At 39.2% G+C, this 108,852-nt stretch overlaps 1 protein-coding gene across 1 annotated transcript; it reads right to left on the bottom strand.

Annotated features, from left to right (window-relative positions):
- Positions 1-28,541: 28,541 nt before the first annotated feature.
- On the bottom strand, positions 28,542-88,494 carry Mybl1 (MYB proto-oncogene like 1). Its single transcript, XM_004653308.2, has 16 exons — positions 88,234-88,494; positions 70,176-70,281; positions 69,550-69,621; positions 67,597-67,689; positions 63,407-63,627; positions 56,713-56,887; positions 53,837-53,908; positions 52,420-52,524; positions 41,434-41,667; positions 39,697-40,065; positions 36,284-36,426; positions 35,515-35,629; positions 33,003-33,119; positions 32,693-32,797; positions 32,137-32,316; positions 28,542-29,626 (listed from the first exon to the last, which is right to left on the bottom strand). Exons 1-16 carry the CDS (start codon positions 88,251-88,253, stop codon positions 29,498-29,500), a joined length of 2,256 nt encoding a protein of 751 aa, XP_004653365.1. The 5' UTR covers positions 88,254-88,494; the 3' UTR covers positions 28,542-29,497.
- Positions 88,495-108,852: the final 20,358 nt, after the last annotated feature.

Raw genomic sequence — 108,852 nt, forward strand, 5'->3', positions numbered from 1 at the left:
AAGAAGGCAATACAATACATAAATAAGGAAATAGAAATAATAAAGAAAAACCAGTCAGAATTCCTAGCAATGAAGAATGCAGTTAATGAAATAAAAAACTCTATAGAAAATCTCACCAGTAGAATGGATGAAGGAGAGGACAGAATATCTAAGCTAGAAGACCAGGTGGCAGATCTAATACAGGCCAACAAAGAGAAAGACAAACTTATAGAAAAGTATGAGTGGGAATTTCAAGATATTCGGGACACTATGAAAAGATCAAATATTAGAATTCAGGGCATAGTAGAAGGAGAAGAATTTCACTCAAAAGGCATAGTAGGTGTCTTCAACAAAATCATAGAAGAAAATTTCCCCCAAATTGGGAAAGAGGTGCCGATACAGATACAGGAAGCCTTTAGAACCCCAGCCAGACAAAACCTGGAAAGAACCTCTCCTCGCCATATTATAATCAAACTTCCAAACACACAAACCAAAGAAAAAATATTGAAAGCAGTTAGAGAGAAAAATCAAGTTACCTACAAAAGTAAGGCTATCAGGATTACAGCAGATTATTCAACACAAACTTTTAAAGCTAGAAGGGCTTGGGGTGATATATTCCAAGTTCTGAAAGATAACAACTGTCAACCAAGGTTACTTTATCCTGCAAAGCTATCCATTCAAATAGACGGAGAAATAAGGACATTCCATGACAAAAGCAGGTTAAAGGAGCATTTGAAGACAAAACCAGCTCTACAAAAAATACTTGATAGAATCCTCCATGCTGAAGAAAAGGAAAAGCACACATATAAGGAACCTAGAAAAAACAAGCAATACTCAAATACTAGTTAACAGAAGACAGCACAGGTAGAACCAGAACCACAAAAAAAATAAAAAGGCAAACATAAATACACACCTTTCAATAATATCTCTTAATATCAACGGCCTCAATGCCCCAACGAAAAGACATAGATTTGCAGACTGGGTTAAAAAGCAGGATCCTACAATTTGTTGTCTCCAAGAAACTCACCTTTCTACAAAGGATAGACATTACCTTAGGGTGAAAGGTTGGAAGACGGTGTTTCAAGCAAATGGGCCTAGAAAACAAGCAGGGGTTGCTATCCTAATATCGGACAGGGTAGATTTTAGTCCAATGTTAGTCAAGAAAGATAAGGATGATCACTTTATATTGATTAAGGGCACACTCCAAAAGGAGGACATTACAATCCTAAACATATATGCACCTAACATGGGGGCTCCCAAATTTGTCAAACAAACACTATTCGAACTAAGGTCACAGATAACACCAAACACAGTGGTGGTGGGTGACTTTAACACCCCACTCTCATCAATTGACAGGTCATAAACAGAGAGGCATCTGGACTAAATGAGGTCATAGAAGGAATGGACTTAACAGATATATACAGGACATTTCATCCAAAGGCTGCAGAATATACATTCTTTTCAGCAGCACATGGAACATTCTCTAAAATAGACCATATATTAGGGCACAAAGCAAATCTTAACAAATTCAGGAAAATTGAAATAATTCCTTGCATTCTATCTGACCACAATGGAATTAAACTACAAATCAGTAGCAAGAAAGGCTATAGAGCATACACAAAATCATGGAAACTAAACAATACACTACTAAATGATGAATGGGTCAATGAAGAAATCAAAAAGGAAATCAAAAAATTTATAGAGTCAAATGATAATGAGAACACAACATACCAAAATCTCTGGGACATAATGAAGGCAGTTCTAAGAGGTAAATTTATGGCCTTAAGTGCCTATATTAAGAAATTAGAAAGGTCGCAAGTAAACGACATAATACTTCGCCTTAAAGCTTTGGAAAAAGAAGAACAAGGCAAACCAAAAATCAGTAGACAGGAAGAAATAATAAAGATTAGGGCAGAAATTAATGAAATAGAAACAAAAAGAACATCCAAAGAATTAATGAAACAAAGAGTTGGTTCTTTGAAAGAATAAACAAGATTGATAAACCTTTAGCAAATCTGACCAAAAGAAAGAGAGAAGAGACACAAATTAATAAAATCAGAGATGAACAAGGTAACATCACAACAGATTCCAGAGAAATTCAAAAAACCATAGGGGCATACTATAAAAGCATATACTCCACAAAGTATGAAAATCTGAAAGAAATGGTTGATTTCCTTGATCTTTATGACCTACCTAAATTAAATCAAAATGAGATTAATCACTTAAATAGACCTATAACAAACATGGAGATCCAAACGGTTATCAATAATCTCCCGACTAAAAAAAGCCCAGGCCCAGATGGATTCACTGCTGAATTTTACCAGACTTTTAAGGAAGAGCTAACACCATTGCTTCTTAAGCTTTTCCAGGAAATAGAAAAAGAAGGAATTTTACCAAACTCCTTCTATGAGGCCAGCATCACCCTGATACCAAAACCAGGCAAAGATAGAACAAAAAAAGAAAATTACAGACCAATCTCCCTCATGAACATAGATTCAAAAATTCTCAACAAAATATTGGCAAACAGAATACAAGAGTATATCAAAAAGATCATTCACCCTGACCAAGTAGGCTTTATCCCAGAGATGCAGGGATGGTTCAACATACGCAAATCTATAAATGTAATACATTACATAAACGGGTTGAAGGACAAAAATCACATGATCATCTCATTAGACGCAGAGAAAGCATTTGACAAAATCCAACATCCCTTCATGATAAAAGTCCTACAGAGACTGGGAATAGAAGGAACATATCTCAATATAATAAAGGCTATTTATGACAAGCCTACAGCAACATATTACTAAATCGGGAAAAACTGGAAGCTTTTCCATTAAAATCAGGAACAAGACAAGGGTGTCCACTGTCCCCACTTTTATTTAATATAGTTTTGGAAGTCTTAGCCATAGCAATAAGGCAAGAGACACACATAAAAGGGATACAAATTGGAAAGGAAGAGATCAAGTTATCATTATTTGCAGATGACATGATTCTATACATAAAGGACCCTAAAAACTCTACTAGCAAACTGTTAGAGCTGATCAAAACCTACAGCAATGTAGCAGGATACAAAATAAACACACAGAAATCAGTAGCCTTCATATATGCTAACAACAAACACACAGAGGATGAAATCAGAGAATCACTCCTGTTCACAATTGCATCAAAAAAAAAAATAAAGTACCTTGGAATAAACCTAACCAAGGAAGTAAAGAATCTCTACAATGAGAACTTTAAAACACTCAAGCAAGAAATTGCAGAAGACACTAGAAAGTGGAGAAACATCCCTTGTTCCTGGATTGGAAGAATCAATATTGTGAAAATGGCAATCTTACCTAAAGCAATCTACACATTTAATGCAATCCCTATCCAAATTCCAACGGCTTTCTTCATGGAAATAGAAAAAACAATCCAAAAATTCATTTGGAATCACAAAAAACTTCGAATATCTAAAATAATACTGAGCAACAAAACTGAGGCTGGTGGTATCACCATACCTGATTTTAACCTATACTACAGAGCCGTAGTAACAAAAACAGCATGGTACTGGCACAAAAACAGACATGTAGATCAGTGGAACAGAATAGAGGACCCAGATGTAAGCCCAAGTAGCTGTAGACACCTGATATTTGATAAAAATGCCAAAAATACTCATTGGAGAAGAGACAGCCTCTTCAGCAAATGGTGTTTTGAAAACTGGATATATATCTGTAGAAGGATGAAAATAGATTCTTCTCTCTCACCATGCATAAGAATTAAGTCCAAATGGATTAAAGACCTTCACATCAGACCTGAAACTCTGAAACTGCTAGAGGAAAAAGTAGGGAAACCCTTCACCATATTGGGCTTGGCAAAGACTTTCTGAATACAACCCCAATTGCTCAGGCAATAAAACCACAGATTAATCACTGGGACCTCATGAAATTACAAAGATTTTGCACCGCAAAGGACACAGTGAAAAAAGCAAAGAGGCAACCTACAAAATGGGAAAAAATCTTCGCCAGCTATCCATCTGATAGAGCATTAATATCTAGGATATACAAAGAACTCAAAAAGTTAAATAATAAGGAATCAAACAAGCAATCAAAAAATGGGCTATGGAGCTAAATAGAGAGTTCTCAAAGGAAGAAATACGAATGGCATATAAGCACCTAAAAAAATGTTCTACGTCACTAGTCATCAGGGAAATGCAGATTAAAACTACATTGAGATTCCATCTCACTCCTGTCAGATTGGCCACCATCATGAAAACAAATGATCATAAATGTTGGTGGGGATGTGGAAAAAAAGGAACCCTTCTACACTGCTGGTGGGAATGCAATCTGGTCCAGCCATTGTGGAAAACAATGTGGAGGTTCCTAAAACAGCTAGAGATTGATCTACCATATGACCCAGCTATAGCACTCCTAGGCATATATCCAAAGGACTCATCTCATTTCCTTAGAAGTACATGCTCAACCATGTTTATTGCTGCTCAATTTATAATAGCTGGAAAATGGAACCAGCCTAGATGTCCCTCAACAGATGAATGGATAATGAAGATGTGGCACATTTATACAATGGAGTTCTACTCAGCGGTAAAGAAAAATGAAGTTATGAAATTTGCAGAAAAATGGATGGACCTGGAAAGTATTATACGAAGTGAGGTAACCCAGGCCCAGAAAGCCAAGCGCCACATGTTCTCTCTCATATGTGGATCCTAGCTGCAGATGATTGTCTACAATTATGGGAGTTGTCAATAAAAAATAAATAAATAAATGACTAAATAAATAAATAAAAGTACAGAGTGAGAATCTACAAAAAGTTAGGGCTGGAGAGATAGCTTAGTGTTTAATGTGTCTGCCTGTAAAGCCTAAGAACTTATGTTTGAATCTCCAGGTCCCATGTAGCCAGACACACAGTGACCAAGCGAAATGTCATACATGTGCACAAGAGGGCATACATGCCTCATTTACAGCTGCTAAGGTCCTGGGGTGCTCATTCTCTCTCTCTCTCTCCCTCTCTCTCTCTCTCTCTTTCTCTCTCTCTCAAAAATAAAATAAATATAAATTTAAAATGTGGGCTATAGAGATTGCTTAGTGGGTAAGGCACTTGCCTACAGAACCTAAGAACTCATGTTCAACTCTCCAGGTCCCACATAAGCCAGACTCGCAGTGACACAAGTGCACAAGTTTGCACATGTGTACAAGGAGGTGCAAATGCCTGGAGTTCAATTGCAGTGTCTGAAGACCCTGGCATGCCAGTTCTCTGTCACATACACACACATGAAAAAGGCAGTCTGTTGGACTTGCCTCAAAAAAATTAAAAATATTTTGCTCCTATTTTTATTGTTACAATTGTTTTAAACTTTTTCAAAATTTATTTTATTTATTTGAGAGAGAGAGGCAGAGAGAAAGAGAATGGACACCAGGGCCTTCAGCTGCTGCAAACAAACTCCAGACGCATATGCCACTTTGTGCATCTGGTTTATATGGGTCCTGGAGAATCAAACCTGGGTCCTTCAGCTTTGCATTCAAGCACCTTAACTGCTAAGCCATCCCTCTAGCCCTATTGTAAAAAAAAATTTTCGAGGCTACCCCAAAAGACTGGTCCCTTTTCTTCCAATGAGAGGGAGTGAGAAAAGTGAGTGAGAGAAGAGAGAGGATTGATACACCAGGACCTCCAGCCACTGTAATCAAACTTCAGACACATTCACCACCTTGTGTGCATGTGCAACCTTGCACGCTTGTGTCACCTTGTGCATCTGGCTTACGTGGGACCTAGAGAGTCAAGCATGGGTCCTCAGGCTTTGCAGGCAAGCACCTTAACTGCTAAGCCATCTCTCCAGGCCAAAATTTTAACTTTATTTATTTGTGTGTTCATACATGTGCATGTTTGTGGTCTGTGTTAGGCGAGCATAATAACCACTGCACTATGGAAGCTTTTTATGGTCTGTGTGTGTGTGTGAGAGAGAGAAAGACAGAGAGAGAGCAGGTGCACAGTGCCACAAAGCACGTGTGAGGTCAGAAGACATCTCTCAGGTCAATCTTTGTACCTCATGTGAGGTGGGGTTTCTCACACTGGACTTTTTTCTACTGTTGTTTTTTGCTGCAAGCTTCAGGGAAATTATCTTGTCTTTGCCTCCCCTTAGCATGCTGGAATTGCAGAAACCTGACATAGCTTACAGTTTTTCTACATGAGGTCTGGGGATCAACTTGGGCACTCTAGGTTGAGCCTTCGGCTGTGAGCACTGTATTCACTGAGCCATCTCCCCAGTCCCACTGTTACAATTAAATTTTTTTTATTTATTTGAGACACACCGAGAGAGCCTCTTCAAACTGCAAATGAACTCCAGACACATGCACCACTTTGTGGGTCTGGCTTTATGTTAGTACTGGGGAATTGAATCTGGGTTAACAGGTTTTGCAAGCAAGCACCTTTAACCACTGAGCCATCTCTCCAGTCCCTATTGGTACAATATTATAATATATATATATATAGTATATATAATAATATATATTAGTATATATCATATAGTATAATATATAATATATCTCAAAGATAGTAGAAGTAGTATTTGTGCTGTTGGGGGTTTAAAAACCTAGGTGTTTTTGCATACTGGTATAATAAATGTCCTGCTTTTAAGTTACTGAACTGATCCCAAAACAATCATTTTAACTTTTGCTGAGGTATAATTTGCATACCATCAAATTCATTCATTTTATTTATTCAATAAGTTTAGTAAGTTTATAGGTATGCCACCAATACTACATTGTTTGTATAATGAAAGTCATGAATACTTTGTTTTTTTATGATATGAGATACTTAAAGCCTACAATCCCTTCTTCATACTAATTACCAATGGCCACCCCACTGAAGAGAATGACTCCTTCTCCCCCAGCAACCATGAACTGTCATCAGCTCCTCCTCAGGAGCCCCTCTGCCATCTGTGAGGACTGTGGCTGGGGCCCTGTCTTGTGCAGACCTTGTAGATGTAACCACAGCTGCCGTGAATTCATGAGCCATGGTCCATGTCATGTCTACATAGAGTTCCTCAGCACTCTTCTCCATCCTCCACTCTTACATTCTTTCAGCCTCCTCTTGCTTGATATTTTGTGAGCCTTGGTAGGGATGATAAAGATGTCCTAAATAGTACTGAACATTCAATAGCCATTTGTTTTTAGTACTTTGGCAAGTTTTTAATTTCTGCATTAACTGTTGCCCACTGCAAAAAAAAAAAAAAAAAAAAGTTTTTATGGCCAAAGCTGAGAGCAACATTAATCTTTGGGTACAAGAAAAATATGTGGAAGACAGTTTGACAACACACTCATTTATCACTTTTTAATACCATATCAGTTTCAAGAAATGACTTTCACTCATAATCAAATAGATGAAAATAAAAATAGCAATCACATTCTTCAGCATGATGCTACTTTGGTCGTTCTTTCCAGAACACACTCTGTCTTAAGTCACCATGCAAGGGGGAGGGGAGACTTAATCATAAGTGAGAAGATACTGCTCTCCTCACAACTCAGGAGAAAGTCAATACTGACACCTGATGACTTAATTACACAGCCCAGAGAGATGCTGCTTCTAGGGTTCCTCTCATTGTATCACCCAGCATTACACCTCCCCCACTGTGGTTATTACTAGATAGACACCCTGCTTTCTCATTTAAAGCCATTTTCTCTGGATTATGAGGAGAAAATGCAGCAGCTGTTGATATGCAATGGGCCTTGCTTTCCCTTGAGTCCCTTTGATCTTCACCACAACTCCACATTCTGTATGAGAACAACCGCTTTTAGATCACTTTTTTTAAATCACATAACTTAATGAATACCATTATGGCTGTACTGTCTCATTTTAACTGAAGTGTATCACTGTCATGTTCTCATATATTTAACATTGTAAATCAAAGAGAAAATAACTCTGTTTTGATCTACTTTATTAATTTTTGTTTTGTTTTATTTTTTGGTTGTTTTTCTTAATTTTTTAAAAAATATTTTATTATTTATTTGACAGAGAAAGAGGGGGAGGTAGAGAGAGAATGGGTACACCAGGGCCTCCAGCCACTGCAAACAAGCCAGATGCACAACGTGGCACATGCATCTGGAGTTCGTTTGTAGTGCCTGGAGGCCCTGGCACACCCATTTTGTCTCTCTGTCTGCCTCTTTCTCTTTCTCTAATAAATAAATAAAATATTTTAAAAATTAATTAGGTTTAAAAAAGACCTTAAAAGAAAAACAAATGCTCAAAAAGGTGGCCAATGTGATGCCATTATGACCTTCATCCTCCAAATTCATTTGGGACTCCCTCATGCATCATATACCTGCCCATATTCCCAGAAGGATTGCAAGTTTGAGGCTAGCTTGAGCTATAGAGCAAGATCATAACTAAAAACTAATTAATTAATTAATTGTCTGGGGGAGATGGATCAGCAGGTAAAATACTTGCTACACAAGCATGAGAGCTTCAGTTCAGAACCCAGCACCCATGAAAAATTGCTGGGAATGTTCCATAACCTCACCATATTGACACCACCCAACACCAATGAGCAACACCTGAAACAACTCATATGCTAGAATTGCAGTATTTTTACTGTACATAAAAGATTTTCTGTTGGTAACTTTATAGTCAACCTTTTTATTGCTCCATATTGCTTTCCGTAGTGGTTGTACCATCTTACATTCTCACCAACAGTGAATGAGGGTACCTATTTCTCCACATCCTCGCCAACATTTGTTTTCATTTGATTTTTAAATGTTTGCTATCTTTACTGGGGTAATGACGGTCTGCTCCCCAAGCTATGAGGTGGAATCTCATAGTTGTTTGAATTTGCATTTCCCTGATGGTTAGAGATGTTGAACAATTTCTTAAGTGTGTGTTTGCCAATTGTATTTCTTCCTCTGAGAATTCCCTATTCAGTTCTCTGCCCCACTTCATGAATGGGTTGTTTGATAAATGTTTAGGTTTTTGAGTTCTTTATAGATTCTAAAAATTGGGCCTCTGACAGTTGTAGTAGCAGCAAAAATTTTCTCCCATTCTGTGGGTAATCTATTGGCTTGCTCTACTTATGGTATGTTTGACTGAGTTATTTTTCCCTTGCTGAGCATTTACCCTAAAAGCTCCACACCTCAATTCAGAGGTATTTGCTCAACCATGTTTATAGCTACTCAATTTATAATAACTAAGAACTAGAATCAACCCATGTGCCCATCATTGGCCGAATGGATAACCAAGATGTGGTATATCTCCAAGATGGAAATTCTACTCAACAGTTAGAAAAAAATGGCACAATGAAAGTTGTAGAAAAATGGTAGAACTTGGAACAGATCATACTCAGCAAACTCACAATCACAGAAAGACAATCGATGCACGGTCTCACTCATTTGCGGCTCCTAACCTGGATCAGCCCGAGATGCTGACATACCTAATAGGCATCTCGAGGCCTGGACAATAGGGAGAGTAGGGCTTGATGGGAGGGTGGGGGGCACAAAACTGAACCCAAATGGAACTGGTATTATAGAATCTTATATCTTAGAAGACTAAAAGGTTGAACCCTCAACAGGACCTTAGAGAGAGCACCTAAATTGAAGGACCCTGGAGAAGGTGAGATGAAGCCTAACCTTAAATTTCTCTGGGTTTTTTTTTTCTGACTTTTTTCTTTTTTATATTTTCTTTCTTTTTCTTCTTTCTTTTCCCTTGGCACTGGCCAGTTACTCCCAGTACTAGGATGTGGTTAACATCCACAATGAGCTATTGATCAGAGACCTACAAGATTTGCCAAAACAAGACAGACTTCTATCAGAGCATTTGATTACCACCCGAAGTTAATGGTCAGACCTTTCTGCTGAAAACACCATATGCTGTCAGTTAGAAACATGGAGAGACCTTGCTGGAATCTGGAAGAGAGCCAGTCCCCAGACAGTTAGCCCATCTAGTGCTAGAAGGTGCTACATGAGCTACCAGGGGAAAGTGGCCAACATCTGTCCAAGCAACTCAAGGTCTAAGCTACTCAGAAACAAACAACCTGACTAAAGCTCGCACAAGTACAATAAAGGCACCCAGCCATGGTGGGAAACCAACTGCTCTTGGGTTGGCTAACAGATCCACTCAGTGAAAAGGAGCCCATATCTAAAACTGGGAAACAAGTCAGAATCATAGCCAGATAATAAGTTTGTGCTCCAATATCAAGCTTCCACTAATCTTGGGCTAAAGAGGGTCTATACCCATTAAATTCTCTCTAAACTAGTAATGGTTATCCCATTTAACCTGTGCTGACTTCACTCTCCATTGAAGAATCGCTTTTCTTTTTCAGACAGAAGCAGGACCTGAGGAGAGAAATGACCCATCACATTTCACCAGGGCCCCAGTTGAAACCACAGAGGAATTGGGGAAATGAGCAAGAGTGCTGATTTTTCTCAGTGAACCTGTTATCAATGCAAAGGTGAAGGAGATAGACACCAAGGACACTCAACACCTACCAAACCAAAGATCCAGAGACTCCTAAGAGCCTATCACTGAAGTAGACTTAAAACAAACTCCACATAGATCAGGGAATTTCACAGAAGAGGGGACAGAAAGATTGTTAGAGCCACAAGTCAGGACATTATGCACAGCGACATTGCCTCTTCCCCATAACTGACAGCTGGCCCCACAGTGCATGACCCACAATCCCCATGGGGATGACCGGCATCCCCAATAAGGAGGATCCCTTTGAAGGGGGGCAGGAATGAGGGAAAAGATGGTAGCAACATGTGCTGTTTACATACTGAATATGTCCATAACTAATAAAAAATAAAGAAAAAAAGGTTTTCTGCTTGTACAGAAGCATAATGATTTAATTACTATGTTAAAATATATGACTTAAAATTACTATTTGTGCTGCCTGTTTAATTTTCATTTTAAAAAGTCATTGAATAAATTTTGTCTTGAGATTGGAACAAAATTTCCAACAGTATCTGAAATGGCCCTGTTGCAGTCAGCTTCAATGTTGCTGGGATGAACTCCCAAACCAGGCACAGTTTATGGGAGGAATGGCATTTAGTGAAGCTTGCAGATCCAGGGGAAGTTCCATAATTGGCAGAAGAAGCTGGCCTCCTTTCATGGGCCCATGCAGAGAGAAATACCAGCACAAGCATCAGAAGTAAGCACACTGTTGGAACCCCAGGCAGAGCTCAAACACTGCATATCTCAGGCTGGAATTCAGATCCATCCCCAGGAACACCATAGGGCTGGACCCCAGAATCTACCCAGTGACACCTCCTCCAGCCAGGTAGGAGAAAATCCAAGAAACTTTAATAAAACTCCTGAATCTATTGGGGGGCATCCATCCAAACTACTACAGGCCCTAGACATACTTCTTTCATTTTACAGTATGTATTTATGTGAAGTGGCATTTCAGAATTGATGACTATACAATAAAAATCTCCATCAAATCTGAAAAATATTGATGTGCAGTATCAAATATTCAACCAAAATTTAATTCTTTATGTAAAAATGAGTAAGTCCATCTGTCTCAAAAGTATGAAAATTTGTTTTCATCTTTAATAAATGGTAATTTTTTATTAATGTTTTTGTTTTGTTTTCTTCAAGGTAAAGTTTCACTGTAGCACAGGCTGACCTGGAACTCATTTTGTAGTCCCTCAAACACAGAAATCCTCCTACCTCTGCCTCCTGAGTGCTGGGATTAAAGGCATCCACCACCATGGCCAGCTAATAAATGGAAAAAAATATATGTATACCAAAGAATAGCTTTAAAGAAAATTTCTTTATGATTTATGATCAGAAAATGTTTGATTTGTATATCTATTTTATATGCTGGAGGTACATAACCCTACTTACTTGAAATTTTCTCAGGCAAAAATAAGTCATGGTATAAGCCACCAGGTACACAATATTTTGTTATAGCAGCTCAAGCAGACTAGTATGCTAACAGTTCCAATAATGTCCTTGAAGGCATTCTTGTTCACACTGGATGTCACAGACTTATTGCAAAATAAATGCAACCAGTAGTGGTTGGATATAAAATTAATCTTATTTCTTTGCAAATGATAACATAAAGCACATCTGAACAGAAAATAAACTACTTGCCAAAGTGTATTTTGAATTTGCTTTATAAATTCTTAAAACTTAAACCATTAGTACTACATTAATCCAATAGGCATTTTAAATGCAGGTTTTTTTGTTGTTTTTTTTTTTTTTCGAGGTAGGGTCTCACTCTGGTCCAGGCTGACCTGGAATTAACTCTGTCATCTCAGGGTGGCCTTGAACTCATGGCAATCCTCCTACCTCTGCCTCCCGAGTGCTGGGATTAAAGGCGTGCGCCACCACGCCCGGCTTTTATGTTTCCAATACTGCCTATACTATTAAAATAATCATAACATTTCAGAAAATTTAGTGGGGAAGGAGAAAAGTCACTAATCCACAAACTCTTAACACACTTCTCTGAGTCTGAAATGTTTCCTTTCCATCTCTGACCAGATAGTGCTACATAATGATGATTAAACTCTAGTTACCAATTTGACAGGATGTAGAATCACCATGGAAATAAATCGCTTGACATGTTGGTTAGGTGTTTACTTGATTAGATTAATTGAGGTGGGAAGACTGTGGGCAGCACCATTCAGTGGTGGGTCTTGGGCTTGTCAGAAGGAGGAAGCTAACTCACTGCTCTCTGCTTCCTCACTGTAGGTGAGGTGATGCCAGTCTCCTGGCCCAGTCATGCTTTGCTTTGCCATGAGGCCCTACCCCCTGGAACCCTAAACTGAAGTAAACCTTTTCCCCCTTAAACTGAATTTGGTCAGATTTTTTTTCCCCAGCAATGAGGAGGTAACTAATATATGCATTATTTTACTTATAATTTTCACACCTGATATCACTTTATATCCTGTTTATATTTTTCTCTTTTTTATTTTTATTTTTATTTTTATTTTCACTTTGAGAGAGAGAGAACCAAGGCTTCCAGCTGCTGCAGATGAACTCCAGATGCATGAGCCACCATGTACATCTGACTTACATGGGTCCTGGGGAATTGAACCTGGGTCCTTTGGCTTCATAGGCAAATGCCTTAAACACTAAGCCCCAGCCCATGATTCAGGTTTTTTTTCCTTCTTTTTTTTTTTATTAATTAGTTTTGTATTCAGCAAATACAGTCAGTTTGGTACCATTATTAGGCTCATCCGTGACTTACCCCCTCCCCCTCCTTGTTGAGGTATACGGGTCATGCTTTGTGGAGTTAGCCCTCAGTTATGGGTAGGATAAATGTCTCTGCATATCATGACCCAACATGTGGCTCTGACATTCTTTACACCCCCTCTTCTGCAAAATTTCCCTGAGCCATGTTGGGTTCATTTTTGGTCTGCTTCAGTGATAAGGTGTTGGGGGCCTCTGGGTCTCTGGCTCTCTGATTTTTCTCTGTGTTGATCTCCTTCACCCTTGTGCTGGTATCCAGTTCACCAGGAAAACAGCACCCTTGCTTGTTTAGCCAATTTTTCTTAGTTTCAGCCAGGGCCCTTTTGAGGTATGATGGGGTGGCTCTCTCCTTAGGATCTACATGTATCTGAAAGAGAGAAGCAGATTCTCCAACAGAGAGTAAGTTAGCACCAGGACAAATGAGATAACCCTTACTTTTATATAGAGAATTTAATAGGTGTAGGCCCTCTTGTAGCCCACGATTGATGGTAGCTTGATAATGGAGAGCGGGCTTATGTTTGGATATGGTTCTGACTTGTTTCCCAGCTCCAGCTATGAGTCTTGTAGCACTGATGGGATCAGTTAGCCAAATCAAGAGCAGCTGGTTCCCCACCAAGGCTGTGCACCACTGTTGCACTTGTATGGGCATCACACCAGGTTATTTGCTGCTAAGTAGGTTAGATGCTTGAACAGATATTGATCATTTTCCCCCAGTCACCCATGTAGCACCTTCTGGCACTAGAGCACTGACTGTCTGGGAACTGACTCTCTTCCAGCTTCCAGCCATGCCATTCCATTTTACGTGTGGACCACATACAGTGTCTTCAGCAGTAGGGTCTTACCACTAACCTTTGGTGGGTCATCAAGTACTCACAGAAATCTGTCTTTCTTTTAGGAAACCTTGTAGGTCTTTCTGATCAAAAGTTCATTGTGGATGATAGCCACATGGTGGTACTGGGAGTTACAGGTCAGTGCCCACTAAGAAAAGGAAGAAAAAGATAACTAATATACAAGAATTAGAGAGAAGAGAGGGAGTGGAGAGGGAGGGAGGGAGGCTGTAGAAGATTAAGGTTGGTCTTCATCATACCCTCTCCAGTGTCTTATGGCTCAGGTGTTCCCTCTAAGGGCCTGGTGAAGGTTCGGCCATTTGGTCTGCCTTTCAGGGTGTAGAATTTTATTTATTTTTCTCTTTCTATATAATCTGAAAACATAGTAAGTTGTGGAATCTGAAGATCCAAATTCAAACCCAAGACTGACGTTTTCAAAGGCTTTGTGGGGTCCAAAGCTTAATGTGGTAGGGGAAGGGTGGCCTCCTCTTTAGAAATACAAAATTAGAAATAGAGTGCATTATTACTTTGTGATCAAGAAGGAAATCACAGCATATTTCTGAAGATTTCTCTCTCTTCTGCAATTTTGTTAGGCATCTTGGAAATTTTTAGAAAGAACTTGCTTGGTACTCACAGGTACCCATACAAGTGACTCCCTGACATTTAACCTTCATTCACTTAATAATAAACTCACTACTGCCAATATGGTCTTGAGCAGATGAAATGACCACAGATCTTCAGTTTGCTTGCCTACCAAATGGACGCATGTAACTCAGTCAACACGTTGGAAGGCATGGAGCCAACACTAGCCAGTTGATATCCCCAGTGCCGGTGGTCAAGTGGTGAGAACTGTCTAAGGAACATCCTAGAGAGCCTCAACTTCTTGGAGAGACTGACAGGATCAGGATCAAGGTAGCTTTTTCTCTGATAGGTAGTTAGCTAGGGACTGGCCCACAGAAACATGGACACCACCTTGCCTGCTCAGGCAGGAATAGAACTGGTGTCTGTTTCAGTCTCATCCAAGATGACTGCAAGCAACAACTCCTCAGCATCAGATTCCTGTTTCCTTCTTAACTTTTCCCAGCGAAGCCCCTGTGGTCTGACCCTTCCTAAATCAGCCTCCCTGACCACCAACCAGTCAGGTCTCTTCCTTACACACTTGAGCTTGGAGATGAGGCTTATTCTAACTGAATGCCTGATTCATATAACTGGACCTAGGTCAAGTGTGTGAGCCCCTTAGTCTCTTCTTTTCTCCTTCCCTATGTGAGTAGGGTACCTTGTGTGTCTCCCTCCTCCTTCCCACCCAGGCTGGGAACAGGGAGAATTTCTCTCAGCTTACACATTTTTCTGATTTGCTATCCTGCTATCTTCACCCTAAAATAAACCTCATAATTATTTTAAAATATTTTTATTGGGCCGGGCATGGTGGTGCATGCATTTAATCCCAGCACTCAGGAGGCAGAGGTAGGAGGATCTCCATTAGTTTGAGGCCGCCTTGAGACTACATAGTGTATTCCAGGTCAGCCTGAGTTAGAGCAAGACCCTACCTTGAAAAACAAAACAAAACAAAAAAAATTATTGGGCTAGTGAGGTGGCTTAGTTAGCAGTTAAGGTGTTTGCCTGTGAAGCCTAAGGACTCAGGCTCAATTCTCTAGGTCCCAAGTAAGCCAGATGCACAGGTGGACCATTCATCTGGAGTTCGTTTGCCATGGCTAGAAGCCCTGACATGTCCATTCTCTCTCTCTTTCTCTCTCTCTCTTTCTCTCTTTCCCTTGCTCCCCCCTTCCTCTCTCCATTTTTTAATAAATAATTAAAATAAAATATATTACATTTTCTTATTTATTTGCAGTTATAGAGAGAAAAATAGAAAAGACAGACAGAAAGAACAGGCATGCTAGGGCCCCCAGCTGCTGCAAACGAACTCCAGATACATGTGTAACTTTGTGCATCTGGCTTTACGTGGGTACTGGAGAATCAAATTCAGGTCATTAGAGTTTGCTGACAAGCACCTTAACAGCTAAACCATCTCTCTAGCCCAAATCTCATAATTTAACCTTCTCTGAGTCTGCATTTTAAAATCTTTGTTAAGTGGATAAGAACCCAAGACTTGGGAGCTGCTGGTGTAGGAGTTCTAATCCCACAAAGCTCTCTCCCACATCAAGACCAATTTCTTTCCATTATATGAGTGTCACTTTTTATCCAGTAAACTAGCTCTACCTTTTGTATGTCACTTTTAATGGATTTTAGGTGAATATATATATATATATATTTGTTTGTTTTTTTTTCAAGGTAGGGTCTCACTCTAGCTCAGGCTGACCTGGGATTCACTGTCATCTCAGGGTAGTCTTGAACTCATGGTGATCCTCCTACCTCTGCCTCCCAAGTGCTGGGATTAAAGGAATGGGCCACCATGCCCATCTGGGTGAGAAAATATATATATATACACATATATATATACATATATACATACATATACATATATATATACATATATATATATATGTATATATATATATATATATACATGCATTTTAAAAAATCCTTCTCTAGCAATGAATAGCCAAAATGGGTACTAGCTAAAGAAACATTATTTATCTTCTCCTTTGATTACTTCTTTTGAAATAATACCTAATAAGAGCTGTTGTTGTTTCTGGATGCATTGAAGCATCTAGAAACAAGGCTAGAGGACTCAAAAGACTCAACGGCTCTGATCTGAGAGCAGACGGGCCATTCAAATATTGTAGTCTCTAATTCTGAGCTGCCTCCCATGACTCTCTTGCCCAAGCTGGTCTGCACATGGAACAAAAGTCTGGAAACTAGTGTATTTCATGCCCCATTGGAGATACACACAGCCTGGGGCTGGCCTTTTGGGTAGTCTGCAGTCATCAGAGGGACCTGCAGCCCTCAGGGAGTTGCCTGTTACAAATCACTACAGGGAAGTCCCCATAGGCACCATGTGAGCATTGACATTCATACCACTGGGACACCATTGCCATCCTTTTATCTCAATGCAACCCAGAAAGGTTTCTATTAACTATTTCCTGTTACTGCTTCCTCACCAAGAAATTCTTGTTTTCCTCTGGTTACTCCTAGAAAAAGGCATGAAACCCCTAAAAGTTAAAAAAGAAATGAAAATCATAGGAAAAAAAAAAAAAAAAACCCTAGAGGTGACAAATGGAAGTCGTCCCTAAGCTACTTATCCCACAGTTTACAATCTAGATCCCTCTGAGTGTCACTTCCATGTGGATGTATCTTGCCTGATGTCTTCTAGCTCTGAAAGAATATATGAAGCTTGGAAGAGGTGTTAACACCCCAACAGGTGAGAGGTGCTCGTGCCATTGTCAACAATGGAGTTTGGTTTTACTACTGCCTTCATGAAACAAATGTTTCCTTCTGTGATTAGGATTGTTTCCACCTCTGCCTAGAGTTACCTTCCTTCATATATTGATGGCAGAAGAAATGAAGGGAGAGAAGCCTGATGGCATCTGGATTTTTAGTGCATTGGAATTGATGTCAGTCTTTTTTTGTAAATGTGTGTGCGTGTTTGTTTGTGCTTAAGGAAGTCAGAGGGCCACCTCTGATGTCATTCCTTTCACATGCTGTGCACCCCACCTGTACATAAAACATCCCCCATAGCCTCGCGTGTTTGTGATTAAGCCTCATACTTGATCCCAGCTGCTGGAGCCTTTGGGAGGAGGAAGCTTACTGGATGAGGTGTGTCACTGAGGGAGAGCCTTGGGATTTGATAGTCTAGCCCAGCATTCCAGTGCTGGCTAGTTCATTCTTGTTGCTTTCTCCCTGCAGATACAAGACAATGTGATCCAGCTTCCTGCTCTGTCTTGCTTTCCCCCACCATCATGAAGCTTCCCCTCGAAACTACAAGCTGAAATAAACCTTTTCCTTACCTGAGCTGCTCTGGTTGGCTGTTTTTGTCTCAACAATGAGAAGGTAATTGCAGGCTCTCTTCTTGGCCTAGAGCTTGCCAGTTAGGCTAGATTGGCTGGCCAGTGAGTCCCAGGAATTTGCCTGTCTGTACCTCCCAACACTGAGATTCTAAAATATATATATATTTGAGCTGGTTTTTAAGCCATTAAATTTGTAGTGATTTGTTCTAGCAATGAAAAGAGACTAACACAGTGGAGCATAGTGTAAGAGTTTCTCAATTGAAAGACCTCAGCTTTCTATTTCAAATTTCTGTGATTCAAAATGATTGAGCATTGTGACTTGATTAAAATGAGCTTATTTTCTTTGAGCAAGACTGACAAAATAATGGGCCAGAGTCAGCTGAGTGATAAGAAACCAATCAACCTAGAAAGTAAGTGTCTAAGGAAATCTACAGAATCCAATGTAGACTATTACACTGTTGACAATGTAGAACTTATGCAATAATTGCCATTATATGCTTTTCATGTCATTTCAGAGTTTATTGTGCTCTTTCAATAAAGTTTGAGTTCTTTATTACTTAATGATAAGCATGAACATAATGTTGACAATTAAAATGTCAACCATAAAAGGGTGTGCTGGTTTTAATATTTCTAAATTCAATTTAGTTACTGTAGCAAACTACAGATGTGTATAGAGGAAGTTTCCACCAGAAGTATCTACAGTTATTTATTATGATGCAGAAAAATTTTGGAGGGACTGCTCTCTCTCTTCCAACACTTCCCAACCAATGTCATAGTTCTTGTGTCCTCCTAAAACTTTGAAAGACGTAGAAGTCGTGTACAGATAGGCACCTGTGTCTGCTGCATCCGTGGCCTCGGCCTGAGAATGTGTGTTCCAGCAGGAGCCCTGGACGCTGAGGCCCTCTGTGAAATGACTCTGATGAAGAAGCAGTGGTAACTCAGGGAAGGACAGATAAAGGGAAATATGAATTCAGAAGAGGAAAGGAAGACTTCCAATATAGTGCTCTTCTGCCACATTCCATGAACCACAACTCTTGGTACTATTCCACAACCCCTTGCTTCTCCATCCTTCTACCGCTGCTCCAAATCACCCTTCCCCTGCTGGAGGATGTCAAGGTCAAGACAGGTACGTGTCACTATGCATTCAGGCAGGACCTCTGCCTATGGCTGTGCTGTGTGTTGGAGGGTGGGAGAGGTGGAAGGCTAAATTAGCGCAAAAGTGTCCCTTAGGTCCCAGCAGAGGCCTGAAGTTATGCTTACCAACCTCAGATGAGCTGCTTGGCAGGTTATTGTTTCCTTAATCATGCCCCTCCCTGATTCTTCTAAGGGGCCATGCCTCTCACAGCAGGAGCTCCTCTTTGTGCTCACAGAGGGGAGCTGCCTCCTTTTCATCAGCATATTTAAGGAATCACCTCTTCTGAAAAGTGTCCTCACCAAAGGACAAATCCCTTTCCTGTACAGCTCACTTGAAGTAATACACCCAGGGCTTCAAAGACCTGTTCTTCTCACCTCAGCCTGAACAATTGAAAGGGCCATTGAGTCTCAGAGGCCTCCATGAAGTAGACAGAGGCCTGCATGGACATGCACTGCAGCCCAGCTTTTCCCTTTGCCAATCTTGTTTCCTTGGGTACAGATCACCTAGGCACTCACTAATGCATTGCTTGCATGCTTATCCTGGTCTCTGGGTCTGTGTCACAGGGAATACATGGCCTCTCTGCTTCAGAAAACTCCATGTCATCTATCTAATCCCTTCAGCTTTAGGGTCTTGAACATGGAACTTGCTTGTTCTTCAAGTTTTTTCCTGGTGTTCCCCAAACTATTTACCTCACCCTATCAGTCTGTGAGATTCATCACTTCCGACATAACTTTCTCCCAAGAAAAACAAATCCATACCCTTTGTCACAAGTCATATGGAACAGCATTGTTTTTCCTTCACTGCACTTTGGTTTATGATTAACTACTCTCCCACAAAGCTGCTTTGCCCTACTTGCCATTTGCATCCTTGGTGTTCTTTGTATTTTGAAGTGGTGTGCTGAATGCTGGATACATATTGTGAGCAAGACAAAGCTCCTTCCTGCCTTCAGGAAGCTTCCAATCCATTGAGAGAGAGAATTGGGGGTGGATTTAAAATATAACTGGTCTTGATTTTACTAATGAAGAAACCGAAGCCAGTAACCTGAGCAAAATCACAGGCAGTGAAGAAGAAAGGATTATACTCAAAAGATTCAGGGAGGAAGGGTGATATGACAATGACTATAATAATTTACTAAATTATCCGTTGTGAACTAAAGTAGGTAGTATTTCTTCTGAATTACAATAGGTTTCCTCTGTGAATTCCTAGTTATTTAGACTTTCCCTGGAATGATGAACATATGGATCAGTATACATTAGCCACTTACTGTGTGTGGCAATGAGCCTGGTCTGAATATTCTATATGTGCAAGATAAACATTAGATTTCAAAGACTTAGGAAGAAAAACTAGAAAAGAAAAATGCTCCATTGATAATGTTGTATACTAGTCATATTTTAAAAGTATAGTCTTTTGAATATACTGATTTAAATATTTCATTAATTTTTTAAAAGCTATTTTTATTTAATTTATTTGCAAGAAGAGAGAAAATGAGAGAGGGGAAATGGGCATGAAAGGGCCTCTTGCCACTGCAAATGAGCTCCAGATGTACGGGCCACTTTGTGCCTCTGGCTTTACATGAGTACTGAGGAATCAAACCCAGCTGTCAGGTTTTGGTAGCAGGTGTGTTTATAGCTGAGCTATCTCTCCAGCCCCTCATTAAACTTTTTAAATGTAGATAATTTTCCTTCTTAGATAAATGATCAAAAGTGTGCATTAAACTGCTGAGAGGCCTACTGGCTTACCAGGCCTGGGTGAACAGAGACCTTGGAAATAATGACTATCAGAGAAAGTCAACAGTAAATAAAGACAATAATAACACATGGTATTAAGGGGAAGCACAGCTAATAAAGTGCAAGGAATCAGTGACATGCAGTCTTACACATTAGGCAGATGACTTTTTGGTGAGCAGGGATTTCATGAACATGGGTATTTCAGTGGGGGTGAGAGGAAAAGCACAAACTTGAAATCAAAAGAAAAGGCTGAGCAAAGGTTAACCAATATGCTACTATCGAAAACTTAAAAGGAATGGTTTCTGGGTAGTTTGGCTTAAGTCAACATTTCATATGTAGAACAGAATGAGCTCTCACTCATAAAAAAAATATCATCACCCCAGCAAATAATCATTTATGCCATGTGGAAGTTTGGCATAAATTTAGTTTATCAGGAGAAATGAGTCTAGCATATGCTGGAGAATAATAGCAGTACGTTCTAAGTACTGGATTTGTAGACTTGCAGAAGTAGCATATGAATAAAATAGTAAAAGGAATAATTCATTACATTTTGCTCTGCCTGAGCACTTTCTCTGTTACCAACCCAGGCTTAATTTTAAAAATGTACCGAAACATGATGCACATACAGAACAGTTCCCATATTGTCAGTCCTACAGCTTGTATCACAAGCTGTGAACATACCCATGAAATCAGCACCCAGAGCAAGCAAGAAAGCCTTGCAGCACCCCCATGCCCCTCATGCTCCTTCCCACAACCCTCCCATACAAGGTGACTGTTGACATAATTTCTGGTCGCACACATTAGCTTTGCCTATTTTTGTACCGATATAAATGGAACCACATACTACCTAACCTTTCCACCCTGTGCTTTATTTTAAAGGATCTGCCCTAACCTCTGATCACTGAACCCAAGCTTCAACATATTGTTTATAGAAGCCTCTTAACCTAAGCCTACTTCAGTATCCATAGGTGGATTATAACAGTGGTTACCTCAAAGTAGAGTTGTAAGAATTAAAATGAGATTATATACATAAAGGCTTGAACCTAGTGCCTGGCATATGGCTGAAACTGCTACACTAAACTTAAACTTTTAGTCTATACATGTGTCCAGTGAACTCTAACCCAACCATTTCTGCTTATTACAGTAGGAGAAAAGAAAAAAAAAAAAAAGCCACTCTGGGCAGAATCCAACCATTCCCCTACTCACAAAATGAGCATCTACACACAAAATGGAAAACTTGGGTGCTTGATCTGTGTCATTTCTTTGAAAAAAATATCTGTTACATACCTATTTGTCTCCTTTAAGGGAAGGATCTCTTCTTCCTTCCTATAATATCCCCTGTATCTAGCATGGGGCATAGCAAGTTCTCAGTCAAGCTGAATTAAATGTTAGCTTTATTAGGACTTAGGAAATTAGGAGAGAATACACTCATACCTTTGACTATGCTTGGCAAACCCATGTACTTAGAATAAAGTGAATCTCCTTCCTCCTTTCTTTGTGCTGGCCCAAAAAATTCAACCAAACAAAGCACATTCTGTACTTGGAATGTGAATAAGCATACCACTTCTGAGAACTTCAGAAACAAGAGCAGCATGTTACACTGAGATTAATACTGCTTACCAAATTCAATATCCTTAATGCACACATGCCAAGATACTCAAGTTAGCCGGGTGTGGGGGTGCATGCCTTTAATCTTAGCACTTGGAAGGCAGAGGTAGGAGGATCACCATGAGTTCGAGGCCACCCTGAGACTACATAGTTAATTCCAGGTCAGCCTGGACCAGCATGAGACCCTACCTTGAAAAGCCAAAAAAAAAAAAAAAAAAAAGATACTCAAGTTTTCAAAGACTACACCATTAGCCAGAAATAATTTTTCCAAGAACATTTATTTTATCTTTGTTTCCTATTTCATATATCCTTTTATTGACAATTTAATACAGATCTATAATGTATTTTGGTAATTACTTCCCATTGCCTATTTTCTTCCTCCTCTTACCCTCCCACTGAACTTTTTCTTTCCAGCTACTTTGATGTTTTGTTCTATTTCACATATTCTTGGTTAATTGTACCTGTACTTATTTTATACAATGAACTAAAGAAAGTACAAATGGGGAGGTAATATGATGAAGAATGGAATTTCAAAGGGGAAAGTGCGGGGGGGGGAGGTATTACCATGGGATATTTTTTATAATTATGGAAAATGTTAATAAAAATTGTGAAAATTAAAAAAAATAAAGTACAATATCCCAGTGGAATCTGTTGGCTCAGTTTACCCTCCACTACATAATAAAATTTCATCTTTCAGAGTGGGGAGTACTTCTTCAAATATTATCACCTGTTTTACATTAGAAATTAAAGGTCTGGGGTTGGAGAGATGGCTTAGTGGTTAAGGCATTTGCCTGCAAAGCCAAAGGACTAAGGTTTGATTCCCCAGGACCCACATAAGCCAGATACACAAGGGGTCACATGTGTCTGGAGTTCAGTTGCAGAGTCTGGAAGCTCTGGAGCACTCATTCATCCCCCCCCCTCAAATAAATAAATAAATAAACTGTTTTTTTTAAAAAAAAAAAAGAAATTAAAGGTCTGTGCACAAGACCTGAGCAATAGAAAGAAAAAAAGAATGCTGACATCAGGATAAGGAGAGACTAGTTTGAAAGAAGGTATTCAGGGCTGGAGAGATGGCTTAATGGTTAAGCCCTTGCCTGTGAAGCTTAAGGACTCTAGTTCAAGGCTTGATTCCCCACGTAAGCCAGATGCACAAGGTAGCACATGCATTTGGAGTTTGTTGCAGTGGCTGGAGGCCCTGTCATGCCCAATCTCTCCCTCTCTCTCTCTCTCTCTCTCTCTCTCTCTCTCTCTCTCTCTGCCTCTTTCTCTCTCTGTTGCTCTCAAATAAATAAAAAAAAAATTTTAAGGGAGCTGAAATCCTTTTTTTTTTTTTAAAAAAAAAAAGAAGGGATTCAGTGGAGGGGGATTTTGGAGGGGAAAATGGAAGGTGGTGGGAGGGGATTATGATCATGGTATATTTGTCTTTATGTATGGAAGTTATCAATAAAAAGTTCTTTAAAAAGAAAGTAAAGGTCTCACTGGCTAGCCTATCAATCCATGATTAGATAAATCAGGAAATTACATGGTTATGAAAATGAGCTAAGGGCCTGGGGAGATGGCTCAGTGGTCAAAGGTATTGCTGCCCCTAATTGAATCCTCGGTGCCCATGCAAAGCTTGGTGGCACATACATCTGCCATCCCAATGTGCCCAGAGCAATGGGAGGTAGTGTCAGAAGAAACCAGAAGCTCACAAGCAACAACAACAAAAAGAGATCCTTTTTCATAAGGTGGATGGAGAGAAAAAAATATTCCAAGTTTGTCCCCAGACCTCAACACATGTGCCCATACACATACAACATACATATACATATATATGGAGGTACATACACACACAAATAATAAAAATAGAAAGTTTAAATGAGAGAAAAGATTTTAAAAGTTTCTTGGCTATAAATCAAAACTGGTTTCAAGGCCAGGCATGGTGGCACAGACCTTTAATCCCAGCACTTGGGAGGCAGAGATAAGAGGATCACCATGAGTTTGAGGCTGCCCCAAGACTAGTGAATTCCAGGTCAGCTTGGGCTAGAGTGAAGCCCTACCTCCAAAAGCCATCCTCCTCCCCCCAAAAAACTGGTTTCAAGTAGATTACTAAGAAACCTAAGCTAGTTGTTAATTTGTTGTGTACAATAAGTATGGCTAGCTGGGAGTAAAAGCGCATGCCTTTAATCCCAGCCCTTGGGTCACCAGGGTAGGAGGATCGCCATGAGTTTGAAGCCAGTGTAAGACTATACAGTGAATTCCAGGTCAGTCTGGACTAGAGCAAGACCTCGAAAAAATTTTCTTTATTTACTTAAGAGAAAGAGGCAAAGACAGAAACAGAGAATAGGCCTGCCAGGGTTTATAGCCACTGCAAACAAACTCCAGACACATGCACCCACTTTGTACATCTGGTTTATGTGGGTATTGGGGAATTGAACCTGGGTCCCTTGGCTTTGCAAACAAGTGCCTTAACAACTAAGCCATCTCTCCAGCCCCAAATTTAGCAAATTGTCTAAGCTCCACAATAGACTCTGAAATAGCAATTCCTACTCCTCAATAACATGAAGGTTAGTGGAAAAGTTTATAGAAGAGCTGGGATAATCCTGAAATGATTCACAAAATTACACCTTTAAAGCTGAGATTTTAACATTCTATAGGCTGGAGGGAAAAGCCAGAGAATATTACAGACATGAAAAAAAAAAGTAGTGTAGTGGCTGGAGAATAAAACTCAGAGAAACTAATGCAATCATCCAGATGAAGAGGTGAAAGAACAGAGGCCTCACGCAGACTGAGAATTTATAAGATTTCAATACAGGGACTAAAAGAGGGGGATGGATTATTTAGTGGGTGTGGTGGTTTAAATGAGATGTCCCCTAGATATAAACCTTTCCTCCCCTAAGCTGGTTTTGGCGGAGTGTTTTGTCCCAGCAACAATAAGCCAACTGCAACAGTGGGTGAACAAAGGAAAGCAATTCATTTCAAAGACAGGAAAAAGGAAATCTGCTTAGGACATGTTGCATGTCAGTAAGTTACATGAAAGTATCTAAAAGGAAATCGAAAATATGGTTCTTAGTGAGGCTATGAGGAGGCCACATTGTGTTAATAGAGAGAAATTGCAAAGGAAGTGAAGACATGAATACTGCTCTTACTGCTAGCCTGGCAATTCCAGGGCGGTGGTGACAGACTCAGTGATCAATCAAAACCCATCAAGCGGAAATCCAGAGGCTACAGAGAACTCAACACTAGATCAGACTGTCAACAAGCCTGCCATGACTCAGGGAACATTGTGGAAAAGGTGGTGGAAATATTTTAAGAGTCACAAAGTAGATACAAATACCCTAAGGTACAGGCTCCCTGCTACCCCATAGGGACAAGGCCTTCATACCCCACAGTAAATAACCAAAACCCACTAAGGAGGGCCCCTAGGATAATAGGCACAGGATAAAAGAGTACAACCTGTTATAACATATATAAAAATAATTTTTAAAATGCACTCATTGAGCTGGTGGTAAATCACTTGCCTAGCATGCCCCAAGCTTGAAGTTCAATTTCCAATACACAAACAAAACAAAACAACTACTACTTCAGAAATATCTTTTTTCATGTTAAAGTGCTGGCAGTTTTACTCACCATTGCTTTTTGCTATCATCTTGAAAATTTAACTTCACAGAAAAAAAAAAAAAAAGCCTGTTAATATTAAGAAAAGGTCTGGGGGGCTGGGAAAATACCTCAGAGGTTTAAGGTGCTTGCTGGCCAAAGCCTGCTGGCCTGGGATTTGATTCCCCAGTACCATTGGAAAGCCAGGCACACACACTGACACATATATCTGGAGTTCATTTTCAGAGGCAAGAGGCTCTAATATGCCCATGTGGTGGTGTTTTTTTTCTCTATCTCTAATAAGTAAATTTTCATTTTCCTTTTAAAAAAAGAAACAAAACAAACAGGTGCAATAGTGGCACGTCTGTCATGGTGGAAACCAACTGCCCTCAAATTGGACTGGAGGCCCGCTCCATGGAAGGGACTACGACCCCGATACAGAAAACTTAAAACAGGTAGTCATAAGCCCTAGAGGTGTAATGTCTGCTGCTGTTTGGCTAAATGTATATACTATGCGTATCAAACTGCCCAGCAAGCACTTCTCTTAATGCTCATACCTATATATTAATGCTACTCTCACTTTTGGTAGAGAACCTTCTCTTTTCAGATGGCAGTGACCTTGGGATGACTCAGAAGGCATCATGGTGCTGGAAAGAAGTGACAGAGTGCAATATTTCTATCACATCTTCCAAAGCTCAGGGTCTATTGTGGAAGTAGTGGTGGAAAGAATCTAAGAGCCAAAGGAAGGGTAGGACTCCTTACAACATGCTCCCTCCAGACACAAAATGGCCTGGATATCCATGACCTCATAGCGCCTGACACTACCTATGCAAGACCATCATAAGAGGAGGAAAAGATCATGACATCAAAATAAAAGAGAGACTGATTGAGAGGAGGAGGGGATACGATGGAGAATGAGTTTCAAAGGGGAAAATGGGGGGAGGGAGAGCATTACCATGGGATATTGTTTACAATCATGGAAGTTGTTAATAAATAAAAATAAAAAAGAAACAAAACAAAAAAAGAAGACCCCTGTGAAAGAAGATCTAAGAGAAATGCAAGATTCTAGTCACAAGGGTTCAATCAAAACCACAAAACAAAATCACATTGAAATAAGCAATGCCAAATAGCTTGTACACAGATGCTTTATTGAATGTTAATAGAGTTCAACACTGTCTGCAAGATTCTCTTACAATGGAAAGTGTTCTCATATATCAAAAAACTCAATTTAGTTAGGATAATTGCTGTAATAATATGAAACCTTAAAACAAAATACAGTATGATGTATGTGTAGTCAGTTTCCTTGTAAGAATGGCTGCTACATGTATGTCTGACACTTTTATAACAGGGAAAAAATCCAAATGAACACAACAGTAAAAAAAAAAAGATGACAACATGCCAGACATGTTTATAATTAAAAATCTTGCAAAGAGTAACAAAGCAGTTAATTAAATAATTCAACCCAAAGATGTACTATGTCCTATAAGCCCAGGCTGATCCACAATATGTTAACATTTGGTATAATCTAATATAGAAGAAAAATTATTCTTCTAAGATAGTATACTTTGGTGACTAAAGATAACTACACCTAATCCATCTAAGGGCTGCATTGTTTAAAAGTCATTATGCACTATTAGCTCAAGGTAACTGAAATGATGCAGTATGATTTTGCCATAATCACTGGTTTTACAAACTAAAATTTCTGTGAGAAGTTCATTTATTAAGAAAAAATCAACATACTTAATATGCTAAGATTTAAATTGGTTTCTCTATCTGTTATCAAGAAGGCATAATCTTAGTACCAGCATATCTTTACTTCTCACTATCAGTACACAACGACTAGAAAGTTGATTTAAATAGCTTAAAACCCTTTTAGGTCTACTGTTTGAGCTAGGAATTAAAAGAGAAATTTCTATTAACAGAAAGATCAAAAAAATCTTAAGCTTGTATTGTTTTGGTTTGTTTTTAAGGCATAGTAGTATTTTGGTCTTTGTAAGAATTTGCCTGGTAATGGTTGAACCCATCAAGCTAACTTGAGAACTTGCCATCATTTGCTTTTTATCTTTTCACACAGTGCAAGTGGTGGTCGCTCTTTCCATCTCTCATAGCAGCAAGCCGATTCTACTGCTTTCTGTAGCAGCATACTTCAGGAGTGGAGAGGGAGAGAGTATGTCAATTATAAATAATTCAAACTACAGTGTACAATTCTACTTGTCTGTCAGTGTTTAAGTTGACAGCATACCATTATGTCTCAAAAATACATAAAATCTCTACCACAAAAGCAAATAAAGACATTCATTCAAGAAGAAATAAAATAAGTGCAAACACCTAAAATAGGCAACTGAAGCAACTGTTGTAACCAGAAAACATAAAATATTTATAAAAGGACAAAATATTTGTATAAATAAAAGATAATGTTTTCTACTTTCTGAAACATTGAGTAAATACAATAAACTTCTAAGTGCAGACTGTTTTAGGGACCAAGGTACCATATTATTTTTAACAAAATGCAAAAATTTCAAACACATATACAAATTACCAAATTAATTTATATGACCTTCCAATATAATTTAAAAGAAAATATTAAATTATTTAGTACATTTTTAGAACTACTTTATAACCGACATGATTTAAAGGGCATAGTGCAATATTTAGGTAGATGTGACATACAGTATAAGATACTGTATTCTTTGCAGCTATAATAACTATTTCATACTTGAAAGTCAAAACTGTTCTTTACTACGTTAACTGTAATGACAGGAAATTAGACTGACTTCTAGACACACTGTATATATATATATATATGTATATATAAATATCTACATTTAAGCTTTAAAAATGAAAATAAATTATAAAAACAGACTTCTTTCCAATGTACAAAGTCTTCCTGCTCCTACATACTGTACAATACATTCAACAAAATTCTCAGTTCTTCTGAGACTTATGAAGAAAATACTGACTATTAATGAGAAAAGTCCCATTTCAATGCTTTGTAAAGTACTATGCTCAAATAAATATACTTAACACTGTAGTTAATTTTGTTGCTGAAAAATTCCAAAAAATAGTAGTGCAACTTCCTAGCTTCCTTTAGACTCCTTCCCACTGTGTTTCTTTATAAATGGTAGTCTGAGTAAATCAGCATATGGGCAAAAGTACTTCATAAAAACCACTGTGCTTCTCACACACAGATTAATACCAGAGATAACAACAAGTACTTAACACTTGTTTATAACAAAAATAATACATATATATAGCCTCAAGAGAATAGCGACCATTTATCTTGTGAAGAAAATATGTGAGAATTTACTTTTAGAATACCCATGAACATTCTTATTTTCTCATTTTGTTCTTTTAATTTTTTAAAAAAATATATCTTAAAATATGAATAATGAATTTGCCTACCCCTTACTTAAGCAACTCATTAGCTTTGTACATACCCAATTTAGAAGAGATGAAAACTGTTAGGGGTGTATTAAAACTTACTAAAGAATTAAGAAAAATTTCATTGCAACCTAATTTAACATAAAATACAGTAAGGGAGGGGCATTTCATCAAATTCAGTAACAACTACAGTATTAGAGCTCTTGAAGTGCTGCTGGTAGCTGTGTAAGTACTCAGGTATCTTCTTGCTTGTTCAGTCATGATAAGTTGGTCTTCTGTCTTCCCATACACCACTGTTTCCCATTCACAATTGGACTAGGAAGAAAATATCAACAGTGGTGCAAAAATCAGTAAAAGAACTATCCATACTACTTCACAATTTAACTTTTAGGAATTATTTTGAGTGGATATACTATAATTCCTTATTGTAAAATACTTCGGTAATAGCACTTTTTTAAAATGAGATGCTCTCTATTTTTAAAATACATATTAGGTAGCCGGGTGTGGTGGCGCACGCCTTTAATCCCAGCACTCGGTAGGCAGAGGTAGGAGGATCGCCGTGAGTTCAAGGCCACCCTGAGACTACAGAGTTAATTCCAGGTCAGCCTGGACCAGAGTGAGACCCTACCTCGAAAAAAAAAACAAAAAACATATTAGGGCTAGAGAGATGGCTCAGCAGTTAAAGCGCTTGCCTGCAAAGCCAAAGGACCCAGGTTCAAATCTCCAAGACCCACATAAGCCAAATGCACAAGGTGGTGCATGTGTCTAGAATTCGTTTGCAGTGGCTACAGGTCCTGGTGTGCCCATTCTCTCCATCTTCCTCGTTTTCTCTCTCAAATAAATAAATAAATAAATAAATAAATAAATAAATAAACAAAAACAATATATCAATATACACACTAAAGGACTGGAGAGATGGCTTAGTGGTTAAGGTGCTTGCCTGTGAAGCCTAGGAACTCATGTTCAAATCTCCAGGTACCACGTAGCCAGATGCACAGTGACACAAGCACACAATGCCACACGTGCGCACATGTCTTGATTTGTTCACAGCAGGCTTAAAGTCCTGGTGTGCCCATTCTCTCTCTCTCTCCCTCCCTCTGTCTATCTCCCCCCCCCCCACTTTCTCTCAAAATAAAAAATTAAAATATTTATTATCAATTTTATTTAAAGTTAATTATTTTAATTATCTGTATTGATCACCGGCCTATGGAGGTAAAATAAATGTTTTGACCCTATAACTCCTTACAAATCAAAAGGGAAAAAAAAATGTTAATCTTAATTGCTTCAAATTTTTATAAAAGTTTTAAAGAGAGAAGAGCTACTACAGATGCAGCACTGGAAGGACACTTAATTGCCTGCGGGAAAGGCTCTGGATTTGATTCCAAGCACCATAGGGTGGGCAGGGAGAAAGAACAACAACAAGAAAAGACTTTAAGAAAAAATGTAATGTCAAAAAGGGAGCAAAAAATGGCTGGAGAGACGGCTTAGTGGTTAAGGCGTTTGCCTGCAAAGACAAAGGACCTCGGTTGGATTCCCTAGGACTCACATAAGCCAGATGAACAAGGTAGCGCATGTTATCTTAAGTCCATTTGCAGTGGCTGGAGGCCCTGGTACACCCATTCTCTCTCTCTCTGCCCCTTTCCCTCTCTCAAATAAATGAATTAAACTTTTTTTAAAGTGAGCAAAAAAAATTGCTTTATTTTATAAATTAGAAAATATATCCATCATAGAAACTCAAGGTTTTTTTCATCTCTTTTAAAGAGCAAAGAATTTTATATAATAAACTTTCCCAAGAAGTTCTATTAATTAGAAATTGGGTATTCAAATCATTCATTCATTCATTCATTCATTTTATACAGAGAGATGAATGAATGAAGAAAAAGAAGGGTGTGTCAGGGCTTCCTGCCTCTGCAGAGAAACTCCAATATGCATGTACCACTTTGTGTATCTGGCTCTATATGGGCACTGGGGAATTGAACCTAGGCCATCAAGCTCTGCAAGCAAGTGCCTTTAACCACTTAGTCATCTGGTAAGCCCCACAAAACATTTAAATTAAGAAAATGCATTGCATGGCTCTTTGAAAACAGTAGCTCAAGAAAGATAGGAAGTAGCCATATTTGATCACCAAAGATGCTTGCAAGGAGTGTTTGAATGTCAGGAAACTGCTTGCACTGCACTCTTACATTCTCTGAAGTGAATTCCTAAAATAATGCAATTAAAAGTTTCTCCAGCTTTCATTTCTAGCCCCTTAGGCCATATAACAACAGGAAAAAAAAAAAAAAAAGACTTTTGCTTTATAGCCTCTAAGCCACAAAGTTTATTGGGAACCATTATACCAACAAAACCATGCTGACATGCCTCCAATCACTTACCCTTTCAGGATAGCAAATATGGTTACACAATTTTTTATAGGAGATGAGGTATCAGAAGTACAATTAGATGTCTTTAAGGAGGAATCACCAAAGAGCCAGACATGGTGGCACAAGCCTATCATCCAGCACTTGGGAGGCTGAGGTGAAAGAATGTCAAGTACAAGGCCAGTTACATGGCATGAGAAGAGCTTAGCTTAAAATTAAAATAAAGAGATAAACAGAAATAACTAAAAGAATCTTTGGCTACCACTCTAGTTGTATAGTTAATATGTGCCCTGGTGAATGAGTCTTTCAAGCCCAAATCAACTTAAGAGTGATAAAATAATGATGAATGCTTATTGTAATTGTCAATTTTGAATTTTAAAAAAGTGTAATATGTTATCAGTAAGTCTAAAGTGATCATTGAATAAAAACAGAAAAAAAAAATCACTAAAGAAATGCATAAATCCATACCTGAAGATTCTTTTCCAATTTGACAACTTTAGAAGTGTTAGGGTTTGGTTTCATTTTAGGAAGTGTATATGTTTTGTTGGTTGAATTTATATCTTGTTTTTCAGGAGTCAAGTTGCACCTATTGTCATGTATTTCCAATAATGGTATCATTAATAAAGATGTTGTAAGTATATTTTCTGACTAAGAGAAAAAAGAAAGAGGAAAATAACTAATTCAAAAGTAGAGACAAATAGAGGGACTATTGAGTGTTTTTTCCTCCTAGAAAGCATTTGCTCTGATGAAATTTCTAGTAATACAGTAACATAATTAACCAAACTAAATACTGAAATTAAAAAAAAAAATTGTGAACCACCACTGTCTGAGATCATATTAAGTAATCTAATTTCCCTCAAAATAAAACAAATTTTAAAAAAGAATGAAGTATGTTTCATAATTAATAGTTTATCTCTGAACGAGACAGAATGAAACTAAATCTAAATCTCTAATAAACTAGCCATGAGAACAAAAGCAAACAACCAAAAAAACAGGCATTTAAAAACATTAGTTTTTTACAAACCTGCATGTCTGAAATGTCTTCAGCTAACAGTTGGGTGCCTGATTCTTCTTTTTCCCAATTATCTAAGGCTAGTGATTTTCTGACTTTCTTCATTGAAGCAGTGTGCTAGAATGAGTGATTTAGAAAGAATCATTATAGCTAAGTCAAGTTAGACATAATACAATAATACTCAAAGAGCTCAGTGTAACAATCCCAGCAGGTGGGAAGTGGATTTACAAGTACTGCAAGTTTATAGTCAACCTGAACTACATAGAAACCTTGTCTCAAATAAACTAAAAATTAATTAGTTAAAACAATACTAAAAGATTACCTCTTGTTTGCAGCTTTTGTAAGCAGGTTCATCTTCCTCTTTGAGGAATATGTCTGTTCCAGTTTCTTCTTTTAAAACTTCTCGAATATCTTCTTCCAAGAAGGCAAGTGGCTGGGACTAAATGGTTTTTAAAAGATTTTAAAAGTTTGTTGCTAGCAATTTCTTTTTCTCTCCGCATATAAAAACCTATCTTTAATACTTTTCCATTGTTGGCATAACTTTCTTCGATTCCTTATCGATATATAAACTAATTAAACCATCAGTTTTATAGCAAAAATAAAATCAACTTTCTACCCCTAAAAATTATTGGAAATAAAGAACATACCAAAATTAGCCATCAAGTAATCAAGTATTTGTAATGAACTTGTCAAAATTTGCATCTACCTAGAATGCTTTTGGCTTTTCTAATGTATCTTAAAGGTGACTTATGAGTGCAGATAACCAGAACACTTCCTATTATATTATATTAATTCATGAACTACTGCTACCACTACTATAGTAGTGGTAACTAAGCACACACTATATTGAAACTCAGAACAAACCCCTTTGTTTGTATTGTGTCAGCTACACAATAAAAACCTAGTGTATGGTTAATGTTTGTGCACAGAAGTAAAAATAGCCTTAGTAAGGTTTCCTTGATCCATCAGTTTCTTAAGCACCATTATTTAAATACTTGTAATAAAATATTATGCTACATTAAGCCATTTTCAGTATTCCACAAGGATACAACAAAAGGTTATAACTTTTTAGTAAACAGTATAATTTCACTAAATATTATAAATAGCAGTCAGGCGTAGGGGCACATGCCTTTAATCCCAGTATTCAGGAGGCAGAGGTAGGAGGGTTGCCATGAGTTCAAGGCCACTCTGAGATTACATAGTGAATTCCAGGTCAGCCTAGGCTAGAGTGAGACCCTACCTTGAAAAACCAAATATATATATATAATTTTAATAAAACATTAAATTTATTTTATTCTATTACAAGTAACCATAAGTGAAACCACTAAGATGTAGGTTTTAATATAAAGAAAAATGTACCACTAACAACTCTCTTGCTTTCTCGAGATGGCATAAAGAACATAAAAATTCAAAATAAGCAAGTAACCTCTGCTAATATCACTTCTATTTTACAAGCCATACAGAAACAGATTCACAGCCTGCCAGGCACTAGTGTGATATATGATGAACAATTATTGGAGAAAATCTGCCAGCTCATGCTTAGATGATCCTGAGACAACCCAACTCCAACTTGGGTTCCCTAGGATATTCCCAAGGTCTAGAAGCCCACAAGGACAACCCTCTAAAGGTGACCAGTTTGCTGTGTGCTCACTTCTCATTTACTCCTTACTTTTATTATTTCTCCCCAACATTTTCTTCCAAGACTATCTTCTTATACTCCATCAATACACTTTCAGGGTCCTTTAGAACAGTTCCCCTCACTGGGAGAGATTCTCTAACTATCATATTTCTACACCTCCATTCAGCCAGAGGTAGTTCAAGAGCTGACCTCATCGTCCCCAGTCCTCCAACAACAGTTAGAGGGTCCTCTTATGAGGGGAGAATGAAAAGCAGGTATAGTTAGGATGATTGGACCCCTGGAGGTGAAAAAGGCAAGAAAGTTTGCACTTGCTAGAAATCACAGATGATCTGACTTCTTATCTCTTGCCTAGTTGCCTAGACCTGTTTTTCCACAAACACCCAGGACTCCTCCTGAGAAGAAGGACTTCCACAGGATTTAAACATCAAGTTCAGCCTCTAGAACTTGGTGTCAAGGCAAACCTCTTCCGAAGATAGCCCCTAGCCCTAACCAACCAGCTGTCCCTCTGGTTCACCTGAGCCGAAGACAGACCAGCACTATAAGGTTATAAATACCTTTGCAATGGGTAGGCTCTCTGACCACTTGGGAACTTCTAGCTGTGGGTGAGTTTTTCCCTCAGCTGGGCCTGGGCTGGCTCGGCCCCCTAGCCCTTACTCTCCACAAGGGTTCCTTTATCCCTTCCAGCTCCCCACATGGCAGGAGCTCCTTGAACTTTCTTTTCTCTCCTTTCTTTCCATGGTTTTTCCAGACCCTCCACGTGGGATCTCTGGCCACGTGGGTGCCTTTCCTTGGCTCAGCACTTCCCTCAATAAATATAATAATTTAATAATTAAAAACAAATAATACAAAAGCAAAGATTTATTAATAGATAGCTCAAGGACAAATATCAACACAAATTCATTAATCAAGAGAGAAAATTTTGTTTCAGTTTCAATGAAGTTTTTTTTTTTTTTTAATTAAAAGGACAAAAAAAAAGCCGGGCATGGTGGTGCATGCCTTTAATCCCAGCACTCAGGAGGCAGAGGTAGGTGAATCACCATGAGTTCAAGGCCACCCTGAGATTACACAGTGAATTCCAAGTCAGCCTGGGCTAGAGTGAACCCTACCACGAAAAAACAAAACAAAACAAAAAAGGATTAAAAAGTTTCTGTTTTATTAAAACTAGCAAAGTACTTGAAAATAAAAGAGTACATACCACAATTTTAAGAGGTCCATATTTTTTTTCCTGAGCAGCAAGTGCATTTTTAAAGGGGGTAGGAGTTCTTGGTGTGGTACCCAATATAGATCTTCTGATGGTAGGTGTTCTAAACCTAGTCAATCATTTAGATGTGTGTTATTGTCACAGCTTGAGTCCATATAAGTTAAAGGAAACAAAACTAAGCCAGGGGCATAAACTACATTTCTTACCTATGCTTTATTTAAACGCTATAGCATTGTTTAAAAAATAGTTGCCTAGTATAATTCTTATTCCAAGCACTCATCTTAAGGACTAAGGTTGGGAAAAATTACTAAGAATGGCTTGATTACCGTCAAAATTTTATGCTACATTTTGTCAGTTTTTCAGTATTCTAAAGGAATACAACAAGATTAAGTTCTAAGTTCTATATGAATAAGGATTATGATATACACCATTTATTTGGATAAAAAGCTAAACTACCCCTTGGCATAATACTTCCCATTTTTTCCTAATATAATTATTTTTTTTTAAAGTTTTTATTTATTTATTTATTTGAGAGCGACAGACACAGAAAGAAAGACAGACAGAGGGAGAGAGACAGAATGGGCACGCCAGGGCTTCCAGCCTCTGCAAACAAACTCCAGACGCGTGCGCCCCCTTGTGCATCTGGCTAACGTGGGACCTGGGGAACTGAGCCTCGAACTGGGGTCCTTAGGCTTCACAGGCAAGCACTTAACCGCTAAGCCATCTCTCCAGCCCCTAATATAATTATTTAATACCTACTTACCCTACATTTTCCTTTTGATCTTTGGGAGTTGTTTCCTTCTGAAGAGGAGTTGTAATGAGAACTTTCTGTCCACAAATGGGGGTTGATGTAAATGAAGGATTTTCTATATTAAGTTGTTCATTTCCAGGACATGTGTTAAAAAACTAAAAGGGGAAGAGAGTTTACAATTTTTCATCAGAATCCCTACCCAAACATCAAACTGGTAAGACTTGCCTATTACTTACTCATTTGCTTTAGGAAAAGATTAACAATAACATTAAGATTATACTCTACTTTATGGAAATGAAGTACCATATAAGCAGGAATTGTGTCTACTTTGTTCACTACTGCCTCCCAGAGACTTGAAAAAGCATTTACCATATAATAGGCATATGTAGTATACAGGTTGCTTATAATTGGTCAAGATATACAAAAGAGTACAAAGTTTTAACAACAAAACAGCATATTATCAAATAGAGGTGTACAGAACCCAAATAAAATTGCTGTGATAAGTTCAGCAGTTTTAGGGCTAGGGATGTAGGTCAGTTGGCAGTGCTTGCTTAGCAGGCATGACGCCCTGGGTTTAACCACCAGCTCTGCAAAAACTGGATATGGTGGCACAAGCCTGTAATCCTAACACTTAGGAGGTAGAGGCAGAAAATCAGGATTTCAAGTTCATCCTTAGCTACATAGGGGGCTGGAGGCCAAGCTAGATTACACAAGACCCTGTCTCAAAAAAAAAAAAAAAAAAAAGCAATTTTGCTCAAGTATAATGAAAAAATAATAATTTTTGGCTGTCACTAATAAAAGATTTTAAGTGGTTTTCACTATAACAGTACCATGAATTAAGAACATAATCATTTAAGCTGGGCATGGTGGCACACACCTTTAATCCCAGCACTCCAGAGGCAGAGGTAGGAGGATCACCATGAGTTTAAGGCCACTCTGAGACTACATAGTGAGTTGCAGGTCAGCCTGGGCTAAAGTGAAATCCTACCTCAAAAAACAAAACAAAACAAAAATGACTATAATAATTAGCTGAGCACAGTGGTATTCATCTTCAGTGTCAACAACTCAGAAAGCTTAAATTCAGAACTTTGAGGCCAGCCTGAGGAAGAAAGAGGCTCTGTCTCTACCTCCCCCCAAATAATAATATGTTTGGCTTATAACAAATTCATTAGTATAGCACATTTGCCTATCTAGAACACAGTACAGGCCTTCTTGAGCAGATAAAATTGAGTCCATTTTCTACATTATATAATATACTCATTGAGTCTTAACTTACAACTGTGAAATACTAGTTTATTTTATAGCCAACAGAATTAGAAGCACTGGTGTGAAGAAATAAAATTTGCTTCAAAATGCTACATATGAACAACCCTAGTTGGACTCAATGGGGTGTACACACACACACACACACACACACACACACACACACACACACATAAACCTAAACTAAAAAGACATCAAGGCAGAAGAAGGACTAGCTGGGGAAAATGGTTCAGTAGAAGGAGGAAGGGAAGGAAAGACAAGAGAAGGTTATGATCAAAATACATTATATACATGTATAAAATGGAAAATAAAAATATATTTTTAAAAAGAATGTTGCTTACAAGTGGTATTTATTTGAGCTATAGCACTCATATTTCAAAATATTTGAATTACCCTAGGATTAACACTTAAGCCCTCATTAAAAAAAATATTTTTTTTTATTTGACAGAGAGTGTGGTGGGGTGAGAAAGAGAGAGAGAGAATGGGCACACCAGGACCTCCAGCCACTGCAAATGAACTCTAGACACGTGCGCCCCTTATGCATCTGGCTAATGTGGGTCCTGGGGAATCGAACCAGGATCCTTTGGCTTTGCAGGCAAACACCTTAACCACTAAGCCATCCTTCCAGCCCAAGCCCTCATTTGTACAGGGTAAAAATCCAAATTCCTTGTCATGGGATATAAGAATCTTTTACTAGCTTTCCATTTTAGAATTTGTACTTTAATAAAAATTGCTAGTGTATAAAGCTCCAGAAATGGGAAACCTCTAGTGTGCCTAGCCTTTCTTCCCTTCCCTGGGATGTACTATTACATTGCCTCTGTAAATGGTACCTTTGAAGCCCTGGGGCACAGTTCACAGTGGCTATGTAATATCAAATCCTACTTATCTTCCCAGCCCCAAGACATACATCCAGTAATATCCCAGCATTACCCATGTTTATTTTTTACCATTAAATTCCTTACTTTTCCTATAAAATATTTTACCCTGTATCAAAACACTTTCAGCAAATATCAACACCATCTGTTATTGTGACCTAAGTCATGGTGTTAAACTTCAGAATTTATTCCTTCTAACTTCTAAGGGTTTTTGAAGAAGACTAAGATGCTATAAGTAAAAGGTGTTTGCCACGCAGCCTGGAAGAGGTAGCAACAACTCAGTAAGAACCACCCTCACATAAATCTGCTACTCGGTAACATGACTAAAGAAGACAGCAATGCACACAAGCAGGATGCACGCAAGCCTGATGCACAAGGCGGCGCTCGTGTGGGCTAGGGCACCTGGTGTGCCCATTTCCTGTATCTGTCCCTTTCTCTTGAGCTGGGCGTGGTGGTGCACGCCTTTAATCCCAGCACTTGGGAGGCAGAGGTAGGAGGATCATGTGAGTTCAAGGCCACCCTGAGAATAGTGAATTCCAGGTCAGCCTGGACTAGAGTGAGACTCTACCTTTAAAAAAAAAAAAAAGAAGAAGAAGAAGAAGAAGACAGCAGTAGGTCTGCACATCCCTTGACCATCTAACACAAGATACTTTAAACAGCTAAGGTACTTCCTATGACCGAAGGGGGAAGACTTTAATAGGTAAGTTAAAATCAAAATTGTTCTACCTAAGTGAGGCCTCTTTATATACCATGTCAGTATAACTGCTGAACAGTCAAGGATTAAGGAGGGAATCATGCTGAATCTTAGTCTATGCTCTCTGTTAGATAACTCTGGGCAAATAAATTGTTTTATTTGTCTGGGCCAGAGTCCCAATGATTCTTAAAAAGATATGTGACTACAAGCCAGCCGGGCATGGTGGCACACACCTTTAATCCCAGCACTCGGGAGGCAGAGGTAGGAGGACTGCCGTGAGTTCGAGGCCACCCTGAGGCTCCATAGTGAATTCCAGGTCATCCTGGGCTAGAGTGAGACCCTACCTTGAAAAAAAAAAAAAGATATGAGACTACAGATAAAGAAAACTTCCCATTTAGCTCTTAAAATTGCAAGATACTATAATGGAGCCAATATGCTTTTTAAGATACCTGTTGAGTTTAGCATTCTATGTACACATTCAAACATATTATCTATTTTGTGTATTATCAAGCAACTAACTATACTAAATATACTAAAAATGCAATTTAATCTAGCTTGTCAACATTTAGAAACAGAAACAAAAGTATTACTACCTGAGAAGGAGAAAATGGTAGTGTTTTTACTGGTGTGTGTTTTAGTGCTGAATGACTGCCATCACCGAATGAGCCATCATTAAGTTCATTGCCTAGAGACTGGCCTACTCGCATTCTCTTCTTCTTTCTGAGGATAGTTGGTGGAGTGCTAAACTTGACCACATTTGGGGATGTTAAAGGAATGGCCTCATTTTCTCCACCATTACAACTGTTCTTTTTCCCTTCAAGTACAAGGCTGACGTTGAATTGACATTCCATAGCTCCTTCATTGTGTTGAATTCGCATTAATTTAACTGGTGTGGACTTGACAGGAGAAGCAGCAGCATCAGAAAGATCAAAACTGGTAACATCACTCCATGCTACAGGATCCTGCAACAAATTGAATTATTAACTAAAATTAATGCTGTAACCTAGTTAAACCTGATCCTAAACATAGGACAATGATTTCAACTAAGGTATTCACTCATTTTTATCCATAGGAATAGGCTTTCCATGAATATTTTTGTTTAAGATCATCTCAGATCAGAGGAAAATGTTATGATTTTTCTATAATACCAAGTTAGAACAATCCAAAATAATACTTAATATAATTCAGTAGCTGAAATTTTCTGTTAAGGTATTTTACATGAAAAAAATTATTTTAGCTAGGCTTAGTAGTGCACACCTTTAATCCCAGCACTTGGAAGGCAGAGGCAGGAGGAACATTGTGAGTTTAAGGCCAGCCTGACACTACAAAGCGAGTTCCAGATCAGCCTGGGCTAAAGTGAGACCCTACCTTGAAAAAAATAAAAAAGAAAAATCCACAAGCATAAAATGCATATTTGGGCTTTAAAATACCTATCAAGTTATTAACTGAATATATGGGGATTTTAATTTTCTTCTGTATGGTTTTCTACTTTCCCTAATACACTTACAGAACTTAACTTTACTTTAAAAAAAAAAAAAGGAATTGAGGGCTAGAGAGATGGCTTAGCAGTTAAGATGTTTGCCTGCAAAGCCAAAGGATCCTGGTTCAATTCTCCAGGACCCACATAAGCCAGATGCACAAAGGAGTACATGCCTCTGGAGTTCATTTGCAGTGGCTGCAGGCCCTGGAGTGCCCATCTCCCTCTTTCTTTCTCTGCCTCTTTCTGTCAATTAAATAAATAAAAACTTTAAAAAATGAATTAAGGGCTACAGAGATTGCTTAGTGGTTAGCGTGTGTGCCTGCAAAGCCTAAGGACCCATGTTTGACTCTCCAGATCCCATGTAAGCCAGACACACAAAGTAATGCAAGTGCACAAGGTTGCACATGCACACTAGGCGGCACATGCACCTGGAGTTCAATTTCAGTGGCTGGAGGTCCTGGTGTGCCAATTCTTGCTCATAAAAAAATGAATTAAGTTTTTTGTTTTTTTAAAGTTTTTCAAGGTAGGGTCTTTCACTCTAGCTCAGGCTGACCTAGAATACACTACATAGTCTCAACGTGATCTTGAATTCATGGCATTCCTCCCACCTCTGCCTCCCAAGTGCTAGGACTAAAGGCATGTGCAACCATGACTGGCAACATTCTTAATTACAAACTTTTTTACAAGGCACATACTTGAGAAGGATTTAAGCCTTTATTTATTTTACCAGAAGCCCCTATAAACTTAAGCATTTCATGCTTAACATGAAACTGATAAATGTCTATTACACTAAACATGAAATCACATAACTAAAACTGAGTTCTTAGTAAGTTCACAATTTCAAACTTACAGATTCAATAAGTTCTAGGGTCTCTGCAAATTCTGGTATAGTCTGTAGAGAAGATAGTACAGCATTTGCCTCTACAGCCAGGACCTTCGTGGGGGAATTCTGTTGCGTAGAAACCGTCTGGTTTTCATCCATACTGTAAAACTCAGTTGTATGTTCCTCAAGGTTATGTGTAGTGTTACACATGCTATCATCCATGAGGAAACTACCAGACCAGCTAGAAAAGCTTCCAGGTTGCTAAAAGTACAAAAGAATATTGAATATTATTTTCCATTCTCAATGTAAGCATAAAATTCAGGTTTTTAAATAAAAGTTTCCTATAAAATACTTATCAGTTCAGCTACAATGTAGTAGCAAATATAGTCTTTCCTCAACATTAGTATACTGTTTGTTTTCATGAAAACTATTTACTCTTTGACTACATCTCCTTTTCCTAGTTAATTTTTTAGCTATTGTCTGAGGGCTAAGGAGATGGTCCAACAGGGAAAGTGCTTATCACGCAAGTATGAGGACATGAGTTCAGATCCCTAATACCCATGTAAAAACAACAAAGCAACACACATTTGTAATCACAGCACTAGGAACACAGAGACAAGGGCCTACAAACTAGTCTAGCTCAGTCAGTGAGCTCTGGATTTAGCAAGAAATCCTATCTCAGAGAATAAGGTGGAGAGCAACTGGTGAAAACACCCAATGTCAACCTCTGGCTTCCACACACATGTACATGCACACATGCCATACACATTTACCTACTTAAAAAAAAAATCATGGTCAGATAAAATTAGCACACATGTATAATATAGACTCCTAAAATCTGGACTCATTTTTCTTATTTATTTATTTATTTGAGAGAGAGATAGAATAAGCATGTCAGGGCCTCCAGCTGTGGCAAACAAACTCAAGACACATGTGCCATCTTATACATCTGGCTGACATGGGTCCTGGGGAATTGAACCTGGGTCCTTTGGCTTTGCAGGCAAACACCTTAATTGCTAAGCCATCCCTCCAGCCCTGGACTTGTTTTCTTTTCAAACTACATTTTTTAATACATCCACTCATAAGCCCTCCTTTCAGGGAATACCAATCTATGACATTTCCAATACCCTAATAAATCATGTTCCTTTATCAGGAAATGCCTTTGCCTAGACTGTTGCTCCATTTATCCAAAATGTTCCCTAATTCATTGACCATGGAATGGTATTCTCTTCATTTAAAACACCCATTCAGAGAGTCTGTTAGTAATCACTAAAAAAGAAAATGAATATATCCAAGTAATAAAACTTTATTTTTTTTTTGGGGGGGGGGTACTTATTTATTCATTTATTTATTTTTGAGGTAGAGCTTCACTCTAGCCCAGGCTGATGTGGAATTCACTTTTTAGTCTCAGGGTGACCTTGAACTCATGGCAATCCTCCTACCTCTGCCTCCTGAGTACTGGGACTAAAGGCGTGTGTCGCCACATCCAGAATTTTTTTTTATATAAAAGTAAAAGGGGGCAAGTAGTAGAATATGTGACATTCTAATTGAGAAATTAATTCATCAATATCTAATTTGATGGTAGTAATTCTCAATGAGTTCTGTATGTGCTCATCAGGTATTTTGATTCTAATTTTACTCAGTGTGCTTTGTTCATGAAAACAGTTTCTCACACGTATAGATGCTGCCAAAAATGATTATGAATTAAACAGCAAGGCTAGGGCTAGGAAAATGGCTTAGTGGTTAAGGCATTTGTCTGCAAAGCCTAAGGACCCCAGTTCAACTCCCCAGGACCCATATAAACCAGAAGCACAAGGGGCACATACCTCTGGAGTTCATTTGCAGTGGCTGGGGGCCCTAGAGTGGCCAACCTCTTTCTCTCTGCCTCTTCCTCTCTCTTTTTCTCTCAAATAAATAAATAAATAAAATAAAGGCATGAGACACCATGCCTGCCTTTAAAAACAAAAGCAAGACTATATATTTTTCACTGTTCACAAGACTATGCTTAGCCAATGTGTCAAAATGTATTTACAAATTACAGATTATGAACATTTGCACAAATTCCCTTCAAATTAAGCAGAGTGCCTTAAGATTTGCTTCAATAAAAAAGTAGTCATCTGCTGGGCTTCTGCGTGAGAATGAAAATACTTAGTAGCAGAGGCCAGTAAGTTAAAAAGGAGACATAAAGGGAAGAGAAAGGAAGGGAGGAGGATACTTAATAGATGATATTGTATATATGTAATTACAATGATTGTAATGGGGAGGTAATATGATGGAGAATGGAATTTCAAATGGGAAAGTGTGGGGGTGGGGAGGGAGGGAATTACCATGGGATATATTTTATAATCATGGAAAATGTTAATAAAAAAAAAGTAGTCATCTGTTTACTTTTTGTTCAATAATCTTTATTTATATGTAATATTTCTTATTTTGAGGTGGAGAAAAGTTGTGTTTTCTTCTGAGATATTGTAGAAGAAATGCTAAGACCTAAAAAAAATTAGATGAGACTGTATTTACTTTTATTATGAAAGTTAACTGACAGGAAAATAGAAAGCAACATTACACTTTCCATATCTCTGCTGCCAATTATAGCAACAAACAGAAGGCTAATTAAAAAGTATAGTAGGGAGCCGGGTGTGGTGGCACATGCCTTTAATCCCAGCACTAGGGAGGCAGAGGTAGGAGGATTGCTATGAGTTCTAGGCCACCCTGAGACTCCATAGTGAATTCCATCCAGGTCAGCCTGGGCTAGAGTGAGACTCTACCTCGAAAAATCACAAAAAAAAAAAAAAGTATAGTAGGCCATGCACTAGGCATCAAATAAGATCATTTACTTATTTTCTTTTCTTTCTTTTGTTTATTTTTATTCATTTATTTGAGAGCAACAGACTGAGAGAGAAAGAGGCAGAGAGAGAGAGAATCGGCATGCCAGGGCCTCCAGCTACTGCAAACAAACTCCAGATGCGTGTGCCCCCTTGTACATCTGGCTTATGTGGGTCTTAGGGAATCGAGCCTCGAACTGGGGTCCTTACACTTCACAGGCAAGTGTTTAACAGCTAAGCCATCTCTCCAGCCCCATTTACTTATTTTCTAAATAACATTAAATACCTATCATACTTGTGTGTGTGTTGTGTACACCAAGGCCTCTTGCCATTGCAAACAAACACCAGACACTTGCATCACTTCTTCTATGAGAAAGTGCCCTTAACCCACCAAGTAACACTACTGATAATCACCCCACTTCACTCACCAACTCACTATAAGCACACATGCCATCTGATGGTGCTGACTCAACCATCTATGCTTAAAAGATAACATTCTGGAAGCCTCAAACAGCCATACATGCATACAAATACACATACACACATACAATTATTTGCATGCCATGTGTCATTTATGAAGATCACACTTGAGAACCACACAATCAAGTTACAAAAAAAAAATCCTACAAAAAAGTCAATGTTTTAAGTAAGTTACAACTTATGTTGTACTCTATTTGTAGCTATCTGGGCTACTGGTTGGACACTTCTTGTATACCAGCGAAACAAAAACTATCCTTCCTATAGAGAGAGAGTGTGTGTATAAAACCAATTACAATTAAAAAATGTCATTTGTTTAAATAATAACTCGACTTGATCTTAACCATCCCTCCAAATTACCAGAAATCTGGTTTTGCTTATATATCTAATATCATACAGACACACAGACACAGATACACAGACATATGCACACTTCCATTACTTTAAGGAAATACCTGAGGAAGGGCAAATTTTTTGTTTCTTTTTATATTTTATTTATTTATTTGTAAGCACAAAGAGACAGTTGGGGGTGTATGGACATGCCCGGGGCCTCCTCCCAATAGAACTTCAGATGAATGTGCCACTTTGTGCATCTGGCTTACATAGGTCCTGGGGAATCAAAACTGGGTCCTTTGGCTTCGCAGGCAAGTACCTTTACTGCTCAGTCATCCCTACAGGCCAGATCTCAGTTTATTCTATCACAGTGATGTTGACTGAGTTTCCAGTAACTCAGTGCATCTGCCCACTCATTCAGCCCCAAAGAAGAAAGAGGTTTTATCAGTACTAGGATTCAACCTAGGCCCTCATGCATATTAGGTAAATGCTTTACCACTGAGTTATAGAGCTATCCAAAAAAACTCTTTATAAATTCAAAAAAATTTTATATTATTTTTAACTTTTTAAATTTTATTTTCTAAAATATATTTTATTTATGTGTTTATTTGAGAGAGAAAGAGGGACAGAGAGAGAGAATGGGCATTCCAGGGCCTCCGGCCACTACAAATGAACTCCAGATGCATATGCCTCCTTGTGCATCTGGCTTATATGGGTCCTAGGGAATCAAACCAGGGTCCTTTGGCTTTGCAGGCAAGCGCTTTAACTGCTAAGCCATTTCTCCAGCTCTATCCTAAACTTTTAAAATTATCTTGTAAGTAACAACTAATATCTCTTTTTTTTTTTTTTCTTTCAATCCATCTGGTATGGCCTGTTTAATTCTACTAGAATAAATACTGTTGTGGTCTGAATATGAAATGCCCCCTGTAGACTCATGTGTTTGAATACTTGGCCCTCAGCAAAGTAGCACTGTTTGAAAGGTTGTGAAACCTTCAGGAATGGAGTCTTGCTAAAGGAAGTGGGTCACTAGAAATGAGCCTTAAGATTTTATGGCCCAGCCCCACTTCCAGTTTGTTCTATGCTTCCTGCAACCAACTCTGTTCTTGCTCCCACACCTTTCTTATCAACAAAACTTCCTCTTAAAACTGTAAGTCAAATTAAATCATTTCCCTTCCATAAGTTACTACTGGTCAAGTTCACAGTCACAAGAAAATATATGATATAGTAAATTCATACCAAGAGTGGGGTAATTTCTTTAAGAACCCTAACCATGTGGTTTGTAAGCTTTTGTAACAGGTTTGCAGGAAGACTATATAAGCATTTGGAACTTGGGATCAAAGAAGAACTAGAAGGCTATAAGGAGAGCTTAATGGCCCATTCGAGTGGGAGTTTAAAAGGCCAGAATGCCAAGAAAAACATGGATAATGGAGGCTTGGCCCATGAGATTTCAGATGGTAACAAGGACTCTTATCAGGACCTGGACTAGAGGCAATTTTACATGATAAGCTGCAAGGGAATTTGGCTGCCTTCTGTTTGTGTCCTGAGAATTTAAATAGGGCTGAATTTAAGAGTAATGGACTAGGGTCTGGGGAGATGTGTTAGTAGGTGAAAGTGCTTGTTGCGCATGCATGAGAGCTTGGGGAGGTCTTAGTTCAATTACTAAGCACCCATGTAAAAAGCTACCATGACTATATGCATGCAACCCCAGTCATGCAGAACTTGAGAATTGCTGGGACTTGTTGGTCATCTAGACTGACTGAAAATGTGAGCTCCAGGTTTAGTGAGAGATTCCATCTCAAGGAAACAACATGAAAGAGTGATAAAGAACACTCAAGATTCTATTCCAGCCTCTGCACATTTGCATACAGGATGCACTCATCTGTATACATGCGGATATAGTGTATAGACACACCATCTACCAAACACACCACACCACACATACCATATACAAAAAAGTATGTTAAAAGTAATGGACAAAAAGTAATAGACTAATGCTTGATGGAGAAATTTCAAGAAAGAAAAACAATGACTATGTGGCATGGTTTTTGATAACTTTTCTAATTCAGATCTACAACAACAGAGCAAAACAAAATACAGGGAAGAAATTTTTTAAAATGGGAAGCATGACAAGAAAAGAAATGTGAGCAAATTAGATGTTTCAGAAAGCAAGCCAGGCGTAGTGGTGCACGCCCTTAATCCCAGCGCTTGGGAGGCAGAAGTAGGAGGATCGCCTTGAGTTCAAGGCCACCCTGAGACTACATAGTGAATTCCAGGTCAGCCTGACTAGAGACCCTACTTCAAAAAAAAAAAAAAAAAAAAAGAGGTTTCAGAAATATTACAGCCAAAATGACTGTAACTGTTAAAGGGTTTAACACTATTAAAAGGAAGCATATGGTTTTGCACTGGGACTATAGAAAAGATGCCCTGATGGTAAAGCCCTAGCTAGTAGGAATGCAGATTATTTTTATTAGCATTTTCCATGATTATAAAAAAAATCCCATGGTAGTTCCCTCCCCCCGCCCCCCCCCCACACTTTCCCCTTTGAAATTCCATTCTCCATCATATTACCTCCACATCTCAATCATTGTACTTACATATATACAATATCAACCTATTAAGTACCCTCCTCCCTTCCTTTCTCTTCCCTTTATGTCTCCTTTTTAACTTACTGGCCTCTGGAATGCAGATTATTTTGAAAACAGTAAGTCTGAAGGTAAAATACTTAAGAAACTTCCTTCTCTTCGAAGACTAGGAAAGTGTTTTTCAGGTGCAGGAATCAAGGCATAGAGATGCAACTATAGCTTGGAGCCAGTCTTCAACCCAACTGGCAGCAGAACTTTATACTGGTTTTGAAGGCATGAAAAAACATATGGTTGAAAGAGTCATGGAGTATTGCACCACGGTTCCAGAGAGCCACTGAGACCAGGCAATGTATGACCTAGTTAGAATCCCTATAAAAACACCCAGAGAGGCCACTTCCTGAAGCTGTAAAGGTGAACCTTAAGTTACAATAGAGACTCCAGGATGTTAGAGATGCCAGGACCATGGGATGTCTGCTAAAAATAAAAAATAAAAAATAAAAAAAAAAGCTACAGTCTCAGAGAAAAGCTAGCCCAAGAGAGGCCATGTGTACTATAGACAGCAGAACTGGAGGGATAGAACTACCCACGCATTTGGAACCCAGACATTTCGTAAGTCCAGCATATACAAGATTTGGTGTTTGCCCTGCTGGGCTTCAGTCTTGCTTTGATCCATTCCTTCCCTTTTGGAATGGGAATGTTTATTCTGTGCCATTCACTTGTGTTTTGATTTCATAGGGCTCACAGCAAGGAAAATGCCTTGAGTTTCCAATGAGACTGTGACCTTTTTCAGTTTGGGGACTGGTAAAAGACTATGGTGAATTTTGAAGTTAAACTAAATGTACTTTATATCATGAGATAGCTGCGGAACCTAGTGAGTCCAATTGAGTCTGAATGTGCTATGTCCCACATAGGTGCATGAGTTTGAATACTTGTTCCTCATCAGGGTGGCTCTATTTGGGAAGATTGTGGAATCTTTAGGAGATGGAAACTTGTTCAAGGAAATAGGACATGGGGGACAATCCTTAAGGTTCTATGGCCCAGCCTCACTTCCCCTTTGTTCTCTGTTTCCTGACTCTAGGAAGATATGACATCTCTGTTCCCATTACTGCTGTCATTCCTTCCCCACCAAAACCTTCCCCTTAAAATTGTAAGCCAAGGCCGGGCACGGTGGCACACGCCTTTAATCCCAGCACTCGGGAGGCAGAGGTAGGAGGATTGCTGTGATTTTGAGGCCACCCTGAGACTACATAGTGAATTCCAGGTCAGCCTGAGCTAGAGTGAAACCCTACCTCGAAAAACCAACAACAACAAAAAATTGTAAGCCAAGTCAAGACCAGGGCTGCAGGGTGTCAGTGTGGCTCCACCATGTCAAAGGTGTCCTTTAAGATCACACTCATGTCTGACCCGTGGCTGCCCTACAAAGTACTGTGTTCCTGAAAGTATGCCTTTGACAGCAGTCTTAAAGTTTACAGCAAAAGAATTTAAAGTTCCTGCCACAACAAGTGCAATTATTCCTGCAGCAACAAGTGCAATTATTACCAATGATGAAATAGGAATAAATCCTGCTTAGACTTCTCAAATGTTTTTCTAAAGCATGGTTCAGAAGTATGAATTATTCCTAGAGATTATGTTGGAAGTCATTAATACATGCAACTTGGAGTAGTAACTAACCAGCATAAACATTGATGTTTGTTTTGCTGTAAAATTGAAATCAGGTATTTAGGATACTATGAAAACACCAAGAATCAAAGAAACAATGAAGAGCCAGGCATGGTGGCACATGCCTTTAATCCCAGCACTTGGCACTTGGGAGGCAGAAGTAGGAGGATCACCTTGAGTTCAAGGCCACCCTGAGACTACTGAGTGAATTCCAGGTCAGCCTGGGCTAGAACAAGACCCTACCCTTCCCCCCCCCAAAAAAAAGGAAAAAAAAAGAAACAATGAAAGGTGGCTCTTCTGTCCCTTGTTCATACTTGTCATATGAAATGGGAAGCCTCATGAGTAGAGGGAACAACCTCCACAGAAGGTGGTACAGTTCATGACTGCTACCTCATAACAATTAAGAGGTCACTTATGGCAAATAAATTATCTGACTTGACTAATAATTCTTAGCCAGAACATCTGGAAAGTTAAAGTTTACTTACTTTTACATTATACTTGTCTTTGAGTTAAAATATAAAAGGATTATGGGTCATGGATGACAACTGACTTGATATTATCTTACTTGCAGAGTTTCATTACTTATATAGTCTGAAGTTAATAGACATTACAATAAAAAACTGTCTTAGTTTTTTATTGTTTAGGGTTTTTTAAGTTTCAACCTTAATATATCCTATAAATTTTAATTTCTCATCATGAAGCCAAAAAGTGAACTTTTTGATCTATCCATTGTATGTATAAATTGATGTCTTATACCAAATATTTTAACTGTGATCTTGCAAAATCCAGTATTTATAATTGAATTGACAAAAGTAAAAACATCTTTTGTTGAGAAATGTATTCTTTTAATACCAACTTATATGACAGAAATCCTCAAGAAACCATTTTTTTCAGGATACTTTTGAATAGCATTCAAAATGAATGTTGTCGCAGAGGTAATCTAAAGTATACAACGTTTCTTTGAGCAAAGCAGTACCCATTGAAGTGCTTATGAGTAGAACTCACTGAAGACCTAGCCTTTAAGGAAGTGTCACTAATAGTCATCTTGTGGATAAGAAGCTAGAAGAAGGAAGGTAGGAAAGCCCAGATGATCAAACTGGTTCAAGGAAAGCAAAGGACAGCAGTGACAGGGAACAGCTCTAGCACAGAGATGAAGGAAAAGCACACCGGCTGGACAAAACTAAAATAGGTTGTAGAAAACGCCAAGGGAAGACAAAATATGTGACATAGACTTAAGTACCAAATGACAGACAAAGAGAGGAGGCTGTATTAGATGAATGTGTACACTTCAGAAATACCCCTGATGAAAGTCCAAAGACAGCTTTGTCCTTAGAGAAAATTTCTATCTCTGTGTGTCTTGAAAGATGAACTAAAGACTCAGTGACTCAGAGCCAGAGCTTGAGCAGCTGTATTTTCAGTAGTGAGTTCTGGAGACAAGGGAAAAATAGGTTTTCAATAAACAGTTACTAAATTCATGGGTAAAGTCTCTAGAACCAATTTTTACTTGACATGTTTGAGTGTTACAGGGCCTCAGTTCATGTATAAGAAAAAGTAACACACACAGCATCAGTCGTGGTTTAGGAAATTACTAATGTCCATCACACATTATCGAAGCGGGGTGGGGTTACCAGCTGATATGGATAACTACATATTTTTAAATATTTTCTTTTTATTTACTTATTTGGCAGAGAAAGAGGGAGGGACAGAGAGAAAGAATTGGCATGCCAGAGCCTCCAACCACTGTAAACAAACTCCAGATGTATGCGCCCCCTTGTGCATCTGGCTAACATGGGTCCTGGGGAGTCGAACCTGGGTCCTTTGGTTTTGCAGGCAAATGCCTTAACTGCTAAGCCATCCCTCCAGCCCAAGATTATATTTTTATCAAAATCTAATACTCAGTGACCTGGCTCATTATAAAATTAGGCCTGAGTTAAAAAGAAGTATCTGAATACTGTCTTATAAATTCTGGGGCTTAATTATAATTTTCTTCTTTCTCCTCTTATCACACAAGTCTGCCTGTTTGTGCAATCCACTTAAATGTCCTTTGCTATAAAGTGATAATACTTACATGTTTGGTTTTGAAAATTAAATTGTAACTGTAAAAATATGTATTAAGCAACTAGATGTTTTGTTATTAAATGTGATCTGTAAGCTCTTTGTGGATAATGTTTTAGAGCATTATATTTAAATGCATGACTGGTCCATAATGAATATCTTGGGAAAATACATTTATTTCTACTGTAAAAAAATTTGTAAGCCAAATTAACCCTTTATAACTTGCTTTTGGCAGGGTATTAGTTCACAGCAATGAGAAAATAAGTAGCACAAATGTCGTTTATCTAATACTCCTAGATATTCTAACCAAATCTAAAGTTTCTGCATCTGGTAACTGAAACTCAATATCCATATAAAATTCCTCCTTTTTCTTGAAAAAAATTCTTTAGAGGGCATTAAAATTTAAAGGCTTTCTTTCTACATCTTCTTAATGTTCTTTTTACTGAATTCATATCATAAATAAACAGGAAAATTTTTCTAAAAGAAAGTAATTTTAGAGCTTATCTCTCTCTGCATCTGTCCTTTTCTACTAGAGTCATCATTACATGGGATGTCTAAAATAAAGCCAAAGCTTACCTTAAGCCACACATAATTTTCACAAAAATACAAATCAAAGACTTTACCCCATGTCTGTTTGACATTTATAACTCATTAAACAAACATTACAAAACATGCTGAAAGAGATGTTCATAATTAAACACCTTCAAAGTTACAAATTAAAAGGAAAAAAAAAAAAACAATGTTTACTCCATATTAAAATGTCAAGTTTGGGCTGGAAACACAGCTTAGCAGTTAAGGCACTTGCCTACAAAACCTAAGGACCCAGGTTCAATTACCAATAAGCCAGATGCTCAAGGTGGCACATGTGTCTGGAGTTGGTGTGCAGTGGCTTGAGGCCCTGGTGCACCCATTCTTTTTATCTACCTCTTTTTATTTTCTTTCTCTCTCGCTCTCTCCCTCTCAAATAAATTAAAAAAAAATTAAATGTGAAGTTATATTGAAATGCTTGCTAGCTAGCAAAAAATTATAAAAGCATATGTAGAAAGGATTCTAACAAAATAAAAACACATAAGCTTATTTCTTACGGATGGAAATCGCTTTCTTCTAACTTCATTCTCAGCTGACATAAGAAGCAACTCAAGTTCCTTTATTTTCTTTTCCTTATCAGGATCTTCATCAACAAAGGGTTGCTAAAGTAAGTTAAATTAAAGATAAAAATAGGCAACTTACACAACTGCTTTAAAATATTGGTGCTCTAATTTTTATTTTCTTCTATACAACCTAAAATAAAGCTTAATGCTACAAACCCTTAATGGTACAACTGTATGTCACAATTCTTCCAGACTCTAAAACTGAGCTAGTAAATAATCTTCCATTTAGTAGAAAGGATTTGGGGAAATTTAAATGTTTAAAACATACTACATCAAGCGTAGTGCCCACATTGCAATTACTACACTCAAGAACACAGAAAGGATTGCTAGTTAAAGGCCAGCCTGGACTACAACATGACACCCTTACTCAAAAAAAAGAAACAGCTGGTTGGTTACGTAGCTCAGTTAGTAGAGTGCTTGCCTAGCATACACGAAGCCCTGGGTCCAATCCCCAGCACCACATGTAACTGGGTATGGTGGCACATACCTGCAATCTTAGCACTTGGGGGAAGATCAGAAATTCAAGGTCACCCTCAACTACATGGCAAGTTCAAGGGCAGCCTGGGCTACATGAGCTCTTATCTCAATATAATTTTTAAAAAAACATTTCATCACCTATGCATCAGTTAAAAATGTATGTCTGAGCCAGGCATGGTAGCACACGCTTTTAATCCCAGCACTTGGGAGGCAGAGGTAGAAGGATTGCCATGGGTTCGAGGCCACCCTGAGACTACATAGTGAATTCTAGGTCAGCCTGGGCTAGAATGGAACCCTACCTTTGGAAAAAAAAAAATGTATGTCTGGAGTATTTTAGTCTACTAACCTATAATATATCCTATACAACTTGGAAAATGTGTGAATGCTTCAAGTTGTAAAATTTAACTAATAACCACACTGGTTACTGTCCACTGCCTCATACTTCCAGTTTCTATTCTCAAATCCATTTATAAACCTTTTCACTTATGCATTTATTTATTAGACATGGGGACTCACTATGTAGCCCAGGCTGGCCTCCAATTCACAATATTAATGCTTCAGCCTCCCAAGTGCTGGAATCACAGGCCCACACCATATCACCAGGCTTCCAAGTTTTTTGTTTTTCTGTTTCTCTTTCTCTCTCTCTCTCTCTCTCTCTCTCTCTCTGTGTGTGTGTGTGTGTGTGTGTGTGTGTGTGTGTGTGTGTGTGTGTGTGTTTAGGACAGGGTCTTATTATGCACCCCTGGCTTGCCTGATACTACATCACTCAGGCTGATCTTGAACTCATGACAATCCTCCTGCCTCAGCATTCTGAGCGCTGGGATTATAGGTGTGCACTATGTCTGACTCTTCCTTTGTTACAAATAAAACTTACCTGAATAAAGGCAGAAGTTTGAACATGTTCTACACAATTTCCTTCAGATGATACATATTGATATCCAGGAATCTAAAAATTAAGTAAAGTAAGACTATTAAACATATGCATGTTTTTTAATCTAAAGAAAATAAAACTTGTGATTAAATGTGAACATTGAAAAAGAAGTACCTAACAATTTAGAAAATTCATGCTTGTAATAATTTCTTGCCTCATAATGAAATCACTTGTCCCTAGAATCTGATACAAGCATAAAAATATAGAAAAATCCCTCAACTTTTATTAGATGAAATATGAAAATTATTTAACCTAGTTTGGGAGAGTTTGATTTCTTGTTTGCTTATTTTACTTGGGGGAATTGTTGTTTTCCTTCGTTTGCCTGCTTGTTTATTTTGAGACAGGGTCTCATTATTCAGCCCAAGCGGGCCTGAACTTAGCATGTAGTTCATGCTGGTCTTAAACTTGTAATCCTCTTGCCTCAGCCTCTTGAGTTCTAGAATTTCAAGTGTATAACACAAAGCCTGGCTTCATAGCCTAGATTAATCAGCCTAACAGTCTACTGTAAACATGATACACTACATGTTTGAAAGTACTCCATGTTGAGCAGCAAGTTCTTTATCCATGAAGCCATTTCCCCAGACCCACAATTTTTAAAACATAAGAAAAACCTTTATTTTTTGGTGAAGGTTGCAAAACACTCCCTTGGCACCAAGTGATTTTTTCAATTTTTAAAATAAGTTTTACAGAGTGATGGCTTAATGGTTAAGGTACCTGCCTGCAAAGTCAAAGGACTCAGGTTCAATTCCTCAGGACCCATGTAAGCCAAGGCAGCTGGCACATGTGTCTGGAGTTTGTTTGCACTGGCTGGAGGCCCTGGCATGCCCATTCTCTCTGTCTGTTTCTCTCTCTCTCTCTCTCTCTCTCTCTCTCTTTCTAATAAATAAAAATAATAATAATAATTTTTTTTTAATTTGGGCTGGAGAGATGGCTTAGCAGTTAAGGCACTTGTCTGCAAAGCCAAAAGACCCAGTTTTGATTTCCCAATGCCCAAGTAAGTCAAATGAATAAGGTAGCACATGTGTCTGGAATTTGTTTGCATTGGCTAGAGGCCCTGGCTTGTCTATTCTCTCAATCTCAATCTCTCTCTCTCATGAACAAATAAAATATTTTAAAAAATTAAATGATAGCCTTTCCAAGATAAAAATGCAGAACATTTCAGTTTATGGTTTATGCTGTTGAAATGTAGAACTCTAAAGAAATAAAACTTTAAGGTAAAAAACCACACTGTCACCAGGCATGGTGGAGCATGCCTCTAATCCCAGCACTCGGGAGGCAGAGATAGGAGGACTGCCGTGAGTTCGAGGCCACCCTGAGACTCCATAGTGAATTCCAGGTCAGCCTGGGCTAGAGTGAGACCCTACCTCAAAAAATTAAAAATTAAAAAAAAAAAAACCTACACTGTCTTCACATGTTTTTGCATTTGTAAAAAGTCAGTACTTCAAGTATGCCTTTTTAAAGTATGTCTTTAAAAATTTAGTAACGTTCATAAAAAGTAAATAAAATCTGAGGCATGATCAAAATGAACTTTTCAACACCTTGCCTAATTTTATTTTATTTATTCATTTTATTTATTTATTTATGTTTTGGTTTTTCGAGGTAAGGTTTCACTCTAGTCCAGGCTGACCTGGAATTCACTATGTTGCCTCAGGGTGCCCTTGAACTCATGGTGATCCTCCTACCTCAGCCTCCCGCGTACTGGGATCAAAGGTGTGCACCACCACACTCAGCTCTAATTTTATCTTTTGATAGATACTTTTTAGTCCTAGCAATGTTTACATATTATATGAAAAGAAACAAGAATTAATCATCATTAAAAAATAATAGGCAAGAATTAATCATCAAAACAAATAATAGACAAAAATGAAAAGATAAAGCAAGTCCTATGAAGACGCCAAAAGAAGTTTCTTACAGGTAGGAAAATGTACAGTAAAGGGCAACCTAGAGCTTGTTTCATTTAGAACTCAGATAATTTCTATTATAATGAATCTAAGCAAAGGCTAAAGTCATCTAAGTAAAATGAAAAGTTGAACAACATCAAAGACCCCCCCCAAAGATCACTTTAATAATTTTGAGTACTTCTCCTTTAAACCATTTTATACAAACCTATAGGATAAGCAATACTAATCACACAGAACAGTAAGTGAAAAATACAATATACGTCCAAAGCACACCTTTAGATGTCAACTGAATCACAAATGCAAAGAATTAAAGAGTATTGGTAACTATGTGTGTGTGTATATATATATATTTCTCAATGTGATAATTATATATAAAACATTTTACTAAGTTTTTAACCAAAATATTTGTGAAAGTTATGGCATATTGTTTCAGTTTAGAAATTTAATGTATATCTGTGTGCCCCACATACACACACCACATGAGTTTACCTGTCCAACTAAGAAACTAAGCAGTAAGGCCAGGGAGATAACTGTCAGGAGAGTGCTCTGTCTCCCAAGCATGAGAATTTAAGCTCGGTCCCCAGAACTTACATTAAAATGCTGGGTGTGGTGGCAATCCCAGAGGAAGGAAGACAGTGACAGAAAGATCCCTCAAGCTTGTGAGCCAGTCAGTTTTACCTAATTAGTGAGTTGCAGACCAATGAAAGAACCCATTTCAAAAAAATAAAATAAAATAATAGAAGGATGGGCTGAGTGCCTAAGGTTGTGCTAGGAACACCCTACATGCACACACATGCACAGGCATACACAACACACAGAGAAACAATGATAAAACCAGGCAACTTTCCCATAGAGGAACTAAGACCCAATAGCAACTTAAGAAAAAATTTAAATAGTAAAAAAATTAAAAATATGTGCCTGAACAGGTATGTAAAATTGATTCTGGGTTTGCAAATGGTCCATAGGCGCACAAGGTTTGTGTTGAAGTTTTGAAGAAGATCGTTCTGATTTTATTCCATCTTGTAAGTAGCCCTCCTGTTCCACTTTTCTTCGCATAGTAGAATTCCAGTGATTTTTGATAGAATTATCAGTCCTAGAAATGAAAGTGAGTAATTTAAAAAGGGAAGTAAGCACTCCACAAATTTTAATATTGTATAACTAGCACAAAACTTCACAAGTGGCACATTTCTAAGCACCAGAGATATGTTGAAAAAGACATGAAGGGGCCTTACTGTTATGAAGCTAACATTCTAGGTCAAAGTATTACAAAGGAAAAGGAAGGAAGATTTAAAAAAAAGAAACCCAAAAATATAAATAAGAAAAAAAAAAATCACTGCAGGCTAGAGAGGTTGCTCAGTGCTTAAAGCCACCTGCTTGCAAACACTTATCCACTTAAAGCCAGATGCAAAGTGGCACATGCATCCGGAGTACATTTACAGTGGCAAGAGGCCTTGGTGCATGCACCCCTTCCCCATCTTCTCTTTTTCTCTCCTTGAAAAAAAACAAATAAATAGAAAAAAGAAAAATATCATTGCAATGCAGACACTTAAGTAATATAAGAAAGTGAGCCAGTGGGATACCTTTAGTTAGGTGATCCAGGTATACCTCTGGTGAAATGACCATATAGCTACAATCTGAATAAGAATGAACTAGCATGTAAGACCAGAAAAAAGAGCTATGCACAGTGTTATAAACCTGTAATCCCAGCACTTAGAGGCAATAGCAGGAGTATAGGGAATTCATGGCCACATAAACAAGACCCAGTCTCAAAATCAAAAGCTGGAAAAAGAAAAAAATGTATTCAAGGATGGACACTATCTTAGTTAAGGTTGGAAAACAGTGTTTCAAGCAAATGGGCCTAGAAAACAAGCAGGGGTCACTAGCCTAATATATGACAGGGTAGACTTCAGACCAACATTAGTTAGAAAAGATAAGGAAGGTCAATTTATATCGATTAAAGGAACGCTCCAACAGGAGGACCTTACAATCCTAAACATATATGCACTTAACAAATTGCAGAAGACACTAGGAAATGGGAAGATATCCCTTGTTCTTGGATTGGAAGAATAAATATTGTGAAAAATGGCAATCTTACCAAAGCAATTTAATTTAATAGCACTTAATGCAATCCCTACTAAAATTCCAATGGCATGTTTCACAGAAATAGAAAAAAACAATCCAAATATTCATTTAGAAGCACAAAAAACATCGAATATCTAAAACAATTTTGAACAACAAAAATAAGACTGGTGGTATTACCATACATAATTTTAACCTATATTACAGAGCCACTGTAATGAAAACAGCATGGTGCCACCACAAAAACAGACACTAGATGTTAATATGGGTAGCTATAGCCAGCTAGCTGATCTTTGACAAAAATGCTCATTTGAGCAAAGACAGCCTCTTCAAATGCTGCTGGGAAAGCTGGATATGTATCCGTAGAAGGGTGAAAATAGATCCTTCTCTCTCTCCATTCACAATAATTAAGTCCAAGTGGATCAAAGACCTTAATAATCAGATATGAAACTCTGAAGCTACTAAAGGAAAAAATAGGGGAAACCCTTCAACATATTGGTATTGTCAAAGACTTTCTGAATATAATCCCAATTGCTCAGGAAATAAAACCAGGTATCAACTGCTGTGACTTCATGAAATTGTAAATTTTTTGACAGCAAAGGACACTGTGAATAGAGCAGAGGCAACTTACAGAATAAGAGAAAATCTTTGCCAACTATACATCTGATAGGATTAATATCTAGGATATACAAAGAACTCAAAAACTAATAAGAAGGGCTGGAAAGATGGCTTAGCGGTTAAGCATTTGCCTGTGAAGCCTAAGGACCCCGGTTCAAGGCTTGATTCCCCAGGACCCACATTAGCCAGATGCACAAGGGGGTGCATGTGTCTGGAGTTCATTTGCAGTGGCTGGAGGCCCTGGCATGCCCATTCTCTCCCTCTCCACCCCCCTCTCTCTCTCTGCCTCTTTCTCTCTGTCTGTCACTCTCAAATAAATAAAAATGAATTAAAAAAATTTTAAAAAGCTTGTAAGAAATCAAATAACCCAATTAACAAATGGGCAATGAAATTAAATAGAGTTCTCAAAAGAAGAAATACAGTTGGCATATAAACAGCTTAAAAAATGTTCTACATAACTAGCCATCAGGGAAATACAGAGTAAAACTACGTTGAGATTCCATCCCATCATGAAAACAAATGACCATAAATGCTGGCAAGGATATGGAAAAAGAGGAACCCTTGGGCTGGAGAGATGGATTAGTGGTTAAGGCACTTACCTGCAAAGCAAAAGGACCGAGGTGTGATTCCCCAGAACTCACATAAGCCAGATGCACAAGATGGTGCATGTGTCTGGAGTTCATTAACAGTGGCTTGAGGCCCTGGCATGCCCATTCTCTCTCTCCTTCTGTCTTACTCTGTCTCTCGCAAATAAATAAATATAAATAAAATATTTTTAAAAAAGAAGAACCCTCCCCTACACTGTTGATGGACGTGCAATCTGGTCCAGCCATTATGGAAATCCGTGTGGAGGTTGCTGAGACAGCTAAAAATAGATTTACCATATGACCCAGCTATACCACTCCTAGGCATATATCCTAAGGAATATTCTCACTACCTTAGAGATACTTGCTCAACCATGTTTATTGCCACTCTATTCACAATAGCTAGGAAGTTGAACCAGCCTAGATGTCCCTCAACTAATGAGTGGATAATGAAGATGTGGCACATTTACACAATGGAGTTTGACTCAGTGGTAAAGAAAACTGAAATAAAATTTGCAGGAAAATGAATGGATCCCGAAAGGATTATAGTTAGTGAGGTTACCCAAGCCCAGAAAGCCAAATGCCACATTTTCTCTCTCATATGTGTATCCTAGCCACAAATGATTGGACTTCTATGTGAGTAGGAAGAAAACTCAGTATCAGAGGCCAGTAAGCTAGAAAGGAGATAGAAAGGGAGGGAGGGAGGACTTAAGAGGATGGTATTGTATATATGTAAGTAGAATAGATTAATGGGCATGAAAAGGCCTAAGTGAGGTCAGGGGAAGAGAATAAAGGGAAGGTGGAGGGAGGTTTAATAAAAATATAAGAGAATATAAATAAGTCATATGGAAACCTACTTTTTTGGACAATGGGATACTCAGAAGCCACAGAATTTACTAGAAACTTTTCAGTGACAGGGATGGGATACCTTCCAGAGAGGTCACAGACACCCCCAAAATATTACAGGCCATTGACAAGGCTCTTGGTTTCCCACCAGGAATAGATGGTAAGACCATGTTGCTGAAGACTCCACATACGTGGGTTGCAAGGCCACTGAAAAATCCTGTTGGAACTGAGCTGAAAACCTCCTCCATGTAGACCAGCTGACAGAAAGCTGGAAAAAGCTATACTGCATGAAGTTCAATGGAAGAGAAAAAAATCACCAGTGGAAAAACCCAACAGTGGACACTGCAAGCCTTAAATTTGGCCAGCCAGGCCAAATGAGCCAATGGGTACAATAGTGGCATGTCTGTTATGGGGGAAACCAACTGCTCTCTAATTGGACTGGAGACCTGTTCCATGGGAGGGAATATATCCCTGATACCGGAAACCTAAAACAGGGGCAGTCATGATCCCTAGGAGTGTAACGTCTGCTGCTGTCTGGCTAAATGTATATACTATGCTCACCAAACTGCCCAGTAAGCACTTCTGTTAATGTTCATTCACATATATTAATGCTACTCTCACTTTTGGTTAGAGAAATTTCTCTTTTCAGATGGCAGTGACCTTGGGATTACTCTGAGAAGTGGTGACAGAGGAGCGCTCAGCACTGAAACATCTCTATCACATTTTCCAAGGCTCAGGGTCCATTGCAAAAGAGGTGGTGGAAAGAATGTAAGAGCCAAAAGAAAGGTAGGACTCCTTACAGCGTGCTCCTCCATACATAAAATGTCCTGGATATCCATCATAGTGCCTAATACTACTACATAAGACTTCGTAACAGGAAGAAATAATCATAACATCAAAATAAAAGAGAGCCTGATCGAGAGGAGCAGGGGGTATGATGGAGAGTGGAGTGCAAAAGAAGAAAGTGGGGGAGGGAAAGAATAACCATGGAATATTGTCTACAATTATAGTAGTTGTGGTAGATTACTTGTCTAGCATATGTAAGGTCCAGGGTTCAATTGAAAGAAAAAAAGAGAGAGGAAAGGGAGGAATAGGAGGGAAAAGGAAGAGCAAAGGTGAAAGGAGGGAAAAGGGAAAGGGGAGAAAGGAAAGGGATGGTGAAAGTAAAGTAAAAGGGCAAAGGATAAAGGGCAGAGAAAGGAAAGAAAGAAAGGAAGGGGGAGGAGGAAGGGAAAGGCAAGGGAGAGGGGGCATGGGTGGAAAGGAAAGGGAAAATGTTAAGGTACTAAGATAGGTTATACAGACAGTAACAAGATGCGTAAGATTTGTTCACAGTAAAAAGTAACTAATACAGTATGCTAAATAATGTGATCTGGGGCTGGAGAGATGGCTTAGCGGTTAAGCACTTGCCTGTGAAGCCTAAGGACCCCGGTTCGAGGCTTGATTCCCCAGGATCCACGTTAGCCAGATGCACAAGAGGGCGCACGCGTCTGGAGTTCGTTTGCAGTGGCTGGAAGCCCTGGCGCGCCCATTCTCAATCTCACTCTCTCTATCTGCCTCTTTCTCTCTGTCACTCTCATATAAATAAATAAAAATGAACAAAAAAATTAAAAAAAAAATAATAATGTGATCTGTTGCCACGACCTAACTCTGTGATCTATTATAGACAATACAATAATTAACAGAACAGCATAAACATGGGAGCAAATTTTTTAAAGATGGAAAAAAAAAAGATGTATAAGAGACAAAAAATGGACTTCTTAGTTCAGGATTAGCAACTTGTATTAAAAAAAAATGCAATACTGAGCCAGATGTGGTGGTGCACACCTTTAATCCCAGCACTCAGGAGGCAGAGGTAGGAAGATCACCATGAGTTTGAGGCCACCCTGAGACTACATAGTGAATTTCTGGTCAGCCTGGGCTAAAGTGAGACCCTACCTCAAAAAACCAAAAAAAAAAAAAAAAGCAATACCATCCCTTAACTATATATTATCTACAAAACAAAGACATTAATGCTGCTTTACATATTTTCAAAGTATAAAAATATTAAGTTGAAATACACAGAAAACTGTATACACTATGAATTACTATACAGAGATCACAGCAATGAAATACAAGTACAAAAAAAAAAAAAAAAACAAAAAAAACAAAAACCTCAAGTGCATCTATTCTCAATATGGTACCCAAGGTTACTGGTAGGCCATGCCAAAGACTACTGGGAAACATTTGAACCAGTACAATGAAGAGCATATCTGGCACCTTACTAACCCTGAGGGAAATGCTGCATTTTATCCACATGGATATGTATACTACTTACACTCTTTAAATCATACCATAATTAATTAAAAATTGAATTTTCAGGCTGGAGAGATGGCTCAGTGATTAAGGCGCTTGCCTGCAAAGCCTAAGGACCCAGGTTCAGTTCCTCAGTACCCACGTAAAGCCAAATGCACAAAGTGGAGCATGCATCTGGAGTGTATTTGCAGTAGCTATAGACCCTGTAGTACCCATTCTCTCTATCTCTATATGCCTTTCTCTGTGAAATAAATAAATACCATTAATTTTCCTAACACTTTCATAGCAGTTTGCTTTAGCCGATATATTTGTAATTCTCAAGTCTTGTGCAGAGTATACAATATGAAAAAAATATCTAAGTTAGATTCCATTTTAATAGTTTATACACAGAGGTTTTGCAGGACAACAATATATAAACATGATTCTGAGAGTATATTATTTACAAAATCTAAGGTCTATTTTATTGTACCAAGTATTGCTATAAAATATTTCATTAAGGATGGGGATATAGCTCAGCACTTAAACTCGCTTGCTTGCAAAGCCTACTGGCCCAGGTTCAGTGCCCAAGTATGTGGTGCATATGTCTGAGGTTCACTTGCAGTTGCAAGAGATTATGGCATGTCCATTCTCATTCATATTCTCTCTCAAATATTTCAGGGCTGGAGAGATGGCATCTGTCTGCAAAACCCAAGGGACTTCAGTTCGATTCCTCAGGACCATGTAAGCCATATGCACAAGGCAGCATATGCATCTGGAGTTCCTTTGCAGTAACTGGAAGCCCTGATGTGCTCATTCTCTCCCTCCCTCCCACTGTGTGTGTGTGTGTGTACATGTGTGTCTACCTCTTTCCCTCTCTTGCTCTCTCAAATAAATAAATAATTTTTTTTTTTAATTTCATTACAAAGCTGGGCATGGTGGGGCATGCCTTTAATCCTAGCACTCAGGAGGCAGAGGTAGGAGGATCACTGTGAGTTCAAGACCAGACTGAGACAACATAGTGAATTCCAGGTCAGCCTGGGCTAGAGTGAGACCCTATATTTCATTACAAAAGTCCCAAATGAATGGTTGTATTGTACAATCTAAATTGTAATCATAAATAAAAACCAGAAAGGACTTGCAAGCATATTTAATAGTAAGATAATAAAAGACAGTTTTTAAGTATGGAAATATGTATAACCATCTATAAGCACCTTCCAGGAAGGAGTTTGGCAATTTCTGCCCAGCGATTTCCTAGCCGCTTATGTGCTTCATAGATGATCCTGTCTTCTTCTTCTGTCCAGGAAGATTTCTTCACTTCAGGATTCAGATGATTATGCCATCTTTCTCTACACTGCTTGCCTATTCTTCCTTTTAAATGTTTTGCAATTAAAGACCACCTTTTTGGTCCGTACTTCTGAACTAATTCAATAACCTAAGAGCAAAAACAGAATTTTTAAAAGCATTACCTTAACAGAAGTTTTAAATATTAACTCAAGAATAGCAAGGCTTTGTTGATGCTTAATCATAGAGCATTTGCCTACTGCACACAAGCCCTGGGCTTGATACCTAGCACCTCAGAGAAAGAGAAAGGCAGAGAGAGACAGACATTAAGAAATCACTGGCGGGCTGGAGAGATGACTTAGCGGTTAAGCACTTGCCTGTGAAGCCTAAGGACCCCGGTTTGAGGCTCATTTCCTCAGGACCCGCGTTAGCCAGATGCATAAGGGGGCGCACGCATCTGGAGTTCATTTGCTGTGGCTGGAGGCCCTGGCGTGCCCATTCTCCCTCTCCTTCTCTCTCTACCTCTTTCACTCCCAATCTGTCTCATATAAATAAATAAACAAAAAAACTAAAAAAAAAAAAAGAATATGACTGGGCATGGTAGTGTATGCCTTTAATCCCAGAACTCAAGAGGCAGAGGCAGGAGGATCCCTGTGAGTTCAAGATCAGCCTAAGACTTTGTAGTGAATTCCAGGTCAGCCTGGGTTAGAGTGAGACCTTACCTCAAAAAAAAAAAAAAAAAAAAGTATCATTTTAGGGCTTCGCGGTCAAGGCACTTACTTAAAAAGCCAAAGGACCCAGGTTTGATTCTTCAGGCCCCATTTAAGCCAGATACACGAGGTGGCACATTCATCTGGACTTCATTTGCAGTGGCTAGAGGCCCTGGAGTGCCCATTCATTCTCTCTCTCTCTCAAATAAATAAACAAATAAATATAAAATATTTTTTAAAGGATGTCATTTTAAATACCCTAAATTCCAGCCAGGGCTATTTTGCTAAAGATAATTTTGATAATAGCATCATTATTACATTAGAGCATAATAAAAATTTTGCTTCAGCATTAGACAAGTTCAAAAACTAATTTGGAGGTTGGAGAGATGGCTTAGCAGTTAAGGTACTTGCCTGCAAAGCCTAAGGACCCATGTTCAACTCTCCAGATCCCACATAAGGCAGACACACAAGGTGATGCACAAGAATGGCACAAGTGGCTGAAGTTTGATTTCAGGGGCTAGAGTCCCAGGCATACCAATTCCTTCTCTCTCATAACAATTTTTTTTTAAATTTTCTTACAATTAACCTAGCACTTGGGAGGCAGAGGTAGAAGGATCACCACGAGTTTAAGGCCACCCTGAGACTACATAGTGAGTTTCAGGTTAGCCTGGCCTAGAGTGAAACCTTACCTTGAAAAAAGCAAAAAACTTTAAAAATTGACTTCCAATGCATCAAAAATTCAAAGGTTGAGCCAGGCATGGTGGCACACACCTTTAATCCCAGCACTCAGGAGGCAGAGGTAGTAGGAGAGCCATGAGTTCAAGGCCACTCTGAGACTACATAGTGAATTCCAGGTCAGCCTGGGCCAGAGTAAGACCCTACCTCGAAAAATCAAAAAGCAAAACAAAAACTTCAAAGGTAATTAAAGTGATCCATAAATTAAACTGCTTTCATGTAAAATTTGAAATAACCAAAAATTTTGAAACATGTGTCTTTTCTATGCCTACATTTAAAAATAAAATAATATTGGAAGTAGTAAATATCTATAGTTATCTGTAGCTTTTCACTTCTTCCCTTCGTGAACTGGAAAAAATATAGATCACACATTTTTTTTCCCACATTTTTTCTTTTACCTAAAATTGCAAAAATAGTTTTCCTCAGCCCATCTTTATCTCCCTGTCACTATGCTTCATTATCAGGTATCACATTATAAACATATTGGTTGACCATATTTAATACATACCAGTATTTTTACTATATGTATCTACTTACTATGTTAAAAAAATAAAATTTAAGGACTGGAGAGATGGCTTAGCGGTTAAGGCATTTGCCTGCAAAGCCAAAGAAAGGATCCCCGTTCAATGATTCTCCAGGACCCACATCAGCCAGATGCACAAGGGGGCACATGCCTCTGGAGTTCGTCTGCAGAGGCGGGAAGCCCTGGAGTGCTCATTCTCTCCATCTCTCTTTCTCTCTCCCTCTCTGCCTCTTTCCTTCTCTCAAATAAATAAATAAATTTTAAAAAACTAAATAAAAATAAAATTTGAGCCAGGCATAGTGGTGCATGCCTTTAATCCCAGCACTCAGGAGGCAGAAGTAGGAGGATTGCCAAGAGTTTGAGGCCACCCTGAGACTACATAGTGAATTCCAGGTCAGCCTGGACTAGAGTGAGACCCTACCTCAAAAAACAAAAAAGATAACAAAATAAAATAATATTTGAGAGTCTTAGAATATAGCTTAGTGGTTAAAGGCACTTGCTTGCACCACCTTCTGGTCCTGGTTCAATGCCCAGGCCACCTATGTACGCAGGACGCAAAAAGTAGTACAAATAACTGGTGTTTATTTGCAGTGGCAAGAGGCCCTGGTGTGTCTCCTCGCCCCAACATGCATACAGATAAATAAAAATTAAAGGTAAATAAATATAAATTAAGAATTTATTAAATGTACTTTTTGCAGTACTAGGGACTGAATTCAGGGCCTTATGCATCCCATGCATTCTATTCTGAACAATATCCTCAGCCCTGTTTTCATTTTTTGAGACAGGGTCTCACTAAGTTACTCTAGTTAGCCTTGAATTTACTCTGTAGTCAAGACAAGACCTAGAATTTTCAATCATTCTGGCCTCAGCCTCCCAAGTAGCTAGGATTACAGGTTGGTAGATGACTTTTAAACAGATCACACATTTTAAAACTTACCATTGGCCATTAAGTAAGTCAGATCAGTACTGGGCCTACTAAAATAACTTTTAAAATTTGTTCTGAGTGGTACTAAGAATGCATTAATTCCCAATGACATAACTCTCAACTATATTAGCAACAGAGAAGCTTTAAAGGCCATGAAAAAAAAAAAAAAACAGTGATTCCTAGTAGAGAGCAGACCCTTCTATTCAACAACTTTTATGTACAGAATTGGTTGTAATCATAAGCCCTCTGGAACCATGATATCCAGATATTTACCTCATTATGTGGTTCATTTAAGGTAAAGAGGACAAATTAAGAATGACTTGTGGGGGTGGGGAGGGAGGGAATTACCATGGGACCTTTTTTTATAATCACGGAAAATGTTAATAAAAATTTAAAAAATTAAAAAAAAAAAAAAAAGAATGACTTCACTGGGAAGAATGACTTCACTGGGCCTGGTGGAGCACTCCTTTAATCCAAGCACTCGAGAGGCAGAGGTAGGAGGATTGCCATGAGTTCAAGGCCACCCTGAGACTACAGAGTGATTTCCAGGTCAGCCTGGGCTAGAGCAAGACCTTACCTTGAAAAAGACAAAAAGAAAGAAAGAAAAAGAATGACTCCTAGGCTAGAGATGGCTTGGTGGTTAAGGTGCTTGCCTGTGAAGGCTAAAGACCAATGCTCTAATTTCTAGATCCCAGGTTAGCCAGATGCACAAAGGTGAGGCAAGCACAAGGTCACACATGCCCACTAGGAGGTGGCACAAGTAACTGAAGTTTGACTTCAGTGACTGAGGCCCTGGTGCATCAATTTTCTCTCTCATGCTCAATCGCTCCCTCCCTCCCTCTGTCTCTCTCTTAAAAAAAATCCCTTACATACCAAGTTAGCAAGTGTGAAAATAAAATTAAAATTTGTTTACAATGTTAATTCAATTGGTGTCAGGAAACTATACCCTAAATATGCTAAACTAACTTTGAATAAAGTTACAAAAGCTTACAGCCAGCATGCATTCTCTTGTAAAGGAGGTTCTCAGAAATAATATTTACTGTACTTGGTTTGATTCAATTAAAACTACATTTCAAGACACTCAATATTCAATCCTTATACAAACAGTCTCCAGAGAACAAAAATCAAGTAATTTAAGTACATACTTTATGTGTTAAAACATGTGAATAAGAAAAAAACTCTACTAGTCTACCTATACAATGAATATAAAAAATATGAACATGTTACCCTCTGATCTTCTTCTTTAGTCCAAGGACCCTTTATCAATTCTGGATTTAAAACTTTCTGCCATCGATGCTGGCACTGAAAATCAGAACGATTCTGAAAGAATTTAGATAATTTCATTACTGAACAAATGTCTCCCAGAAAAAAAAAAAAAACAACCAAACTTCAAGTATATGCTTAAGAAAAAAAAAAATTTTAGTTAAGAAAAGTACATTCAATATCATTCTTTAGACACATAGTATGTATTTTATATAGCTGTACCAATTCTGGGGTGTTGTTTTTGGTATTGGTTTTGGTTTTTCGAGGTAGGGTCTCACTTTAGCTCAGGCTGACCTGGAATTCACTCTGTAGTCTCAGGGTGGCCTTGAACTCATGGTGATCCTCCTACCTCTGCCTCCATTGTGCTGGGATTAAAGGTGTGAGCCACATGCCAGGCTAAATTCTGTTTTTTTTTAAATTAATCACAGGGCTTATACAACAAGTTAAAAATAACACATTTGAAATTAAAGTATGTATCTCTACACTAAACCTTATTACATAATAAGCAATAAAGCCATAGCTGGTATTCCATAAAGTAATGAGTCCAAAATTGAGGAATGGCAGTAGGCAAAAAACTACACAAGCCAGGTGTGGCAGTACACACCTTTAATCCCAGCACATGTGAGGCAAAGGAAGGAGAACTACTGTGAATTCAAGGCCAGGCTAGGACTCTACACAGCGAGCTCTGGGTCAATCTGAGCTACAGTGAAACCCTACCTCAGAAAAACTAAAAGAAAAAAAGAAAAACTATACAAAGAAGACCTAAGAACTCAAACAACATGGAAGTGCAGGTTCATATAATACAACAGTTTAAAAAAAAAAAAAAAACTCTGAAAGTCTGGATGTGGTAGAACATACCTTTAGTCCCAACATTCAGGAGGCTAAAGTAGGAGTTCTGAGTTCAAGGCCAACCTGGGGCTACCGATCGAATTCCAAGTCAACCTAAGTTAGAGGGGGAATCCTAAAGGCTATTAAAAGCATGTTGATAAATGATAACTCCCCTCAAGTTATCAAGAAAACATGAGGGTGAGGAGATAGTTCAGAAAGGGTTTTAGTTTGGTAGCTAGTATCCATGTAAAATGCCAGGCATGCATCTGGAGTTTGTTTGCAGTGGCTAGAGGCCCTGGTGTACCCATTCTCTCTCTATCTGCCTCTTTGTCTCTCAAATGAATAAATGAATAATTTTAAAAAATACTTTAAAACATTTGTCATTAGCAAAAAAGTTTCTCCTGATTTTACAGTAGATATCAGTATATGTCAATAATCAAATTCTCTCAAAATGTTTAAACATATTTCACATCTTCAGTGGTAGAGTCCTTGCCTAATATGAGCAAGGCACTAGGTTCAACTGCTAGCCTACCTAACAATAAAACAACTTTCTCATAAATATTTATTATGTGCTATCCAAAGTTAATGTCATTTTTGTTTTATACTGATAATCTTTTGGGGGCCCTGAACAAATCCTTTATTCAGGCTGAATATCCCATATCTAAAATGCTTGAGACCAGAAGTGTTTCAACTTTCAGATTTTGAGTGATTTGGGAATATCCACATATCCATATAAGATATTTAGATGAGACAGAAGTCTACACATGGAATTCATTTACGGTTCACATCTACCTTATCCACATAACCTGAAGGTAATTTTATACATAGTTTTAGTACTTGCCATTTTACTGGGCATATTACATGAGACTGTGGTTCAATATCAAAACAGTCTGAAATACTTTAGATTTTGGATTTTTGGATTAAAGATGTTCAAACTGTACTAGATATAGAGGCTTTCTGAGCCATTAGCACCAACTACAAGCAGATGAGAAACAGGAATATTTTAAGGAAGAAAACCTTAACTGCATGGACACATTTCTAAAAACTAGAGAATTTAATCAAATACTTTAAAGTAGACATGTCACTTACTTGCAGATGACTAGCAATTAGAGTCCAATCATCAGTTCCATGTTGTTCAACCAACTTCTTTAACTTATCATCCTATTAAAACAGGAATAAAAATTAGACCTATTTCTCTCATCCTTTTCCTATACCCATTATAGATACATTCTAATTCTTTCAAGTAAGACTTGATGGATATCTATAAAAGGACTAAAGTCACTATTATAAAATTCCTCCACGTATTATATACTGTTTCTGTCAATCCCATTATCAATCTGTTATTCATGTCTCTCATTTTAAAAAATGGGGGGAAGAGATGGCACAGCAGTTAAAGTGCTTGTCCGTAAAGCCTAATGATCCAGGTTCGATTCTCTAGTATCCACATAAAGCCAGAAGCCAAATGTACAGGGTGGTACATGCATCTGGAGTTCTTCTGCAGTGGCTGGAGACCCTGGCAGACCTATTCTCTTCATCTGTCTTTCTTTTTTCTCTCCCTCTCTCTTGCTTGTAAATAATAAGTAAATATAAAAAAGAATGTACAAGTGAGTTAATGGGTAATTTTTTCTCAGATTATATTTTTTTCTAGTCTTTCTTAACTATAATAGGATTGATAATTGATAGATACACATATGAAGTTAATAAATCTTGCCTACCTCATCTCTTGTCCATTTCACTCTGTTCCAGAGTTTTTTTAGTCCTTTTTGTTGTGGTACTTCATAATCATGATCAGCGTACTGAAGGTCATCATCCTCATCCTCACTACAAAAGAACACAATTTGGACATCAAGAATTTCATTCAACAATTGCATCAAAGAAAATAAAGTACCTTGGAATAAACCTAACCAAGGAAGTAAAGGATCTCTACAATGAAAACTATAAAACACTCAAATGAGAAATTGCAGAAGACACTAGGAAATGGAAAAGTATCCCTTGTTGGAAGAATCAATATTGTGAACATGGCAATCTTACCAAAAGCAATCTACACATTTAATGCAATCCCCATCAAAATTCCAAAGGCATTCTTCACAGGAATAGAAAAAACAATTCAAAAATTCATTTGGAACCACAAAAAACCTCAAATATCTAAAATAATGCTGAGCAACAAAAATAAGTTGAGAGGTATCACCATACCTATTTTAACCTATACTACAGAGCCATAGTAACAAAAACAGCATGGTACTGGCACAAAAGCAGATATGTAGATCAATGGAATAGAATAGAGGACCCAGATGTAAGTCCAGGTAGCTACAGCCACCTGATATTTGATAAAAATGCCAAAAATACTCATTGGAGAAAAGACAGCCTCTTCAGCAAATTGTGCTGGGAAAACTGGATATGTATCTGTACAAGGATGAAAATAGATTCTTCTCTCTTTCCATGCACAAGAATTAAATCCAAATGGACTAAAGACCTTAACATCAGACTTGAAACTCTGAAATTGCTAGAGGAAAAAGTAGGGGAAACCCTTCAACATACTGGTCTTGGCAAAGACTTTCTGAATATAACCCCAATTGCTCAGGCAATAAAACCACATATTAATCACTGGGACCTCCTGAAATTACAAAGATTTTGTACTGCAAAGGACACTGTGAATAAAGCAAAGAGGCAACCTACAGAATGGGAAAAAATCTTCGCCAGCTATATATCTGATAGAGAATTAATATCTAGGATATACAAAGAACTCAAAAAGTTAAATAATAAGAAGTCAAACAAGCCAATTAAAAAATGGGCTATGGAGCTAAATAGAGAATTCTCAAAGGAAGAAATACAAATGGCATATAAGCATCTAATAAAATGTTCTACGTCACTAGTCATCAGGGAAATGCAGATTAAAACTACATTGAGATTCCATCTCACTCCTGTCAGATTGGTTACCATCATGAAAAAAAGTGATCATAAATGCTGACAGCGATGTAGAAAAAGAGGAACCCTTCTACACTGTTGGTGGGAATGCAATCTGGTCCAGCCATTGTGGATATCAGTGTGAAGGTTCCTAAGACAGCTAAAAATTGATCTATGATATGACCCAGCTATAGCACTCCTAGGCATATATTCTAAGGACTCATCCCATTTCCTTAGAAGTACATTCTCAACCATGTTTATTGCCGCTCAATCCATAATAGCTGGAAAATGGAACCAGCCTAGATGTCCCTCAACTGATGAGTAGATAATGAAGATGTGGCACATTTATACAATAGAGTTCTACTCAGTGGTAAAGAAAAATGAAGTTATGAAATTTGCAGGAAAATGGATGGATCTGGAAAGGATTATACTAAGTGAGGTAACCCAGGCCCAGAAAGCCAAGCACTGCATGTTCTCCCTCATATGTGGATCCTAGCTACAGATGATTGGGCTTCTGTGTGAGAAGGAAAAAACTCAGTAGAAGGGGGCCAGTAAGTTAAAAAGAATATATAAAGGGAAGAGAAAGGAAGGGAGGAGGGTACTTAATAGGTCAATAGAAGAATAGATTAACGGGGTTGAAATGGCCCAAAGTGAAGTCAGGGGAAGTGATTGAGTAAAGGAAAGGTGGAGGGAGGGCTAATCAAAATCTAAGATTATACAAATAAGTCATATGGAATCCTCTGGTTTTGGACAATGGAACAATCAGGAGCCATAGATTGTTGTTAGAAAACTTTCAGGGCCAGGGATGGACTACCTCCAGTGAGTTGTAGGTCATGGAGGACCCGATGCCTCCAAAACATTATAGGCCATTGCCGAGGCCCTTGGTTTCCCACCAAGAATAGATGGTAAGACCCTATTGCTGAAGACTTCACATACTTGGGCTGCAAGGCCACTGAGGAATCCTGCTGGAACTGAGCTGATAACCTCCTCCATGTAGACCAGCTGACAGAAAGCTGGAAGAAGCCATTCTACATGTAGTTCAATGGGAGAAAGAGATAACCACCAGTGAAGATACTCAACAGTGGACACTGCAAGCCATATAGTTGGCCAGCCAGGCCAAATGAGCTAATGGGTGCAATGTGACAGGTCTGTCATGGTGGAAACTAACTACCCTCCAATTGGACTGGAGGCCAGCTCCACGGGGGGAACACATCCCTCATACTGAAAACTTAAAACAGGGGTAGTCATTAGCCCTAGAGGTATAACATCTGCTGATGTCTGGAAAAATGTATATAGTATGCTTATCAAACTGCCCAGTAAGCACTTCTCTTAATATTTATACCCTTATATTAATGCTACTCTCACTTTGGGTAGAAAATCTTCTCTTTTCAGAAGGCAGTGAAGAAGAGTGGGGCAGAAAGAATGTAAGAGCCACAGGGTGGTAGGGGATAGCCAGAGGTATTGTCCCCCCCTATACAATGACTGACTGCTGTTCTCACAACTCATAACTCACACTCCATGATGAATACCAGAAATCCCACTACGGGGTCCCTGAGTGGAGTGGGGGCAGAAAGGAGGGGAATTATGGTACTAACACTTGATGTACCCATACAAAGTTTCAACTTAATTTAAAAGAAAAAAAAAGGCTAACTACACCATTAGGAGTCAAATAATGACATTGCATGTCATTCTGAAGAGTATGAGACTTCCCTCTGTGGGGTGGGTGGGCATGTGTGTATGTGTGGTCTGTTGGAGTGGGGGGGGGTATGTAGTGTATCATTTGTGTGTGCAGATGCACGTATGCCCCTTGTGCATGCATGCAGAAGCCAGACCCTCAAGAATGTTAGATATCCTCTATTGTTGTTCTGCCTTATTTCTCTGAGACAGTCTCCCATTGAACTTGGGTTTCACTGTTTTTTGGTAAACTGGCCCCAGTAACTCTCCAGGCTCTGGCTGCCTCAGTACTGAGTGCATATACATGAGTAATCATGTATACCTTTTTACATATGTGTCTGGAGTGGGACAAGACCTCATGCTTGTGCAGTACTCTAAAGAACTAAAAGACTTTAATTAAGGGAGAAAAAGGTATTTATCTTGAATCTTATGGAAAAAAATCAATGAAAGTAGTATGGTGGCAGAAAAAAATCAATTATATATCTTTATAATAACCTAACTAGGAAATTATTAATGCTGACAAATGGGAACATTAAGACAGAGGCCAGCCAGGCATGGCAGCACATGCCTTTAATCCCAGCACTTGGGAGGCTGAGGTAGAAGGATCGTAGTGAGTCAAGGCTATCCTGATACTGAATTCCAGGTCAGCCTGGGCCACAGCGAGACACTACGTCATAAAAAAAGGAAGCCGAGGGAGACCCTACCTTGAAAAACCAAAAAAAAAAAAAAACAACTGGAAGCCGTAGACAGTTAAAACACATAATGGGAAAAGTCATTCATAATAATATCAACAGCAAAAGGAGTTAAATATCTAGAAGCTAACATGCAAAATCCAGGTATAATAAATGATGAAATACAGAAAACTTGAATAAATAGAATACTTAGACCACTAGAATAAGAAAACACACGTAGTGTATTCTATTCTCCATAAATTAATTCATAAGTTTAAATTAAATTAATAAAAATACCAATAAATTCTGGAAAGATATTAGACAATCTGATTCTATCATTAATGTGAAAAGAATAAGAAGTAACAATAGCCAGAAAAGTTTTTAAAAATGAGAACTAGCTGGGCATGGTGGCACATGCCTTTAGTCCCAGCACTTGGGAGACAGAGGTAGGAGGATTGCTGAGAGTTCAAGGCCAATCTGAGACTATATAGTGAGTTCCAGGTCAGCCTGTACTACTGTGAGACCCTACCTCAAAAAACAACAACAACAAAAAACGAGAATTAACATTAATGTAAACATATATCATAATATTTATATATAAATGTATATAATATAAAAATGCAGTGCTGGAGAGATAGCTTAACAGTTAAGGTGCTTGCCTGTGAAGCCTAAGGATCCACGTTTGATTCCCCAGTACCCATGTGAGCCAGATGCATAAGGTGGCATATCTGTCTACAGGTCTAGAGTTTGTTTACAGTGGCTGGAGGCCTGGCATGCCCATTCTCTCTATTTGCCCTCTGCTCCCCCTTTCTCTCAAATAATAAATTAAATATTGTAAAAATACAGAGGCACACAAAAAATAAATAATGGTACTGGAACACAAAAAATACACATAATGTAAGTAAAAGAACATGGAATTTAGAAAATTATAATAACATTTCCAGTCACTGGAATAAACATGGACTTTTCAATAAATGGTATTAAGAAATTGTGTAGTGGGGGCTGGAGAGATGGCTTAGTGGTTAAGCACTTGCTTGTGAAGCCTAAGGACCCTGGTTCAAGGCTCGGTTCCCCAGGTCCCACGTTAGCCAGATGCACAAGGGGGCGCACGCGTCTGGAGTTCGTTTGCAGTGGCTGGAAGCCCTGGCGCACCCATTCTCTCTCTCTTCCTCTGTCTTTCTCTCTATGTCTGTTGCTCTCAAAATAAATAAATAAAAAATGAACAACAAAAAAAAAATATATATATATATAAAAGAAATTGTGTAGTGGCCTGGAGAGATGGCTTAACAGTTAAGGCACTTGCCTGTAAAGCCCAAGGAACTGGGTTCAATTCCCCAGGAACCACGAAAGCCAAATGCACAAGGTGGCACATGTGTGGAGTTCATTTGAAGTGGCTAGAGGCACTGGAGCAACCATTCTCTTTCTCTCTCAAATAAATAAATAAATATAGTTTTAAAAAGAGCCAGGCATGGTGGTGCATACCTTTAATCCCAGCACTTGGGAGGCAGAGGTAGTAGGATTACTGTGAGTTTAAGCCCACCTTGAGACTGCATAGTGAATTCCAGGTCTGCCTGGGCTAGAGTGAGACCTTACCTCGAAAAAGTTAAAAATAAATAAAGTTAAAAATAAATAAAATATAATTTTTTTAAGATAAAAAAAAATTGGGTAGTCATTTTGAAAAACTGGAGTAGGGCAGGAGAAATGGTTTAGTGGTTAAAGGCACTTGCTTATAAAGTCTGATAGCTGGAGTTCATTCCCCAATACCCATATAAAGTCAGATGCACAAAATGGCACATGTGTCTGGAGTTTGTTTGCAGTGGTGGAGTCCCCTAGTGCACCCATTTGCTTTCTCTCCCTTTCCTCTTTCTCTGTCTCTCAAATAAATAAATAAATATTTTTTCTAAAGTGGAGTCTTACCTTACAGTAAAATAAATTCAGATATATCTGTTTTAAATATGAAACTGGAGTCAGGAGAAATGGCTTATCAGTTAAGGTGCTTGCCTGTGAATCCTAAGGACCCAGGTTTGATCCTCCAGATCCCACATAAGCCATAAGCACAAGGTGACCCATGAATCTGGAGTTCACTTGCAGTGGCTAGAGACCCTGGCACACACTCTCTCTCTCTAATAAATAAATTTAAAAATAGGGCTGGAGGGCTGGAGAGATGGCTTAGCGGTTAAGCGCCTGCCTGTGAAGCCTAAGGACCCTGGTTCGAGGCTCGGTTCCCCAGGTCCCACGTTAGCCAGATGCACAAGGGGGCGCACGCGTCTGGAGTTCGTTTGCAGAGGCCGGAAGCCCTGGCGCGCCCATTCTCTCTCTCTCCCTCTATCTGTCTTTCTCTCTGTGTCTGTCGCTCATAAATAAAAAATGACCAAAAAAAAAAAATTTAAAAAAAAAAAAATAGGGCTGGAAAGATGGCTTAGCGGTTAAGCGCTTGCCTGTGAAGCCTAAGAACCCCGGTTCGAGGCTTGGTTCTCCAAATCCCACGTTAGCCAGATGCACAAGGGGGCCCACGCGTCTGGGGTTCGTTTGCAGTGGCTGGAAGCCCTGGCGCGCCCATTCTCTCTCCCTCTATCTGTCTTTCTCTCTGTGTCTGACGCTCTCAAATAAATAAATAAATAAATTTTTTAAAAAAAATTTAAAAAATAAAAATTAAATTAAATATGAAACTAAGGCTGGGGAGATGGTTCAGGAGTTAAAGATGCCTGCTTGAAAAGCCTGCTGGCCTGGGTTTAATTCCCCAGTACCCACTTAAAGCCAGATGAACAAAGTAGGACATGCATCTGGAGTTCAGTTGCAGCTGCAAGAGTCCATGGAAAACCTATTCTCTATCTCTTAAATAAATTTTTTCTAGTAGCTACATTTTTTAAAAAAGAGAAAGCAATGAAATTAATTTTAATAAATATTATTGAAGCCAATACTTCAAAAGTACAATCATTTCAACATGTAGCCAATATAAAAATTACTAATGAAATGTTTTATATTATTTTTTCTTAACTGAAATCTCAAATTCTGGCAGGTATTTTGAAGTTACCATATCTCACAATTTACTCTGGTCACATTTCAAGACTTTAGTAGCCACATGGCTTGTAACTATCCTTATCAGTCAGTGCATGTCCAGAAAGCAACTGGGTACATAGGCTTTCTCTTCAGATAAAAAGTCATGAGTGGAGAAACATTATTTACGATTGCATTATACAAAGAATGTCTGAGGTGCTGAGATGTCTCAAGGAAGTCAGAACTGAGCTTCTATGGGGGGGGGGGGAGATAAAGGAAAAAGATAAAGGAGAATTTTTAAATTTTTTTTCTTAAATTTTTTTTTATTTATTTGAGAGTGACAGAGAAAAGGAGGCAGAGAGAGAGAATGGGCGCACCAGGGCCTCCAGCCACTGCAAACGAACTCCAGACGCGTGCCCCTCCTTGTGCATCTGGCTAATGTGGGTCCTGGGGAATCAAGCCTTGAACCAGGGTCCTTAGGCTTCACAGGCAAGTGCTTAACTGCTAAGCCATCTCTCCAGCCTGAGAATTTTTTAATTTTTAAAAACTTTTGTGAGAGAGAGCAAGACAGAGAGCTAGAGAGAGACAGAGAGCCAGAGAGAGAGAGAGAATTGGAACACCAGGGCCTCCAGCCACTGCAGTTGAACTTGACACATGCATCCCCTTGTGTACATGTGCAACCTTGCACGCTTGCAATCACTTTATGCATCTGGCTTACATGGAACCTGGAGAATTGAACATAAGTCATTGGGCAAGCACCTTAACCACTAAGCCATCGTTCTATCCCAGGAATTTTTTAATATATTTTATTTACTTAGTATTTATTTGAGAGAAATAAGAGAGAGAATGGGCATGCCAGGGCCTCCAGCCACCGCAAACGAACTCCAGATGCATGCAGCCCCTTGTGCATCTGGCTTACGTGAATCCTGGAGAATTGAACTGGGATTCTTTGGCTTTGCAGACAAACACCTTAGCCACTAAGCCATCTCTCCAGCCCTCAGGAATTTTTTTAAATGAGGCCTCCACAAAGGAAGCAAGCCTCTATGATAAACTAATTTTGAGTAGAGATTGACAAGAAATTCATAAGCATCTTAAAATGACATAATACTTACTTAAAACCTTACAAAAATACAGACATTGTAGTCATCTGTGAAATTTCCCTCTTAAAATTTTACAACAGGGTTGGGACAACAACTCAGAAGTTCCAGGTGCTTGACTGCAAAGCATGCAGGCCAGGTTCAATTCCTCAGTACCCACATAATGGCAGGTACACAAAGTGATGCATGAGTCTGGGGTTTATTTGCAATGGCAAGAGGCACTGATGTGCCTATGTTCTCATTATCTCCTTGTAAATAAACAAAAAATATTAAAAAATAAAATAAAATTACACAACCATAAGAATGGAGAATTATCATGCTTGCCATGTCAGAGTAGAAAACTTTGATTTAGAAAAGTAAATTTTTGCCCAAAATCAAATGTGGCATGGCTCGAGACCCTTGGTTTCCCACCAGGAATAGATGGTAAGACCCTATTGCTGAAGACTTCACATACTTGGGCTGCAAAGCCACTGAGAAATCCCGCTGGAGCTGAGCTGATAACCTCCATGTAGACCAGCTGACAGAAAGCTGGAAGAAGTCATTCTGCATGCAGTTCAATAGGAGAGACAGAAATCACTAGTGAAGATACTCAACAGTAGACACTGCAAGCCTTATATTTGCACAGCCAGGCCAAATGAGCCAACGGGTGCAATAGTGATACATCTGTCATGGTGGAAACCAAATGCCCTCTAATTGGACTGGAGGCCCACTCCATGGGAGGGAATACATCCCTGATACTGAAAATTTAAAACAGGGGTAGTCATGAGCCCTAGGAGTGTAATGCCTGCTGCTGTCTGACTAAATGTATATACTATGCTCATCAAACTGCCCAGTAAGTACTTCTCTTAATATTCATACCCATATATTAATGCTACTCTCACTTTTGGTAGAGAACCTTCTCTTTTCAGATGGCAGTGACCTTGGCATGACTCAGAAGGCATCATAGTGCTGGGAAGAAGTGACACAGGAGTGCTCAGCACTGCAATATCTCTATCACACCTTCCAAGGCTCAGGGTCTAATGCGGAAGATGTGGCAGAAAGAAACTAAGAGCCAAAGGAAGGGTAGGGCTCCTTACAACATGCTCCCTCCATACACAAAATGGTCTGGATATCCATGACTCACAGCGCCTGACACTACCTATACAAGACCATCATAAGAGGAAGCAAAAGACCATGACATTAAAATAAAAGAGAGACTGATTGAGAGGGGGAGGGGATATAGAGAATGGAGTTTCAAAGGGGAAAGTGGGGGGGAGGGCATTACCATAGGATATTGTTTACAATCATGGAAGTTGTTAATAAAAAATAAATTTAAAAAATATGGCATGGCTGACCTATAAAAGCCACTATTTAACCACTTTAATAAAACACCCAGGAGGGCTGAGGAGCTGGCTTAGCAATTAAAAGGTGCTTTGTAATACCTGACAGCCTGGGTTTGATTCCACAGGACATACATAAAGCCAGATGCACAAAGTGGTAGGTGCATGCATCTGGAATTAATTTACAGTGGCAAGAAGCCCAGGGACACCTATAATAAAAATAAAAATAAAATATGAAATAAATAAAAATCTTTATTAAAAAATACATACTCTGCATGCCTCTTTCTCTATCTGTCACTCTAAAATAAATAAATAAAAGTAGGGCTGGAGAGATGGTTTAGTGGTTAAGGTACCTGCCTGCGAGGCCGAAGGACCCAGGTTCAATTCCCAAGTACCCATGTAAGCCATATGCACAAGGTGACCCATGCATCTAAGGTTTGTTTTTGGTGGCTAGAGGCACATGCACTTCCATTCTCTCTCTATCTATACGCACCATCCTGTCAAATAAATAAATAAAAATTTAAAAAATAGGGCTGGAGAGATGGCTTAGCGGTTAAGCGCTTGCCTGTGAAGCCTAAGAACCCCGGTTCAAGGCTCGGTTCCCCAGATCCCACGTTAGCCAGATGCACAAGGGGGCGCACGTGTCTGGAGTTCGTTTGCAGTGGCTGGAAGCCCTGGCGCGCCCATTCTCTCTCTCTCTCCCTCTATCTGTCTTTCTCTCTATGTCTGTCGCTCTCAAATAAATAAATAAAAAATGAACAAAAAAATATTTAAATAATTTTAAAAAATAAATAAACAAAAAGGGGGGGGCTGGAGAGATGGCTTAGCAATTAAACGCTTGCCTGTGAAGCCTAAGGACCCTGGTTCAAGGCTCGATTCTCTGTGACCCACATTAGCCATGCACAAGGGGGTACACGTGTCATTTGCTGTAGCTGGAGACCCTGGCACACCCATTCTCCTTCTCTCTCTCTTTCTGCCTGCCTCTTTCTCTGTCTAAATAAAAATAAACAAACAAACAAAAAAAAAAATACAATAGAGCCAGTCATGGTGGTGCATGCCTTTAATTCCAGCACTGGAGAGGCAGAGGTAGGATGATCACTATGAGTTCCAGGGCAGCCTGAGACTACATAGTGAATTTCAGGTCACTGTGGGCTAAAGCAAGACCTATCGACTTCTCTTCCATGCACTTTGTTTTCCAATATTATCTTTCTCAGAGGCCAATGTTTTTTACAACAATAATCTGCCAGTCTTTAATATATTTGTTCAACTATCCCTAAAACAAACACATGTAAAGAAAACACTTGTTATTGATGGTCTTCAACTATAAGAAATAACATTTGATTAGCTGAGTAAGTTGTTAAAGTGGAGATGCTTCAAGATCCAATGATTTCACAAATTTCTAAATGGGCAATACATTTTTAAATAACGCATCATATTGTAGTTTACACAAAGTATCTGTTTTTTCTTGTCTTAGTACTTATATTTGCCAGCCTTCTCAATCAAATAATAAGTTCAAGGGTACAAAGACCACGTCTACCTACCATCCCCCACAACCAAGCACAGTATTTCACTTTCAAAATATTTTTTTTCAGCCGGGTGTGGTGGCGCATGCCTTTAATCCCAGCATTTGGGAGGCAGAGGTAGAAGGACTGCCATGAGTTCAAGGCCACCCTGAGATGACAGAGTTAATTCCAGGCCAGCCTGGACCAGAGTGAGACCCTACCTCGAAAAACCAAAAAATATATATTTTTTTCTTTTTCTTTTTCTTTTTTTTTTTTTTTTCTTGTTGGTATTTTGAGATAGGGGCTTACCCTAGTCAAGGCTGACCTGGAATTCCCTATGTAGTCTCAGGGTGGCCTCAAACTCATAGTGATCCTCCTGCCTTTGCCTCCCAAGTATTGGGACTAAAGGCATGCACCACCACACCCAGCTCAAAATTTTCTAAAACATTTCTTATCCTTCTACATCTCCTAAATACTCTATATTCCACAAAGTCCCTCATTCCCTTTCAATCTAATCAAAACATCCACCTTCCTTAATATCAGTATGATATCAAGATAGATAAGAAAGAAAATGCTTTAAAAAAAAATAAATGAGGGCTGAAGATATGGCTTATGGATAAGAGACTTGCCTGCAAAGCAAAAGGATTCAGGTTCAATTCTATAGGTCCCACGTAAGCCAGATGCACATGGTGGTGCATGTGTCTGGAGTTCGTTTGCAGTGGCTAGAGGCCCTGGCGTGCCCATTCTCACTCACTCTCTCTCTCTCTCTCTCCCTGAAATAAATAAATAAATAAATATTTTTTAATACCCCTAGGAGGAGATAGAAGTCATTTCCATTTGTTAAAATGGGCTTTAAGAACCCAAATATACCTCCAAGGGGTAGAATCTTAAGAAGCAGTACCTGCAAAAACTTTTTAAAAGAAATTCAGTACAGAAGGGGTTGAGGCTATCTACTATTCCTAGAAATGCCCCAGCAACATTACCACTTCCCAAAACCACAAGTAACGGTCAAGCATACTATCCACTGGTTCTCTCCCTCCCTCCCCTCAGGTCCCAAAAGGTTCTATCACAGCATATTTGAAGCTGTTTTTAATGGGTTATTTCCAAACCAAAACAAATTTTAGTTTAGGAATTTGCCACTATAAATCTTGAGCAACAAAAAATGCCTACACCACATATAATCTGTACAAAATTCACCTTAAAGTTCTTATCAAAATATTTTAATGATGAATGAAAAATGTTACTTAGGTCAAAAAGACTAGTTATCAAGAAGTAGAAAACACTTGTTTACTTTAAAACTCTGCTCCAGGGGCTGGAGAGATGGTTCAGCATTTAAGGCACTTGCCTGAAAAGCTTAACAACCTGAGTTCTATTCCCCAGTACCCACATAAAGCTGGATGCACAAAGTGGCACATGCATCTGGAGTTCATCTGGAGTGCATGGTGGTATGCCCATTTTGTCTCTCTTCTATCTCTCTCTGGTTACAAATAAATAAATCTTAAAAAAAATAAAAATAAAACTCTGCTCACTTTTTTGACCACATACTTTATTACTATTGTTTTTTTTTTATTATATTAGGGTCTTGCTCCAGCCTAGGCTGACCTGGAATTCACTCTATAGCTGACATGCCTCAAACTCAGTGTTCCTCCACCTCAGTTTCCCAAGCACTGGGATTAAAGGTATGTGCCACTACACTTAGCTTCACATACTTTATTTGTAAGAAATTCCAGGGCTGGAGAGATGTTTTAGTGGCTAAGGCGCTTGCCTGTGAAGCCTAAGGACTCAAGCTCCGTCTCTCTCCAGATCCCACATAAGCCAGACACACAAAGGTGACACAAGTGCAAGGTTGCACATGTGCACTGGGTGGTACAAGCATCTGGAGTTCAAATGCAGTGGCTAAGGCCCTGGTGTGTCAGTTCTCTCTGTGTGTCTCACTCACTCTCACTCTCTCTAAAGAAAAATGAAAAAAGCCAGGCATGGTGGTGCACACCTTTAATCCCAGCCCTTGGGAGGCAGCGACAGGAGGATCATCATGAGTTCAAGGCCACCCTGAGACTACAAAGTGAACTCCAGGTCAGCCTGAACTAGAGTGAGACCCTACCTCACAAAACGAAAGAAAGAAAAGAAAAGGAGAAAGAGAAAGAAATTCCAATCTGCATGAAGTTCCATTCTGTTTTCCATTTAGCATGGTCATCAGTTTCAGACAATGAGTTACTTAGTCCATTCAGCATTCAGAAAGCAGGGTTTGAGTGGGTAAGGGTGAGGGTGAGGGAACAGTAAAGAATTCTAAGAACCATCTCTCTACTGCTGGGACTTTTCTAGAGTCTAATTAACTTAGTTCTTAGTTTTGGCATCAAGTTTTGGGGGGTATTTTTTGTGGGGGAGAGATCTTCTTTGTTTTTATTTTAATTTTTTAAGCTCGAGATTGCACCAAGTCTTCTCTCATGCTATGCCATTATTTGGTATTTTTGTATTGTAGCAATCAGTGCTAGTGATGTGTAATTTTCTTTCTTTCTTTCTTTCTTTCTTTCTTTTTTCTTTCTTCCTTTTTTTTTTTTTTTTTTGAGGCAAAGATGAAAGCTTTTATTTGGGAAAAGCATGAGCTGCCAGAACTGACTCTCAAGAGCAGAGCACAGCCAACCTGAGATTCCAGATAGTGGATAGACTTCTTCAGTTGGGGGAAAGTGAGGAAGGGAAAAGTTTTATTAAAACAAGTTTTTTTAAAGTATTTTTTATTAATAATTTCCATGATTGTAAACAATATCCCATGTTAATGCCCTCCCTCCCCCCACTTTCCCCTTTGAAACTCCATTCTCCATTATATCCCCTCCCCTTCTCAATCAGTCTTTTAGTTTGATGTCATGATCTTTTCCTCCTATTATGATGGTCTTGTGTGATATGTAATATTAAAATTGAATTTCTTGATATGTAGTTAAATAAATGAACTATTTCCTAATCTAATATATTTAATCTAGAAGGCAACAACATAAGACAAAATTTCTCCAGTTACAAAGTAAAGACCTCCAATCTAAGACTTGGTTTCCAAAGTCACTGTCAGTTTTCCAAGTCAAGGAAAATATTTCTTCATTTTTGGTTTGCTGGTTGATTGTTTTTTTAAAGACAATATCATGCTAAATATAATATATACACTGGCCTTGAACTCACTATGTAACCTATCCTTGAATTCATTGTGATCCTTCCAAGTGCTAGAATTATAGGTATGAATACCACACCTGGCTAGAAAATATTTACTATAAAAATGCATAATATCAAACCAAGCCATATTCAAATGGAAACTATTTTGTAAAGTATGAATGAATAAAGTGGTAAGAATGTTTATGAAACATCAAGAGGAAATACAAAAGAAATCTATCATTTATTCAGCCACAATAATTGTTAAGAGTAACTTTGCATTGCAGAATAAACTATAATAAGATGTAAGAGTCATGGCTTTACCTATAATGTAATATACAAATTATTCATACATAATGATTTTAAGATAAAACATTCAGGGCTAGAGAAATGGCTTAGCCGTTAAGGCACTTGCTTACAATGCCTAAAAACCCAGGTTCAATTCCCCAGTACCCACATAAGCCAGATGCACAAGGTGGCACATGCATCTCAAGTTCATTTGGAGTGGCTGGAGCCCCTCACACACCCACTCTCTCAATTTGCCTTTCCCTCTCTCCCTCCCTCTCTTTCTCTCTTTCTCTCAAATAAATTTAAAAATTTTAAAGAACAAAAAAGAAAACATTCATAGAAGTTCAATTTTACAGAATAACAACTTAAAAACAGGAATATGAAAATTATTTAACTTACTTTTACTGAAAAAGTAACTACTAGTTTGATATTAAAGAAGTATGAGTAGTAGTTCTAGTTTGTTCTAGTGAAACTGCTTCAACTTGATCACATTTTTAATCACAAACTGCCTCAAGTCTGAAATCTTTATCACAATAATAATAAAAAAATACAAGACCAGGTGCAGTGTATCACTCCTGTAATACCACAACAACTGGAAGGCTTAGGCAGAAGGACTGATATGAATTAAAGACTAGCCTGGGGCCACAGAGTGAGACCTTGTCAAAAAAAAAAATCTTTCTTCTATATTTGAGGCCATGGAAACTAAATATGTAAGTCAAACTGTATTCAAGGTATGAATAGTTACCAAATTAATCTAACAAAGTGAAATCAGGCCACCCAGTGGTTAATATGAGGTACTGCAAACATGAATACCAGTTACCACATCTAGACTACAAATTAGCATTAGTAGTGTAAAGCAAATTTCATATAACCTTGATCATTAGTACTACAAATATTGTAATGAATACTGAAGAGAGTTCTACATAGCTATCCAGAAACATAAATAATGTGAAAACATTTCTAATTCCTTTAGAGAGTATTTTTAAATGAGAAAGAAATTACAAAAAAGTACTTCCTCAGAGTTCACGAAATCCAAGACTTTTATATCAACATATAAAAACTGAGAGTTTATCTGCTTTCCATCATATTGCTAGTTAGACAAAGCTGAATAAAAACTCATTTCTTATAGCCAGGCATGGTGGCGCACACCTTTAATCCCAGGATTTGGGAAGTTGAAGTAGGAGGATCGCCTTGAGCGCGAGGCCACCCTGAGACTACATAGCAAAGTAATTTTTATTCAAATTCTTAAGTGGTTATATGGTAGAGATCTCAAAACACAACTTGAAGTGACTGAATTATTTTCTTTCTTGTTCTACCATGGATTGAATTCACATATATTGAGTCTTATCCAAAAGAGAACAGACTGCCCACTGAATTGATTACTTCTCCCTCAAAACATCTCACATTCCATTATGTAAGATATATAAGTCACATTTACATCTACAAGAAAGTGCTTGGAATTTACTCAAGACCCAGAGAAATATACCAAAGATGTAATTTCTCACCACATCCTCTACCTGTATACTCCCAGAGGAAGTGTAACTTCATGCATCACCATTATTCCAGACTTATGACTCTTTAAATCATTGTTTCAATTAAATTACAGAGCTGACAAGAAATGTTAGTAGTACAATTAATATTTAGATCTCTCAAGCTCATAGTATTATCAATAAAATAATGATTATATCATTTCCCCTTTTTAGTCTATTTGGAAACAGATTAACTATGAAAAGAAAAAACTTGAAGTTCTGACATTCACACATCAGTATCTGTCCATAACTTTAAATATTGATGTCTAAGTTAGTCAAGAAGCTGTTTCAAATAAGATTAACATCAGTTCTAAGTAGATAATGCCACACATTAAGTACAAATAAATTTTTATTGACTTAACATATTAACTTGTTTTTTTGCATAAGACATTTTTTTTAAAATTGTTTGGATTCAAAAATTCAAAATCCTGAAAGAAGTATTTCAGTGACCATAATCACACTTTTTTCTTAACTTTTTAAAAAATTTATTGGGCTGGAGAGATGGCTTAGCGGTTAAGCGCTTGCCTGTGAAGCCTAAGGACCCCGGTTCGAGGCTCGGTTCCCCAGGTCCCACGTTAGCCAGATGCACAAGGGGGCGCACGTCTGGAGTTCGTTTGCAGAGGCTGGAAGCCCTGGCGCGCCCATTCTCTCTCTCTCCCTCTATCTGCCTTTCTCTCTGTGTCTGTCTATCTCAAATAAATAAATAAAGATTTTTTAAAAAAATTTATTTGTGTGAAGGCTGGAGAGATGGCTTAGCAGTTAAGCGCCTGCTTGTGAAGCCTAAGGACTCTAGTTCGAGGCTCCGTTCCCCAGGACCCACGTTAGCCTGATGCACAAGGGGGCGCATGCGTCTGGAGTTCGCTTGCAGGGGCTGAAGGCCCTGGCGCGCCCATTCTCTCTATGTATCTGCCTCTTTCTCTCTTGTTTGTAGCTCTCCAATAAATAAATAAACAAACAAAAATTTATTTGCGTGTGTGCACACCAGGGCCTCTTGATGCTGCAAATAAACACCAGACACTTGCACCACTTTCTGAGTCTGGCTTACGTGGGTGGCTTGGGAATTGAACCTGGGTTGCCAGGTTCTACAAGCACTCACACAACTCAGCCATCTTCCCAGCCCCAATCAGTTTTTAATTTGTCTCTTCTGGTTGCATCCCTTAAGTTCTAGAGCAGCATTCCTTGCCTGAATGATTCTACCTCCATCCCCCCCCCCCAAAAAAAAAATCAGGTGGTATTATTTGCAGATAATTTTTTAAATATATATTATTTATTTATTTATTTATTTGGCAGAGGAAGGGGGAGAGGGAGGTAGGGAGAGAGAGACAGAGAAAGAGAGGGTGGGGGCCGGGGGGAGGGAACGGGTGTGCCAGGGCCTCCAGCAACTGCAAACAAACTCGACACGTGCGCCCCCTTGTGCATCTGGCTCATGGGTCCTGGGGAATCAAACCCTGGTTCCTTTGGCTTTGCAGGCAAACACCTTAACCGCTAAGCCATCCCTCTAGTCCTGCAGATAATTTTGATTGCTCTATGGGAAGAGAGGTGTTACTGTCTTCCATTGAGTCGAGTACAAAGATGCTGTTAAATATCCCCCCAATACAAAGAATTATCGAATTCAAAATGACAATAGTGCCAAGTTGTGGGAGTGGGTCCACCTGTGGGTTTGTCCTATTCAGCAGTTATTACAACATAGTAAGTAACTGTAACATAATTGTTGTTTTATGTTTTCTACACAACCATTTTACATGCAGCAGATGCTAATAAGTAAATATTATGTGTTGCTATGGCCAATTTTTAAGCACAATTTGTAATGAGTGACTGCCAGTACTAAATTTCAATTAAGGAAATACATGTCTAGATAAGATTTTGAGGCTAGGGAGGACATTTAATCAAGTATCTTTTCAGGTTCACTTAATACTGAAAATTGAGACATTAAAGATTGTTACCGAGTTACTCCACACAACTTAGGAATAGCTATTGCAGTGACATAAAAGTTAGATGCATAGTAATGCTAGAATTTTCTAACAAAAAAAAAATGTGCCCTACACATCGTTACAACACAGGTAGTCAGGGGCATTCAAAATATAAAGTGACTGAGATTGTTTTAAAACCTTTCAGAAGATATTAAGAACATATACACATAATGTGCTCGGATCACGGGTATGGCAATTACAGAAAGGATCAAACAGGTCTTCTCAGCTACCCTCAGAAGATTTTCCGTAACCTTTTGGGACAGAAAATGTGGCAGGGAGGTACCCGCCCAGGTTCCTGTTTGGACAAGCACAGTCACAGAAAAGAGAACCCAATTTCCAAGCCATCCAGGAAAGGCACAACTACGTCCCCTAGCGTGGTTGCGTCGCCTGAAAGTGCCCGAGCTTACCTGACAAGAACCCTCCCGTGCCCTGCCGAAGCAGCTGAGAACTTAAGGAGTGTGGACGTGCAATGTGGGCAGAACCGATTCCCAGGAGCGACGCCGGGGACAGGTCCCCAACACTCCACGCGTCCGCGACCGCGCTCCCGCCAGCGCGGCTGAGGGGCGGCGGGGCAGGAAACCCCACACGGCCCCGGAGGGTCCTGTTGGGGGAACCAGCCGGGAGAGTACACAGAGGTTGAGGGAGCCGACAGGGCGCCGACAGGCCGGGGCGAAAAGAGATGTCACCCACCTGCGCGACCTCTTCGCCATCCTTCAGGTACCGCATAGGCGCAGGCTGGGCGGGGACGCAGGTCAGCCTCCTCCAGCCTCGGGCGAAAAGCTCCTTCTCCCGCGCGCCTCCCCTCGCTCCTTCCCCACGAAGCGGCCCGGCCGGGTACGGAACGCAGGCCCTCGACTGGACCACACAGGACGGAGGGACACAGGGACGGACCGCGACCGTCCGACCCCCGACCCCGACTCCTTCCTCTTAGCTCCGGCCCGGCCCGGCCAGGGATGCCTTCAACATGTCAGCAGGCGCGTTCCCGCCCTCCGCCGACCCCACTGCTGCCGCCCCTCGACCCCGTCACTGCCCACCGGGCGCCGCTCCGTCACAGGCACCGACCTCCCCCCGCCCTCTCCCCGCTGCGGAGCAGCTCTGCAGCACCCGCAGCCTCCCTGCAGGGTTTTGTCCGCACCGCCGAATCTCGCGCCCAGCCTCCCCCTAGAGCCGCCGTTTGAATCTGCGCACGCGGCCCCGATCCTCATTGGCTGTGCCGGCTGCGCGCGGGGGGCGGGGCGGGGCGGGGCGGGGCCAGGAGCGCGCGCGCGCGCGGCCGGGGAGGGGGCGGGGCGGCGCAGCTGGAAGCTGGCCCTCGGAAGTCGCGGGGAGTCGGGGAAGCCCCGCCGCGCCCCGGGAGAGACGGGGAGAGGGCGAGAGAGGGGAGCGAGGGCAGGACCCAGATCGCGCCCAGAGCCGCACCGCTACGGAGCTGGGGCTGCGGCGGCGCGAAGGCTGCTGGGAAAGCGAGTTCTGTACTCCGAGGGGTGGGCCGGAAGACCCGTCCGGGGAGCTCAAAACTTGGCGAGGTGCGCGGCCGGTTCCCCGGAGCGTGAGCGCTCAGGCCAGGCCGCCGGCATTTAGGCGGTGCCCTAGGCCTGGCCGCCTCATTCCCTGGGTGCGGTTCGACACTCCTGAAATAATCTAACCATGAAATCTGTGCGGCCGCTGTTTCTTGTTTGTTTGTTTTAAGGAAAAATACGAGCCCATTTTATTCAGACGTAGCAAGCAAACTAACGAGGACTGACCACAAAAATCACTTGTTTATCTCAAGAATGAACAGAAGTGTGACAAGTGGAGAACGTTTTTAGCCGGAGATGCGCATGAACGATCTAGGTCTGATGGTCCTGGAGATGCTCAAACTCCTGCTGGGGAGCCTTGAGCCAGAACGTAGGGGGATGAATGAGGCGGTCAACTGCAGGTGACCTTCCGCACCGGACTGCAGGGAGGGGACACTGCATCTGAGGCGCTCTGAAGCAGCTGTAACTTCTAAGCAAACAAGTAGATTAACTACATTAAAGGAACAAGCATGGTTCAGGACTCAAATTTGTAAGGCAGCATGCTCTACTGCAGAGTGCACCGAACCACATGGCAAGACTGACAACTTGCTATTTTGAAATTGTACACCTCATCTTCTGCAACTCTGACATGCAGGTGCAAATACGAATTAGGGAGGAACTTGCGTGCCCTGCTGTCAGCTAGCTACACTTGCCTTTTTATACTTCCTTTTTCTCAAAACAGATTCGGGGGTGCTAAAGCACTTAAATTATTGCTGACTGGGTTGCTTACTCACTTAAAAAAAAATTCGCTAATTTAGAAACTGGGTGCTCTGCTTTGCTTTAGACAGGTCTTGCAATATAGCCTAAGCTGGCCTCAAACTCGTAATTTTCCTTGCTCGGCCTCCTAAGTGTTGGACTAAAAGGCATGGTCCCTTCATGCTACATTTCATTGTTTTCTTACTTTAAGGTCACCCATTATTCCGTTTATATTCTAACAGGAAGTTATGAACATTTTTATGCAGAATACCTTTTTGAGAGCTTTCAGTCAGGTGCTTTAGATTTTGAAATAAAATCCCCTCATTTTACACATAGGGAAATTTTCTCATAAAAATAACATTGTTTTGTATACTAATTTTAAAATCTGAAAAAGGTTACATTGCAAAATCATTTAAATCAGTTATAAAACCCAACACAAAGTATTTGGGAAATTAAAATATTAAAAGTGAATACATAGTCTCAAATGTATCAACAAAACATTTGGGGATTTATTTTAGGTGAAACATTTAGACGGTTCATTAAAAATAAAGAACTTTCAAAACACAATCATAGCCAGGTATGGTAACACACATCTTTAATCCCAGCACTCCAGGAGGCAGAGGTAGGAGGATTGCTGTGAGTTCCAAGCCACCTAAAGACTACATGGTGAATTCCAAGTCATCATGGGCTAGAGAGAGACCCTACCTCGAAAAACAAAACAAAAACAAAAAAAAAAGATACAACAAAAGAGGCAAGTACATGACAAATATCCCACCTTTTAAAATTATTAGACAATGCAAATTAAAACCACAGGGAAGCCATACACTAAAACCCCAGCACTCCAGAGAGTTCTAGGCCAGCATGGGCTACATAACAAAACCTGTCTTAAAAAACTAACATAAAAAGAAAAAAAAAATACAGTGAGGTACTAGTACCTATAAATAGAATAAAGAAAAAAAAAGACTGACACAAGTGTTGGTGAAATTGAAAATACTAAAACAAATATAACTTCATATTTTGCTTGTAGGAATGCAGCTGGTCAAGCACTTTGAAAACCTTTATAATGGCTATATTTGTAGTTATCAAAAACTAAAAACAAGGCATTTGCCTGCAAAGCAAGTGGACCCAGGTTCAATTCCCCAGGACCCAGGTAAGCCAGATGCACAAGGTGGCACATGCCTCTGGAGTTCGTTTGCAGTGGCTGTAGGCCCTGGCTCACCTGTCTGTCTGACTGTCTGTGTCTGTCTGTGTCTGTCTCTGTCTCTCTCTCTCTGTCTCTCTCTCTCTCTTTCTCTCTCTCTCTCTCTCTCTCTCTCTCCCTCTCCCTAAATAAATAAATGAATAAAAATTTAAAAGTTAATATAAAAAGATGAGTTGATAGGGCCCATTGTAGAAAAGGGGGCAGAAAGAACATAAGAGTCTTTTCTAATATAGTACCTAAGAAGCTATTCTGTCATTTTTTGTTTCATGTGTGTGCATGCATACACAGGTGCACGCATGTGGAGGTCAGAGGACAACTTTGGGTGTTGGTCTTTACCTTCCACCTTGTCTGAAGCAGGGTCTCAAGTTGTTCACCACTGTGTTCACTGTGCTAATTCAGGTGATTCTCATGTCTCCACCTCCCTTCTAGCTGTAGCATCACTGGTATGACAGACATCTACTACAGCTTCCAGATTTGTACGTGGGTTCTGGCCACTCAAGCACAGGGGTTCACATTTCAGGACAAGTGCTTTATCTATGGAACTATCTCCCCAGCTGGAGACTTAACTTTATAGAATTGTATGCACAACCATTCCCTAAGGGGATGTGTTTTTGTTGTTGTTGTTGTGTTTTTTTGTTTTGTTTTGTTTGGTTTGGTTTGGTTTGATTTTCCAAGGTAGGGTCTCGCTCTAGCTCAGGCTGACCGGGAATTCACTATGTAGTCTCAGGGTGGCCTCGAACGCACAGTGATCCTCCTACTTCTGCCTCCCCAGCACTAGGATTTAAGGTGTATGCCACCACGCCCCTCTAAATACTATTTTATGACTACTGAAGTAGCAAATATTTTCTAAGTTCTAACATCAGGGTGTAAATAAATCCTGATGATGGTATTGATAATTGATATAATTATTTTAGAAAGCAATAATGAATAAAATCCATAAATATGTGCACAACAACTTTTTATAAATATTTTAACACAATTCAATAGAAATGAAAAAGATGGCTTTGTATGTTTATTGTTCTGAATTTTATTAGAAATGGTTTTTCAGCATTAATGAAAAAATTATGAAGCCAGTAAAGACAGTATAAAATTGAGGAGATGCCATTAAGTGGCTATGACCCTACCAGGTCCTTCTATGTACTTTATATGCATTTGTTTTAGGTAATAGTCACAACTTCTTTGATCATAATAAATCTATAAAATATCGGTATTATAATTTTGAAAGAGGCAGATAGAGAATGGGCATGCCAGGGCCTCTAGCCATATATACTGGGGAATCAAACCTGGGTCCTTAGGCTTCTCAGGCAAGCACCTTAACTGCTAAGCCATCCCTCCAGTCCATTATTATAGTTTTTATCCACTTTATAAAGTGAAAAGGTTCTAGAAGATTAATTTGTTTACCAGGTATGGCAGTGTATGTCTTTAATCTCAGTACTTGGGAGACAGAGGTACAGGATTTCTGTGAGTTTGAGGCCAGCCTGAAATGACAGAGTTCTAGGCCAACCTGAGTAAAGTGAGACCCTGTCTTGAAAAAAGTAAAAAACAAAAACCAGGCATGGTGGCCCATGCCTTTAATCCCAGCACTTGGGAGGCAGAGGTAGGAGGATCACTGTGAGTTTGAGGCCACCCTGAGACTACATAGTTAACTCCAGGTCAGTCTGGACCAGAGTGAGACCCTACCTTGAAAAACCAAAAAGAAAAATTAATTTGTTCAAGGGCATATAGTGGCAGAACCAAGATTAGAATTACAATCCAAGCTTTCACTCTGTTAGTTTAATATCTATGGGCACTCAGCTATAAATATAGTGTACATGAGGCATAGAGATAGTTTGGTATAGTGCAAAAAATTAGGAATGGGCCTGTATTAGTATATTGTCATTTATATGATAAAAATTTTAAGGTGTAGTGGGTGCATGTCTATCATTCTAGAAAATGGTTTATGGAATACATAAACTGATAACAATGCTGAAATATAGAGAAAGGAATGTAATGGAGGAAGGATAGGCTTCAACTTTTTACTCTGTGTTTATATTATTTTCCTTTAAATTTTTATTTTTTGTTGTATATGTGTATGGAGATAATGCATGTGTGTGTCACAGTGTGCGTATGGAGGTCAGAGAACATCTTTTGGGCGTCAGCCCTTGCCTTCCAACTTGTTTGAGGCACGATCTGTTCTCATTCACCAGTTTTTGTCAGGTTAGCTTGGTCCACAGCTTCCAGGAAATTCTCCTGTATCTGTCTCCCTTTTTGCTCTCAGTGTGCTGGGATTACAGAACTTCACCATGGCTTCTGGCTTTTAGAGGCCTGGGGATCTGATCCTAGGTACCTAGGCTTGTGCAGTAAGTGCTTTATCCATTCAACCAAAAAAGTACTTTATCCACTGAGCCATCTTCCCCAGCCATTATACTTTAAAACATATGTTGTATGGATCTTAAATGTCCTCTAAGGCACTCGTATTAAAGGTTTGATCCCATAGCAGCACTATTGACAGATGGGAGAAAAATATTGAGAAGTGGGCCATGTGGGAGGACTTTAAGTTATTGGTGGTATACACCTAACAGAGCCTGTGGGGCTCTGGCCCCTTCTTCCCACTCTCCTTTTTCTCTAGCTTGTGATTTAGGCAGCTTTACTCTGCTATGTGCTTCTGTCATGATGTGCTTCTTCACCACACACCTAAACAACAGAGCCAACCAATCACAGACTGGAATCTCCCAAACTATAACTTGGTTATTGTGGTGGTTTGAATATGAATGTCCCCATAGCCTCACGTGTTTGTAATTAAGCTTCCTACTTAGTCCCCAGCTGATGAAGCTTTTGGGAAATGGAGCCTTGCTGGAGTTGGTGTCACATGGGTTTTGAAGATTATAGTCTAGCCCACTGGGTGCTCAGGGCTAACTCAACTCAGTCTTGTTACACCCTCCCTGCCACTGATATATGAAGATATGAGCTAGCTCCCTGCTCTACCATGATGAAACTTCTCTTCAATACTATAAACTAAAATAGACCCTTTCTAGCCCAGGCTGACCTGGCATTCACTATGTACTCCCAGGATGGACTCAAACTCACAGCAATCCTCCTACCTCTGCCTTCCAAGTGCTGAGATTAAAAGCATGTGCCACCATTCCCAGCAGATCAGATGTCTCATCCTAGCAATGAGAAGGTAACTGTTATAGTTATCTTGGATATTTTGTTACAGCAGAAAGCTGACTTATGTATAGAAGCTTGACCCAGCATTGGTAATTGGTAATTGGTAAAAAAAAAAAAAAAAAGCTCTTTGGCAGAAATGATGAGAATATACGTTATATATTCAATCTGTAAACAAAACTCAGCCTAGAACTGTATCTAGGATACAGAAATGTTTGCTCCAACCTCTCTCCCCCACCACCAATACTTTTACTATCTCTACTTTTAAAGTGCTATTTTTAATTTGATGAAAATTATAAATAGAAATAATACCACATAACATAAGAAGCTATATAATTCTTAGTTCAACTTTTAAGTTTTAAAATTAAGAGCAGTGGAACTTCAAGAAAAAATTATTATAAATGTTTTAAGGTGTCCCCATTTTAACCCTCACTCTTTGCTCCATACTTTTAGAGTAGAGAGAATAAGGCTTCCCAAATATATTTATATAATAATCTCCAGAACTTGTGAATACATTACTTTGCTGACAAAATGGACTATATAGAAGTGATTAAATTGAAGATCTTGATATGGATAAATTTGCTTGTTATGACTGCAGGAATACTTTAAAGATGGAAGCAGAAGAGAGATTTGAAAATGCCACATCACTGAAAATGAAGGAATACAGGAAACCTCTAGAGGCCTCCAAAAGCCAAGAAACAGATCCTCTCCAGCACCTGCAGAAAGGAACATGACCCTCCCAAGACCTTTATTTTAGCTCAATAGGAACATTTTCTCATATTTGGTCTCCAGAACCTTAGGATTAAAAAAATCTGAATTTTTTTTTTTGAGGGGGCAGTGGTTTTTCAAGATAGGGTGTCACTGTAGCCCAGGCTGACCTGGAACTCACTATGTTCTCTCAGGGTGGCCTTGAACTCATGGTGATCCTCCTACCTCTGCCTCCCCAAGTGCTGGGATTAGAGACATGAGCCACCACACCTGGCCTGAATTTTTAAACCACTAAATTTATGGTAACTTGTTAGTACAGCAATAAGAAATTAATATACTTTCCCTGGAATTTTTAACATTTTAACCTGCAATAATGAAAATCAAGCTTTCCCTTCAAAAGTTGTTCTTTACAGAATTCAACTTTAACCTTTATTACAAAAAGTAACCATTAACTAAGAGTTGAAATGAAGGATCAGGACATCAGGTATGGTGGTTTGAATGGATGTTTCCCAATATTTTCAGTTTTATTCAACATTGTAACTTGGCTGGAAGAGGTGTTACTTGAGGGTGGATTTAAATTCCAGCCTAGGATATATAAAGTGCGTGAATTCTGTCTGGATTTCCTAGAGTGTGATTATGATGTCAATGGTTGCTTTCTCTCTCTCTCTCTCTCTCTCTCTCTCTCTCTCCCCCCAACTCTCTCTGTCTCTCTCTCTCTCCATGGACCTGTAAAAGGGGGGCCAACTTCTCCTGCCATTCTGAAACTCTGTCTATAAATTTCAACAAATCTTTTTCACTATGACTGTGCCTGATTTGAAAGTTAATCCCAACATGAAGCTGTCTACTACAAAATTGGTACCAGTAGTGGGGTAGAGTTGCTGAGATGAATCTGACCATGTGGATTTTTTGTTGTGGTTGTTTGTTTGTTTTTCAAGGTAGGGTCTCACTCTAGCTCAGGCTGACCTGGAATTTACTATGTAGTCTCAGGGTGGCCTTGAACTCATGGCAATCCTCCTACTTCTGCCTCCTGAGTGCTGGGGTCAAAGGCGTGTGCCACCATGCCCGGCACCATGTGGATTTTTGTCTTTCAGAAATTGTGTGCCTAAGAAATGAAAAACTTGGTGCTTGCAAATGAAGATGCCTTCCAGAGTGGTAAGCCAAGTATTATGGGCTATTCTGATGACAGTTTGAAACTGCTATGTGCAGAGAGAATTATATTTAAAGGCTTGTCTTAGGAACTTTCTAATGGGAAGGAAAGACTACAGAGGACTTTTTTGGAACTGGGCTACTGACATAAGAACTGGCTGCATTCTGCTGCCCAGGCCTAGGCAATTTGATGAAGTTTAAATTTGTAATGGACTGATGTTCTTAGCTAAAGATATGGGACTAAAAATTTTAAGTTGGAAAAACTCCAACAAGTTTACATTTTACTGGCATGAAGACTGGTTTAAGGTTACTGACACTGCTACTGTCAAACACATTAACAATCTTAAAAAGATGGGTCCAACTGCTCTATATTAAAACAATAGAATACCTGAGGTGATCTCACCCCAGGAAGACTAAATGGTGAAAATGCACTCTTTTAAAAGGAAACTATGGCTGAAGAGATGGCTTAGCAGTTAAGGCACTTGCCTGCAAATCAAAGAACCCAGGTTTGATTCCCCAGGACCCATGTAAGCCAGAAGCACAAGGTGGTGCATTCTTGAATTCTTTTGCAGTGGCTTAAGGCTCTGGTATGCCCACTCTTTCTCTCTCTCTCTCTCTCTTTCTCTTTTCCTTTATCTCTCTTCCTATTTCTCTCTCTCAAATAAATAAAATAATAAAATAATAATAAATAATAAAATAATAATAATTTTAAAAGGAGACAAAAAATATTGTTCAAATCCGGGTGTGGTGGCACATGCAAAATCCAGGTATAATAAATGATGAAATACAGAAAACTTGAATAAATAGAATACTTAGACCACTAGAATAAGAAAACACACGTAGTGTATTCTATTCTCCATAAATTAATTCATAAGGTTAAATTAAATTAATAAAAATACCAATAAATTCTGGAAAGATATTAGACAATCTGATTCTATCATTCATGTGAAAAGAATAAGAAGTAACAGTAGCCAGAAAAGTTTTTAAAAATGAGAACTAGTCAGGCATGGTGGCACATGCCTTTAATCCCAGCACTTGGGAGGCAGAAGTAGGAGTATCGTTGTGAGTTCAAGGCCACCCTGAGACTACATAGTTAATTCCAGGTCAGCCTGGGCCAGAGTGAGACCCTACCTCGAAAAACCAAAATAAAAAAATTAAAAAATATATATATGTATATATATGTGTGTGTGTATATATATACATACATACAGATAGATAGATAGATAGATAGATAGATAGATAGATAGATAGATAGATAGATAGATAGATTGTTCAAGATCATGACTTATTTCATTCCTAAATTACTAACATATCTGCGTCCTACATACCTGGTATTGGTAGCAGAAACATAAGAAATACATTGAAGTGCATCATAAAGCACACACAGTTACAGGAGTCACTGCTGAGACATGGCATATAGACAGAGCTTGATGACCCTGAAAAAAAAAAAAAGGCTGGCATAGCCATTAAAAGATGGACAGTGATTTACATGAAGACCCAAAGATGTTTTGGATATACCAAAACTGTATAAGGGCTACTGTTGTACACTTGAGATAAAAGTTTTCCCTGGCTATTCAGCCCAGTTCAAGAGGCGAAATGAAAAAAATAAAATATCAAGAGACAGGCTGGAGAGATGGCTTAGCAGTTAAGTGCTTGCCTGTGAAGACTAAGGACCCCAGTTCAAGGCTCAATTCCCCAGGACTCACATAAGCCAGATGCACAAAGTGGCGCATGCATCTGGAGTTCCTTTGTCATGGCTAGAGGCCCTGGTGCACCAATTCTCTATCTATGTGCCTCTTTCTCTCTCTGCCTCTTTGTTACTCTCAAATAAATAAATAACAGTAAACAAAAATATATTTTAAAAATCCGGAGACTCCTCAGTGGTCACTAGTTATATTGTACTTGGAGTACAAATATTTAATGTTTTCTTGATGGCTGTTGAGTTTCCATTTTCTAGTCTCTCCTTGTTATAAGTCTTGTAACAATTAAAAATGTTTGCTTTGCCAGGCGAGGTGGTTCACGCCTTTAATTCCAGCACTTGGGAGGCAGAGGTAGGAGGATCGCTATGAGTTCAAGGCCATCCTGAGACTACATAGTGAATTCCAGGTCAGCCTGAGCTAGAGTGAGATGCTACCTCAAAAAAAAAAAAAAAAAAAAGTTTGCTTTGTGCCTTTATATGTTAAAGTATATAAATTGTTTTGATTCTATAGGACTCACAGCTAAAAGACAATCTTATATCTCAAATAAGACTTAGAACTTTAAAACTATCTTAAGTTGGTAAAGACTATGGGGACCTTTAAATATGAACTAAACACAATATACAATATAAAATGGTTATAAGTCTATGGGGGGCAGGGGCAAAATGTGGTGGTTTGAATGGATGTCCTCCAATAGATTCAGGAGTTTTATTCAAGCTTGTAACTTGGTTGGATGACTGGGAGTGGATCTCAATTCCAGCTTAAGATACAAAATGTGCCTAAGTTCTGTCAGGAGTTCCCAGAGTGTGCTTGTTTATGGTGTTGGTGGTTGCTTTTACTCTCTGTGTACAAAACCTGTAAAAGGGGGGCCAACTTCTGCCATTATAAAACTTCTATGAGATCACCAGGGAATCCTTCAAAATACAAATCTATTTACCTCTTCTTTGCTTTCAAAAGCAAATGAAGGAGCCAGGCGTGGTGGCATATGCCTTTAATCCCAGCACTTGGGAGGCAGAGGTAGGAGGATTGCCATGAGTTCTAGGCCACCCAGAGACTCCCTAGTGAATTCCAGGTCAGCCTGGGCTAGAGTGAGACCCTACCTCGAAAAACTACAGAGACTAGGAACCTGGGTTCCATGTAATACTGTAATTTTTATAAGTAATATTATATTTTATTTTTATTTAGTTATTCATTCATTCATTCATTCATTTATTTGACAGAGGAAGAAGGAGGGAGGGAGGGAGAGAGAGAAGTTGGCCATGCCAGGGCCTCAAGCCACTGTAGACAAACTCCAGACTTGTGCGCCCCCTTGTGCATGGATCCTGGGGAATCAAACCTGGGTCCTTTGGCTTTGCAGGCAAATGACTTAACCACTAAGCAATCCTGCCAGCCCTATAAGTAATATAATATAATATAATATAATATAATATAATATAATATAATATAATATAATATAATATATAATTAATATAATATAACATAATATATATATATATATTTTTTTTTTTTTTTGGTTTTTTGAGGTAGGGTCTCACTCTAGCCCAGGCTGACCTGGGATTCACTATGGAGTCTCAGGGTGGCCTTGAACTCATGGCGATCCTCCTACCTCTGCCTCCCGAGTGCTGGGATTAAAGGCGTGCACCACCATGCCCGGCTTTAAATATAATTTATAATAATATAAATAGTATTTATTACCGACATAAAGCCAGATGAACAAAGTGGTACATGCACCCAGAGGTCGGTTGCAATGGCTAGAGGCCCTAGTGTGCCCATTCTCTCCCTCTCTCCTTGCAAATAAATAAAAATATCTTTCAGGGCTTGAGGGATGGCTTAGTAGTTAATGCATTGGCCCTGCAAAGCCAAAGGACTCAGGTTTGATTCCCCAGGACCCATGTTAGCCAGATGCATAGGGGGCACACGTGTATGGAGTTTGTTTTCAGTGGCTGGAGGCCCAGGCATGCCAATTCTCTCTCTCTCTATCTCTCTCTCTCTCTTTCTCTGTCAAATAAATAAATAAATATTTTTAAAAATATCTTTCAAGTGCATTTTTATTCACTCAATTATTTGAGAGACAGAGAAAGAGGCAAATAGAGAGAAAAAGAGAATGGGCACACCAGGGCTTCTAGCCACTGCAAACAAACTCCAGATGCATGTGCCCCCTTGTGCATCTGGCTTATGTGGGTCCTGAGGAATTGAGCCATGGTCCTTAGGCTTCATAGGCAAACACCTTAACTGCTAAGCCATTTCCCCAGCCCAAATGTTTTTGTTTTGTTTTGAGGTTGAGTTTCAATCTAGCTCACACTGATCTAGAATTCACTATGTAGTCTCAGGCTGGCCTTGAAATCACAGTGACCCTCCTACCTCTGCCTCCCGAGTGCTGTGATTAAAGGTGTACACCACCATGCCTGCAATAAAAATATTTTTTAAAGATTTGGGAATATTTACATACACATACTTAAACATGAGGCTTATTTGTTTCATAACATCTTATATGCATGGCCCAAATGTAATTTTATACAATATTTTCAATGTACCTGTGCTTTGAATGTGGTCCATCACATGAAGTCAGATATGTGGTTATTCATTTGTGATATCATATCAACAACCAAAAAGTTTGCAACTTGGAGCATTTTGAATTCTAGATTTTCTGGCTAGAAGTGATCAACCTGAACTACACTACAAAAGAGTAATAGATGAGATTGCTAATAGATCTGACTTCAAGATGATTACAAGGAAAATTTATAAATTTACATAGTAGAGAAAAAGCTTATTTTACTATTGATGATTAATTTTACAGGTATAGGTAATGCAAAACATAATACTTTATGAGCATTGTTTAAAAAAAAAATCATATGAAGGGCTTGAGGGATGGCTTAGCAGTTAAGGCATTTGCCTGCAGAGCCAAAGGATCCTGGTTCAATTCCCCAGGACCCACATAAGCCAGATGCACAAGGTGGTGCATGTGTCTGGAGTTCAGTTGCAGTAGCTGGAGGCCCAGGCGCACCCATTCTCTCCCTCGCCCCCCCCCCCCCCCCGCGCCTCATAAAAAAGATATCATATGAACTGTGATAGTTAAGGTGTTGTCAACTTGATCTGTTTAGTAATCCACAGAAATCCCTTTTGGGTGGGTCTCTGAAGTTGCTTCCAGGAAGGATTAACTGAAGGAGGAAGTCCTTCCCCCAGAGTGGGTGGCCCCTCTCAAAGGGGGACTTTATGTAAGGAAGCTCTGGGCCAAAAAAAACTCCTTCCTTCCTTCCACTTAGCTACTGGAGCTGCTTGCTGCCTTCCAGCATGGATTGAAGACCAGTGTGGACTGAAGATCAGAGTCAACTGAAGACCCACATGGATTGAAACCCAGTGGCTCCCCAGGAAGCCTCCAGGCCTTCAGTGCCAGATTGGGACTGCTGAGGCATCTGGCCATGTGGACTAAGCAGCTACCAGGTTCCTTGATTCTTGGGCTTACAACTGCTATTGGACTACCGTAAGCTAATCCAATGAACTCCCTTTTTAAAATAACCCATTCTAGCAGTTCTGTCCCTCTAGAGAACCTGACTAATGCAGATTTTGGTACCAGGAATGGGGTTCTAGAGAAACGAAAATGTAAAGATGGATTTCTCTAGTGGGCTTGGTGCTATCTGGGGTTGGCTTTCCAACTTCCATGCTACTAAAGGCCCTACTGGTAATAAGGAGAGCACTTTTACTAGAAATAAGGCACTAATAATCCATGGTGTGCACTATTTAAAGAACTCCATGAGATAGATGTATTTGGTGATCCTGAGTCATTTCTTGTGAAACACAAGGAATTTAGTGACTCTGTATTTAAAATATTTGAATATTTGAGGAAAAGTAAAACAAATGATGAAGCTGGTTGGTTACTTCTAGCATCTCTGGACAAACTAGTGAGGGAACAGCAGGAGCTCAGAAAGGAAAATGCCAAGCTTAAGATCCACATACATGATCTCAAGGTTTCTAAGGGTACCCTGGAGGAGAGTCTCCTCTCTAGCCAGAACTGGGCTCAAATCGCAAAAAAAAAAAAAAAACCCAAACCCAAGCTCTCACTGTGAGATTGGCTAACTCGCAGTGTAAACTCAAGTCCCAGCCTCACCAGCTAACAGAAGTTAAAGTGAAGGCACTGATTGGAAAAGAGTGCGATCCTATGACTTGGGATGGTGATGTGTGGGAAGACCCTGAAGAATCTGAGGACATTGAAGTGTCAGATTCTGAAGAAGTTGTTTTGGATGAAAATAGGACCTGCCCTCCCTGAGCAGCAGTTGTATCCCCACCTCCACACCCTGAAGTATTACCCTCCCCACCCTTGTCTTAGGAAATTAGTCCCTTTTTGAGGAATAAGCAGGAGGTGCTGCTGCTTCTCAGTTCACACCCATCTTTGCCTCTAAGCCTATAACCAGATGAAGGCTAGGTAGGCCCTGTTGCAGTCAGGTTCACATTGCTGGTATAAATCATCCAACCAACAGTAGCTTGTGGGGGGAAAAAAAGGGTTTTTTTTTGGCTTGCAGGCTCAAGGGGGAAGATCCATAATGGCAGGGGGAAATGATGGCATGAGCAGAGGGTGGACATCACCCCCTGGCCCACATAAGGTAGACAACAGAACCAGGAGAGTGTGCCAAACAATGGCATGGGGAAACTAGCTATAACACCCATAAGCCCACCCCCAACAATACACTCCCTCCAGGAAACATTTATTCCCAAATCGCCATCTGCTGGGAACCTAGCTTCAGAACACCTAAGTTTATGGGGGACACCTGAATCAAACCACCACAGGCCCCTAAAGGTGAGATAGAAAGTGTGACACAAGAGGTGAGGTATACTCCTAAAGAATTTTAGGAATTTTCTAACTTTTATAGGCAGAGGCATGGGGAATATGTGTGGGAATGGATTTTAAGGGTGTGGGATGATGGAAGAAGGAACATAAGATTAGATCAGGCTGAAATTACTGCAATAGGCCCATTGAGCAGAGATTTTACATTTAACACTACAGCTTGTGCAGCTGGAAGGGTGTCAGGAGTTTGATTGGTTGGCTGAAGTATGGATCCAAAGACAGCCTACTGTGAACAAGCTCAAGCTGATATCCCTTGACTTAATGTTGATGAAGGGCTTAAAAAGCTCAGAGAGGCCTGGAGAGATGGCTTAGTGGTTAAGTGCTTGCCTGTGAAGCCTAAGGACCCCGGTTTGAGGCTTGATTCCCCAGGACCCATGTTAGCCAGATGCACAAGGGGGCACATGCATCTGGAGTTCGTTTGTAGTGGCTGGAAGCCCTGGCACACCCATTCTCTCTCTCTCTATCTGCCTCTTTCTGTCTCTGTCACTCTCAAATGAATAAATAAAAATGAACAAAAAAAAAAGCTCAGAGAACTTGGAATGCTAGAGTGGATCTGCCATGTAGACTCATCTTTGCCCCCACAATGGGAGCATCCAGAAGATGTGCCCTTCACTAAGACTATAAGAAACAGACTTGTGAGGGGAACACCAGCACACTTAAAGTCCCCTATCATTGGTCTTTTATGCAAAGAAGACATCACAGTGGGAGCTGCAGTTGTTTTACACTAGGTGATTTAGAATGCGATGAGTATAACTGGATCTCAGGGTAACAATGGCTAAGTGGCTGCACTGGATCACCAAAGGCAGAGTGAACATGTTTTTCATAATAGACAGCGTAGGCAAAATTATGCACATAAAGGTATGACTTGTATGGACCTTTGGAATTGGCTGATTAATCATGATGTTCCCAGAGTCAAATAGATATGAAGTCTGCTGAGTTCCTGCTTGATCTGTTTAAGCAAAAAAATTCCAGAGCAAAGGAACATAAAGCTACTTTGAATTATAGCAACAAAGAACCAAGACCTGCTGAGGTGCTCGCTGAAGGTGGAGGAAATACAGAATGGGTAGTAGTATAAGATAACAAATGCCAGCTAGACCATGTGACCAGTTACAGAAATGAGGACTGTAATTGTAATGTTTCTATCCTACCTTGATAGAATGTTTGTACATATCTACACCAATATTAAAATTATATCACCAGCTGACCGTTGAATTTATATTTTTCCTATTATATTAGAGACTAACTAAGCATTCTTCAAGGAACCTTGCTTTGTGTCGGGGGGAAGATTTTGCGGTTCCAGTTGTTTGTGGGATAGTTATACCATGTTAGAGGGAATTATGAGCTTGTTACTGTTTTCATTTGGAAATTAAGTATGATATAAGGAGATATGGTTTGGTGTCAAGTTGACAAGGGGTGGACTTGTAATAGTTGAGGTGTTGTCAACTTTATCTCTTTAGTATCCCACCCAAATCCCTTTTGGGTGGGTCTCTGAGGTTGTTTCCAGGAAGGACCAATGGAAGGAGGAAGTCCTCCCCCAAAGTGAGCCGTTCCCTCGGAGTGGGTGGCCCCTCTCAAAGGGTGACTTCATATAAGGAAGTTCTGGGTAAAAAGAGCCCCTTCCTTCCTTCCTTCCTTCCTTCCTTCCTTCCTTCCTTCCTTCCTTCCTTCCACTTGGCTGCTGGAGCTGCTTGCTGCCTTTTAGTGTGGATTGAAGACCAGCACAGACTGGAAGATCAGCATCAACTGAAGACCCACATGGATCAAAACCCAGTGGCTCCTCAGGAAGCTTCCAGGCCTTCAGTGCCAGATTGGGACTGCTGAGGCATCTAGCCATGTGGACTGAGCAGCCACCGGGTTCCTTGATTCTCAGACCAGCAACTGCTATTGGACTACAGTAAACTAATCCAATAAATTCCCTTTTTAAAATAATTCATTCTAGCAGTTCTGCTCCTCTGGAGGATCCTGACTAATACATGAACATAACCTTTATTTTATGTACCTTATCTTAATGTTACATATGCAACCCACCGCCTGCATTTTTCATACGTAGTGCTGCAGACAGAGCTTAGCAGTTAAGGAACTTGCCTGCAAAGCATAAGGAACCAGGTTCTACTCCCCCATACCCACACAAGCCAGATGCACAAGGTAGAGCATGCATCTGGGGTTCATTTTCAACGGCTAAAGACCCTGGTCAAATATATCAACTGGTGCAATGGTGGCATGTCTATTATGGGGGAAACCAACTGCACTCTGATTGGACTTCAGGCTTGCTCCATGAGACAGAATTCATACCTGGTACTGAAAAGCTAATCAAAAGCCTATGACTTGGGAGGTCATAAGCTCTAAGAAGGAAACTATTAATATTGCTGGTTAAATAGATATATAGATATATAATGTCCACCAAACTGTCCTCTAAACTCTTATGTTTATGCCCCTATGTTAATGCTACTCTCACTTTTGATTAAAGAAGTTTCTCTTTTCAGATAATGGTGACTACTGGGGTGACTCAAAAATCATCATAGTGCTGAGAAGTGAAAATTTACTGTTCAGCACTAAGTGACACATCTCTCTCACACCCTCCAAGGCTCAGGGAAGAAGTGGTGGAAAGAATTTAAGAGCCAAAGGAAGGGGAAGAGTGCTTACAATACCGTCTTCCAGACACAAATAGCCTTAATATTCATAACCTCACAGTGGCTGATGTTACCTGCACAAGACCTAAATAGGGGCTGAAGAGATGGGTCAGTGGTTAAAGACACTTGCTTGCAAAGCCTGATGGCCTAGGTTCAATTTTCCAGCACCCGCATAAAACCTAGATGCACTATGTGGCAGATGTATCTGGAGTTTGTTTGCAATGGCTATAGATCCTGGTGTGTGCACACTAACTCTCTTTGTCTGCCTCTCCCGTTCTTTCTCTTCCACCTCTCAAATAATTTTTAAAAATTTTTAAAGATTTGTATTAACTGGAGGGAAAAATAGAAGAAAGACTACTATATGTGTGGAAGTTGTCAATAAAACGTTTAAAAATAAAAAAACTAAGGGAAGGCTCAGTGGATAAAGTGTTCATTTGTCACACAAGCTGGAGTACCCAAGTTCAATCCCCAGACCTTACAAAAAAATCCAGTTTCTATATCCCAGCATAATGATGCTGACAATGAGATGGGAGGTGGAGACAGATTTCCTAGAAGCTTGTGGTAAGTGCAGTAAAGAACATCAGCACAGCGATGAATTCAGAATAAGAAATGCTGCTTCAAACAAGGTGGACAGTCAAGGGCCAAGCCAAACATTGTCCTTTGATCGCCACATACAAGCCATGGCATGCACATACCTGCCACTCACAGAAGCATGTACCCACATGAACACGAACACATACACACACATATTTTTTTTTAACTAAGGGCTTCTCACACGTCTGCCTCCACCTCCTAGGTGCTGCAATGACAGGTGTGTACTACCATGGCTGGTTTATGCAGCACTGGAGACTGAATACAGACTTGTGCATGCTAGCCAAGCACTCTTCCAACTGAGTTATATCCCCAACCTTTTTTTTTTTTTTTTTTGATTTTTTCGAGGTAGGGTCTCACTGTAGCCCGGCTGACCTGGAATTCACTATGGAGTCTCAGGGTGGCCTCGAACTCCCAACCATTTCTTATGTTTTGCAAAGTACCTGGCACATGAAATAAGTTTCCTAGGCAAGATGCATGTATAGTCATTGAACTATACTTTGAGAAATATCACCCTTGGGGAGCCTCCTGCCAAAGCAAGGGACTCAGTAAATAACAGCAACTATTCTAGGACTTTGATCTAACCACCTATTCTCGTTTACCCAGATTAGTCATCAGAGACATTTTGAAACTTTTTCTGGAAGAATTTCCAAATTTGGAGGCAGAAAAATAAACCCATAGAAGGAACATGGGTAGATTGGAATTCAGAAAGTGAACAGGAAATGAAATTAAATCCATGTACCGTGCATTGAAATGAGTCCAAATCAACTCTTAACCTACAGTTAAGGTAGATTTAACAACAGATGTCTTTTAGACTTACATGAACACCATACTTACTCCTTTGCTAAATTATGCAATGTAGCATTGAGGTTAAGAGCAAAGGTTGTGATTGTCATTACCTGAACATCGTCCTGGATGACATAGTTGGAAAATAGAGGTCCAGTGGAAGGGTGACAAGGAGGTAATGGGAGGGGATTGTAGTAAAAATAATTATGTACCTATATGAAAATTGTCAATAAAAAAGTTTAAAAATTTTTAAATATTTAAGAGCACAGGCTGTGTAGTTATAAACATCTAAGTTAATCCCAGAAGCCACCCAGTTCTGCCACCTCCTAACTCCAGGACCTTGGTGTTTTGACTTTTCTCAGGGAGATATGGAGGGAAAAAATGTCTATTCACTCAATAATATACCAACAGACCAAAGAAATAATTCCACCCAAGTGTAGCTTGGTGAACCAATAAGTTTAATTTAAGGTTACAAGAACTTGGGTGAGGGATTGCTTACAAGACAGTGACAATTTACCAGCAGCTACATTTATATAACCTCAGGGGAATGAGAGGTCTTGTGTCCTCATAAGATAGTGTGAGTCCCCTTTTGGGCTGTCTCTTGAGACTCAACACCCACTGCCTCCTTCCATAAGAGATTGTTTGGCTCAAATTTTGTGAGAGTCTCCTGCAGGTAATCGCAACTAACTTTAAGACAACGGCCATGCTATGTCCAGAGGACAGAGTTTTACAGCTCCTGGGTAAGCTACCTAACCTATATGAACTTGGATCTGGAAGATGAAGGCATAATGGCAGCCAACCATAAAGGACTAAGGGATTATAGTAAATGTGTAGCCTATTGTGTGGATATAGGGAAAGGGGTCACAGTAATAGCATCACTATGACAGCTATTGTTTTTGCTTGATTCTACCATTATGTGTGGTGGTTTGAATATAAAATGTCCCTTATAGCCTTAAATGTTGGTGACTAAGCTTCCTGTTTAGTCCCCAGCAGGTAGAGCCTTTGGAAGGTGAAGCCTTGCTGGAGTAGATGTGCTACTGGAAGATGACCTTAAGTATCAGTTTAGTACACTCAGACTTCTTGCCCTGCTGTTGTATAACAAGATAGGAAGGAGTTGCTATGCTTTTTTTTTTCCACCATAATGAAACTCCCTTCCCCAAAACTGTTCTAAGCTGGAAATAAATCCTTTTTCCCCATAAGCAATTTCTGGTCATGTTTTGTCCCAGCAATGACTGCTAGAGCACATGGCCATTTGTCCCATTCAAAACTGTTTGGCTCAGTTTCTAGCATGTTGTCATAATATTGATTCCATAAATCAAGTGGACTAAGGATAGATTTAGTTCCAATGAAGAACTAATCAAGAGATTTGAAGAGCCTATTTTATTTACCTCAGTATACCATATACTTTAGAAAAATCAATTGATTTACTTCAATTTTTCATCTATACATTTTTAATTATTAGAAACAATTATTCAGTCAGAATTGTAGTTCTGGGGTCAGACAACCAGTCAACAAAAATAAAGCCAATAACATTAATCTTATTTTATCCATTGAAGTTCTTGAGGGCTCTATCTTAATGGTGTGTGACCAGTGCCATGCATATGTAGGACCCCAACACCATGTTTTGGGTAACCTGTAGTCACAGCATAAAATCAAAGGTGACTATTTAGGGCTCTCACCCACTGCCTGTTTCATCAGCACTATGCTCAGCAAGTAAGACCACGACAACACGGTCAGCAGAATACAAAGGCAAGAATTATGAAATGGAGGCCTTGAAAAGCTCCACACCTTGGCCCAGGTCACAGAGTATAGACTGTCAGTTCTCCAAATTCTCAATGGTGCATGTGGTCATAACGCCCTCATAAATATTTGCATGTTTTGTTTAGTCCATTAATATCACAAATTGAACACATTTTAGGTGCAACAAAGTAATTACCATATGCCCTACACATAAGGATTTATTAAACTTAAATAGCAACTGAACTTTACAACACAAACATATAACACTATCAGCAAGTATTTGAGTGTTTAATATGTGCATTGTTTTAATCATCAGGTGTGTATTAACTCACAACCATCTTTGGAGTAAATGTCATTATTATCCTCTGAGAAGAAACAAAGTGCTGAGAGTAAATACTGCACAGAGACTTGGACCATAATCTGGTGTCTGGGGCTATTTCAAACTACTGCATTACATGGTATACTATAATACAATGAGTACTAAGCATACATTCTAAAACTTTTAAGCACAGGACTGCATAAGCTATGGGAATAGTTTCTGACCAGTATTTAAAAAAAAAAAAAAACTGCAAAC

This window comes from Jaculus jaculus, chromosome 2 (assembly GCF_020740685.1).
Source record: "Jaculus jaculus isolate mJacJac1 chromosome 2, mJacJac1.mat.Y.cur, whole genome shotgun sequence".
Lineage (NCBI taxonomy): Eukaryota > Metazoa > Chordata > Mammalia > Rodentia > Dipodidae > Jaculus > Jaculus jaculus.

What these genes read in the sequence shown, in the direction of transcription:
- Mybl1 (XM_004653308.2), bottom strand. Translation starts at nt 88,253, where the DNA reads ATGGCGAAGAGGTCGCGCAG. An exon ending in ATGGACCTCTTAAAATTGTG is followed by an intron (nt 33,120 to 35,514) that starts GTATGTACTCTT and finishes AAAACCATTTAG; the next exon opens with TCCCAGCCACTTGCCTTCTT. An exon ending in ACAAAAGCTGCAAACAAGAG is followed by an intron (nt 32,798 to 33,002) that starts GTAATCTTTTAG and finishes CACTCATTCTAG; the next exon opens with CACACTGCTTCAATGAAGAA.